The sequence below is a fragment of the Pollachius pollachius genome (genome assembly GCF_949987615.1).
Source record: "Pollachius pollachius genome assembly, chromosome: 4".
Classification (NCBI taxonomy): domain Eukaryota; kingdom Metazoa; phylum Chordata; class Actinopteri; order Gadiformes; family Gadidae; genus Pollachius; species Pollachius pollachius.
Genome location: NC_136937.1, coordinates 14,873,431 through 15,017,609, shown reverse-complemented (window position 1 = coordinate 15,017,609; position 144,179 = coordinate 14,873,431). Strand labels below are relative to the sequence as shown.

General features: G+C 43.8%; 6 protein-coding genes across 11 annotated transcripts in view; 3 read left to right on the top strand and 3 right to left on the bottom strand.

Annotated features, from left to right (window-relative positions):
• drg1 (developmentally regulated GTP binding protein 1) overlaps positions 1-2,815 on the bottom strand; it is a 4,360-nt gene extending 1,545 nt beyond the window's left edge. Inside the window, exons 1-7 of the mRNA XM_079735967.1 lie at positions 2,660-2,815; positions 2,031-2,154; positions 1,419-1,594; positions 1,268-1,337; positions 972-1,141; positions 501-631; positions 1-64 (exon numbers count right to left, since the gene is read on the bottom strand). The exon at positions 1-64 is cut by the window's left edge and continues 104 nt beyond it. Of these exons, the coding sequence (XP_079592093.1) occupies positions 1-64; positions 501-631; positions 972-1,141; positions 1,268-1,337; positions 1,419-1,594; positions 2,031-2,154; positions 2,660-2,698 (774 nt within the window). The 5' untranslated portion in view covers positions 2,699-2,815. The remainder of the gene's footprint in view (positions 65-500; positions 632-971; positions 1,142-1,267; positions 1,338-1,418; positions 1,595-2,030; positions 2,155-2,659) is intronic.
• A 3,203-nt stretch (positions 2,816-6,018) lies between these two features.
• Positions 6,019-28,348, bottom strand: kcnn2 (potassium calcium-activated channel subfamily N member 2; the record flags this gene model as incomplete). 2 transcript variants are annotated; one of them, XM_079734675.1, is made up of 8 exons in its annotated part: positions 6,019-6,294; positions 10,109-10,178; positions 15,933-16,060; positions 16,922-17,032; positions 17,454-17,595; positions 18,246-18,664; positions 26,677-26,772; positions 27,722-28,348. In XM_079734675.1, the coding sequence occupies 8 exons, from the start codon at positions 28,103-28,105 to the stop codon at positions 6,019-6,021; spliced, it is 1,626 nt and encodes a 541-aa protein (XP_079590801.1). The 2 variants fall into 2 exon arrangements, with proteins under 2 accessions (XP_079590801.1, XP_079590800.1); XM_079734674.1 differs by having other exon boundaries at positions 26,677-26,769; positions 27,722-28,105.
• Positions 28,349-37,894: 9,546 nt separating this feature from the next.
• Positions 37,895-46,921, top strand: slc2a11l (solute carrier family 2 member 11, like; the record flags this gene model as incomplete). Its single annotated transcript, XM_079734680.1, has 12 exons — positions 37,895-37,918; positions 38,021-38,119; positions 38,431-38,595; positions 40,193-40,313; positions 40,536-40,665; positions 41,357-41,505; positions 41,615-41,802; positions 43,663-43,773; positions 44,225-44,326; positions 46,261-46,336; positions 46,443-46,570; positions 46,697-46,921. The coding sequence occupies 12 exons, from the start codon at positions 37,895-37,897 to the stop codon at positions 46,919-46,921; spliced, it is 1,518 nt and encodes a 505-aa protein (XP_079590806.1).
• A 595-nt stretch (positions 46,922-47,516) lies between these two features.
• On the top strand, positions 47,517-55,238 carry nt5c2l1 (5'-nucleotidase, cytosolic II, like 1). 2 transcript variants are annotated; one of them, XM_079734672.1, is made up of 19 exons: positions 47,569-47,705; positions 47,950-48,134; positions 48,576-48,649; positions 48,895-49,012; positions 49,699-49,794; positions 50,407-50,498; positions 51,032-51,089; positions 51,194-51,287; positions 51,408-51,461; positions 51,589-51,672; positions 51,795-51,830; positions 51,927-52,034; positions 52,566-52,632; positions 52,909-53,079; positions 53,383-53,434; positions 53,534-53,594; positions 54,188-54,364; positions 54,628-54,720; positions 54,905-55,238. In XM_079734672.1, the coding sequence occupies exons 2-19, from the start codon at positions 48,091-48,093 to the stop codon at positions 54,941-54,943; spliced, it is 1,518 nt and encodes a 505-aa protein (XP_079590798.1). In that variant the 5' UTR covers positions 47,569-47,705; positions 47,950-48,090; the 3' UTR covers positions 54,944-55,238. The 2 variants fall into 2 exon arrangements, with proteins under 2 accessions (XP_079590799.1, XP_079590798.1); XM_079734673.1 differs by lacking the exon at positions 47,950-48,134 and having other exon boundaries at positions 47,517-47,705.
• A 15,276-nt stretch (positions 55,239-70,514) lies between these two features.
• sppl3 (signal peptide peptidase 3) lies at positions 70,515-104,820 on the bottom strand. 4 transcript variants are annotated; one of them, XM_079734681.1, is made up of 11 exons: positions 104,397-104,820; positions 87,944-88,021; positions 87,336-87,427; positions 85,311-85,442; positions 81,896-81,974; positions 80,921-81,036; positions 80,168-80,274; positions 78,084-78,247; positions 76,679-76,857; positions 74,560-74,669; positions 70,515-72,527 (listed from the first exon to the last, which is right to left on the bottom strand). In XM_079734681.1, exons 1-11 carry the CDS (start codon positions 104,420-104,422, stop codon positions 72,456-72,458), a joined length of 1,155 nt encoding a protein of 384 aa, XP_079590807.1. In that variant the 5' UTR covers positions 104,423-104,820; the 3' UTR covers positions 70,515-72,455. The 4 variants fall into 4 exon arrangements, with proteins under 4 accessions (XP_079590807.1, XP_079590808.1, XP_079590809.1 ...); XM_079734682.1 differs by having other exon boundaries at positions 80,921-81,033; XM_079734683.1 differs by having other exon boundaries at positions 85,311-85,430.
• A 23,816-nt stretch (positions 104,821-128,636) lies between these two features.
• On the top strand, positions 128,637-139,016 carry gnaz (guanine nucleotide binding protein (G protein), alpha z polypeptide; the record flags this gene model as incomplete). The annotated part of the gene is made up of 2 exons (XM_079734685.1): positions 128,637-129,359; positions 138,672-139,016. 2 exons carry the CDS (start codon positions 128,637-128,639, stop codon positions 139,014-139,016), a joined length of 1,068 nt encoding a protein of 355 aa, XP_079590811.1.
• Between the last annotated feature and the right edge of the window lie 5,163 nt (positions 139,017-144,179).

The following is a 144,179-nucleotide window of genomic DNA, read 5'->3' as shown; positions in this document are numbered from 1 at the left end:
GTCCAGCTCCTCGATGGAGATCTGGTCGATCTTGTTGAGCACATAGATGCATGGGAGGTAGACCCTGTGGGGAGAAGAGGAGGTGAGCAGGGGGACGCAGGGGACCAAGACCCTGGGAGGGAGGTGGACCCCAGGGGGGAGAGGGACCCCAAGGACCCTGAGAGGGGAGGGGGACCCCGAGAGGGGAGGTGGGCTCCGAGAGGGAAGGGGGACTCCGAGAGGGGAGGGGGACCCCGAGAGGGGAGGTGGGCTCTGAGCCACAGCAGAAAAGGGACAATCCTGTTGCAATTGTTTGATTTGTTGTTGATATGGTAATATGAAAAAACTATACATGAAATAATATAAACTCATTGTGTAACCACATTCAATTAAACTATTCCCTTGAGTAAGTCTGAATTAAAGAGGTTGAAGTGAAACTAAAGTGCTTTTTACAGCCATAATCCAAGATCCAGGAAAGATGGTTCAATTCAAACGGACACACTGCATGATCAAGTGCTTACCGGTTGCCCTCAACGACGTCGATGAGGTCATCAGCGGTACAGTCTCCACGCAGGGTGATGTCGGCGTTGTGGATCTTGTACTCTGCCAGGATGCTCTTTACTGTGTCACTGTCCAGCTCACTTTGAACACACTGGACCCAAGGAGACACACGATATAACAACACACACTAGACCCAAAGACACACAGGATATAACCATACACACTAGACCCATGGAGGGGAGATATAACCATACACACTAGACCCATGTAGACATGACACAATGCAACCTTAATGTCTAGTTCTGGGGGAGGATGGTGTAGTAGTTACGGCGTGAGGCGACTTCCAGCTGAAAGGGTCCAATTGGAACCCCAACATTCCCAGTTCACCTGTAGGCCTCCTTGAGCACGATGACCAACCCTTAACCGCTCCTTAATGAGTATTCAGGCCTTCAAGACTGAATGGAGGATGTCACAGAGTGAATGGTACGTACAGTGGCGGTGAAGTTGATGCCTCCCTTGTCCTTCCTCTTGTAGCCGATGTTGGGCGGCTTCTTGTTCAGCCTGATGCCAAAGCCCTCCAGCTCGTGCTCGATCAGGTTCTTGTGGCCCAGGGGCTTCAGGACATCCAGCACGATGAGGATCAGGTTGCAGGTCCGGGCCACTGGAGGAGGAGAAGGAGGAGGAGGAGGAGAGGGGGAGTTCCATTAGGCCCCTGTGACACTGGGTCTTTTCTGCCAATCGAGGCCATTTCCTGAGATCATAATACAAACAGGAGCAATGGACTCACCGGCGATGACCTGTCGCCCTCTGCCTTTACCGTCCTTGGCCCCCTCAATGATTCCTGGCAGATCCAGAAGCTGAGAAGACAAGAGTATTCATCCATCTTCCCGCTCATTATACCGCTCCTAATAAGACCAACAGTTGCTCCAGGTGTTTACCTGTATCTTGGCTCCCTTGTAGCGGATGACGCCGGGCACCGTGGTGAGGGTGGTGAACTCGTAGGCCGCCACCTCAGAGTACACCCCCGCCAGGTTACTAAGCAGCGTGGACTTCCCCACAGAAGGGAAGCCCACAAACCCGATACGGGCATCACCCGTTTTGGCCACATCAAAACCTGGCGGAACAGACGGGGGTATGAGGAAAGTTCTTCATGAGGAGTTCCTGAGAAAATGTATGTAGAAACACAGCAGCTCCTTGCATTCTTCTGAAGTATAATAAAACAACTGGAGACAATGACTGTGTATTAATGTTTACTTTGGCTTAGAACTTTTAAAGACCGGGATGCCATATTCAATATCCATGTCCAATGTGGATATCCCATTAACTTAATGTTTTCTTGTCATTTGGGCTTCAAGCCATCATGAATCAATATTTGTCAGATTGGAGAACAAAGTTAGTTTAAGTGGAACAAAAATGTGTTCACTTACATCACTGACTGACAGTAGCAAGAGCTGGTGCTGTGTGCCAACGTCCACGTTAAGGCTACTGCTTTAAGGCTATTACTAATCAAAACAGTCCGACCACTTGTATACAACAGGAACATCTCTCACCTTCGCCAGTACCCCCGCCGCTGCCTCCCTTGGGACAGATGAGTTCCCTCCTCAGCTTGGCGAGGCGAGCTTTCAACAGCCCCAAGTGATTGGATGTGGCCTTGTTCTTCTGCGTCCTGGCCATCTACCATTCCCAGCAGAAAGAGTAGCACCGTTACCTTTACATGCTATCAGTATCGTGGACAGCTAACATCTTGGCATGTTTACAATATGTCTTGTTGGTGTAATAAGAACAGTCTTAAAGATTTACATTCGAGAGATGGTGAGGTGTGTGTTAATTTTTTAATTAGTACGGTATTAGAGATCTGATGTGTGGTGCTGTTACAGGTAGTAATCCATTGAAGGAGTAACGTTAGTGTGTTGCTGAACATTAATACACAACTACTCCAGATGACCTAGCTGCCTATAACATCACTACGTTATATATAATAATATGTAATGTAAACACGGGACCACTCAGGCTCGGTGCATTCACCTCAATACACCTCAGAATGAATTAAAGCCAAAGTGTTGCCCTCACAGCTGTTTGATTATAGAGGCCCACTGTGTGGCTAGGCTAAGGTAGCTAGCTTTAAGAGCTAGTCACAACGTGACTGATTTAAATACATTGCCAGCTACTTGGATCTTACCTCATTTTCAATTTCCGCGATTTTGGCGAGTAAACTCATGTTGATTGTTGTTTTTTGCTGTTATTTAGTTTAACAAGAATTGTATTATTCACGTGGAATTTGCCAACTTATCAGATTTTCTAGCTAGCACACAGACCAGCGTTGGCACTCCTGTGTGCTGCTACGGAGAGAGCCCGCGGGAAATATCGCGAGAAGATAGTCACGAAACCCGAAAGTAAGGCAAGCCAAGAGGTAAAAGAAAACCTGACCGCATCAGTTGACTAGATTAGAACATTTACCGGTTTACTGATCAGTATAGTTTATAATATAGCAATAATCGATACTAACATTATGGTAACCATAACAATGACCTCTCCTGTTTAAATGTAGGCCTATATGTATGGCCTAAAATATAAAAAGTAGTTATTCTGATATATACAATAAAACTATACTATAATGTAATTGTATATATAATGGATTATGTAAGACAAACCAAAAGAATACTCCACATGAACATAACAAGGTTTTAGCAAATTATTATTGCGATCATCGGCGCACCCATCTACTAGTCACTGGTGTATGTCTCCATCTAGTGGCCACATGAAGTCATAGTTGTCGGTATTGAGAAAAACACACGGTATTTAAACTACTACAGAAGCGTAATGCATTCAATGAAGAAGAAAGATTCTGCCGTTGTTCTTCTGAATTAACGGAGAAAAGTTTAAATGCGGTAAAAACAATTATGCTCTGTGTATCTGAATAAACACGTTCATTTTTTCAGACTTCTGAGAAAGGTTTTCATAAAAAAAAATCTGCTTGTTTTTCTGAAATAATGAGATCCTCAAAATACAGAAGCTGTCATACACTCGAGAGCTCGATTTCATAGAAGCAAATATGTCCAGCCTGTTGAGTTTAGTCTAATGCCTTTTTATTTTGGTTTATCTTTTGAGACGTTGAGATAGGCCTAATCGTGTCCTTGAGTAATAATTGATGGTATTTTATTAGTTTGTCTCCTTTGTGAACCGCAGTAGTATACTTTGCGCTTGTTCAGAAGGAAAGCCCATTACGATCTGCTTGACTTTGTGGCGTTTCTCCAGGATCGGTTGAACCGATATGGCTTGGATATAAGGCGATGCATCTAAAATGCATTCTCTTCCGTTACGTGTGGTCAAGCGAACAGTTTGATTACATCATTTGACATATTAACCAATACCTCAGATACCGTATATCGTACCCGTACTTGAAATCACCTTTGGAGGGTGAGGCTGATAAGCAGCAGCAACCGTAGGCCTACTCCATACAGGGTAGTTTCTCTCAAGATTTTGAGGTATCTCTCAAAATCTCAGGTATCTCATTAATTCAGAAAACAGGGCAGATTTTTTTCACATCAATTTTGTCATTAATTCAGAACTAAAGCAGCTTTTATTTATTCAAGTGAATGCATTATGCTTTTGTTTCCACACTGACTTTCTTAAATGCGCGCACACACGCACGCGCGCGCGCACACACACACACACACACACACACACACACACACAAACACACACACTCACACACAATGAACTTCACCAGCCAGTATTATTTTATTGTTTAATATCTTATTCGCATACAGTATAACCTCTCATTGGTTTCTATGTTGCTGGAGTTCCTGAACTGAACATCTATAATCCTTGTTGATATTTGGTTTTTGACTGACTGGTTAAGCTAATGAGTCGGTTGTGCTAAAAACATGGTTGGAGAATGGACTGGACAAGTGACCATCACCAGAGAAGTGATTCACTAAACTGCTCTTAACAACTGTAGTCTAAATACTGTTTAAGGGTCGACATGGAGAGAGTTTAGACGAGCTTGTGAAGTTTCAGACGTTTGGTTTAAGATATATAACCAGGATCATTCTTAGCTGTTGGGTAGGATAAAAATTACAGGCCACACAAAACTATCAACTTAAAACCGTTACATTCAAAAAATTTTTTTTTACCAACAATGAAGTCCGATGTATTTGATATGAATGATATCTGAAATAAAACACGACACATTATATGATTAGGCTGTTGAGGTCAGATGAACCAAATAGATGTCCTTATCATATTTTAACCCCTGTCCGATATGTTGACACATATGCAATATATGCTGAAACTGTCCATTTGTACCCCTCATTATCTCGTGGTTTTGCTGTTCTTGCAAGAGGTGTGCTTCTCCCGTTGAAAATATAAAAATATGTTTTTTTCTTAAAAGGTAGATGTGGTTTTGGTAACATACTTCTCAGCATATTGTTGCCCGGCTGAGGGGGTGACAGTTAGCATAGATGGCACAGGACAGGGGCTAAGACATTCACATTACATTGAGTTGGTTTGCATTTCAGTTGACCCCGGCAAGGAACTGCTTCCTCGTGGGAAACAACAACCCCTTTCAACCAATCAGCCATTAGCTGGAGAAACAAGATAATAAACCCATGCCCAAACATCTCTAATGTTTGTCTTTTCATCAGCAACGCATCCTAATAATAATACGTCAGTCAGCATTGAAGTGCATTGATTAAAAAGTAAGTGCAAGTACAGATTCTGATGCATTAATTCTGACTAGAGGATTAAATTGTTTAGCAATGTCTCCCCAAAAATAGTCATTCTAGTGGGGCACTCTTGACATGGAAGACCGCTATAGTAGGGGTTAGTGTTGTATTCTAACCTAAAAGATATATGCATTTTCCCCCCATCCTCATTACAAGCTTCATAAGGTTTCTCTGAGTGGCAGAGTGGAGGATGGTCTTCTGCCTTCTTGTGGTCACGTTAGTCCAGCGTTTTATTTTCCTCAAGAGAAGTGTTACTGTGAAGCTCTCTGGCTAACAGGCTGCCCGGTTTCTCAGTTTACTTTGAGGAACACTGCATCTGATTCAAGCCAGAAAAAAGCACAAAAAAGAGTCTGTGGAAAGCACTATTTTAGTGCAATATTTTCACACGTGGTAACCTCGCTACCTAGAACTGGCTATACCTCTGCATAGAGATGGAGTTGTGTCGTCTTCCCATCGGTTCCTTTTTTTAAATAAAGGTTGATATTTGACTGAGGACAGTGCCATTATTCGCGGTCAAGTCACCAGTGGATAACAACTCTGCTTTTGAGGTAATAAAAAATAAATAACAGCATGAAGTTATCCATTGTGAGAACGTATCGTATGTGCATCACAATCCGATCTCTGGATTCTGTCATCAGAATTTTTGGGATAAAACTTACTGAAACCATAAGGCTTTACGATAAATGCAACTCGGCCATATGATGGCAAACGTCTCCAGCAGTGGAGGAGACCCCCACCCCTCCTCCTCCTGCTCCTCCTCCGACACCTCCTGCGGCTGCTCCTCCTCCTCCTCTTCCTCTTCCCGGGACCCTTAGCTGCTCTCAGAGGAGGTGGGCGGGGCCGTGGAGGACGAGCGCCTCCGCGACACCGACTGCGAGCGGTCGGGGCTGTGTTTGTCGTAGGGTTGCAGCTGCACCTCCAGGAAGTCTCTGTGCTGCTGGCTTATCACCTGACTGATGAGCCCCGGCAGAGCCTGCAGGTTGCCTAGCAACGTCTCCAGCTTGGCCTCCAGCAGTGCTATCCTCTTCTCCATGTCCTCCCCGCGCTCGTTCAGGTCCGATATCATGTCGTACATGACGTTCTGGGTCTGGGAGATAACAAGATAGAGGAGAAAGGGAGGGAGAGAGAGAGAGAGAAAGAGAGAGAGAGAGTACACAGTGTTATCTCTTCCCAGTTGGGGGTTCAGATATGGATTGGTGAGGGTCATTGTGTGGGGCTGAAGGATTTCTTTGCATATTTAGCCACCATCACATTCTTTGTATCTTTAGCCACATTTCCCATCCTTAGAATACATGAAAAGCTGAATTTCTAAAATAGTTGTGTAGTTTGACCGTGGCCTGCTTTGCCTCTGCATTCATCATTTTGTAAATGCATTTCTGGCACGTATTTGTTGTGGAATTTAAGCTAAATGTGCAAAAGGGGGAAATATTGCTTTCTGTCTATTTCCAGTCATGTCAGACTATTCAAAAGTCAAAACAAGTATGCTAACTACTAAACATTTAAGGGATGACCTTAAAATGTCAGTGGAAACACCAGGCTTGAAATTCAACCAATGATATCCTAAGCCCTACGCACGCAAGCAAACAGACACGCACGCAAACACACAACGGAGTGTTTTTTCCACTGATACACAATCGAATGGATCAGGAATTATCAAATCCATTATCCATGTTAATACCAGACCAACAAATATAATACAGAACAAGAACAGGGCTTACATATCCTAACAATATAATAACAATAAAAAAAAACACATTGCCCATTGTGGACAACACATGGCGACACCTAAATAAACATAAATATACTGTAAGGCTGTAGGCTATTCGTAACTTTATTTTGCCATGTATTGCATCAGAAACACTCGGGGAGTTTCAAACACAACAATGTTGTGCATGGAACTGTCCGAGCTCCCCCCCTATAATGACAAACAATTTACGATTGATTGAACTAAACAATGAACACCATTACAACCAATAAACTCTTATACTTCAGAAAGGGACGCAGTCATTGCGATGTGATGTCCAGAGACCCTCTTATAGGCTTACTCCAATGTAGAAAGGATTCAAGTCATTGTGCTTCTTCGGGATTAACCAATACATTTGAGAAGTCTAAAATGCTTTATTTTTTTACAGATCTGAAACTCTTATTTAAGCCATTTTCTCTCACTGAGCCACAGATTATCCTTCTGGTGTTACACAAAGAAGACTTTTGCTAATATTTGATTGGTGCATATTCGAATTTTGTTTCAATATAGTGACCTCATTCCTTGTTCACATTTTCAACTCTCAATATCTCATACAGTTAGAAATAGTGTTAAATTGAGAAGTTGAATAGGATTTCAGAAATAGGACAAAGGATGGGGGAGATACACGGTTAGCAGTCATCACTTGCCTTGTTCCTTCTCGTGTCTGGAGGGACGGATGGTCTAAAATACTGGGGTCATTGATGGTTTATACATAACCACTAAATAGGGCTTTTTAGTGTGCTGATCAGTAGATGCTTATACATATTAAGCATTTAATATGTATAAGCATTAATATGGAGTTCCCTGGTGATGGAGGTAGAACTTTTTTTATTAATGTAATGGAATACGAATATTTAGTCATTTAATTATATGATATATTTTTTTATTTGGGAATATTTTTTAATTGCCAATGTTTAATTAGACATTCATATAAAGATTCAAATCAAACGTTAAGTGGTGATGTTACTTGACTGTCATAACATTGGTCAAGTTTAATTCAACGTTTTTATTGAAATGCTTATGCTTCTAGTTAACTAGGTCTTATTATGCTTCTAGCTATCTAGGTCTCATTATGCTTCTAGTTAACTAGGTCATATTATGCTTCTAGCTAACTAGGTCATATTATGCTTCTAGCTATCTAGGTCTCATTAGGCTTCTAGTTAACTAGGTCTCATTATGCTTCTAGTTAACTAGGTCTCGTTATGTTTCTAGTTAACTAGGTCTCATTATGTTTCTAGTTAACTAGGTCTCATTATGCTTCTAGTTAACTAGGTCTCATGGTGCTTCCATCTAGCTAGGTCTCATTTTGGTTCTTGCTATTTAGGTCTCATTTTACTTCTAGACATCTAAGTCCAATTCCCCAAAAATTATTTAAGATATTTTAAAGCGAAAAAGGGATGCAGTGAACCGAGACGAAAATTGTTCAGCCTATTTTCGTTTTAAGCATGGGTTGTCATTGCCCCTGTCGTGGGACTGTGTGCAGGCTGTTAGGTTTAATATGTGTAACGTTAGACCGACTGGCTTCCTGTGAGTAATTAACGTTTTAGAAATGCCGCCGGCCTGTCCGGTACTCATCAATTCGCATTGAACTCAATTACTAAACGAATTAATAAATATGGATCAAAATTACTGATCACACTGGCCAACGCACAGTGTCATTCTTTTTTTCATAGCTTGTTCCACCTTCTGTTCTGGTGTCATGTTGTCGAGAGCGACGTGGAGTGAGAGGAGCGCGTTTAAAACTAATGAGCGGACATAAAACCCCCGCAGGCGGGAGGATGAGTGCAGTAAAGCAAGGGGCTGACGTGTGCAACGAGTAGGGGACAGAGTTGCTGGTGCAGGCACATATGTACGATTGATATTGATCCACAGCTATCCGTATCGCAAAGCCATAACCACTAGATCTACCAAATCCCTTTTAACGAGACAACAATTTGAGGCGAAAAAAAAACGTTGCACAAGCCCATCCAGTTGCTCTCCACGATGGATACAGTAAACTCACACGAGAGAAATAATCCCCAGCAACGCTATTATCTTTAAGTGTGGTGAGAATAGCAATAAAACAGAACTCATAATGTATTCTAAAAATAGACGATGTGCGAGGCCTGATAATAGCGGGATACATTTTAATTTGAGGGGTTTCTAAATGGTACTGCAGTGGCTATGCAGCTGCCAAGAATATTTCAGTCTTCATGTTAGCTCTATCCATCCTCTGGGGAGCCCAGAGACACGAGGAAGAAGGCTTACAGTGCCCTCTCCTGGTCAGAGACCCTCATGAAAACGATGAAAGTGGGCTAGGTGGGTTGAATGGTGGTCACAGGCTGAATGAATCTTATCGCACCAGTCCCTCTGGAATTGCTGCGTTCAAGCACTTGGGTGACTGTCCAGTGTTAGCCAGTATCTTTCATAACACGTTGGCAACTGGATCAGTGGGGACATTTGAATGTCAAAGCACTTCTGCCCCTTCTCTCCCCTCTCTCTTCCCCCTTTATCTTCCCTATAGTCCCTCTTCGCTCTCTGCCCCCCCCCCCCTCCCAATTCTTTCTCCCGCTCTACTGGCTGAATCATCGGATCTCGGTGTGTCTCCCTCTCCAGGTTACTGTTTCTGCTGTGTCAGGCTGGCTCTTCGCCCGGCCCAGTTCCCTTTCTCTCTCTTTCTCCCGTAAGGTGTGTCAACTTCTGTTTAGTGCATCTGGAGACAAACCTAATGTGATGCATTAGCTGTGGCACTCGGTTGTAACACACTGAAGTAGTTATTCTCATTTAATCTCTCTTTCTCTCTCTCTCTCCCTCTCTCTTCGGGAAAATACCTGGAAAGTGAGGATGGGATTTGGCTTTTGTCCAACCAACATGGGGGTTATTTCAGACATGTCGCATCCCAGAATCTCTTTGAAGGAAAGCACATGGAACTCATACATCACCGTTATACCTCATTGCTTTTCGTACAGTCGTGAACGGAAAAGCCTGTCTGTTTATTTGACACCTGTAGACTTTGATTGTATCACGGGACACAGTTAAGAGAGTGGATTTGCATGCATTTCAAAATCTGTCCCACCTAGCAACCAGCGTTTTTTTCTATTTTGCAGCAGTAGCAGCAGCACATACTGTGGTTGTGTGGACCTCATAAACCAAGCAGTAAACTGTGAGTCTAGCTTACCTTGGCCAGGTCCACTAGTGAGTTTGCTTGGTCATTCAGCTTGCGTTGCTCCATTTTAACACTTCTCAATCTGAACACAAGATTCATTCAGAACCCAAATGAAAACAAAAAAAGGGGGCTATTTAGAATTGACCAAACCATTTGGTGTGCACATACAGGCCATACACACACGGAGGAATCTCCCAGGACATGCACATGGGGGTGTGTAGAGAAATGCAAGGGATTGCAAGGTTCTGGTTGGTTCAGCTTCATGCAAGTGGAGCGGTCACGGAGAGGAGTAAAGTAAGATCAAACCCAATTCAATGTCCTCTGGAAGTTATGGCAGAGAGATGATGCTGTCTAATGTATTACGAGCAAACAATATATAAATATATTGTTTATATAAATACAAAAAATATAGGAAGTAATGACAAAGTAATGGGGAATATGCACTTAATATTGGCAAGCATTTCCAAATTTGAATGGGTGAATTATGGAGTATTTCAAAGCCACCTACATCAAGCATAGGTTTGTTTAGCAGCTAATTGTACAATGTTTCTAGTTGTTATAGCACTTGAATGCAAAAATAAACAAAATAATAATCTAATAATCAAAATCAAGATATTTCTAGGTTAGCTATGAGGTGCATTAATGTCAGTCGGTGGAAGTTAAATTCATATCGTTATCTAGTCTAATCAGGCTTTCATCCAAATGTTTCAAACTGAAGGCGGGGGGGGGCAATTCATTTAAATAATGGAGTTTTATGTATTAGTATGGGTAAAAGAAACACACCTAATTCAAACCAAACACCCTTAATCAAACCAAACACCCTTAATCAAACCAAAGCACTTGAAGTAACACCAGAAGATGGTTGTGATTCGGACACACGCATTGAGAGGAAACAGAAGAAGAAGGACCTCCTTAAAGACGCGCGGCTAACAGCTCGTCATGCAGTGCAGGGTCTTTTCCGCGCGGCTCATACAGGCAGACGTTGAGCGTAGATGATAGCTAAGAAACCAACGGAGGGTGTCCCATATGAAGATGACAAAATGTGTCCCGTCTCGTCCCTACGGCTCACGAGGGAACCCGACGCTACGCCAATGCACACACTCCAAATAAATAAATAAGTCGAGTGGAGAATACATTTAGCGTAAGTAGCACTTCCATTACCAGGATCATATATCAGATTAAAGACACCAAATGAAGGGCCCGTCTGCGATGGTGTGGGAGGTATTTCATGTTCAATGGCAGGCGTGGTTGATATCGGGCCTGTTAAGGAGGTCTACATTTCACGGCTGGATGACCAATAGTGGAGGGACTGGTCGGGGTCAGCGTGTCCTCTCCGTTACGTCCACATGTCCTTTTGTGTCTGTGACTCACCCGCCTGCTTTGCATTCTCCCTGAGAGCTCTAACTCCTCCCTCATCAGGTTAAAACGTGCCTATGGTCAATGGCTGCTTATTCTTCACTCGGGGCAATCTCAAATAGTGCTCTAAAACGTCTGCTTTCTCTCTCTGTCTATCCATCATTATCATAACCTTTGTGTAACTATTTAGTGGGCAGAGAAGTGTGTATTTTGCAGGCTTTTCCACGCTCAACTCCTCCTCTGATGGTTCTGTTGCGATGGCTAAGTGCCCTCGTCGTTCTCCTGCAGTGTTACAGCAGCGTATCTCTCTCTGTCCCACCGGTGTGTTCCCCACATCCACTAAAGCCCCGGGCTAAACTGACCAGCACACACACACACACACACACACACACACACACACACACACACACAATCACTCAATCATCCCCGTTCCTCTCTTCTCTCCCTGCCGTTCTTTCGTCTCATCGGGTAGGATCAGGATCGAGGGGGGGAGACACAGGCTCGTAGGATCAGTAACTAAGCCGGGGCATCGGCTCTCTCCTGCCAAGACTGATCTGAATGTCCTCCAACATATTGTTAGGACATCTGCCTGCATGCTTTGGTGTGTCACCCCCAACACCACCGACGCATGCAGATACTCTGCGCTGCTACCACCACTCCCGTCTAAGCTAGCTCCTGTAACACCTGCCACTGGGTTTCGAGCAGACCCAATTATCAACAGTGAGCGAGTGGGCGCCCTCAGGCTACGGAGTCGTCCAAGAGAGAAATGGAGGGGAGATGTGTCTGCAGATGTAGTCGTAACAGGCGTTAGAAACTGGTTCCACAAGCCGAAAGATGACCCCTGAGCCCCAGATTTATAGCACGCGGGCACTAAGTGCTAGGTGGCACAACCCCAGGAGAGGTGACGCATCACCAAGGTCATGTCATAGTGTGTTGGGGGCCTCTCCTGGTGAGCTCTAGACGTCATCCTTCGGTACGTGAAAGCAGAGTTGGTTGGAGTTTAATCAGTGGCTTTCCTGATTAAAGATTCAGATAGTTCATCACATTCATGCAACAATGGAAAGAAAAACACCCTCCTTCACAGATAATTGAAATTCATGTGATTTGTTATCGTTAGTGCAGTAATCGTAATGGATGCTTGTGTTTAAAAATGACCTGGTGTGTATTTAGTGATAATACTCAGTGTTTGGACGGCCTGTCTCTTAATAGTGTTGGGATTGTCTTTGTCTTAAATTGTCTTAAAATAATGTGTTTCAGTGAATGAAGATCGTTTGGAGTGCCGCTTTGCATAGCTGTGTGACTTCACTACAAAACATAACAAGTATTGTGTGTGATATTCCTGTTCCAAAGAATGGCCCTAAACTACTTTGCTTCACTTGATGAAAACCAAAAGAAACTAGCGATATTAAACCATATGGTTTAACGGCCAGAAGCGGTCGTTTGGTATGAATTTCACTTATCGAACGTGAGGGAGTGTCGTTTTTAAGTCTCATTATTGGGGTTGTAAGACAAGCTGTCCTCGGCATGCACACTCCGTGTTGCTACAGGCGAGGCGACCACTTACTTCCGAGCTCTATTGCATTGTGTCGACACAAACAGGAAACAAAAAAGGAAACATGAAGTAGACAAATGAATTATCAACAACATCAGCTCAACATGATAGATATATATATATATATTCACAGAAAACCATCCCCTCAATGTCTAGCTGCTGTAACCTGTAACTTCCCCCTCAGTCGTGACTAGACAGGGACTTTTACTGGGAAAACCTAGCGATGCCAAAAGCACTCACAGTGCCATTTTTATATGCCAGAGGCAAATAAAGCTGCTGTGACTGTCTGTTCACAGGTTGAGACTGTGTGGGAGGACACAGTCGGTCGGTGGTGAGGCGTTCAAGGTTACAATGCAGGGATCCTGGTAGTTGTAGTCCTATAAGTTAAAGAGGAGGTCCTGGTAGTTGTAGTCCTTTGGGTTAATAGAGGAGGTCCTGCTAAATAAAGGAGCGAGTGTAGATAGGGTTCGGGGACGAGGTTACATGGAGGGGGTCTTGGTAGAAGCATGGATGAGGTTTTATAGATCTAGTAATTTTCACGTTGGGCTGACTCCGTGTCGGGACAAACATGATGAATGTTATGGTTTTTGGCCTCCCCGCACATCTGGTGTCAGGATTTATGAGCGCAAGGTAGTGCTAACACCTTTGTTTGAGACCGGTGTCGGCCAGGTCCCGCTCCCAGGTTTTAATCAAAGCTATCGTGTCAAAACACTACTGTGTTTCATGGGGTTGTGTGGTTATCAGTGTGTCTGTGTGTGTGTGTAGGAAAGGAGGCTAAAGCCTCTGCCGACTGTAATCAGAGCTATAAATACAGTACGATATACTCCCTCAGGCGCCAGGTGAAATGCAACTGCTCCAACGGGTTGGCCGAACATCGTCTCAGTCAAACAGTAAAGAAACGTCCATCATGAGGATGAGATGGCTGAGCGGCTGTCCTGGGGTAGAAGGACCTTGTTCTTGTTCAAAGACAGCATTAACTGTATTTTTGTTTTAGTATCTCATCTAAACACCTCTTAGTGGATTTAACTTGTTTTCACTTGTTAGGCTGTCTGGGGGTGGGGGCTGGAAGGGAGTTACTGTGGCACACTAGCACAAAGCTAGTGTAGTGTGAGAATAGTGTAGCACAAGGCTAGTGTTGCACTTGGTTAGTGTAGCACAAGGCTTGTCTAGCATGAGGCTAGGGTAGCCGACTGGTGTAGCGTGAGGCTGGTGTAGCATGAGGCTAGTGTAGCACGAGGCTATTGTAGCACACGACTAGTATAGCATGAAGCTTGTGTAGCATGAGGCTAGTGTAGCATGAGGCTAGTGTAGCATGAGGCTAGTGTAGCATGAGGCTAGTGTAGCATGAGGCTAGTGTAGCACATGACTAGTGTAGCATGAAGCTTGTGTAGCATGAGGCTAGTGTAGCATGAGGCTAGTGTAGCATGAAGCTTGTGTAGCATGAAGCTCATGTAGCATGAGGCTGGTGAGCAGCAGGTTTGTGGATGCAGGTTACAGCAGCAGACATCAGCCCATTACTAAGTGTGGTTTATCCTCCTCATGTCTTTTAAACAAACAAGAAGATTCATGAGCAAAACAAAGTTGCACACAGAGCAGACCACATAGCACACCTATTTACATATAAAAATACAGAAAATAGAACTAGACAAATCGGCAAAACTTTACAATAATAGCACATTCATTATTAATGAACATTAGTTAATGTAGTAATAATCAATCATTAATAATTAATTAATTAAATGAATGATGAATCAATATTATATAAAGTTAGCATACGGGCTAGGGTTAGGTTTGGTGAAGGTACGCAACAACATGACCTTAGTTAACATGAACGTGAATAACATTGGTTAATTATTACTAGACCATGAGTTAACTGTCAATTAACTATTACTTCATGATCATTACTGCATTAACTAATGGTAATTGATGGTTAAGTAATGTACCCTTATTGTAGAATTTTACCGATAAAACGAAACTAACAGTAAACAATTTCACTGGAATTTAGATTTATAACAAAACAAAAAAAAATTGGAAATACATTATTTAGAACTCATAACTCAGCTCTGTTGTTTTCAGTGACAGTTTTTAATATATGGCATCTGACGGAGCAGCACTCTGTGTGTGTGTGTGGCGTCGGCGCAGGAAAAACAAGAAGCAGGTCAAACTAAAAAATCAATAATGTCCTGGAGTTAGAGCACACTTGAAGGATCCCAGGGGACCCACTAAGAGACTAGCTGACAGGTGAACCTGGGACCAGCAGAGAGAGAGAGAGAGAGAGAGAGAGAGAGAGAGAGAGAGAGAGAGAGAGAGAGAGAGAGAGAGAGAGAGAGAGAGAGAGAGAGAGAGAGAGAGAGAGAGAGAGAGAGAGTTATGTGTGTGACCTCCACTTTGCTGTGAAACACACAGCGTTCCAAGAGAGGGGTTGGGACAGAGGAGTAGGAGGATAAAAAAAGACTGAAATAAATACGTAAATAAACACAAAATCAAATTCTTAAAAAAGGAAGGAAGAGATAAAAAGCAAAAAGACTGATTACGGCCAAAAGACAAGAAAAAAAGTTATCTAATAATTGAAAGAAAACTTCAGAGGAGTAAATAAAAAGGATTAAAGAAAAACGATGGTATCTAAACCATAAAGGCGTCCCTTTATGATTATGACTATACCACCTTTTGCTAAATTGCAAAAATATTTGACTAAATATTTCTTTCCTTCTCAGTTGAACTTGGTATTCAGGTCAGGTGAAACCTATGGACACCAGTACCACATGGTTCCACGTCATGGAGGCATACTTCTGCTACAGGTGTCAAACAATTCAGATCTCAGGTCTGTGAACCAGGGGGCGTCAGTGAACACGCTGACAGGACAGGAGGGGTTTCAGGGCTTCCCATCAGTGGGCTCACGGTGCTCAGGGCTAAGAACGGGGCACCTACTGGTGAATGGCTTGCAGGAACTTCCTCTGGTGCTTGCGGACCCGGGCGTGGTCCATCTTCCGCACCAGCTTGGTGTTCTTGTAGATCAGCCACGTCTCCCTGAGAACATTCGCCGCCGTGTTTTTCACCTGTGGAGGAAAACAACAAGAGGCCGTTTCAATTTGAAGGGATGGGCTAGCGGGGTCTAAATGTATCACCTCACACCTTCATATCTTAAATGCATCTAAAGTATATACCTATACATAAAAACACTACCGTTCACCCAGATAATTTCATGTTTTCCATGAAAACTCACACTTTTATTCAACAGCTTTCAGCTGTGCTAACATTATTGCTCAAGGGTTTTCTAATAATCAATAAGCCTTTTAACACGATATGCTAAACAAGCATTAGAACACAGGAGTGATGATTGCTGGAAATGGACGTTTCCAGGTAAAATAGTAATTTACTACATTATCAATGTCTAGACATTAGACTAAGTGGCCCCAACATTTAGAACAGTAGTGGGTATACATAATATTTTATTATAAATATATATAATAAATATACATACTCAGAGTCGGCTAACAAACTCAGACTTCACTACCTAGCTTATGTTATTCTGGTCACAAGTGCTAATTACATTATTTCATTCACCTGTGTTGGTTCATAAATCTGGTTCACATTTGCAACTTAGTGGATTTGGTTACCCCTGTGTTAGTTACTCCGTTCGATTTAACTGTGTTCCTGGCATTCTGTTTCCCAATTTCTGTCCCTTGTGATCTGTTCTCTGTGGTTAAAACATCGTTCTGGTGTTCAGGTCTCCCTTCTTGCTTTTTATCCCCGTGATTGGATTCACCCAACTGTTTCGATATCACATTATATATAAAGTTACAAATAAATTACATTTTGTTAGGTTTTGTATACCTACAGATATAGAACTATGGTCTATAACAACAGGCGTCTTCTACAAAAGGTTTTTTATCAGTAACCTAAACAGAGGCACTTACTCTTTTTGTTAGCTGTGTGTCCATCATGAAGTTGTGGACGTGCTTCTCAGCTTTGGTTAACTCCAGCTTCTTGGCCACCACGGCCACCACCAAGGCAGTGCAGCCGGCCCCCTGCAGAACAAGCACTGTCAACTCTCCATCCATTTACTTAGAACCGCAGTTTTCCTGAGCTAACAGATTCCTGTCAGAGTGCCGGTTATGAATGGCTTTACCTCAGTGTATTTAGACAATTAAAAATTCAGCATCAGGCCCATTTCTCAAATGTTGGCAGAAACTAAAACGAAACTAAACTTGCACGCACGCATGCATGCACAAAAACGCGCACACACACACACACACACACACACACACACACACACAAACTCACACACACACACACACACACACACACACACACTTACACACACACACACACACACACACACAGACACTGTGAGTACTCTGAGAAACACGATACTGGACATATATATTTGAGAGGTACACTCATGTGATGTATAGAGAAGAATAGTAACATGTCATCACCACTCCTCACCATGATGCCTGTGAGGAGGCACACTCCCTTGCCACAGTACGTGTTGGGGACCATGTCCCCATATCCGATGGTGAGGAATGTGATGGAGATCAACCACATGGCTCCTAGAAAGTTGCTGGTTATGTCCATGTTGTCGTGGTATCTGTACAACAAACCAAGGAAACATCACCTTTACTGCACAGGATACACATCTTCAACCACAATCCTATACACAACATAATACATCAAACAGACACCTGGTAGCCTTTCCAATCGCTTTCATAAATTATAAAACAGCCAAGGGAATAACTCAGCATAGCCCAGCCAGGCATGGACTAACAGCATCTGACACCTCTAAGCTAAGCACCACTATACTACATATATATATATATATATATATATATATATATATGTATTTTTATTTTTATATTTTTGAATTCTTCTTACAATCAGAAATTTTGATGGAGCGCTATAATGTGTAGACCAGTACACAATAGATCAGAATCATAATCTAATCATGTCTAAATGTATACATATGCTTTATCCTTTATCTATTCTTTGGTGCTACACTGAGGCTATATTCGCTAGTGAGACGTAAGGCGTAAATAAGACATCACAAGATTTACAGTGAACAACTACTACTGCCACTAGCAATTTGCTAGCTAGCAGCAACACATCGTGAGAAAGAAGGTAAGACCCATTGCCAATATATCACAAGCTTTACTGTTTTACTAGTGAGCTAGGTAGCAGCAATGTAGCATGAGACGGGGGACGGGGGACGGGGGGGGGGGGTGAGGGGGGGAGGGGTCTAACCTCTCGCAGGCCCTGACGGTCCAGGCGGCGATGATCCACAGTGAGATGGTGAAGACAAGCAGCACGGTGCCGGGGCAGATGGTCATGAGCGTCTTCATGACGAAGCGCGTGTTGAAGTTGATCTTGTTGAGCGCACCGATGCTGCGCGACGAGGCGTCCGTGAACAGCTTGCTGTGCAGCAGCATGACGCGGGCGATCAGGTACAGCCGCAGGAACATAGGGATGGAGAGGATGATGTCCACATCGGCGTCCGTCTTGGAGGCCATGTAGGTGAAGGCCAGCCGCGCCGTCCAGGTGAAGGTGTAGTTCCCCGGGATGGGGTGGATGGCGCACACCAGGATCTCCAGGCAGATGAAGAAGATGCGCTCGTACGTCATGGCGATGCGCCAGTCGTCCGCCGCATTGTCCACCATGAACAGCTGCGGGAGGAGAGAGCACAATACCATCACCATTAATGTTATATTACTGTATTTTTATTATTATGACTATGTTTCAAATCTTTATTATAGTACATTGTTCTTTGCTGGATTGTGTTCTTCTTTGGAAAAAAATGTTGACAAAAAAAGTCTAGAAAGAAGCGAAAAGCGTCACGTGTCATTAGCGCTCTGGGAACATATGGCTGTTGGTGGGACATTAGTGGAATGAGGAGCCGGGCTGCAGGGTACGGCTAGCTGAACAGCAGCCGTGAGGCCCAAGTCTCAGCCTCCAAAGCATTACTCTGATTAGAACATCTGCCGCATGTAGCACCCACTAGCTAGCCTCTCTGTCCTGCCAGGCCTCTAGCAGACGCTAGCTAGCCTCTCTGTTCTGCCAGGCCTCTAGCAGACGCTAGCTAGCCTCTCTGTCCTGCCAGGCCTCTAGCAGACGCTAGCTAGCCTCTTTGTCCTGCCAGGCCTCTAGCAGACGCTAGCTAGCCTCTCTGTCCTGCCAGGCCTCTAGCAGACACTAGCTAGCCGCTCTGTCCTGCCAGACCTCTAGCAGACGCTAGCTAGCCTCTTTCTACTGCCAGACCTCTAGCGGATGCTAGCTAGCCTCTTCGTCCTGCCAGGCCTCTAGCAGACGCTAGCTAGCCTCTTTGTCCTGCCAGGCCTCTAGCGGACGCTAACTAGCCTCTCTGTCCTGCCAGGCCTCTAGCAGACGCTAGCTAGCCTCTTTGTCCTGCCAGACCTCTAGCAGACGCTAGCTAGCCTCTCTGTCCTGCCAGGCCTCTAGCAGATACTAGTATGGCCTCTTTCTAGTGCCAGGCCTCTAGCACCCTCTAGCATGGCCTCTTCCTAGCACCTTTCCTCGAGTATAGACTAGCCAGGCCTCTACCTACTGTGCAACCTCTAGCACACGCTAGCTACCCTCTTCTTACCACCAGGCCTTTAGCACAGGTGAGCGCGGCCTCTTTCTACCTGGTATCTTTCTCGTCTTAAAAAAACAACGGAAGCCTGTTCACTGCGGATCTCCACGTCAGACACCCACCCCCCACACACAGAAACATAAACACAAACAGACACGCACACACCAACACTGATAACATCTGCCCCCCTCCCCCCCCTTAATAATTTATTTACCCCTTCCACACTTTTATCACTTCCCATCCAATCTCCAGTTTCATAGAGGCGTCTGGAGAGATTCATTGGCCAGCATGTCACTGACCCCCCCTCCCCCCATCTAATTAGAGAGACCAGCATAACTGCTCATGGCCCCTAGCTCCATCAGAAGAAGAAGACGAAGAGATTCCTCATCTCCATTTCCACCTCCTCCATCCCACGCAGATTAAATCTAGCTTTATTAGCCTACGCTGCATTTACAGCATCATTCCTCTCTGTGCGTCTCCCCCCCCCCCTCTCTCGCTCAGCTTGTAAACAGGACGTCACACTACCCGGCATAAAAAAGGAAAATGTTGCTGTCAGCAAAAAAACGAAACAAAAGGAATTCAAGGAAGCTTTCGGGGTTGGAGACGCTGGGTGGTGGAGCTCGGAGGTGTGTGTTCGTGTGTTCGTGTGTGTGTGTGTGTGTGTGTGTGACTGTGTAGGGGGATGAATTACAGTAACCAACGGCAGGAGACTGCTGACCCCTGGTTGACTCCTTTTACTACCTTTAGCAAATAGTTTTAACCGCCTACACATTTTAAACACGTCTTTTTCACATTTATTTTATCGGCCAAACACGTCATTTGCATTGCTGTTATGCAATTATTTTCTGCAACTTTTTTTGCATGTCATGCGTGGAGGTTCCTTATTGGGAACGGACTCATATACAATTGTTTTATATTTGAATGTGATTTAGAGAGAAAAAGCTGAAATACATCACAGCTGGGTATGTTGCTGAATCATCCCGTGCATAATAAATACAAAATAAACAGTTGGTGAGTAACCAAGTCATGCACCAGAGATTATTATCTTTGCATATCTCAAGTCAATGTAGTTTGTTCTGTGTAATGCAAGTGAAAAATAAATCTATTCCTTTTAAAGGTTAACAGAACCAATCATGTTGCATAGATACAAGAAGATTATAAATGTGATGAATTAACAATAATGAATCGTAGAGAATAAGAAACATCTCTTATGAAGAGGGAGGCCTTGGCCTACTTTGGCCCCTATGGAAATTACTAGAAGTATCGACAATCACAAGTTGGTTAGTAGCCTACATTTATCTTTACAATTCTCCACTATTCAAAACACAACAGAACAAAATATTGCTGCAATTAAATAAAGATATACTGTATACATGTTCTGACAACGCAGCCAATAGGTCATTGAGGTTGGCCTTATCACAAGAAATGGGTAAAATGGCCCCTGATACAGGGTCAAAAAGAAGAAGGGAGCTAGTTTTAAATAAGTAACATCCAGCCCCTTGAAGACATCTGTCAGGAGGTGTGTGTAACTCTAACCAGGGTCTGTTAAGCTGTCCAGAGGATTGTAATGGAGACCTGGAAACACAGGCTGTTCCTACTCTGTTTCTTTACTCACTGACAAGTGTCTGCTAGCAACGTAAAATGTAACATTTAATGCTAGTGTGTCAAGCACGGCGCGTTTAACATTAAAGTGACAACAATATCCCTGTCCCAATCATTTACAAGGTTTGGTGACTGATAATAACGTAATTAAACATTTAAAACTCGGGTTACCCAAGGATAGCCTAGGCCTACTTGGTGGCAAGAAGCAATTATGTTAATGTGCCTGAAATACAACACTGTACAGACCTTTACCTCAGACCATCAAGTGGTCCATGTTAGTGGTGGAGACATGTTATGACTGATGACTCGTTGTGCAATCAAACACTTACAGGTCCTTTACATTGGCCATTAACGTTAAGTTAAATAAAATAGATAAATTAAATGAATCACTAGGCCCGGTTGGATGGGACGCTGGATTCATGCTTTCATGGATGAATAATGGATATAGGCTACATACGTATATACACACTGATAGGTCCTATACATACTTAAGTACATCCAAATACACGTGCTGAAAACGGACTCCTGAAATAGATCTAGCCTCCGAAAAACCCCGCTTGTCACGCACCATGAATTATTTTTAACCTGAAGGTTAAAGTGCGAGCAGGTACCAATCAGACAGCAAGGCTACGTCAGGCTAGTTCGGTCAGCTACCCTGCGCTCCTAAGCAGGGTTTTGTCCTGACGCCACGAAAAGAGAAACCTCCGCAGTTTAATCACCGGAGAAGCATCCCGTGCGCTCATTGTAAGGGAAGGCCGCGTCGATGCGGCAAAGACTGGGCCCGCGTCACCATGAGCCGCGCGGTCCCCGGGGCCGTTCCATTACCCACGATCCCTTGTGGGACGTCCCGCGCGCCGTGGCCCACAGGGTGCACCTCACCTACACCCGGGGCTGTTTGCGGGGTTTCAGCGCGGCTCAATATAACTAATGGAGTCCAGTTCAATATTTAATCTGTGTAATGTGGAGATGGGAACATATATCTTGAAATCGCTCAATCTCATTAGTGAATTAGGTTGAGAGGTTCGGGCCAATTAGACATGCCATGGTTTATGTATGATATCAAAGCGAGCCACTAAGAGGCCCCTTGGCTGAGTAAATCTAAAGTTGTTGAAAATTTGTGTCCGTCCAATGTTATTAACTTTCTTTTCATTATTTTGCATTTATTGGTACCCTCCCAACTCCCTACTCCCAAAAATTAAATACCCTCCAAACTTTTCTTATTTGTGATCGTTAGACCGGTTTAATAATTCATGCAACCCCCATCCGCCTCTTTGAAATCAAACACACTGAATCAGATTTGAGGCCGCAATCAATGGGGACCGATCGATCGGAGAGATCCCCCTACACGACCCGCGGCCCCTGCTAGACCGCGCGAGCGTCTTACATCCCTGAACGCCTGTTTTGTTCAGTGAAAACAAAGAGGTCAGCGCACCGCACTGGGTCACCCGACACCAGGCCGGCTGCTCCGGTAGACCGCGTCCGGGTCAGATTTGAGAAACCCACAGTATCTCTCCTGCAGTTACACCCAGTATCTCTAACACTTACACCCGACCCCATGGCTGAGGGGGAGGCAGGGAGGGGCGGGGGCTGACTACATGCCACACACACAGCCACACATACAGTCTGGGGAGGAGTGACAGTTTCTGTATGGCATGGCGTTGTGCAACTCATTTGAAGCTTGCTTTGTCTTAGGCTAACATAAATTCTATAATTAAATAAGGGGAATGTGTGTATGTCTGTGTCTGTGTGTGTGCGCACATCAATGCATAAAAAAACCTTTAAACGTAGCATCGACTTTCTGTTGCTAAGTCCAAGCGCTGATGGGAATGAAAGAGAGACGAACGATGACTTTCATGGGCATGGCTTCAGAGAGCTCAGCACTACTGTCTAATACAGCAAAGAGGTACAGCGGGCAAGGCCTCCTAGCTAACGGCCTCCAGTGACGGTTCTTTGGTGTGCAACGAGCAGAAACCCAAACTCGCTACTGAGTGGACAAAAAAATATGAAAAAACTGGGCTCACTTTTCTGTTTGAAATTGTGGCTGAACTTCAAACGCACCGGCTGCCAGGGCCGTATCATTTCATTTATGAACAGCTTCTGTGTTTTTTACTTGGCAAGGCTGGAACAAAGACTGACTCTGATTCTATCAAGCACCACCTGTGTCGTACAGCTCCGGCCTTACTACAAAGACAATTAAACACTCTCAACCTTCCTCCAACTTACACCAACAACATGTCAACCGAGGACCTTAAAGGACACACACACACACACACACACACACACACACACACACACACACACACACACACACACACCAGACACACACACCAGTAACATAAGCAGATAGCAACATATATGCACGGGTCCAAACTTGAGATGTTAAGCCATATCAGCCATCGTGAAAGGAGGATTGGACGTAATTGTCCCTAACAGGTAGCTGCGACACAGTCTCGTTCACGACCTGAAGAATCCAACCTGAGTCATGGCAGCGTGGACTTTTGTCAATGCCATCTTAATGCATAAAACATGTTCTTCAAATGACAGCTTGTGTCCCCGCATTTAACCTTGTCCCGAGCGGCAGCGGCTCACTTTGAGGTGTGCCTTGCAGGGACAACAGAATCCGGCGGAACTTAACCCCCCCCCCCCCCCCCCCCCACCCACCCACCCACCCACACCCTGCATTTACGTCAAAACACTTCCAAATGAGGTGCGGTCTTCAAGATGCAATCTCTGCCTGCATGTGGGGACTCGTAAATCTTGTTCAGGGTCTGGATGTCACATATCTCATCAGCGGGAGTCACCCTATCTACATCGGACATGCACATGAGATTGCACATGCATGATATGTGCTTGCATGCTGATGGATGTGACTGCTGAAGCGCTGTGTGGCATTTCATTATATTTTAAGAGGCTGTGTTTTGCCCGGTCTGTCACGTCACTGTGAGCAGCAGCAGTAGACCTACTCTGGGTTGGCCAACAGCACATTAGCGTTTAGAACAATGCAGTGGGAAGGAAACACTTTAGAGGGACGTACAAAAAGAGAGCAAGGCAGAGAGACAGACATAGAGACAGACCGAGAGACAGACAAGTTAGATAGATAGACAGACATACTGTACATGCTAGATAGAAACATAGATACATAGATATACAGACCAACAAATAGGTAGATAGGTAGGTAGATAGATAGATAGATAGATAGATAGATAGATAGATAGATGGATGGATGGATGGATGGATGGATGGATGGATGGATGGATGGATGGATGGATGGATGGATGGATGGATGGATGGATGGATGGATGGATAGATAGATAGATAGATAGATAGATAGATAGATAGATAGATAGATAGATAGATAGATAGATAGATAGATAGATAGATAGATAGATAGAAATATTGATAAATAGATAGATAGTTAGTTAGACCGACAGACAGACAATGGATTGATATGCTAGCCTCTGGGCCACCTGGGGTGCCCTCTGTTGGAGTAAAGTAATTATCAGACAAGCAAGAAGAACGTAATGAGCAAGTTAGAAATAAGGATGGTTTGTATGGAGGAAGTTAATTGTAAACCTGACTGATTAAGAGATTCTCCAAAGTTTCGATTCTGCATTCAATGTTTTGTAATTAACATGGAGGACAATGAGGAATCTTTTCACATCAGAGAGAGGAAAACCATGTTTTTATGTGGGTCCCCCTGTTCCTTCACAGTATTTCTAAAATAGGGCATGATTGCATTCCACTGGCTAATGAGTCTGTGAGTGCAGATGTCTCAATATAAAAATCCGGCGGTGTTGGTATATCTTCTTAGAAAAACTGTTTGATAAGGGAGAGGTTCAGTTGGGCTGGACCTGAGAGGTAAGTATGGGGAACTTAGAACGAGTCGTGTTGTGATATCAGAGCTACTTGTGCTTTGCTAAGACATTTGATCCATCTGTATGCTTCTTGCATGCTTTATTAAACACCTCACACAATATGAATTGATCAGAAAGATCACTTAAGAGAGTGATGGTGTTGATTTCCTTTTTGTTTCTTATGTGTTCTTGATCTGATGGGCCTGTTCTGAGCGGTTAGCAAGTAGTAGTCAAAAACATTTTTAATGAAAAGAAAATGATTTAAATGATAGAACATAAAGCAATTGTGTAGTTTGGTTATGTGAATATGATTCAGAGATTGAATGACTGCACAACATTCTATGGATTAGAATTCAGTTTGCATTTCTTTATGAGCCTAATAATAGTTTCTGTTTGAAAGAAACCCGGCTCAGGGCTCCTTGGTGCCGGGTTTACATGTCTAGCTAATCTAATATTAGACTGAGGAATACGTTGACCCAATCTTCCATCACGTTTATGTGTATGTGTGTGTATAAAATCCCAGCAGCATAGAAGCTTTACCTAAATGCACACATCGAATAACACAGGGACACACAAAACATGCTTTTGTGTGTTGATGTATTGTCAGCTACACTACTCCTAGCATCAAACGAAAATACTGAATGAAAGCACATTGTGTCACAATGTGGTTTGGTAGCCATGCAATGTGAGAAAAATAAATGAGGAAGGAATTTTTTTTTTATTTTCATCCAATTAGAATACAATCACACCGAATGCTTCTTACAAAACTGCTTCTGAAGAAATAATCTGTGTATACAATTATGCAAATAGTTTTCATGCAATACTTTCATCCCAAACAAAGAAGGCTTTTGCAGCACACAATCTGAAGCACGGTGGACACATCCTTCTGTGTTGTCCCCATTTCGCTCTGGTAGGTTTTAACATAAAGCCAAAAGGGCTGTTGTAAATACTGCTGCAGCAGGTAAAGGCTTCTTGAAGCTGTTTGTCGAGCATGTGATCAAACGAAAGGTGTCTGGGGTGAAGCCGTCTCGTAACACTTTGCACAGATTAAATATAAAAAACTTTCTATGTTGCAGTATTCTGAGATTCTGAGATACTACCTTAAGTTGTTAAGGTGTGGGAGGTGTAACGCACGCTGAGTGTTATCAACATACACCTCACTCGTAATGTGTGGCGCCATTAAGCAGCTTGTGGCCCAGAGCCATAGGAGACCACAGTCCTGCAACAATGCTCTGACGCAAGGTCGTAACATTTAGTTTAGTCCAAAGTGTCGCTCAAGAGACCAGGTGACTTGTCTGAATATATTTTCTTAAAGGCGAGGAATTATTAATGCAACAGCCGACCACTGTTACTATCCTGTAAAATGTCATAGCTGGTGCGACTTAGTAAAGCCAAACTGAACAGAGATGAGTGATGACCATGTGAAGAGCACAGCCGTAGCCATAAAAGATATACCATAAAAAAAAAAGAAACCGTCTGCCTGGTTTATCGACTGCCACGCGTAGTTCATATGAAGGACCTCATCGCTCCTCAACAACGTAACTCCCCATTGGCTGTCAGAAGAGGATGGAAGCACCTCTACTTAACGCAGCGTGTAGATGGGTGGAGACGAGGAGGCCGTGGTTCTTACCTGGATCTCTCTGGCGTGGTAGATGATGATCAGCCCCAGCAGGATGATGGTAGAAAGGCTTATCAGGCATTTCAGAGCCAACGAGTACAGGGACTCCTGCAAGAGAGACACAACATGAGAGCCATGTACACCACAATGTATTGATCTAAAATCACATTACTTAGTTATCTATAACCTGACCCATGTGGTATAGCAGGTCATTCTCTGTGTTGGATAAGGATTTCTAGGTGTGGATCTGTGATGTTTACGTACTAGTATGTATGAACTATATTCTATGGAACTTCATGGTACATAAAACATGAAGTGCTGAAGTGAGCCTATTGGGTCGTAAGTGTATGTATGTGTGTTCATGTTGAGCGTGCAAGTGTGTGTGTGTGTGTGTGTGTGTGTGTGTGTGTGCATGTGTCTGCATATACGTGCTTGTGCGTGCATGTGTGTGTGAGCCTGTATATGTGTGTGTGCTTATGCATGTGCATGTGTGTGTGCCTGTGCTCATGTATGCGTCTGCATATGTGAGTATGTGTGTGTGTTTGTGTGGGTGTGTGTGTGTTTATCCGTTTATGCATGTGCATATGTTTGTGTATGTGTGTGTTTGTGTTGTGCGTATGCGCATGTGTGTACGTGTGGGACAGTGTGCTACTGATGTAAAATGTGTGCGTGTGTGTATCTGTGTACATGTGCGTATATGCACATAAGTATATATGTGTGTGTGTGTGTGTGTGTGTGTGTGTGTGTGTGTGTGTGTGTGTGTGTGTGTGTGTGTGTGTGTGTGCGTGTGGGACAGTGTGCTACTGATGTACAATGTTCTTCTGATCTTCCCTCATCTACCACAACACTGTCTCTTCACAGGCCGTATCTCTATCCCAAACAACTACATCTGAAATACTGTACACAATTGCATATCATGCTACCTATTATTTTGCCAATGCATATTCAACTAAAAACAATGACACCATCTCATTGAAATAATTCTCGTACTAAGTATCGAATAAGTCAAATGTCAGCCCATCCAGGTGGTCCTGGCCAGGGGCACAAAGTCACTTACCTTCCCGTAGGCTCCCCATGAGAGCTCCGTCTCTATAACCATAACAACTATCCCAAACATCCCGAAGATCAGCGCGTAGTCGCTGAGTCTCTTTCGTTTCTCGAACAGGGCCCTCCGGTGCCCGAGCTTCTCCCCTATGTTCTGGTTCTTCTTTTTCCCCGATTTGCCGCCACTGTGTCCGCCGCCACCCCCGTCCCCCGATGAGTACGGCATCAGGGTGGTGGAGTTGTTGTCAGGCTTAGACGCTAGAGTGTCCGACGCATCCGCCGTGGAAATGGGCTGCAGAGGCTGGGACTCGGAATCGAACTCGTGTAGGTTTCTGCGGGACGAGCTCAAGTTGCTCAGCGGACGCATCACGCCGCCGTTGTATCTGCAGCTGCTCATTGCGTTACAGGAGTTACTCTCTTCGTGGCTGCTGCCCAGGCTGCCCCGCTGCTGCTGCTGAGGAGGGGGAGGAGGAGGAGGAGGAGGAGGAGGTGGAGGAGGCGGTGGAGGAGGATGGTGTCTGGATGAACTACCATGGCTGGAAGCAGGAGTAAGCTCGCAGACGCTGTGGGACTGACCGCCTCGCCGGGAAGACGTGACCGAGGGCGTCCTCAAAGTTGCCGCCCCGGTGGTCGGCGATGTCCCGCGGACGACGTCGCCTCTCCTCGCATCATATACTGCACAGTGGCTGCAGATGCAGCCCCGCTCGTGCTGCTTAGTGGAGCGATCCCCGCGCCTGCAGTAGAGCTGCTGCTGCTGCTGCTGCTGGACGTGGTGGTGCTGCTGGTGGTGGTGGTTCTGCTGCTGCTGCTGCTGCTGCTGCTGGAGGTGGTGCTGGGGCTGGTGGTGGTGGTGGTGCTGCTGCTGGTGGTGTTGGTGGTGGTGCTGCTGGTAGGTACACTGGTGGTGGTGGTGGTTGAACTGCTGCTGCTGCTGCTGCTGCTGCTGCCGCTGCTGTTGCGGCTCGTGATAGAAATCGTTGTGCAGATGTAATGGGGTTTCCATGTCAGTGCTGCTGCTCTGAACAGCAGCGGTCGGGCACCGGAGAGCCCCCGACACGGGGCGTCGTGGCTACGGGAGGACCGACGCGGTGCATGAATGGATCCATTTCGGCTCCGGTGGAAGAGTGACGCCTCCGATTAAAGAGAGGCACCAAAACAACTGGTCCTGACGTCATGAACAGGTTGCAACCCTATGGGTCCGGGAACCAGAGCAGGTATTTAAATGGAGGGGCAGAGACAAACTCCCTCAAGACGAGAGACACATTACTTTGTTTTCTCTCATTAATAAAAAAATAATAATACATTTGACGCGATTAAATTATTAGAAGGCCGATACAAAAAAAAATGAAGTGAATATGACCTACTGTACTTACTTCGGTCTGATGTGGTCAACAAACTTCATACATTAGGCCTGCATAGTGGGAACTACTGCATGCCTGTTTTTATTGGTTTTCATTATGTGCTTTTAGGTCATTCATCAGTGGAGACTATTCAGGCCCAGTCCTGCTTTTTCTTTCCAATCTTTCCTTAATTAACAGCCGACCTATTAACTGAACTGCACGTATAACTCGTACGATTCGAAGATAAAATGCAGCTTTTTTTAATGAGCACTATTTTCCATTTGATTGATTACGCAGGGTAATAAAATCCAGGTATCGTCATGTGTGATTCACAGGAGGGAGGCATCCTTCACCGGTCCGGGGCCTGGTCACCGACTACCTGAGCAGGCGCCTGTTCTCAGGACTCTGGTCTGCAGCCATAGATGCTATGGCCAACGGCCGGATTATTAATGGGTCAAGGATTTATATCACCCAGAGGAAATACAGGCAACTGTTCGAAATTGAGCAGCTGGGGAGCCATAAAGCAAAGACTGGACCTGTCATCCACACGTCTTCATATTGCAGAAGAAACATATTTGTTCCTATATGGTACGATACAGTGCAACTAGTGCAACGACCATTAATAGAGTATTGTTTGTTTATTGTTACTTTATGGCGCAAATTTCATACACACATTATCTCAAATAATACCATACAAATACTTTAATTAGTAATTTTGGGTCAAGCTGTCTGTTTTGATTCGCGACTGAACAGAGCACAGTGGCGTGTCCTCGTGTTGTAGAGCTATCCACGGTGCTGAAAGTTGGTTCATTCATCAATACCTTCCCTTTAAAAAAGAAAAAAAAAGGATTCTGCACAGGATCGCAATGCGCACTCGCTCCTGATAGGATGGATCTGTCTTATCACGTGACATCCCAGTCCTATTTGCGGAAGTTGTATAAAGTGTATGCACGCGCACTTGTATGCACGCACACACACAGCGCCTGTGTGTGTGCGTGTGTGTGCGTGCGTGTGTTTGCGTGTGTGTCTGTGCGTGTGTGCGTGCAGAGGCTATCCTCGGTCTGGCCAACATCTAGGCTCTACCTCTATAAAAAGGAGCACTTGCTGTCACGTGACACATGACGGAGCCATGCCGGTGTTTGGAACTCAAAGAGGAAACTAGGTTTGAGGTTACCTGAAGGAATCGCAGCGCTCTGCTCAACTGCATGGTAGCAGGTGTGGGATCGCATTTGCTCGTTTATGTTGTAGGTCAATTCCCTTAAAACATTACAAATATGTTTATTATTGACTTGTTTTTAAAATGTCAGTCGCCAATATTGATTTGAGCCACGATCACTAAAGGCAACAGACTGGGACAATTGATTGCTTTATTTAATGTTATTTATGAGGATGAGGATAAAGGAGAGAATCATAATATTCTTGGTCATATACATAGACTTATGAACTAGGGAACTTACATTGTGAATGACCGGAGTAATATAAATGCAATAATTAAAAACAAAAAGTTGAAAGAGTGGTAAACCCCATAACAGATTGGTAACTTTTGGGGAAAATAAAGGCTTACTTTTTGGAAAAGTAACAGATGACTTTCTTGGAAAGTAAGAGAGTACATTTTGAGAAGTTTGGGATTTTTGGGTAAGTTTTGGGTAGCTTTTTGGAAAAAGAAAAGATTACCTTTTTGGAAATGTAACAGATTTTTGTTTTGAAAAGCTACAGATAACTTATTTTTTTTAAATAAACTGATTGCCTTTTTGAAAAGTAAAAGATACATTTCTTCAGAAGTAACAGATTACCTTTCGGAAAGTAATTTCTTACTTTTGGGGATTGCTTTCTTGGAAAGTAACAGATTACTTTTTGAAAAGTTCACATCAAAAACAACTGCCATAATTTATAGCCTAGGCTTTAAGTTTTTTAGCATTTGAAAGAACACAATTAAGATGTTAAGGAACACACACTGACCAATTTATAACTCCAAAAGCTCAATGTAGTTCATTATTCATTAAATAAAAACAATGCTTATAAATTAAAATGAAAGAGCTTAGTGTAAAAAAAAGAAGCTCCTTTACCGACAGTGATAAACTGTTTCTCTTTCTTCCAAAAAATGTACTTATTGTAGTACTCTTTGGATGAAAGCATCTGCTAAATTCCCTAAATGTAAATGTAAGAGCTAATAATTGTATGTCGCGTAGGTAATCAGTTAATTAATTATCAGGAAATAACGATTTGTGGTTGTAACATATTTCAGTTACCAGCAAAACCCAATAGCAGCTTTTGTGTGCTGATGTATCACTGGAATAAACATTTATAGTCAAACACTTTTCTACAGAAGGTATGGGGCAAATTCTTAGAATAGGGTTTGTATGGGATGCTGTGTATTTCAAAGCTGGCGCACTTTCATACCACAGGAATACACACTCCCCCAGCTGCCCTGAATCATTCATTGCTCTCCCAGTTGTACTTCCTTAATGTAAAGGGAACTAGCTGGGCTTTCCTGTGCGATGCTGTTGGCTATATGAACACACAGCGTGGTGGGTGTGTCTTTGTAGAATGATAGCCTGCATGTTGGCCTTTAGTTCTCAGGTACTTTCATACCCATGCCCTTTTAATCCTACCCTACCATTAGCATCATGACTAATCAATATCCTGAATCAATAGACCCTTTACCCTAATGTCACTCAGTGTTCTTGTTGGAGGGTGAATGAGTTGGTTATTTTATTCATTTGTCCAAAAATATATTCATATTCAAATGGATATAACTGCGTATTGAGTAAACATGCATTGCATCGATGCATTTTTGCTTATTGTATAATCTTAATGTTTTGCCTCATGTCAATAGCATGTGTCGATAATCATGCCGATAAACATGTTTGAGTACAACAATTACATTGAAATTTTTTTTTTATTCACTCCGGCTTAATGATTCATCAACAGTGCTTTAACAAGTAGTACAGTACCTTGAAGAAACAGCCTTTTCATTTATAAGAGAGGAGACCTGCATAAGACTAGAGAGTTAGTAACCTGCCAGTCTGTTGCGAGGGAGGCTGATGTCACCATCTGTCCTCCAGTATTCATTGGAGGCTATTTTATGCTGGTTGAATTTCTACCAAGTGTGGCTCCAAGTGTGGATAGACTCATTTGAAATCACATTTTGTGTTTCCAACCAAAAAAGAACGCAAGCTACCGGTTTCAGAGAGGGGACCTCGTTGTGGTTAACTGGAAGGACCGGTACGGTGCAGCCTCTCACCAGTGGTTATTCCCAAGCATCAATGAATTAGTGATGAATGACTTTGAGGGCTGCGGACATGCTCCCCTGGTAATGGTGTTGAGGGCAGAAGGGAGAGGTTAAAAGGTTAAGATAAGCTCAAATAGTCATGACAGCTTTGCTGGAGACAGGATGCTCATCATGTTTACTCTTCTAATCTTAATACTGTCATATAAAGATTAGTTGGTAGATTATTTTGGAATTGAGGTATCGAGATCTAACTGTAAATGTATTACCAGTTGTTGGCATATTGTCAGAGAGGATCCAGAAGCTTGTACTGTCTTATTCATGGCTCCATTATAGTGTAGAGAGCCTGCAGTCTAGGGACCATTAAGCTCTTTTAAAATGGACAACTCTCTCTCTTTCTGTTCATTTAATCAGCTAAGCTGAATGCTATCGAGTATCGGCTGCGTCAATAGTTACCGCTAATGGACCCTGATGGCTCCTGAAAGGCCCGTTTGACGATTCATTTCATTATGTCATCCGCCATGCGAGAAAAAATGAATCAGAACGTTATTCCTGACAGCAATGGACCTTTGGGCTGTACGAGGGTGTTGGCAACGCAAGGGACTGAACAAGTGTTTAACAAATCTCTTGTAAGTCCCTTGTGGGTGGGAGGGCCATATGCACACAGACTTTCACCGTCCCCCTGTATTCTGGGAGGACGGCAGTCCGGCTCTTCTTGGTATCTCTCTGGCAGCCATGTTGTCCTCCCGCCTGGCTGATGGTCATGGCTGGCGGTTAGCCTAGCGCTGCTCACTGTGTGCGGGCAGAGGGCTGCGTCTCCCTCACCTGACATGCGAGTCATTCGTGTTGGGGCTGAAGATTTACTGGAGCAATCTGGCTTAAGTGGCTCGCTGAAGGGCAATACTGGCCACATGGGAGGAGGAGGGGGGCGGGGGGAGGGGTTCTCACCCCGGGTTACGGGTTCACATCCCTCCCAAGGGCAACGTACAGCCATGCTGCCGCTTTATTTTTGGCCACTGTGCTGTGGTCGGTTCCAGGGACACATTGTGGGAGGAGCCTATGATGGTATCTTTGACTGCACGCACGTGTCATTCAATTGTTCAACTATTTATAGACTCGGATGGGCCTTTTTTTTTCCATTTTTTTCTGCAAAGCACGACAAGCAAGTGATGCCCCAAATACATCAGAACACGTCCTGCTGTGGGACTCGCCCCGGGACGTCCTCAGGGGGGTGATGATATGATGACCTGCAAAGAGTAGTGGATAATAACACTAGTGTTCACTTAGAGGGCAGAAATTAGCAAACATGATGCAATATGGTCCGATGGTTACTTGTGTATTCACTTGGATAAGGAAACGTATGTAATTAGTAGTTTGGGTACTTATCCATACAGATGTGGGATAGAAGTTTGATAATTTGGGCAAGAGAGAATACCCCATGTTCAAACATCCCACGTTGTGGGACTTAGTTTTCTCAGTGATGTTCAGATCTCCGGGTTATCCTGAATAACCTCAATGTGGAAGTGCTACCAAGCTTTGAATAGTGGGTGCGATTGGTCAAGTTCGAGTATTCAGAATAAATACTTTTGAAATGTTGAACTGTGTTTGCACGCACACATCCAGCATTCCTCTGCATCTTTTAGGCAGATTTAGATTTTACTCTCAACATATTGGAGTTTTTGCTGTGGGAGAAATACGAAGTTGTCCACAGCGGAATCAGAAGGAAACAACATTTGTAGGAAAACCCTGAGGAAGGCCCAATGCGATACGCAGCGGTGTGCGTGCTCTTTCGCGGCCCACTCGTTAATAAAGGCTTTTTAATTGCAAACCTGCTGGAGTGTGTGGACCAGGTGTCATTCCCATCGCCTCCGCTCATGAGGAACACTCCTTCCTGTTTCTTTTCCAAGGTTTGTCTTCTGCTTCAGGTCGTCTCCTCTTTCTCCTCATTCCCCAGAGGAGAGGAATGCCGACCGTGTCGTTGACCTTCTGTTCTTTAAAGACAAGCTTCAAGAGCAGCGGCGTACCACCCCAGCCCCCCGTTAACACCGAGCTATTAAGGGCTTCATTACGGCCAGAAACAGGGAACATGAGACCGCTTGTCCACCTCTCCTCTGTTGCTCCTTCTGCTCCTCCATCACTCCTCAGCTGTACCTCCTGCTCATTGGCTGCTGGTTAAGTGCTACTAAACGTGGTCCAGAATTGGAAATTGGGTGGGATAGGGTGGGGTGGGATAGTGGCGGTGGGATAGTGTATGGTGGTGGGGGGGGAATAGTGGGGTGGGATGAGGGGGTTGGTGGGACAGGGTGGGGTGGGATAGGGTGGGGGTGGGGCTCTTTTAAAAGCCCTAGCTGAGTAAGTCACCCTGCCTGCACTAGAGTTCACACTCCAATAATGTGGATATATTCAGCGTTTAAGAACCTGAAGGGTCCGTGTAGCAGGGACCTGGGGGTCTTCCATTATTCATGCTAATCAGCCGTCGCCACGGCTGGGTGGGGCCTTTGTGTTTGTGCCATGACTCCTTGAGCATTTCCCCCCCCCCCCCCAACCGTCTCTGTTGCCATGACGCACTATGACCACAAGCAAGGACAACAGGGGTCTTCATCTGCAAGAGGACACACACACACACACGAACACACACACGCGCACGGACAAGCTGGAAATAAATGTAAGTCAACTCTTTGTCGCCCCCTAAAGGCCGTTACTGCATGTTGTTCCAGTGGGCGGATTGAGAGATCCGGTAGGTAGGGAGATACGGTATGGAGTTTTAATAGAAACAGATTAGTTATTTGTTCTAACTTTGCATATAACTTGTATAATTAGAATGGCCCAGCCTGGATTTGTATAATTGATCTTTCCCAATATAGACAAGATGTGTTTTTGGTTGAACAATGTTCAACAATGTTTACTTAAACATTGAGCAGAATGACTCTCTGCAGTCTCCATCTGGAGGAGTGGCAGGTTTCTTTTAACGGAGGTCTGCATCGGAGGTCTGCTGGAGTCTCTGCTGGTAAGCCAGTAGCGGACAGTCAGTAATAGACAGTAAGAGAAGTACTACTGTTGATTCACTTAAAGCCTTGTTGGTATTTGAGGTACTGCATTATGGTCACATTCTAGGGCTATGTGGCCATAATTGTATTTTCTTTAAAATAATTTGATTTATCTATTTTTTCTTCCAACAAAAGTTGGAATGGGGTGTTTATTTCTTTCTCACTCTAGTCTCTGCTCATGTGATTGCAACTTTTAACAAAATTAAGTTGTAAAAACACAACAAATCACTAAGCAAAAATGAATGTTTGAAACATAAATATATATTTTCCCTGTCTTTACTGCTTCCAACACCACTGGAATAAAGATCCTTTGTCTATCAGCTGTGTATCGTCGCAGGGATTGATGAATTAATCATTTGACTCTCAGACGAGAACATAAACTCAATATTTGATTTAAGTGGTAGACAATTTACCACAGCGACTAGTGCTCAATGTGTCCTGTCGGGCAGGACAAGACTACACACAGACGCACACACACACACAGTCACACACACATATCATGCAATCAATTTCTACTTGGTTGTTAGCCACACAATTAAAGGGAATCGACTGCTCTCATAAAAGATGGTGTTGCTCATCTCAAGGGGTCAGCATAACTGTTCACACAATGTTCTTGGTGGAATGTGCCCCAAAGAGTGAGCGAGGAATGGCAGGTGTACTGCTGCCTTCTGCTCTCTAGCGAAGTTAATTGGCCAGCCCCTGGGTATCAGGTGTGTGATGAATAGTCTCATAGTGTTGAATTAACATGCTGGCTGTTTGGCTGCATTAAATGGCTTGCAGTGTTTGAATAAGCTTGAATGTTTCAGAAATGTTGAAGGAATTTAATAATCCATTGCTTGTATACATTGGGAAATAGTTGCAACTCTTTTCATAATTCACAAATTCATTTGAGTTTTGAAACAAGTCCCAAAGTTATTTGGCCTAGGGTAGCTTAAAGTTTTGGGGAAGTTCAAACTGTTTTGCTTGCTGATGGTTACTGACAAAAGGTGGCTGCTTCTGAAAAAGTCCCTGTGAAGAATTGTTTAGCTGATCTTTCCTAACAGTCATTCTTGTTTTAGTCATATAAACACAGCCCATACCATAAGCTTATGGGCCGCTACCCTGGAAATAAAGTCACTGATTTGTGAAAAACAAAATAAATAGTATTCCAACCAATCAACGACAAGGGGTTGGTGTTGTGGGGTCTGCTTAACCATTCACCCACCCTGCCTCCTAGGGTTCCCCCAGCAGTATCTCCACCCTCTCTTGTAACATAGGGGTAGCCTGAACTATATGAGGAGGTGACTTCTTCCTCTCCCAGAGTCTGCAGTGGAGAAGTGGATAAAAACACCAAATCAGTTGCCTCTCCATTCCTATAGATCTGCTCCACAATCCATACCGTGTGCAGTGTTTTGGTCAGCAGATTGTTTCATAGATCAAGTTAAATAGATAATTATTTACTTCATTCAATGAAAGCTGTCCTTCTGCCATTTCTTGTCACTGATTTTCATGAAAATACACAGTTGAGTTAAGGTCTCCCAGCATGATGCTAATATTTAACTATGCTGTTACTGAGGGTCAGGGCCAGGGTCTAGCAATTATTGAGATCAATAGACTTTTAACAGAAGCTCCCTAGTCATGCTGAGTCTCACACACACACACACACACACACACACACACACACACACACACACACACATACACATACACACACACACACACACACACACACACACACACACACACACACACATATATATTTCAAATAACAATCAGTTTTATAACCTTTATTTAGCACTGTTTTATTAAGATATCAAAAACATTCTACCCCACTTAAAAAATACAACATGTTTAAAAAATTAGGCATCATAATCTCTATTCTTTCAAACTACTAAACGATTAACGACATACTTCAACTTCAGCGTCTCTCAGTCTGTATTTTCCTCCTGCTCCTACAGCCTCTATTGATCCAACAAGTGAAGGTCAACCTTACTGTGAGGTGCTTTATGCATACTAATCACAGCCATATTGTCTTCCCCGTCACACATTACTTTGGTTTCAACATCACTAATCCCTTTGTTCATTTGCCCATATTAATTTGTTAAAATATCCCGTTTGTTTTTGCTCTTAAAGAAATGATTGAACTATTTATGCATTTCATATGAATTTTTTTATAAAAACGTTCATTGTTGTTCACCTAAACAATTGAGCATTATACTACAAAATGTATTTATTTAAATTTTCATTTATCTATAATAATTAGCCGGCCATTACGAAACATTCCAAATGTAAGTCCCAAACGCCTCAGACACTAATGTCTTCCTGCAGTCAAAGTCCAAGTTCAAATCTTTTACTGAAATTGTCCTTGCTGTCCCTGTACTGGACTCCTTTTACTAATGCAACAGCCCACACAAGGAGACCGTTCAAGACGATGAACTGAATAAATGGATATTCTTCTTTCTCCTTGTTTTAAAGAGCCTGTGGTTTAAAAACGTGACCATTTCAGTGAGCAGTTAATGTTTCAACACCACCAGTCTGAAAGCATCTGTATCTGACCACATCCTAGACAGGAAAAGGACGGTACTTCAGCAATGGCAAAGCAATCCACGTCTCTGGTGAGTGATGCTACTTTGTATCATTATTATGTGGCGTACAAGTGTATTTTTAAAGGAGCACCTTACTAGGATATGAAGATGAAACCTTCTCTTTTTCTGCAGCTAGAGTGTCCTCTCTTAGTTGCTGCGGTCTTCATTACTGGAATCGGTGGAACGTTTCAGTATGGCTTCAATATAGCAGTCATGACTTCTCCCTCTTTGGTAAGCAAAACTTCATAGATATAGAGCTTTATTTATAATATTTATAATATACACATGCATATCACATGCTTTGGGTCTTACTTGCAGAGTGTATTCAGTTACTGAGACGTTAAAGGATCTCTCTAGGTTCTCACCCTGGTTCTTGTTCTAAAATAGCAGTCCATAGAATCCATACGAACCCCTCACAAATATATGAGATTTTACTGAACATTGCAAACACACACACACACACGGACGCACACACGCACGCATGCACGCACATGCGCGCTTGCACGCGCGGTTGGTCACAAACTTATAAGTGGTGCTTGTAGTTTATAAAGGAGCTGGTGAACACAACGTCTACGGAGCGCTATGGGCTCCCTCTGGGGGAGAAGCAGGTGAATCAGATATGGTCCTTCCTGGTCTCCATCTTCTGCATCGGAGGTCTGCTGGGCTCTCTGCTGGCGGTACAAATGGGCAAGAAGTACGGCAGGTCAGTGGTTATTGCAGAGTCACCGTGACAGAAGAACGGTAAAGGATCACTAATTCGAAAGAACTCCAATCCACATGGATAGGGTTCAACACCTCTGTGTTTTTCCTTAGAGAAATAATGAATGACAGCCCCACACCAGGGTTCAGCCAGAAGACCAGAAGCCTCTCATTAGGAGGAGAGGGCACCCCCGTCCCCCTGACTCATTCTTCTGGTGATCAGGGTCCAACATTTCATTTTAGAATTTAGTATTTTTACCTGCCAGAGTGTAGAAATCCAGCGGCCAGGCAATCGTTTTAATATCCAACCCTGAATGGTTTGCAGGTTGCTGGTTGGCTGGTTAAAGGGGTTTATTTTGGAACATGTTCGTGATTATGATATTTCCCCTAAATAACACAATTTGATTCTTTATAAAAAAGTATTTCCAGTCAAATGTTGAGTTAATATACTTGTTGTTTCAACAAAAAGTCAAGTTGTTCCTGCATTTGGGTCATTCTGCTCTCTTTGTTGTCAAAGAGTCCATCTAGGATGTGGGTGTTGACACATGTCTCAATTCACGGTACACAGTATTGCAAAGTATAACAAGTTTGAGACTTCTCCCGTCGCTTTATCAACCTTTTCTGGAAGTGAGTCTGGTTCTAGAGAAATCGATACATTGACTGGAGGGCTCCAACTATCCATTTCATCCTTCGGATGGACGACACGAATCTCAAGAACATACCCAAAATGAGTCACTAATGTCAAGCCTGGTTGGTGTGACTTAGATTGGATCCTCCTCTCCTATCATCCTGAGAGCGAGCACCAGAAGATCTTCCGTTTGACTCAACTGAGTTTAACTCAACTGAAATGATTCTATTGGACTTTGGGAGATTTGGGATCATCATTGGAGGGCTATGGATCCAAGGGTTAGGGTTTGTGTCCACCAAGATTTTCTCCAGGGTCTGGCAGTAATTATGATGCTGATAGAAAACTAGAGGTCATACATTTGGGTGGCCCATCAAAGAAGGATTCAGGTACTTTGTGGTGGCCTGTTCCACATATGTGCAGAACAAGAAACCATGTCACAAAAATGGTCACGTTCCCTGAAACATGCAAATCCACCTCACGTTAAGCTGTCAGACTGTGAACCCTGAAATTGACCTCTGGCCCGGCAACAGGACTCCTGCCAGGAGAAAGTAATGACTCTCTTCCACCTTGGACGTCCACAATCCTGGACATTACCATCATCCAAGATTTTCAGTGTTGCCGTCTTGACCGTCCTCGGTCATATCCCTCTTCTAAGAATAAGCTAGGCTTAACTTCAGACTTCTAGACTGAGCTACAGCACCCTCCTTTAACTCATTTTGGCAAATCAGACCCACATCTAGCCAATATGAAACTGTACTGACCGACGGACTGAGACCATCAGTTGTCAGTCTTGAGTTGCCAATGCTTCACGTTAACCATGTCCCTGTTTGCTTGTTTTCAAGTATGTATTTTTTGAAACCTTGTCTACTGCTTCTTTTCTTTTGTGTTTTTTTGTCTGCCAGTCTCTTTTTGACAAATTGTTAAGAAAATGCCTCAGTCCAAGTTGATATCTTCTAATCTCTTTAATCCTAAGAAAGCAATGTCTTCTGATGAACAATCTGGTGGCCATCGTGGCTGCAGTTTTGATGATACTGAGTAAAAGAGCTGTGTCCTTTGAGATGATCATGGTTGCACGTTTTCTCTATGGCCTCAACACCGGTAAGCCCATAAGAATATCCTGTACCTATTTATATTTTCCCTTTTGCTATAGATTCTCATGGATAGTTACTCAATAACTCTCCTCACCATCAACAAAGGCATGCACACAATCATACACACCATAATAAATGTATATTTGGAATGAAAAGATAATTAGCCACTCAATTATGGATAATCGACTGCTCTTTCTCTAAATCATGTCTCCCTGTGGTTCTTCTCAAGGGGTCATCTTAACCGTTCATCCGATGTATTTGGTTGAATCCGCCCCGAAAAATTTGCGAGGAGCGGTGGGTGTGACTACTGCTACCTTTTCCTCTTTAGGGAAGTTCTTTGGTCAGCTCCTGGGGATCAGGTGAGTGAACGCATACACACCAGAGAAGTGTGTTGAGTCTCACTGTGTTGAAATAACAATGCTGATCCATTAGACATGTCCTGGGGATTGGCTGACACATCTGATTGTGTTATTTTATTAATGTTGGCCACAGACAATTCACACATTGTTTTGAGTGTAAATGTTTGGAAAATTAGGGAAAGGCCTTTGAGAATTAACTGCACATTTTGATAGTTGGATCTAGACATGGCTACAGACAATTCACACATTGTTTTGAGTTTAAATGTTTAGAAAATTAGGGAAAGGCCTTTGAGAATGAACTGCACATTTTGATAGTTGGATCTAGACATGGCTACAGACAATTCACACATTGTTTTGAGTTTAAATGTTTAGAAAATTAGGGAAAGACCTTTGAGAATTAACTGCACATTTTGATAGTTGGATCTAGACATGGCTACAGACAATTCACACATTGTTTTGAGTTTAAATGTTTAGAAAATTAGGGAAAGGCCTTTGAGAATGAACTGCACATTTCGATATTTGGATCTAGACATGGCTCTATTTTGGTATTAACTACCCCCCCCCCCCCCCCTCCCCCCAACCACCAATATCACACCCTTTTAATGGCATAGCATGAGAGACTGCACATTTGACATTATAATCTGAAACTATCCAGTACTGATAATGGGATTGATTGATGGTTCCTCTGCAGAGAGTTGCTGGGAACAGAGGAACTCTGGGTATGGCTACTAGGTTTTGGTGGGTTTGTTGCCCTGTTCCAGCTCTTCACCCTTCCTCTACTGCCAGAGTCCCCCCGGTACCTCCTGCTGAACAGGGGAGACCAGGAGGGCTTTGAAAGAGGTCAGCCTACCAACCTCAAACCCAATATAACGTCAAGTACCTTTGAATGCCACATCTAGCATCATGTCTTTAAGCATAAGGCCTTTGTGTTGTGTCCATTCTCCCTCAGCTGTTAAGAGGTTGTGGGGTTCCAGGGACTACAGTGTGGAAACTCAGGAGATGCTGCAGGAGAAAAAAGAACTTCAGGACATTAAAATCCACTCAGTTATCGAGCTGTTGCAGAGCCGCCCCTTGCGCTGGGTGGTGCTGACAATCATTGTTAACTTCGTAACCATACAGATGTGTGGCATCAATGCTGTGAGTGATACTCAGTCACTATAACCGTATGTGTGTTGCAACGATTTTATATCAAGGGTGGTTTGCGATTATCTCGAGTCATGATCAGTTTATCTTTAATTCAACCTTTTAAGTAGTGTTCTGCAAACAATTAAAGACCTCGATGGAGTCTTCCACATGTGATGTCATGAACTACAAAGTATAAAATCACATATTGAAATAAACATTGTAAAGGGGAACTAAATGCATTTCTCCTTGCCCCTGCCCCTGGGAATATTACAGCGAATAGAAGCTTAAATCTGAAACCAGATGAGTATTTTCTCAATCTCAATGTACCATCACATAAAGGCAGGGGTTAAGGCATAAACCAAACCCCAACCTTTCTTTAACTGCATACAGTTCTTGATAAGCGTTCGCAAGACCAATCCAAAAGGCTGGTTGTTAAACTGCCCACATCTATATTTGGTCCGCTGCCCAAAAACCATCAACATTCAACTGTTGAATGTCGGCCAACGCCAACAACCACCGACGGGTGTTGCACGTAGTTACTATATGTTGTTAACATCTTTAAAGTTGTGAGCGATTACAACATGTTGCTAGCATCTTTACAGATCCGAACGATTACAAGCCTAGGATACAGTATATTTACGTTTATTTCAGATTTTTCATTGCTACAACTCTCTACAATTCTCTCATAAGTATCGCCATCAAAAAATCCAATGATACATTCAGATGTACTAGCCCTACCACACTAAATATTGAATGGATTTTCTTTAAATTCAGCAGTAACAAGTTTAGGTAGACTAGGTTAGGTGAAGGTCAATGATAATAACTAAGGGGGGCATATCTTCTCCAAACTTAATTTCACTGCATAGCAGGAAAAATAACTAAATAAAGCCAAAATGGAGATTTATTGTCCATTAAGTATGTATCAATTTATCTGACACCCCAAAGGCCAGATGAGGCTAACTTTAATATTAATTTTGTTAAACTCTAAGGCCATGTTTCTTCAAATGTTCAACAAATATGCTGAAACATTGTTTGCAGCTCTCATTACTCTATTTGATTTAGAATGCCTTTTACTATCGGAGGCCCCTCTATAAGCGGTAGAAAATCCAGTAGGTCCGAGATCGTTTATTGGCCTGTGGCATGTGCCACCGCGACCATTGACATACCATGGCATATGCCGTTCAGGAACGGTATGTGCCGTTCCACCTGAACAGCAGTTACCGATCCTAAACGGCATATGCCGTTCCTGAACGGCATATGCCATGGTATGTCAGTGGTCGCGGTGGCACATGCCACAGGCCAATAAACGATCTCGGCGTCTCTCTGTATCTCCGTGACAAAACAGGATGATGCGTGACGCAGCGTAATTTAGCGTAACGCAGCGTAACGTTGCGTAAAGAAACGTACCAATGCGTAACGTTGCGTAACATCGCCCCTTTCAGTCATTGGTTTCCAGTCCCGCACTCTGCCGTCTACCTCCAGAAGTTCTGCTATAACATGGTAGTACCGCTGGATCTGAGTTCACAGAGCTGAAAGCCCCGGCATTGTTTTGGACTTAAAGCAAAATAAACATCTAAGAAAAGGAAAACAACAATGAATGGAAGTGTAAAAAGCATTCAAAGTGTAAAACAATCAACAAGGGAGGGGATGAGGAGATGAGTTGAGTGGGGCATCAGAAAACCCTTGCGTTTAGTCGTAGTAGTAAATTAAGCTCAACCAGTCAACACCTCGCTATTCTCATCACACATAGTTTGCCAAACGCCAGTATCTATATTTGTTCAACACATTCAGGCTGAAAGCATATTCTCATATTTAGGTATATATATATAACATTTTCTGCCCGCATATCAACATATCTTTCTCGTACTTAAGGTGTACTTTTATTCCACCGAAGTGTTCAGTGCAGCAGGGATCCCAAAAAGCCAACTGAATTACGTAACCTTTGGGACTGGGTTGTGTGAGGTCATCTCTTCTGTGATCTGTGTAAGTCCCCCAGTACGTATTTGTTCTACTGATATACAGCAAGTTGAATTTAAAGAAAGTAAAGAAAGTTAAAGAAAGTAAATACACATAACCTGCTGGAATAGCAAAGACATACCTGACAGGTTTTGTACATTTAGAAAAATTAGTAAAACCACCACAGATATAGTCTCCTACCTTAATAAAGCTTCCTTGGTTTTATCATAAATTCTATTCTATCTTGTGACCTTCTCTATGAAGAACCATTTTCTAAATTATACAATAAATATAAATATTATAAATATAGTATTAGTCGTGTATGTTGACTATGATGTATTTGTATTGCTAAAACACTACAATCAACAAGTGTGACCTTCGAATCTCCTTGTGAGGCCCTCATGCTGGCCATTACTGGGGGCACCTAACACCTAATTCAGGGGGCAGGGTTCATGTGATGTTCCTTTGGGGCTTGCAGGCTGTAGCTGTTGGAAGCATAGGAAGAAAAAAGCTTCTGATTGGTGGCTACGGATGCATGGCTGTTACCCAGATGTTGCTTACCATCACCCTTAACATGCAGGTAGTAAGACTCCAACCCAATGCCATTAAAACAACATCGCTGCAACCACACACATCCATGTGGAATCACCTGCCCCTCACTTCCAGAGGAAAGGCACCAGTCAGGAAGGTATCAGAATCAGAATCAGAGTTAATTTTATTAAATCATATTGTTCAAGTACACAAGAGTAACATTTTTAGGCTTAGTTCCTCAACAGCCACATAGCAGCAAAAATACAAGATAAAGTAAATAAAGATAAGTAAAAATGATATATATATATACAGTGGGGCAAAAAAGTATTTAGTCAGCCACCAATTGTGCAAGTTCTCCCACTTAAAAAGACGAGAGAGGCCTGTAATTTTCATCATAGGTAAACCTCAGCTATGAGAGACAAAATGAAAAAAAAAATCCAGAAAATCACATTGTCTGATTTTTTAAGAATTTATTTGCAAATTATGGTGGAAAATAAGTATTTGGTCATCTACAAACCAGCAAGATTTCTGGCTGTCACAGACCTGTAACTTCTTCTTCTTTAAGAGGCTGTTTACCTGTATTAATGGCACCTGTTTGAACTCCTTATCAGTATAAAAGACACCTGTCCACAACCTCAAACAGTCACACTCCAAACTCCACTATGGCCAAGACCAAAGAGCTGTCAAAGGACACCAGAAACACAATTGTAGACCTGCACCAGGCTGGGAAGTCTGAATCTGCAATAGGTAAGCAGCTTGGTGTGAAGAAATCAACTGTGGGAGCAATTATTAGGAAAAGGAATACATACAAGACCACTGATAATCTCCCTCGATCTGGGGCTCCATGCAAGATCTCACCCTGTGGGGTCAAAATGATCACAAGAACGGTGAACAAAAATCCCAGAACCACACGGGGGGACCTAGTGAATGACCTCCAGAGAGCTGGGACCAAAGTAACAAAGGCTACCATCACTAACACACTACGCCGCCAGGGACTCAAATCCTGCAGTGCCAGACGTGTCCCCCTGCTAAAGCCAGTGCATGTCCGGGCCCGTTTGAAGTTTGCTAGAGAGCATTTGGATGATCCAGAACAGGATTGGGAGAATGTCATATGGTCAGATGAAACCAAAATAGAACTTTTTGGTAAAAAGTCAACTCGTCGTGTTTGGAGGAGAAAGAATGCTGAGTTGCATCCAAAGAACACCATACCTACAGTGAAGCATAGGGGTGGAAACATTATGCTTTGGGGCTGTTTTTCTGCCAAGGGACCAGGACGTCTGATCCGTGTGACGGAAAGAATGAATGGGGACATGTATCGTGTACCTATTTTGAGTGAAAACCTCCTTCCATCAGCAAGGGCACTGAAGATGAAACGTGGCTGGGTCTTTCAGCATAACAATGACCCCAAACACACCGCCCAGGCAACGAAGGAGTGGCTTCGTAAGAAGCATTTCAAGTTCCTGGAGTGGCCTAGCCAGTCTCCAGATCTCAACCCCATAGAAAATCTTTGGAGGGAGTTGAAAGTCTGTGTTGCCCAGCGAAGGCCCAGAAACATCACTGCTCTAGAGGAGATCTGCATGGAGGAATGGGCCGAAATACCAGCAGCAGTGTGTGAAAACCTTATAAAGACTTACAGAAAACGTTTGACCTCTGTCATTGCCAACAAAGGGCATGTAACAAAGTATTGAGATGACCTTTTGTTATTGACCAAATACTTATTTTCCACCATAATTTGCAAATAAATTCTTTAAAAATCAGACAATGTGATTTTCTAAATTTTTTTTTTCATTTTGTCTCTCATAGCTGAGGTATACCTATGATGAAAATTAGAGGCCTCTCTCATCTTTTTAAGTGGGAGAACTTGCACAATTGGTGGCTGACTAAATACTTTTTTGCCCCACTGTATATATATAAATAAGTATAAATGTGAATGTAGTGAATGGCATGTGTAAATAAATACTCCATTTGTCTCTTGTTCCCCAGGATCATGTCAAGTGGATGCCTTACTGCAGCATCGTCCTCATCTTCCTCAGCATCTTCTCCTTCTCCTGCGGCCCCTGTAGGTCATACAAAACACCTCAATCTATCTATAAAACATCATATGCTTATGGCCTGATTGTATTGTATATGTGTGTGGTCATTAGTTTGGTTTGGTTTTGGTTCAGCGGGAGTGACCATGTCTCTGCTGGCGGAGTACTTCACCCAGTCCTACAAACCGGCGGGCTACGCTCTGGCCTGCAGCATCAACTGGATCGGTCTCTTTGTCGTGGGGATGGTCTTCCCTCTCCTTGTGGTAGGTCTGGCACTGCCCAATGCGGGACATTACCACACAGGCCTCACACCATATGCAGTAATGTTGGATGTTTCCTGCTGCTCATCATTGCTTGTTGTTTTTGTGTTTCTGTTTCTGTTTGTTCAGACCCATCTGAAAAGCTTTTGTTTTCTGATTTTCCTGTTCTTCACCATCGCCCTTGCAACGTTTGTATGGTTCAACGTTCCTGAAACCAACAACTTATCTCCCCTGGAGATACAGGAAGCGTTTCGCAAGATGCACACTAAGACTGAAAAGGGTGGTGGGCCTGCTACACCCTGTGGAACGACCGATAATGAAATACATGGTCTGAAGTGTCAGACCAAACTCTGACGGCATGTGTTTCTATGTTATGTTTATATTATAGTGAAACTGGAGTGACATGGTGGAACTGGAAGGGTAATGACCTAGGGTTATCACCAGTAGGCCTACGCTCTGGCCTTCTGCCAACTGTTTATTTAGCCCAGCCTATATCTATGACAATCATCTAAGAGTACGACCTACAAATATGTTCACAATAACAATTCCTGAATATCACGTCATCTCGATATAAATGACGATTTGTTACTATTGGATTTGGTATTTTTTTTTGCACTAATGACATGCCAATTTATAGTACAAGTATTAAAAGGAGACAACACATTTTATATTAATAAATACAAATTGTGTAGTTGACGATAAAGCCTTATTATTGTTCAAACATAAGCATAATCAAGCATTATTCGCACATTGGCCTACCCAACCGCCCAATGCGTAATTCCTCGGCCCCTTGGCATCTGTGCGCCTCTGATAACATAATCTGGGGGTTGAAGTGAGGCGATGAGCGTGCTTCAGAGCAAATGTACGTACATGAGAGTTTCACAGAGGGGTGTAACCCCGTGCGTGTGTCGTCAGGGAACCACCAGCAAAACGAAACGACGTCTATTATAAAAGTGGCAAACGTCAAAGTCGCGAATGCCTGGCCACACTGGAGGGGCGATCGCAGACGACAGATGGAACTTTTAAACTCCGAATTTGGGGGGGGAATCCTGCAGCTGCTGGAAGAGAGTTCAGAGCTGGACAGCGATCCGCAAATCATCCCACATGGCACTAAACCACACAGAGCCCTACATCAAACGTAAGCCACTCACGGTGTAATGTATGAATCAGTCTATAGAGACCTGCATAAGATCTTCCTTTTATTTATTTATATATGCATGAATACAATGAAATCGAAATGTGCTATTTCATGTACCCAAATGCCTCTGGCAAATGGTAATAGCTAAACGGCACACAACAGTGTGGATAAGACTCCAAAGCTAATGAAACATCTATTGAGTGTACCTGTTGAACATGAACTCTATCTCTTGTTGACTTGATAGGTGATTGCCATTGATGTGTTGAGCAAGATGTCAACTCAACAAGAGACTGTGTGAATTATTCAGAGAAACCAAATCCACAGGGCTAGGAATGTGTCACGAGGCTACTGCAGAGTATGGGTCTACCATAGCAGACCTCCCTCCATGGGCGTCCAATCTGACCCAAACCTAGAATTGATAAAAGAAAAGTAAGTGTATTTCAGTGTAACTGAAATATCCTAGTGATTACTAAGGAGGATATACGATTCTGAATTTATATTTTTAGACTCCTAGTAGACATGGACTATTACTAACTAGTAGATTAGGACTATTACCCAATCACTAGTAGACTATGACTATTATTAACTATACTAGACTAGGACCTATAGCTCTTAAGTGGAGGATAGTATATTTTTTATAGTATCAAACAATACGGTCTGAATAGAGTTAAGGAGGCCTTAAGCCTGAACCTTAAGTGTTATGCCCGCCCACTTGCGTTCAGTGTCACCACTACAACAAAATGTCTGTTTAGGTCATAAGATGCATGTTTGCAATGGGGGAAACACATTTTGTTTTCGAATGCATAATATGTCAGGGGACATGAGATCAAAGTTTCAGAGTTGGCCTGCGTGTTCCTTGTTTTTTTCCAGGGTGTTTGTCAACAGAAATCTGACGCTGGAGAGCATAAAGTGTTTTGGGTTCGACATGGATTACACCTTGGCAAGTACGTCGGCTCCCCTACGTACGTCTGAAAACACGGAACGCTTTCCAAGTTTATCTTACCTGTGATGCTTTCCACTGTCTGTCTGTCTGTCTGTCTGTCTGTCTGTCTGTCTGTCTGTGTGTCTGTGTGTGTGTGTGTGCCTGTGGGGGTCTGTGTTTTGGTGTATATATTTGTGTATGTGTACATATGTGCATTTGTGTTTGTGTGTGTTTTGTGTTTGTCTGCGTGTGTGTGTGTGTGTGCAGTGTATAAATCTCCTGACTTCGAGAGTATGGGCTTTGAGCTGATCAGAGACAGATTGGTGTCCGTCGGCTATCCTCACGAACTCGTGCGCTACAAGTATGACCCCAGCTTCCCAACGCGGTGAGTTCAGCCCTTCCATGTCCGTGCTACTCAAGGCCTTTACGCGCTTCCTGCGTCAGGACGGTCTTGTGGGTGGTGACCAATCAGTGTATTATTGGTCCTGGGCCGAAAAAAACCTCCAGAGGTTGGTCACAGGTTGGATTTTCATGCCCACAGTAAAATAGGAAAGACGCCTAAACTTACCTGCTCCTTAATGACTTGGATATAAGTCTCTATGGGAAAAAAGTGTCTGCTTGAATGAATAAATAATCGTCAAGTGCCTATCAAATAAGAAATTTATGGTGCACTCATTTCCACCCAATCTTCTGTTATGAAAGTGTAGCACTTATCCCTTCCATATGCCACCTAGGAGGCTTTAATGGGCACCGCTGACACCGAGACAGGTTGAGGATGTGAACAAAACTGGTTTAATGTACTGTTGGAAATTCGTTGAAATCTTGCAGAGCAGGTGTTTAATGCTGCCATGTCCTGGATCTCCCTGTTTTGATTGGTGACTCCTGGTTTAACCAGTGCAGGCTTGTCTAATGCACTACAGGTGGTGAGCCTCACCCAGCCCCAGAGTCTAATCATTCTGACACGGGCCATGTGAGGCTGCACAAACCAGACATCAACCGCACACACTCCACAGACAGCTGTCTCATTTCAATATGAGCTTGTCAACCAATTGTCTTCGTTCTGTCTCATAGTGGTCTAGTGTTTGACACCAACTACGGAAACCTGCTCAAAGTAGATTCAAACGGAAACGTTCTACTCTGCAGTCACGGCTTTAACTTCCTTCCCAAGTAAGTTCCCCTAGGTCACCCAGCCCTGTACTTTATGCCATTAAAAGGACAACTAGACCTCCCTTGTTTTCATTCGTGGCCTGTAGGGCAGCCGGCTCCCCTGTTAACGCCTTATCAGTTCAGTTTCAATAAGCAGAGGACAGATGTGTTGCATCCCAGCTTATCCGCAGGGGGTAACCCTTTTAAGGGACTGACATTGTTCACGGGTTCACGGCATGTACACGGTAGGGACGCGAAGTCTTGAGACTGAGCCTTTCATGTTCCAGCCGTCCGTGTCCCATATTCTTTGTTGTTTGACTGCACTTCATGTAAAATACATGAACAAATTCATGTTTTCTTCATGTATTTTTTTCTCAAAGATACCAAACAATAGACAAAGACAAGGGAACACAAGGGATAGGGCCCGAACTGTTACAGATATTAAAATAATAAGATCTTTAAGCTGTAAGCACATGCTTATGTTTGCTATTGGCTAAGTGCCATTGAATAGTTTAATTAAAATAAAATGTAAATATAAAAAGAAGGATTATCCCATTCTTCTTTATACAATCCACTCTGTAGTTCTTATAATTGACGGGTATTTTGCTGATTGTGTTCATGTTTGTGTCCCAGAGAGGCCATTAAGGACTACTACCCTAACGAGTTCATTCAGAGAGGCGACATCGATCGCTTCTATACCCTTAACACTCTCTTCAATCTCTCAGGTAAACGCCTGCACCCCTTCGGCCATTTAAGAAGATCTGTGAAAAACAATCGATCTTTGCAATGGAACTTATAATGTAGCTATTATTTGGGCTCATCTCCACAATTAAAGTTGCAATCAGCAATTTTGCAGATCAACTGTTTTGATTAAATTGTGTTTTGATTGAGTCTCATTGTTCTCGTACATTAGCTTCAATAGCAATGGCCCCTATAAACAAATACATGAGAACCATGAGACTAAATCAAAACACAATTTAACCAAATCAGTGGATCGGCCAAATTGCTGATTGCAGCTTTAACTGAATTAATTATAACAAATCTAGAGAATGACTTTCACTATGTTAATAGATTTTTTATTGGGATTTCTTCCCAATAATTCTGTCCCACCAACCCCCCTTAAGAAAATGACTGTGGCCGTCATCTAGCGATAACTGTAGCTACAATTCAAGCCACTAGAGGCTGCTAGAGGGACAATTTACATAGTGCAGCTTAAATGAAAGTAACTCACGATCACATTTCTACATTGCTGCTACAGAGACGTATCTCTATGCTTGCCTGGTAGGATTCTTCACCCGAGCAAAGAGATACACAAAGTGAGTATGTACCTTATTTTATACTCTTTACATCCGTATTAATATTAATTAAAGTAGTAGTTTTTCAAACATAACAATAACATATGTTGGGTAATATGCTTCAGCCAACTAACGGGTTTCCAGCACGGAGACCTCTTCATGTCCTTCAGAACTATGTTTCATGATGTGAGAGATGCCATGGACCATATTCATGAAACGGTATGAAATCAAATCATTTGCTTCTTGAAATCAGGAACTTTCTGATTTATTTTTCATTTATTTTATCAAAACCTGCATGTAATACGGTTTATGTTTTAATGGTTGTTTGTGTTCACACAGGGCATTCTGAAGGAGAGGACCCTGAAGAATCTGGATAAATTTGTTATTAAAGATGTAAGTTTAAGATAAACATAGCTATAGGTGTTTGATACTTTTCCACGTAGATGTGAGGTGCTTGTAGATTCTAGATTACGTTCTTGTTTATATAAATTGGCTTTCCGACTTGGTTCCCTTCTTACAGCCAAAAATTCCAATACTTTTGACGAGAATAAGGGAGGTAGCCAAAGTATTTCTGGCCACCAATAGTGACTATGGATACACTGAGGTAGGTTCCCAAAAGTATCTACATAAATCCCCAAATCCCCCAAATTCGATTTATTAAATACAAAGATTAACATTTTAAACTGGCTCACATTTTCCACATATTTTCTCATTTCTTTCCCCAAGGCCATAATGACATATTTGCTGGAAAATGGCACAAAGGTAAAAGTGAAAAGTGTTCTGTAAAGTAGGCTAACTTTCATCGGCATGTTTTCGACGAGCTACCCTGAAATCTCATGTGGACAATCTTCCTTCCAGCCTGGTAGTCACAAAAAAACCTGGCGTTCGTTCTTCGACCTCATCGTGGTGGATACGAGGAAGCCCCTGTTCTTCGCAGAGGGCACCTTACTGAGACAAGTGAACACGGTATGGAGGTTTCACTCTGCTGCTATTGGAGACGTTAGCTGAGGTTGGAGATACGTAAAGAAGGAGCCACAACGGGCTGTCCTGTTATTTGAAAATTATGTATGCAATGTTATCTAACCGAAAGGAGGCCCGGTTTGATTACCACTACCGAAGAACATTCTGTTATAACTGGCCCCACTGGAGTATTTTACCCCACTTGTACTGCACTTACCATCGAATGATTACAAATGGGTTACTTTCATCTATAGCCTTATTGTTGTTATCGGCTTAATCAGCTGAAATTAGAATATTCTTCCATGGCGCTTTGAGCAGCTTGTTTTTGCGTTTTCAAGGAAACATCTGGTGGATTGTTCCATTTGACTTTGGTTAATGTTTGATTTTAAGCGCATTGTTTCAAAACTGTTAAAAGGCAAGAGTCCCATTATTAAAAACAAATTCACACCTTGGAACGTTATTGACCAATTAGCATCAGGTACTAAGAAACTCTGTCATACAAACTCTCATCTCCTATCTGTCTGTTCTGGTCCTCAGGACAATGGGATGCTCCGTATTGGGACTTACACTGGGGACCTTCAACATGGAACTGTGTACTCTGGAGGTTTGTGTGTGTGTCTGTCTGTCTGAGTGTGTGTGTGTGTGTGTGTGTATTTCCATGTATAATAAGCAAAATAAATAAATAATGGGAATTTTACAGACCAAAATGATGTCATACATCTGCAGCCAAGTCTTATTTTGATTATCTACCAAGAGAAAAAATCAAGCAAATAATTATGCATTCACTGGACTGTAGGGAATTGTCATCAAATTACAAATTAAATCAACTAAGAATAGTGCATTCTATCCTAATCCCATACGTGTGTTCGCCTGTACACAGGCTCATCAGACATCATCGTTGACCTGCTGGACATGAAGGGTGAGGACATCCTCTACGTGGGGGACCACATCTTCGGGGACATCCTGAAGTCTAAGAAGCGTCAGGGCTGGAAGACCTTCCTGGTGGTCCCGGAGCTCACTGACGAGCTGAGGGTGTGGAAGGACAAGAGAGGTGAGACAGAACAACCCCTTCGTCATCCTCATGCTCATCATCATCACACCTTGGATGCTTTATCTGACATGAGATTGATTGGTTCTGTATAACCGTCTGTCGCTTTTGTTTGCTGTCTGTCTGCCTGCCTGTTTGTCGATTTGTCTGTCTGTGCCTGCTTGCCTGTTGTTTTGCATGTATGTTTGTGTGTCTGACTGATGGGTCTGTCTGAATGTCTGTCCATCCGTCTGTCCTGTCTGTCTTTCTGTCTGTCTGTCAATCTCTCTGTCTGTCCGTCTGTCTGTCGGCCATCCGTTCCTCCAGATCTGTTTGAAGAGCTGAAGCATCTAGACATCTACCTGGCGGAGCTCTATAAGTGAGTCCATGAGGATCTGTCTGACCTGTTCAGTGGATCTTGAGATAACTCACATGGGTCACACACGTCTCTCTGTGGGATTTCCATTTTATTTTTCAGGCATCTGGACAGCGGCAGCACAGAACGCCCAGACATCAGCTTCATTCAGACCCGGGTGAAGGTATGTTTGAACAGATATTCTCACAGTGCATGTCACTCACCTAGAGCTGACGGATGGCACTGCCGTTTCTAACACATTACACTTAAACAAAAGCCCTTAAATCTTACCTATTGCACCGTTAATACTTCTTGGCAGATATCTGAGTTAACCATCCGAAAACATTCTCAGGAGTAATTGTTAAGCAAGGATTCAGTGATCCTTATAGAAACAATTCCAGCTAGACAGCCTGAAACATGCAGGTTATTGCAAGCTGTTATCTTCCTACTCCAAACTCCTAATTATATACTTACCTCAAAGGCATTTAATCGGATACCAGACACACAACTAAGCCTCCTTTTGAAAACAGAAGGTTTGCTTGTTTGAAGTGTGATTACTATGCACTAAATAGCACCACAGCTATTTACTTAATGCTGTTATCTAGAGCATCTTACATTAAGTTGAAATAGCATCAAGGAGCTGGTAGGGCAGGTAGACAGGTAGATCATGTAGGCTTGCGGCTCCAGCATGCCCTCAGGTAGGCCTCGGACATCGGCGATCAAACCCAGTTCAGCCACTCGTATCCTCCCCCTTGGTTTCCTACCGTCCTTCCGCAGGTGGTGACCCACAAGATGGACTCGTCCTACAGGCAGATGGGAAGTCTGCTGCGCAGCGGCTCTAGACAGACTCTGTTTGCCAATCAGCTGATGCGGTACGCCGACCTGTACTCCTCCAGCTGCATGAACCTGCTCCACTACCCCTTCAGCTACCTGTTCATGGCCCCGCCCGTCCTGGTCAGTGCCCCCTCTCTACTGGCCCTGTTTGGTTCTTCATCTCCATTCAGCAGGATGGGGGAAACGGTTTTTGAATAGAGATGTTTTCTGTCTTAAAAGGTTCTGGGCACATTGTGCCTTTTGGTTAACAGATTGGGTTTTCCATTTTTTTTTTTTTGGGTTTTCCATTTTTTGAATGCAGGTTTTTTCCTCGTGTCAACACAGCCATGATAGATTCACACGATCAATACAAAAGTACACAATGCAATGATGGATTCTTTCAGATGCCGCATGAGTGTTTAGTGAAGCCCCACGGTGACTCCCCTGCAGTGCAGCTCGCCCTCACCAATTACATCCGCAAGAGCTGCTCCGACAAGGTGAGACCGCCACAGAGTCCCTCTGCTGGTTCCTGGGTCCCATTTGGTTATATTTATATGTGAGAAAGACTCTGAATTCACTATGAATCCACAATCCTTTGGATTAAAGTGTCCATTTAAGTACCAATAATTAATAGTTCAACATTTAACATTTATTAACTTATTTTCTTCTGCTCCTCTTAAGACCAGCGAGCAGAGCAGTACAGAAGGTTCCGAGGAGTGAGGTGAACTTGCTGTATTCGCTTTTTAAAGTTAACTTATTGTGCCACCTGCTGGATACATATTCGTATGTTTATCATGTTTACACTATTTATACTGTGTGTAATGTAATATATATATATATATATATATATATATATATGTGTGTGTGTGTGTGTTTGCATGTGTGTATAAATGTGTGTGTGTATACATACATTACATTGTGTGTATGTATTACATACAAATATATATATACATATATTCCAAAGGAGTTCGATTCCATGGCTTTTCAACATGTATTTACATATGATTCGTATTGTATTGTTCTTTTTTCTTGTTGAATTAATAATGTATTTCAAAAAAAAATTATTATTGACCTCTAAGCCAACAACACATGGAAACCCATTATACTATCTTTTTTCTTTTAAAGCATTTTTCAATTCGTACTCAATCAATTTGATTTTGTCTTTCTTTTAGTTGTAATTATTATTCCTATAATTTATCCTTTATCCTACATTGCTGTTATAACCATGTTATTCTGTTCTCAATTCACGTACATTCGAGACATAAATGTGTGTCTGGAGTCACCCGGCGAGGACGGTCTCCATGGAAACCTAACGTAATGATGTCATGTAGGACACGTAACAATGTTGTTAGAATATAAACACACACACACACACACACACGCACACACACACACACACACATACACACACACACACACACACACACACACACACACACACACACACACACACACAGACACACACACACACACACACCCACACAGACACACACACACACACACACACACACACACACACACACACACACACACACACACACACAATGATTCTCTCAAATTATCTCAGAATACAAACAGAATATTTTGGCTGGGAGTGGAACTCTCTAACCAAAAGACTATAGGTCCGTATAAACGTGGTAGGGCTTGGTTGGCTGATCAGATTTACACTGCTTCACCCTGGCATGGCCTGTTCGGTGGTAGGCCCTATGACAGGTTGAAGCGTCTATGGAGATACGCAGTTAATCCTTTAATGAGCGCTATACATTAAGGCTTATGTATTATATATCCTGACCACTAGGGGGCACTGTTCAACCATGCAGGAGTATAAATCCTGTTTCCCCATAAGGGCTGGAACATCGTGACGTCTTATTGCAATGATCGCCTCCATTTTTGAAGTATAGGATCATAAGAATGATAAAAAATCATTCATAGAAATGATATAAATCATTATTAGGATTAATGGTAATAATAGTGTTTTGGTCATTGTTATGTAATTAATCGTGAAATTGTTTGTCCTGATATTGACATTTGACATTTTTGTATTCGAAACTGCCAAAGTTTTTTATCTTGCGTGATGAGTCAAAGAGGACGAGATTAGTAGCCTACTCTGAGTAGCCTACTCTCAAAATGGCGGAGTGTCGCCAACAGAAAACCAATGATGCATAGTACTATATCTTATTTTATGTATAAGCCTTATTCATTTGACGGGGAAAGTAGTGAAAACGGTTGCCATCAAAGTCCATGACAGTAAACATTAAAGAATAAACTGAAAACTGAAGTGCCCTAAGTGGACTGGTAATGTGAAAAAACGACATGCTCCACTATGTTAATACTGAAATGCTGCCTAGGCTCTGCTGAGTAGCACCAAGTAGACGTCATCGTGGCACAAAACCGAAGGTCGCTGCAATAATTCTCAACAAACACACACACAACCCGACAAACACACACTGTAGCCTATCTCTTTTTATCTTCGTCTCTTGTAAGTTGCGCACCTTGTTTCCCTAACTACTGAGAACCTGTCGCACAGGACAGAACAGGTAACTCGGTGTGGGGCCAGGGGTGTCCGCTGTAGGCTGTATCATGGATATTATGCATTAATGTCCATGTAAAGAAGGCCTACAGCTTGTTCCCAGTCTCGTCCGCAGAACGTTGCGCCACCCAAGAAACGTGACTAATTCGCCGTTCACCGGTTCCTGCATCACACCTCGGATCTGGATCATTACAATCACGGGAGAGGAGGGCTCATTAAGTTGGGACGTGTCCTCTCACTAGAAATACTTTGGTTTGTGTGCTACAGATGCGTCAAGTAAATAGTTCGTTTTTTTTCGCACTATAAACGTTCACTCTAGGTAACTTAACCATCCACCAATACCACTTGTTTTATTATTGGAAAGATATACTAAGATAAAAGCAACTTAATCTTACAAATCTGAGTCACTGAGACTTATGAAGAAAAGCTGTTTTGCATTTGAATGTAAATCAGAGTTAAGATTGATGAGGGTGTATTTAGTTTTAATTAGGTTACGATTTTTATGCATTTTTTTATTCATATCTTCATATTTATATGATTATTATATTTCCCACCAAACAGGATATTTGAATTATGTTTTTGTAACTCTGTCAAGAAAACCACATTGAGGCAATTTAATAAAACATACAAACTCTTTATTGAAAAAGCGAGTTTCAGGGAATATACAGAATACTTCCATGCAAATATTGAAACATTCGATTTGAACAAATAACCACCAGTTCATGTAGCTGAACACACACAACCTCAAGCCTTAACCCACACAATATCCCCTCCTCCAAAAAAAAACCTCAACCATGAATGTAAGGCCAATCTGTGTGTTATACGTGGACCTGCTGGAATGTACGTTCTGCATATTTCCTGAAGGCTGGTTCTCATTACCTCATGAGCTCATTTTCTGCAGCTTAGTGTAAAGTGATGCTCTGTTTTAAATTCTTCCAGAAGTGCTATACTAGATATGTTGCTGTGACTCGTAGCTCTTCCCCCGTCAGATGTCTGCCCCCCCCCCCCCCCCCCCCTCCCCTCCCCTCCCCCAATTCCTCACATTCCAGGATTTCCCAGAAAGCATTGCAAGCAAGCCTAAACAAGTCACGTTCTTCTCTCTGGGAGAATTTCACACAGTCAAGTGGCGTTTGAGTTAGCTTAGCGACACCATGTTGTCTGCCACGGACATGGGGATCAAACACACGACTTTCTGTGAGTCACCTCTCACCATTCTAAGCTTCCAGGTGGATGCGCTTCAGAGACACCATATGCACACCCGAATAAGAGTACTCAAAACCAAATGTTACAACACATCATCTGTGACACAACTGTTGCCAAAGATGTGGTAGCTCTTTTCTTTTTATATATTACTTTTTGACAAAACCTGCATTATCTAGACAATTTTTTAACCCGATACAACGTCAACAACAAACTGTAGCTTCTTACTATAGCAAACAGACAGTGTGTGTGTGTTTGAGTGTGAGTGTGTGTGTGTGAGAGAGAGAGAGAGAGAGAGAGAGAGAGAGAGGCGAAAAGAGGAGACGAGAGATTCAAAGAGAGACTGTGTGTGTGTGTGGTGGGGGGCTGCTCCCTACATTCCTACCAAGGGCCCCTCCCCCGCCGAACTGCCACCATGAGGATGCTAACACATCTTTCACTCTTTACTCTTCTACTGTCTCTCTACTATTACAGACAATGTTCACACACAACACAAATAACAATAAGACAACAGAGAATTTAAAGCAACCGAAAATATTAATATGAAGTCAAATTTGGACTGAGTATTATAATTACACTAACTGATTTTTGCTTTTATATAAGCAAGTAAGATACGTTTGTTGGCTTTTTCACGCATTTGCCTTGATTTTCTTACTTTGTTCTACATTTTACTGTTGGTGTGTCTGCCGTGCCTGACGTGTTACACATGAACAGTACATATTGTTACGACATATGACTTCTACTCAATTTCTTTAACAAAATTTATAAACAAAAGTCCTTCTCTGGCCCAAACCGTTTCCGTGGTGTTATACAGGGGGTGGGTTTGAGTGCTGAGGCTAAATGCTATGACAATACTATTGCACTGCTAGAATAGATGGTACAGTAGTGCAACATTGTCAAAGCACCTGACCTCAGCATGTGTCAGCACACGGCCATGCAGCCATTCTCCATGGCCCATGCTAAAATCACATTTACATAAGCTACGCTCCACACACACACACACACACACACACACACACACACACACACACACACACACACACACACACACACACACACACACACACACACACACACACACACACACACAGAAGCACACGTGCACATGCTTGCACACACACATTCCAATGAGGGGACAATCATGAAATGTTTAAACGTATTCAAAGGAAAACGAATGAGTATGTTTCTAAGTTATTGTTTTTTCGCTTTACCATAAGAAATGTCTGCTTTGCGAAATGGCTGGAGTAAAACATATATGTTTAAAGGGTTTGAAGTCCTGTCATTATTCAAATGCAGACATTTTTGCCAATGAGAGAAACGTTTTAAACCAGCTGCTTTTAACCTAGAGATCAGTTACCTTTTGCAATAAGAAGAGAGAGAGAGAGAGAGAGAGAGAGAGAGAGAGAGAGAGAGAGAGAGAGAGAGAATATCAAACATTAAAAGCACACAGTTGTATATAAATTTAATCCTTACAGGTCTTGGCCCTATGTGTGTGCTGCCTGATGTAAGTGTATGTGTGTGCTGCAGGAAGTAAGAGAGGTGTTTGTGTATGTGTGTCTCAGTTTCATCAGCCAATGCCCTTTTAATATTGCACTACTCATCTCAACGTCCAGTAGTGCAAGAGGAAAAGGGCAGAGGACGACAACATGACGACTCCCTTAGCTTCTCCTGCACCCCTTCTGTCCTCACTACGTCTCGTGTCAGCGCTACGTTAGCTTATGGTGACGCTGGGTCAAATTACAAGGCAATTACACCTCCAATGAACAGTGTGCTTTGATTTTGAAATATGAAAAATAACGGAGGATGCATCCAAAACGTCGTAGTCAAATCTAGGTCCGTGACGTGTTGGTCCCTGTTAATCTATACTCGAGTAATTATTTTTTTCCTAGTGAGAGAGATCTATATTTATAAAATTGTACAGAATAATAATGATTATAATTTAAGCATAAGAGTTCAATCGAGTTTTAGCAAATGAAAACTTTGTAGCCTACACAGTTGTCTGGTATCGTGGCTGTAAACCTGCATCCGAAACAAATCCACCGTAACGGCTGACAGATCCACGACTTCCAACATCCATGACTTCCACATTTAACAGGCTTACTAAGGTTCCTTTACAAATTAATCTCACAAGTTATTTCGATCCACTTTGCAATTTGGATGCAAGTTGTGATCACCCAAAGAGAACAGGATATCGTATAGGAGCCTATAGAGGAGGAAATGGGAGGATCAAAATGGGGGATATTTTCCAAACGTTTTGCAGCCTATAGGGCAGTTAGGCCAAGACAAAACACGCATTATGGCTTATTAAAAAGGAGAATCGGTTATTAACTCATTCTTAACACAACGTGTGAACAAATCAAATGAAATAGCCTACGGTGCATTAAATAAAAAACTTAAAACAATATATGCATTCCAATTTAAGTGCCATTACTTCATTAAACCTTGCATAGACAGACCAAGGCTTTTCCAACTTTGCGTTATAACACATCAATAATGCATCGGAAATATCCTACAAGCATCTCTGGATAATGTAGACATTACCGAGCATGGTCGAAACGGTTGCTCTGACCAGAGTGGTCTCTGTAGCGTCCTCTCGATCTGGAGCCTTTACGTTTTCTCCGCCATATCACAAATCTATAGGTTAGGCCTGGAAGCCTCCGCACGTCTGAGGCGCTCCTCCGCGAGACGTCCGCGGCCGAGGAGCGACGACTTGTTAGATTGCACGAGGAGAAACATCAAATAAAATAGCAGCCGTGCATTCAGCTCGCGAGATTACAATTAGGCGATGTAAACGCCACGCGAAGATTTGCACGGCGTTCTGTCGAACGTTTCGTTAAATCGTTTTAAGTTTAACGGTAAAAACGTGCGAATGCGCATCGCACACGTTTGAGGCAAGACCATTTCGGTTGTTTTTTCCTCTTAAGTCGAATAATAATTAAAACTTCGTCGTCGAACTTACGAATGCAACTCCGAGTGGCCCCCCGAATGCATGAATAGTAACCTCGCCAAGGGAGGGACAATTTGTTACAGGCGGAGAAAAAAAAAGAGAAGAAGCAAAAGTTACACATAAAACAAGAAAACAAATCCTCTCCACAAACCACACACAACGGTCCGCTGGTTCTGAATTCACGCCTTCGTCTTCCCCAGGAGGGGAACGTTTACAATCATTTCTGCAGAGCTGGAAGATAAAATCGCCAATCTTCATGCACAACCTCACGGCCTTCTAGATCCGGACTCCATCTTTGACTACTTGACATTCAGAGGCTGCTGGAGCACATTCCTGGTTTGCATGCCTCCCGCTGATTGGCCTCTTCCTGCGCTAGTCTTTGCTATATGATAAGCTATTGGTTTGGTTTCAGCCTGTTCAACATGTTCAAGGGACACACGATTGGTCGCGTTGGGAGCGTCATCGCACACTGAATGCCTGATTAACTGTCTTCCATTCACAAATTTCTCGTCATCTGTTCACTTTGAGGCAACCATATCCCCTGTTTCGCCCGACAATTTACTTTGCGCTTTTGTAAGAGGAAATTATTTGTCTGGGTGGCTACCAGAGGATGTGTATTATATTCTCTTTTTCAGCCCAGAGACTCTTGAATGCAACTGGAGCTGTTACCCAAGACATTCGCTGCACATCCGAAACGATTTACTTAACACATCGACAGTCTCTTCCATATTTCAAATGGATAAGTCCAAAACCACATTGTGTGTTGTGCTACCGATTCGTCTGCAATTCATTTTTGCTTCGACACATAGTTGCACTATGTCAGCCTATATGTGCACACGATTCGCAATGTCCGTACCAGCAGCGTCCACATAAAGCCATTCAATTCCACTTCTTGGTGTCATTTGGCGCGCAGTCTAACCGGCACCTGTTATAGTCTTAGTTTTGTTGGACTACTCAAACAGCAGCGATCCGTGATTAATCAATGGATCCTTTGGACACTTTGATGGCGTTTTGTGGACAGCAGCGGAGGCGGTCTCTCAGGGCGAGGTTTTGATTGACACGCAGACAAGAGTAGCGGGCTGTGAAATCTGGCATTCCTGGTCAGGGGAGCTGAAATAATAGCATTGTCCAGAGGGAGAGGGCCCACTCTTCAGGCCACACACAAACACACACACAAACATACACACACACACACACACACACACACACACACACACACACACACACACACACACACACACACACACACACACACACACACACACACACACACACACACACACACACAATCCAACCATCCCACCCCTGGCCAGAAGAGATCTGATTGTTCAGCCAGTCGGCAAAATATGTTTGATCTATTAAGGCGGAGGGGGGCCATGATGAATTCAGGGTAGATTAATACCACCCCCCCACCCCCCATTAACTATTGGTGTTGACTTTCATACACTTCATTTAAACATTTGAGTGTCGGCTAGCTATAAGCTATTAGCTAGTATTTCAAAACCACTGTGTGATGGTGGATCATTTGTATTCCTAACTGATTTGGTTCTGGTATTATCATTACATACTCACTCTTTCAGCGGTACTAAGGACTACTGGAGAAGAGCTGACCATTCCTTTACATTTGATAACAAAGGTTATTACCTAGGCCTAATATAATTATTTCAAGACACACTATTATTCACATTATCACTCCATGATAGACAGCAGAAGAGCCAAGTGACTGTAACATATCCTACTATATCTCAATAGGCCCTTAAATGTCCTGCCTGGAAAATTGAAAAGATACAAAATAGCTCTCAATATTGTCCTTATAGATCATTTAATTATTATTAAGATCTTAACAAATGTAGGGGGCAATGTTATACTTTTCTAAAATGTAATTTACCACCAAAGAAAAATTTAATGACTGAATCGTATGAATTTGTAACAGGGACTTACTAGAAGTTAGTTGTTTAATTTAGAAGTACAAATTCATTTTATGTAACTCGCTGCAACTAGTTTAATTAAATAATATGCAGAAATAATTGAAACATACATAATTTATTTCATAATGTTAAGAATCATATATGGTATTACAATATAAGATAGACCTTCATTACAAATGCAAATATATTGATACTTGACATGAATTGATTCAACTTGTTCTAATTGGCTCTTTGTGTTTCTAAACATTAAATGCATAATTTCAAAATATATTTCGTAAGTAAGAATTTATAAGATTGAAATGAGTAATACATTAATGGAATTTGACTATTACCAAATTACAATTTATTCCTATTATTGTTAAGATTATAGCAAACCAATTCTTCTCCTTAGGTCCTTTTCATTCCAACATGTGTAATGGCCAGAAAAGTAACAATTTAATTTGGTTATTTAAAGCTGTATTTTGTTAAGTTTATTGTAATTTTCAGCTATTTTGGGACATTTTAAAGAAGCAGTAGTTGATACATTTCATATGACTGCTGCACAAAGTAAGCGACAAATTAACTAAAACTAATGAGCTTAAACATAAAACAATAGAGTTTGGGTTTGTGGGGTAAAATAGAACAAATATTTTGTAAAAGTTTTGTAACGAAATTAATGCTTTTCTGGACCACAACAAGTAAAACGTTGAGGTTCTACAACTCAAATAAATGGCTAAAGGTTGTCATGATTACACATTCCATGTTTATTTGGTTCAATATCTAAAATGTTAAGAACACATGGAGCTGTTTGTAAATTTGTAAAGGAGCCAAAATACCAACCCTCACAACCTAAACTAATGTATAGTATGTGCCTATGTATGTATGTACAGTAAAATGTATAAACTGTTAGCATGTGGTTCTTCTTACTGTGTATTTCGGGAGGGCAAAATTGGAGATGGGACAGCAACAAAAAAGAAGGACAAGTATTGTAACGCCACTCCATCTTGACATCTTGAACTTTTATTCTGGAAATCACCCTGGGGGGGAAGTGGTGGGTGGGGTTGTGGAGGGAGGATTGGGGGGGGGGGGGGGGGGGGGTTAACAATAGCCCACAAACAAACAGCTCTGAATGTGTTGATTCTAAACATTGTGGGGGAGAGAGAGAGAGAGAGAGAGAAGGGAAAGAGAGTGTGTAAGACAAAGAGAGAAAGACAGAGACAGACAGAAGGGAGAGAGAGACAAGGGAGGGAGGTAGAGAGACAGAAGGGAGAGAGAGACAGAAGAGAGAGACAGACGAGAGAGAGAGCAAGAGAGAGAGACAGGGAGAGAGGGCAAGAGAAAGGAGCCTCTTTTCAACATGGTAGCTATATTGTTCACACACCTCCCAGCCTCCATACCATCTGAAACACACCTCCTTTCTTCCTCTACCCTTTGACCCTTCGTCCCCACCCCCCTTTCTCCCTCCCCCAAACCTTTCTCGCCCAAACCACCAGCCCCCCCCCCCCCCCCCCCCCCTCTCTCTCTCTCTCTCTATTGAAAAAAGGTTAATCCAAGTGAAGATATCTATAAGTTCCTAAAACAACAGTATATGGTTTGCGTTTTCATTTGTGTTAAGGTTCGAAGTACATCAGAGGTGTGTGTACGATCGGTGTGTTTCCCTGTGTGTGTGCATGTGTGTGTGTGTGTGTGTGTGTGTGGCGGGGGGGGGGGGGGGGGGGGGGGGTACTCTCCCTACCCCCCCTCCGATGACTGATGTTAGGAGGCCCCCAGCACAGAGGCGCCCCTGAGCCCCATGCAGAGGGCAACCTCCCCCAGCTTCCCCCCTTCATGGAGACCCCGACTCTATGGATCCAGCAGGACATTCCAGCTGTCTGGGTGGCATGGTGTTCAGCAGCAGAACACACAGCTTCCAGGAGGAGTGGGGATGAAGGAGAGGAAGAGGAGCAGGAGGAAGGATAGGTAGAAGAGGGAGAAGAAGTAGAGGAAGAGGAGGAGGAAGAGGAAGTAGAAGAGGAAAGAGGAGGTGAAGAAGAATAGGAAGTAGAAGAGGGAGAAGAAGAGGAAGAATAAGAGGAGGAGGAAGAAGAAGAGGAAGGAGAAGAAGAATAGGTAGAAAATGAGGAAGAAAAAGAAGAGGAAGAGGAGGAGGAAGAAGAGAAGGGTAAGAAGAAAGAGAAGAGGCAGAAGGAGAGGGAGAAAGCTGGTTCCATGCGTTGAGACATATTGGCCATAAAGCAGGGGGCTTGGGTGTGTCTGGTCCTATAGGTTTTACAACGCAAAACGCTGCCAGCGCTTTCATCTGGCGGAGGCTAATTAAAACGTCAGCATGGTCGTACGTGCGCAAAGAGAGGACTAACTGGATTCAGAAAAAAACTCAACGACAATCCACAGAGCATGCGTCAAGAATCTAGCACTTTGGGAGGCTCCTGGATTGGATCGTATTTTAGTTAGAATCCCCAAAAAAATATGTGCCATTTTTACTTTCTGAACTGCGTCAATACTCCCCCAAGTGGTATTGAAGTTAAACCTTGGTGTAACTTGAGTATTAAAATCTAACCCCCTGAAATATGGCTTTTAAAATAATCTTGAATTGGATCTGACTGGTTTCACTACAACTGACATTGGTAATAAAATCAATTGCAGAGGTGGCTTCCATTTTTGGCTGTCAAAAGAACATGGGCTGTGAAGTTGAAAGAAACAAACAAAATGGAGGAACTAGCCAACCTAACTTCCTCACCCCCCCCCCCCCCCCCCCCCCCCACCCCACACACACATTCACAGTCCCCTCCCCCTTCCTTTAAATCAATCATTCATGATCCCAGAGGATCACTGTTCCTCATACACAATCTGCTAATGAGACATAGATTTTCCTTATGGACTACCAATAATTAAAACTCATGTGTCACGTCCACAAAGCACGACCCTGTAACGTCAAGACCAACGCTCAGTTCAGTTTGGTTTGGGTTCAGGGTTTTCCTTCCGTTGGTTGACGAGAGCAGAATCCAAAGGAGGGAAAAAAAAACTCAACCCCATTAACTGAACTTCAGAGGAATTCCTCACTTTACATACGGAATGCACTTGAGGTCAAAGGGCAAAGTGCCAGAGGGGTCTCCGCCCGCGCCCAGGCAAGCAAGCCTTATTTAAACAAGACCGGAATGTTGGCTTTGAACAGGGGAGAAGGAACCTCTCATCCGCCATTAACACGGCCATGAACAGAACCCAGGAGAACACTGCCCTGAGCTCTCAATGTCTAGATCTATGTACTGTATGTACGTACGTTATGAATGCATGTTTTTACGGTATGAATGTACCATATGTATATATGTATGTAATATATGTATGTATGTATGTATGTATGTATGTATGTATGTATGTATGTATGCATGTATGTATGTACCATATGGATATATATATCCATGTATGTATTCATGTATGTATGTACGGTATGTATGTACTTTATGAATGCACCATATTTATATATGTATTCATGTATGTATGTATTCATGTATTTATGTATGTAAGGTATGTATGTATGTACTGTATGAACTGATGTGCTGTATGAATGTACCAAATGTATATATGTATGTATTCTATGAATGTACCACATGTATATATGTGTGTATGTATTTATGTATGTATTCATGTACGTATGTATGGTATGTACTGTATGAAAGTATGCCTTGGATGTATGCATGCATGTGTGTGCCATATATTTGTGTATATTCACAGTATGTAGGAACGTATGTAGGTATGCAAGTATGTATATATGTATAGTACGTATACATATATATACTATATATGTATATATACTATACATTCCTGCATCACAAAGTTCCAGAAACCTCCACAAACGTCTTGAATGTCCGTCCCAGCGCTGTAGCGCTACGTCTCCACTGCACGTTCCTTGAATTCATTCCATAATAATAATAAGAACAATACTAATAACAATAATAACAAGCATAATGAACAAGTTGTGCTCAAACTACAGTTTTAAAGTGTACCTCTATGGTAGTCTTTCGTTCATGTCTAACCCTAAACATGAACCTTAAATGGGTTGTGGAAAAATAGAAAGACAAACCAAACTTGTAGCATTCAGATTTTATTGAATTTTATTAAAGTGGTAATTTGTTGATTAAGAATCAACAAATTGCAACATGGCCGCATTATCGCCCAGCCTTGTTCATAACCAACATTATGACAACTTTCAACTTTTGTTGAAAGTGTCCAAGCACTCCCTGAAATCCGTCCAGTACGCCTGGGGGTATGTGTACTTTCATTTGAAAAACACAGTTTCACAGTGTCCCTTTGCTGAAGCTACTTTGACCGGAACTCTATATACCTTTTCTTTTTCAAAACCATCAATACCGTCAATCCCATTCAAACCATCAATACCATCCAAACCAGCAATACCATCGGTTCTTGGAAGTACAGATGGTTGTTTGAAGATAAAGATAAGGCCGCCGCTCCAAATCAACGTTGCATCATGCAAACGCCCTTTGGCGCCAACCTGCTCATCTGGTTCACACAGAGGGCTCTGGCAGAGTTGTTTGTCGACCCCCTCGGCTAGAGATAATTATCTCAACATTGCGGCTGGTTGTTTTTCAACGGCAGCCCTACCTGTCTCTCCGTAATGACAGGGTCAGTAGGGTGGTGGGTGGGGGAGGGAGGGACCACCTCCAAGGAGAGGGGGGGGAAAAAAACGAAACTTCACAACACTCCAAATATGGTCTAAAATGTTTGTTTTTTTCTTTTTAGGACCCTCATGCCAAACTCTTTTCACAAATGACGTGCTACAATCCCCATGGGTGTGGTGAAATCCTGGCCACTTCACAGTCATAAAACTGCACAGAACTCCTGGCCAATAAGTGACGGGTGGGCCTGGCCTACCGTGACCTATGTGACCTTACCCCTCACCCCTAGCTTCCAGCACCCAACGTACATCGGGGCATCCCTGTCTGACAGTCAGACAGTGAGTCAGTCAGACAGTCAGAAAGTCTGAAATTCAGTCGGACTGTCCGGCTTCTAAGCTGATTTTTGTTTCTGGAATAAACACAAGGCTGTTGGCTAACTTGCGAAAATAGTTGAATGAGAACAATAGGAAACATTGCCACTGAGGGGTGAGGATTCACTAAATACATGAGATACAAGAAACACTGGCGGTTCTGAGGGGGGCCAGTACGCATTTAAGAAACAGCTTGTTCCCACCTTATACCCTTTAAATGTTCAAAATACTTATTAGGGAATATTGTTTTGGAAATAATGATTCACAGATTTATAATGCATTTATTTTTTGCAATCCAGAACATACAGAGAAACTATAAATATGCCCAATTCAGGTTCCCAATCAAGTTCTAGATTCCTGTCTGATTCTTTCGTAACATTTGTAGATTATTTCCCAACGTCAAGTCAATGATTGCAACGTTCGTTGCTGAAGGGTATATATGTTGATTGCTACGTAACATGGTCTTAGTGCCCCTTGAATAAAACAACTGACCCCAGCATGGGTCACCTAGATCAAATTGTCATGAACATCAACTAAGAATTTAAATCCATATACCACTACAGCTCACCATGAGGAACTTTGTTACTGGGTGAAAAAATGTATAGTGTCTACTTTAAAACCATGGTGTAATATGATTAAATTAGTAAGTATGTAGGTTAACTATAAATAATTAGAACTATTCAGGCCAATTCCTCTCTGTATTCTGAATTAAAATAGTATTTGAATTCAGAATCTGTAGTCTGACGAGTCAGAATCTATTCTTTGTGTTAGAGGCGACAATTTTTTTCTAATAGCTTCAAGCAACATTTCCATGGCAGCCTCAAAGCACAAGATAATAGTTGAGATAACCCTACAGTGATATGACTTGACGGCAGCTAACCCTAACACTACAGTCTGTTAATATGTAATACGTTTGTGGCCTAATATATGGAACATTCATGAAGTAGGGCATGAGTCGAAGGAATACAAGATAGCCCACTGTCTTAAAGAGCTGAATTTACAGAACAGATTTATATTGAGAATATGCAATTAACCACTGTAATGTACAATGGTACAACAAAACATTAATTAACATTAATTCAGGATTACACTATATGAAATGCCGAGTTCCTTAACGAACGTCGTTGTAATGGACTGTGTCGCCCTCTTGCGGCAGTTAGTGAACAAAGTTCACATCAGTTTTAAATAGACCTACGCCGGCGTAAGAGCTAATAACGGTTTGAGCTAATAACGTTTTCTAAAAAAAACTATCATCCCAATAATATTGACGACATCAAAAACAAGTGAGCCACCGTTATAACAGTTAGTCCTTTTATTTACAGCAGAATCCCGACTGAACCAGGAACAGGGAGGTAAGGGTTCAGGAGATAAATTGTTTAAGTTCAGCACTTAGAGATCCATACTTCACTACAGTCTTAATGTATATATTCACCCTGTTTCTCTACACATAATCCACCCCACTTTAACACGAACGCGTCAGTTAGCGCCCTCTGCTGGAGGATAGAGGATGTGACGAGAAGTGTATACCTTGTATACCAAGTAGGCCGATAACGAATGAAGGAATGAAAAACAATAAATTAAAGTGCAATATTCCATTAGAAGAACGAATCTTTTTTTTTTGGCGTTTAAAAATGGTTATTACAATTATCTCCATCAGTACATGTTTGTTTTTTAAAACAACAATGTTCTTACCATGTCCATAGCAGAGGCTGTGGTTGAGACATGGAGGGAGGGTGGCTCCATGTGATTTTATCCGCTGAGAGTTCAGGCCAGTGTTGAGGTCGGACTCGATAAGACTGAGCCCTTTTCCCCCATTTTTTTTGTCCATCCGACTTTTCCACTTCACTGCCGTGCACACAGGCCCACTGCCTGATTTAGACCGGCGTCAGTGTCTCTGAACCTGCGACTGCATTGTGACAAGTGAAGTGACACGTCGGAACCTGTAACATGGATGAAGGCCCGCATAGAAAAAGTAAAACATGGAAATTAAAATTTCTGTTAAAAAAACGCCAAACTGCTCCTTCTGCAGGCCTACATGTCCGATCTGTCCTCCCATCAAAAAGAGAATCCTGAACGTTAATCTCCAGGCTTCATTAAGTGGTAGGAGTGACAACCGAAAGCAAACACGAACGCATCTGACCAAATTATTAATTACAAACCATTTACCTTCTAAAATGTTTTTGAAGGTACCAAGGTCTCCCTTTTTGGTACAACGGCTGCTAATGCTAACGCTAACCACCACCAGGATACAGCATTGCCGTCATGTGTATTATTTACTACACAGATAGATTAATGGAGAATAAACATAACTATCTTTCTTTCCAAAAACCTCAATTTCTTAAAAGTATTTTTTTTCTGAATATACTCCTATTCATATTATGAACTCACTTATAGATGAGCTTGATTTTAAAAGGTAGGTGTTCGATATTGATTGAAAACCAATATTATAGTCCATTAAAACCACCAGGTATGACTAAAATGGTAAAATCAAAAGGACTGAATATATTGACATTACAGTAATAATGCAAACATAAACAACCTCCAAGAGATAGAAAATTTGGAAAGCCCGCTGTTCCGTACAGGTGACCTCAGGGTGGTGTAAGTGCATTATCATAACTCATCAGTAGAAAACTGTTAATTGTCACCTTGATGCCCCCTGGAGAGCAGAGAATAGAATTCTGTTCGATTTTATACAATTGAAACATAGTATTTTTTTAATATGATCAAAACTCAGTTGAAAACAGCTGTCTACATTTCTTCTTGTCCCAAGACATTTTTAATACAAGAAAATGTGCCCCAGTAAAAAACAAAAAACAAAAACAATTCTTTTAGTTACATTTTTTTAGTATATCTGAGGAACTCGTGTTTCCTTAAGACATGATCACAATGTTTTCTATGCAACATTGTTGTTGTTAAACACACCTGGGTCAATGGAGACCTGACACTACTTGTAACTGTTGTTTTTTATACACGTTTCCATATCGCAAATTAAAAAACAAGCAAAACAAAAATTTTAAAACAACCGCCCACTCCTCTTTCCAAGCCAAAAAAAAAAAAAAAAAAACTGGCAGAGAAACTAGCTTTATTGTCCCCTTCAGCCACCGTAGAGGAAACCTCCACAACCCACCAGCCTGGCACTAAGTCAGCTACAGCGTTTAAAAAATAAAATAAAAATACATTTCCAAAGATGGTTGCCCACTGATAAATTAGATTAAGGTACGTTCCCCAGCCAAACTTAACCAGCATTTGGCTGGTGGCCATTGTTAGTTTCTGAACATCGTTGAACAACTTGTGAAAAAGATAAGATTAACTTTACACAGTGAAAAGAAATCAATAAAGCAAACCTTATCTTGTTTTCTTTTTTTTTCTTTTTTAAACACAAATACAACTCATGATACCACAAATACATGTGTACACATATATACAAATAGATGGGGCCCCATCAACAGGGAGCCCATTTCGAAAAATTTATAATGCATCATTTTTTTGTTGTATATGCCAAGAATACAAATTTGACTAAATAAAATACATATTGTGTCTGAGTGTGGAGAACGTAGATGTGTGGAGCTGTCGAGGGGATGAGGGGGAGTCTGGGGGATAGGTGAAATGGAGGCAGGAGAAGAGGAAACTATTTTCCTGCGTCACAAACTTCCGGAAACCTCCACAAACGTCTTGAATGTCCGTCCCAGCGCTGCAGCGCTACGTCTCCACTGCACGTTCCTTGAATTCATTCCAGAATAATAATAACCACAACAAAAACAATAATAATAATAAACAACATAACCAGAATGGTGACCACAATGATGCTTTAAAAAAAGAACAGGACAAAAAAAAAAAAAAAAGACATAAGAGAAGAAAAATAAACAGCCTTGTTAAGTCTTCCAACCATGAGGGGGGGCTGTCAGCCTGTAGCGCTAGTTCATCAGAGTCAGTGAAATGAAGGAGCGGGGAGAGGGGACCCAGAACACAACATAATAAGCAGGGGAGGGCTCATCTAGACATTGGGTTTAGAACCAGAGTCGCGGTTAGGTGGACAGGAGGGAGGGGCTTAGAACCAGGGTGGGGGTGATGAGGCCAGGAGTGAAGGGGTTTACACCAGGTTGAGGGTGACGAGAACAAGAGGGAGGGGTTCAGAACTAGGGTGGGGGTTATGAGGACAGGAGGAAGGGGTTTAGGGTGAATGCCCAGAGAGGCATAATAAAATGGAATGAGTCATAGAGCAAAGTGGGGCTAAAACACTTAATTTACAGCAAGTCGAAAAGAAGAGGCAGAGGGGAACAAAACCAACCGGAAGTTGCGGTATACAGTCTACTCCTGACATGCCGTGAAGAACAGGAAATAAACACAGAGGGAGAGGGAGAGAGAGAGAGAAACGACAGAGGTAGTGGGGGAGGGACCGGCGATGAACCATGTCGGGTGTCCCGGGTCTGAGCCCTGGTGTCCTTCCTAGGGGCCTGGGGTGGGGGGCCGAAAGCATGAAGTGATGGCGAGAACATGACCTCTCTCTCTCTCTCCCTCTCCTCCTTCTTCTTCCCCTCTCCCTCCGAGGGGCCCTCCTCCCTCCTCAGGTGAGGGGGAGGGCAGGGTGGGTGGGTGAGGGAGGGTCCTTCCTCCCATGGGGGGGCTGGGTGGGCCACAGGACTGCATCATACCTCCAGGAAGCGGGAGCTGCTGGCCTTGGTGTGGAAGGGCTCCGACCACATGCGCCGCAAGTCCCCCTGTGGAGCAGAGAGACAGGGTCACAGCGCTGAGCGACCCCAGCCTGACCCCCCCGTTCAGCATGTCATTACACATTCTGGGGTCACCGCCACTTAAAGAAAATACCAAATTCAACAGTTAGTTCTACAAAGGGATTGGGTTTAGATTATCCATGCAGATGGAGCATAACGCACTAGGACTTTTAACTGTACATCCGTTAATGACATTGACGATCGAAGGCCGTTAAGTCAGCGGAATCCCACATGCCACCATAGTGACGTTGCGCAGACTATTGTTTCCCTGGCTGTGCAATAAATGGAAACACACAGAAAAATGGGCAAGATATGAAAATAAGCTAGGCTGATGTAGCGTGTAGACCTACCACAACGTAGCGAGCTAGTGTAGCGGAACATGTCTGTGTTGCTAGGCAACAGTCCAGCCAGTCCCACACCAGTCACAGAACCATTTGTGTTGGTTGGGCCGAATAAATGATTTAATAAGACAAGCAAATGAACGTTTGTTTTAGCCCATCACTGTTAATAAATGGTGCTTGAAGCACGGTTGTATAAAAGCAATATTCCACCTCGAGGTCGCGCCTGCTGGCCACAGGCCAAGCGGCGAAGATAATCAGGGCCGCCTCGCAGCTGAAGATAATCACAGCCGTGCGGATGTTCAGCATAACAGCGCGCCCTCTCGTGTGATATTGCTTAAAAATCCGCCTGGGTGATTACACCATCGTAACCGACCCTCTTGGCTTCACTAAGAGGTCCATTACCAATATCAATTGACAAAATGACTTCTAAGAGCCTTTAGTATGAGCCTGTAAACAATAGGAGAAGCACTATGCTCTTCATGATAAGATACATTGATCCTTGATCAATACATTGATACAAAGACATAACGTCAGAGATTCCAAAAGAGAAAGTGTAAGTCAATTATTTACATTCAAAGCGAGAACGTGCTCTAGCTAAATGCTCTTTAGGAGAGTGGATACAAGAATGTATAGATTAACCCACCTGAACACCGCGCTGGGCCTAACGAGCCTATAGGTAGACACACCTGGACACCATACTAGTCTTAATGAGCCTATAGGTAGACACACCTGTGCTGTGTTCCAAAATCCATACTATCCGTACTTACTAGCCTTAGTTTGAGTAAGTAGGGCGTTCCAATTCAGATCAAGCGAAAATAAGTGTACTGAAAGGACCCGGATGGGGTACTCAAAACGGTCAAATCGCAAAGTGTGGATCAATCATGTACACTTTTCGTACTCAACGGCAGCCATCTTAGCTACGTAGCGGAAGAGGGCGGAGCCAGGCTGAGCCTCAGTTGGCGCATTTTCCACATAGCCTGCATTAATGGAGTCATTTTGTAGTTTTTATAGCTGCTAGGCATAAAGAGTTCACCGTTCAAAGCGGGATATTTTATGACTTAGTGAGTATGGATAGTGTACTACGTTTAAGCGTACTGATAGAAGTATGGATATTGGAACACAGCACTGGACACCATACTGGTCTTAACGAGCCTATAGGTAGACAACCCTGGACCCCATGGTCTTAATGAGCCTATAGGCTGACCCCTGGGCGCCATAAACGAGCCTATTAGGTTGACACATCTGGCCAAGCCCTTGAACATGGGAACAAGAACATCTCTAGCCAGGCTGGAACACTACACACCTACACTGTTCTGGCAACAGCCTGCAAGTCGCAGAAAAAGACTTAAGTACGTTGGCAGGGTGATTTATAGTGGTTCGACAATGGAGGCTAAACCAGACCATAATGACTGTTGGTAAATAGGGGATGTTTACAGGAAACCCTTTCAGACACAGTCATTATGAACCATAGCGCATCATTCTAATACATGAAAAGTCCACATTGAGAAACAACATCCGCTGCGCTTCTAAACTTGGGGAAAGTGGTGGCAAAAACTTTGGGCCAACGCTGGCGTCGGGGAGGAGAGCTTTCAGACGAGGGCTTTCAAACAAAAGGAGCAGAATCGATGGGAGATCTGGTTAGCCGGCTGCTCGCCGCGGTGCCGCGGAGGGTGACCTACCTTTAGGTAGGCCATGGTGAGCAGAGGCAGGAGGGTGAAGGGCACCAGGTAAAGGAGGGCCGGCTGGGCCGCGCGGTGAATTCTGGACGCCACCGTGGCGGTCAAGAGCCCTTAAAACACACAGTTAACAAACAAACAGTTCAACAACAGTCGGGTGTTTAGACTCCCCTTGTCATAATGGTACACTTTTTTCCCCCTTCAAAACTTGGCAACTGATTGCAACCCTGTTTAGATGCCGCTCATTTTGAATGTTAAAATGCTCCGGCTTTATTTTTTTAACATCCCCTTAGTTGGGCAGCTTTTAACCTGAGGCGGAGATCACGATGAACACGTCAACAGGCGGTAAACAGCAGGCGCACTGCGCACTTTCTAGGCTTCTGCTAAAGCCTTGAAATTAGCAGAGCACTGTAACTTCTAAACCCCTCGTCTGAAACTAAAATGGACTACATTCATGTAGTGCTTTTCTGACCAGTGGTCACTCAAAGCGCTGTACAATTATTGCCTTACATTCACCCGTTCACATACCGGCGGCAGTGGCGACCATGCAAGGCAAGGTCCAGCTAGTCTGGAGCAGTTCGGGTGAGGGGTCTTGCTCAGGGGCACCTCGACACTCCGCTAGGAGGAGCCAGGGATCAGCACCTGAACCAGTCTCCCTCCGGCTGTCATTCACCTACCCCACCTCCTGAGCTAGTGCCAATGAGTTCAGAGGACACCTTCTTTTGGATGTAACATGTTTAACTAACTAAGGGGAGTTGACAACCTAAGGGGACTTAAAATAAAATAAATAAATAAAATATATATATATATATATATATATATATATATATATATATATATATATATATATATATATATATATATATAACTATTGGAAAAAAAATGTAATCCCTCAAATGATCAAATGACGAGAACGTTGAATCCAAACTACTTGGAATCCATTTTGCCACCTGGCTAGACCCCACAGACACTAAAAAACAGTGCAATAAGGGGAGAGTGTAGCCGTTGGATTCAGGTCCCTGCTAATGGGGGCCACTGTGTAAATACAGTTGTGGGAGTAGCTTTGGACTACAGCTCAATACTAAAGTAGGCCAGTGAGAGGAGGAAATCTGACCCATATTCCACCTCAGAGATGACATGAGCTCGCCACATTTAATTATATAGGCTATTTACTTCTGCCTACAAGATGCCCATTTCAAGTATGAAAACCCCACCCTTTAACTTTAATTACTCCATTTTGTTGGCTGGTTACTGTTATATAAAAAAAAAGGAAACTGATTACATGTTTTTGAATAATATTAAAGTATGAAGCAGAAAATCTGCATATTTAGTATCGCTACTTTAATCCAAACAGAAATTACCAATATTAATGTATACACAACACCGCCTTCTAGGGAAAAAAATTGTGATAGTGAAGTCCTTGGTATTTTGGTATTTTGCCTCTTCACACATTTTCTTCCTTCCTCAATTCTGCCAGATGGTCTCTGGAAACATTGCTCCTTTGTATAGCTTCATTATTTTTACATATTACACTTTCTATATTACCATATGCTTCATTCAAAATAGGGATCCCGTGCTTTAATGAAAGATCCTCAGTAAAGTGTAGCGCTGTCTTTTCGTCCAACCCTCTTCATTCAAAACCACGGTGTGTAGTTCCATTTCATGGTAACGCCTCTGTCCAGACTATGCTTTAAACCCAGACCATGTCCGAGGTCCCTGGGACCGGACTGTTTGGCCCCTGCCCTAGGCACTATGGGACGTGACCCAGACAGGTCTTCCCCCAATGATTTCACATTTGCCAGAAACCGGCATGTCAGACAGAAGATAACAAGGGCCAAGCATTTCCTGTTGCTTTGCAAACAAAAAACATGTGATTCGTCTCTGGGTTGAGGGATGGGAGAATAACGACTTGGGGATTGAAGTTAGGCAGTAGAAAATCCATCATCATATATCATTGCCACCATTATCTCCATCATAATCGTCGGGACACCATCTTCTGACCCGAAGTTCAGCACCACCACCACCACCACCACCACCACCCCCCCACCACACCATTATCATCATCATCACCCCCACCACCATTAACCACATCACTGGTCTCCAGCCATGTCCTCCTCCTTACCAACGAAGTATCCGATGAGGGTGCAGTGGAAGTAGGAGACCCTCTGCATGCGGCCGGGCGTGGCCGACTCCGCGTTGGCCTGCTTCTTGTAGTTGTCGTAGCGCAGCACGAAGCACAGCAGCAGCCCCGGCATCACGATGTCCCCGATCCCCAGCATGGAGAAGTGGCTCCCCGTGGAGCTGCACACACGACGCACCACACCGTTAGCCTCCGCTCCGCCGGCACTCATCCATCCAGGGGAGCGCTGCCCAGGCTGCTAATTAACTCAATAGTAGGACCTTGTTTAAGGCTTTATTCCTGACAGATACAGTGAGAGTTAAGGCTTAGTTATGGTTGGACGACGCAAGGTGGTTTACGGACCCAATATGTCCTTGCGGAGGGCCTGACGTACGCCTCCCAATTTTTTGAACCTTTCGCCAAGGCGACGCAGAGAGTAACATTTTCGCCCTTCCTCTGCCTCAATTCGTTTAAAGGACTTACAGACCACCTCCGCGGTTGGATAGACGCCACATGAGTCTTGGTCGGACGTTCGGTCAGTGTTAAAAAAAACAAAAAACATACCCTACCGTTGTGGCGATGAATTGCATAGCGACACGTAAACCCGACGCAGACCCATAACAGGCACACGACGCGCTCTGCCAGGTGAGGCCCAATAGTGTTACACTTTGATGTTCATAAGGATAACTCCTAGTATTGCCTTCATATTAACTACAAATTACTTGATATAATGCACGGATGTATGGACAACATATCTAAGCTATTTATGGTATTTATCTTCTTAACAGAATTGATTAAACTGACAGAACAGTAGCTGCTTAATGAAGCAGTCCAACACCAACTGTTGGTTGGTGTCAGAAAAGACAACACGTCTCCAGATAGGGCGGAGCTGAGGGTAAGCACCTCCTTCTTATGAGACCTTCACTGGAACACAGGGGTCAAATAAACCACATTTCCTGCTGTTAAGAGTAGCATCTCAGCGCTGTTGTTTTGCTTGAGGGTGTTAGGGTTAGGGTTAGGAAACAGACGGCAATTTATTGAATAATCTAGGGTCCTGTAGATTATTCAACTAAACCTTTATAAAAAAAAGTCCTCAAGATCTGAAATGTTTACAGAGACAAACAAATGTCTTTAAACATCGGTGTCTGGACCGGATGTTTAAGCCTGTTTTCCCACCGGAAAAGTTCCAATAGTGCTGGTCGAGTTTGTCTGCCTCGTGCCAATAACGCGCTAACCAATCTCTGCCTTGAGCTACAGGATTGGTCGACACTAATATTAAGCAAAAAAAAAGAAAAAGAAAAGTGAACTGCCCCTTCAGCCAGAATGTAGCTCATCTTACTAAAGGTTGTGACTCTATAGTCTGGTCTGTCAGCGTTCAGAAGTGCCCCAGTGTTTAAGGCGTCCTGACCTGGGGAAGACCAGCTTGCCAGGCAGAGAGAGGCGCGGGACGTCGCGGCCCATGCCGGGCCCCAGGTGAAGCTTCCTGGACAGGACGTCGATGGGGTTCTCCGCGGGCTGCGTGGCCACCTTCACCATCACGTTGCTGTTGAAGATGTAGGCGGAGAAGAACACCTGGAGGAGGAGGGAGCAGGGGGTTCAGCTGCCCACTCAAGACCAAACGTTCTCTGCAGCAGTAATAACAGTGCAGATCAAGTCCCTTTATGACCCTGCACACACGAGTTGAACGGGATGGTGCAGGGGTGGGAGGTAGGTCGGCCTATTGGTCGGGGTCTTTCACGCTCCAGTGAAAAGGGTATCGGGTTTGATCCTCGATGCCCACAGTATGTAGAATAACTTGAGGCCTCCTGGAACAAGACGGCTCCGCCCAGCTCATCATTCATGCAACATAAATCAATAATAATGAACCTGAAGACACTTTGGACATAAGTATCTATAAGTTACATTGCATCCCTTTCTTTCAGTTCAACGTTAATGTCCCTTCAGTAAAAGGCATGCCAACGACTGACGCACAAAACACTAGCACTCTACACCAAGTTTCCCCCCCCTAATTCTTTAGCATGTATGCTTCCTGGACTAACAGATAGCTATGCTAGTTCTACAGCATGTATGCTTCCTGGACTAACAGATAGCTATGCTAGTTCTACAGCATGTATGCTTCCTGGACTAACATATAGCTGTCCTACTTCTACAGCATGTATGCTTCCTGGACTAACAGACAGCTGTCCTAGTTCTTTAGCATGTATGCTTCCTGGACTAACAGATAGCTGTACTAGCTCTATAGCATGTATACTGCCTGAAATCCTGTACTGGTGTAACAGTATCCAGCTAACGGCAGAGGAGGCTCTGGTGTCTACCACAGCACATTAACAACCCCTCGCCCATGCAAGTATTTACTCAAGACTTTGCCAGAAATATTCTCCTGTTAAAAAAGTCCACCATTTCGGCCACAATTTTTAGGATCTTTGGATAACGTTTGCAAATACCACATCGGAAATCAACCTGCAAAATGTGAAAGATGAACAAATCAATTGTCTAAATTAACACATTTGCAAAGTAAAAGCGCCTCCTCCCAATATTCTCCTCTGGATGCTGAAGGCCATCTCTGTCTCCATCTGATGCCTCCGTATTGATTCTTCATTTGGATTTTCTAGGAAGACACTTCAGTCCGAGGGTGAGTTGCAGAACAGTGAGCAGCAGATTCCTGGCTCTCCATTAGGTGAACCTCCTAATCCTCCCAAACAGGAATATTTGTCGATGACAAATATACATTTCAATACGCATCTACACAGCACCATGGAGGACATCGTTGTCGGTAATACACACTCAATATTGCATACTAAATGTATTCAAAAAAACCAACGAAAACAAAGACACTGAGGTGAGGGGGTATCCGATGTGGCTAGCCTGCACCTGTTAACCCGACCCACGTTGAGTAATAGTAGGAGGCCTTGTCAATCACAGGGCTTGTATTCTAACACTGCTCACACTCTTGACGGTTGACTACAAGATACAAAGTGAAGCCCGTTAAATCAACTGTCATACTAAGAAAAACATGCACACCCAAACCCACCATGATGTGGAGCTATTGGTTGTCGGAGAAGTAAGGTGGTGGAGGTAGTTTATGGTGGTGGAGGTAGGGGTGGAGGTGTTGATGGTAGGTGGGGTGGTGGAGGTAGGTTGGTGGGTGGTGGTGGAGGTAGAGGTAGGGATGGAGGTAGGTGGGATGTGGATGGAGGTAGGTGGGATGATGGTGGAGGAGGTAAGTGGGGTGGTGGAGGTAGCTTATGGTGGTGGAGGTAGGGGTGGAGGTGTTGACGGGAGGTGGGGTGGTGGTGGAGGAAGGGTGTAGGTAGGTGAGCTGGTGGTAGAGGTAGGGATGGAAGTAGGTGGGGTGGTGGAGGTAGGGATGGAAGTAGGTGGGATGGGGATGGAGGTAGGTGGGATGGTGGTGGAGGAGGTAGGTGGGGTGGTGGAGGTGGTGGAGGTAGGTGGGGTTGTGGTGTAGCTGGGGCGCTGGAGGACATGTCTTACCCAAAAGACGTCGTAGATGAGCAGGCCAGACAGCAGCAGGCAGGACACCTTGAGACTGGGGAGCCGCACAAAGGCGATCATGGCCACGCAGAGCCCCATAGCCAGAGCTGAGGAAACAAGAACCATTTATACAATGCCTCAACACTGGGGTTAATCCTTAGGAATAAAAAAATATTAGTAGTATTTTTATTAAGGCCCAAACGGTTATGGTTGGATTCAAGAAAATGAAGCAATATATAGTTGATTATCTTTTACATGTATTCGGATATGTTGCAGAAATTGCTTTGCGATTTCTTTTGCTTTATTTCTTTTGGCTAACCCTCAACTCTCGGGGAGGGTAACATAAAAAGGCCCAAAATCGTTTTACTATATACGTTTTATTAATGTACACCTGATCCAAAAACAGGGCTACAGCAAACCGGTGAGAAGTGCAGCATGCAGTATGACCGTCAATTTTAAGCTTCGGTCAGCACCTGTTTGTTCTGAGGAATAGTCGACAGTTTCTGCTCATTTGTTCCACATTCTTTTGAGCGGTGCATCTTATCTGTGGAAGTCGCTGCTTCGCCAAGCTACCATTGAAACACAGAATCGCCTTCCCCCAGTTACATTTATCTTTCTCCACAAAGAAACAGTGTTTTGAATTCATTATATTGCCACCCTATCAACGCTCTTTCATGGCCCCTTCAGAAGAAAGTTTTCCTTTCACTAGTGCATGCTTTTAATCAAAACACACCCACACGCCCCAACACCCACCATCCATGAGCAGCCAGTGTCCGGTGAGCACCCAGATGAGCACCAGCAGGACTGAGAGGGAGAAGGACAGGAGCTCAGCGAGGGTGAATCGCCCGCAGCACCCGAAGGAGATCCTGCAGTAGAAATGAACCCAAAAAAACATGAGTGCACCAAAGAGGCTTCGAGACACTACCCATAAACAGAAGACAATTCAACTCCTGATCTGTAGTGAAACGTGCGGGGCCACCCGGTCGGGGCCTTTCTTTACATTATATGTATTTATGACTTGCACCGGCACCGTCTATCGGTTGCTTGCAGAGGGCTCAGTGGGTTTACTGCGTTGTCTAGGATACGCAGTGCGTTATTATATATATCGGAGCCCGCGATCGGAACGCGCACCATAGATGAGTTGACCTTGGACCTGCCGATTTTAAATATTAAACACAGAGCGGTGCATCCCGGAGGAGGAGCGCAGACGGGAGAGAGTGCAGGAGCTTCGATTTCACTGCTGATCTCCATCCTCCATGCGAGTGAACTCCCAGTAAAGACCGTTTATTCACTGCTATTCCTGGGACCACCGGGTAACACAGAGGTTCAGCGGCTCCAACCGAATTAAGGGGGAGTTAAACAGCATTGGTGCATTCCCGGTGCGTCCTTTTTGGACTTTGAACGACGGCATGTCAATGTTTGATGAGCATGGAAACGCGGCCTTGGCTCATGCATTTTTCACCGTCTCATTGATGCGGTCGTAGGGATGCCTCGTAATGGACAATGAATCCCATTTGTGAATACAATTATATTTTTCATACACAGCAATTATTGAAAATGTGGTTACATTATGTTGCATGGGAGTACAGAGTGAGGACTAACACATTAGCCTCCGGCAGATAATTGAAACATGGTGAGAAGAGGGAAATCTGAGGCACATAGAGGCAGACAGACAGACACACACACCCACACAGAAACACACAGATACACACACAAGATTGTCCTTACTTGTTCTGTGGTGAGCATGGCCTAGTCAGGTACTGGCACATTGGCAACAAAAGGAACGCAAATGCGATTGTTGCAAGAACTGAAAGGACAGAGAGAGGAGAAAAGCAACAGGTGAGTAGTGAACCCCAACAGAGAAGCTTAAGGACTGCCGTGTCTGGGTGGATGAGTTTAGTGTCTGAAGGGTAACTCCATCATCATCATCATCATCATCATCATCATCATCCATCTAGGGCAGTTGAGTCCCAGTCAATACCTTGCATGTCTGTACCCAACACAATTGCCTTGGATATGAGATGACTGAATGACTGACAACCAAGTTATTTATTTGGGAAACTCAATAAAATACATTCATTCAGGTTATTAGAGGATAAAAGAAGAAGATATTATAAATGTTACAAAAATAGTGAATTCAACAAGGCAGATTAATAATTGAAATCAATTAAAGTAAATCATCCCAAATTAAACACTAATGAAACCCATTATGGCACTCCAATGAATACGCTTCTTAAATAAATCTAATTGGACCATAGTTAACTGGAATTCCTTTATGACCAATTCTCACTTTTTAATCAGGGCATTGATTTGCTAACATGCAGAAGTCTATTCTGTTCAGAACAATAAAAACACAGGAGACTGAACACTAGAAGCAAAGTTCTGATGAAAACAGTGGCGTGACAGCACTTCCTCAGCAGCCACAGTCCTTTGGCATGGGTTGACTCTAGGCAAACCGGCCGATCATGTCTATACAAAAACTAAAAATATGCATATTTGCAACGCGCACATCGAAGGTTAGGTTACATCTTAGTCCAATATGTTATCCCAGGGATAAAATAAAAATATACATGCGTGGGTGGGAGATGTCCCCCAGTCTGAACCTCCTGTTAAAGCTTCAGTCCAGGTAACGGTAGGCAAACAGCCAAATAATCAGACACGGGATGACCGAATTATCCTCCGTCAGTTCCACCTACTAAAAACCACAGGAAACCCATTCAGACCGGATCACGCATCTGTGCGTGTTTACCTTTAAAACCGGATTGCGCATCAATGTGTGTTTACCATTAACGCATTTGTACCGGCTGCGCGGAGCAACACTGTATCTACTAGATACAATGTTGCGCCGCACAGCAGCCGGCACAAATGGGTTAAACTAAGTAATTTAATAAACATGAATAGAACAGGTAGCCACCTTTTATAGCGATACATTCCACACTATAGCGGCTGTGTGATTTCTTTATAAATTAATAGCGCCAGATCTTCCATGCAATTTCATAAAAACTACACTGGATATTCAAACCAACCTGTTGTGCAGGCCTACTCTCATACTATGGAGGCAGTGGGTCTTCGGATCCTTAAAGGCTGCACTGAAGCTCTACCCCAACCGGGTTGGACTCGTACCGATGAGTTTACCTTAGAGCCAATGCCGTCCACAAACCATCCTACAGAACTTACTTTACTATCTGCGTTATTGAAGTAGACTGAGGTACACTGCGGAAATGACAAACAATCCGTTGATAACCTGAATCTGCAGCAGTGGCATCAGCCAGCTCCGATTCAGGGAGGGGAAGATAAACTTTGAATTTACTCTATTTTTAAACTTAAGTTGTATTCGTTTGGAAACCCTAACGAATATTCAAAGCTTGAAATTATGTATCCGGGGGAGCCCTGCACTGATGGCTGTGTTTAAGCCTCATTACAGGCACTCCCGTTCTCCCTTCATCAGAGCCCCGTCCTGCCTGGGCCCTGAGACGGCCCACATGCAGTGGCCCTCCAATCCGCTGTGTCTCGCCCTCTCTGCAGCTCCACCGCCTGGAGGTCGAGGCTTCTCACTGAGATGGAGACGCACTCACACGCTCCCTCACGGCGCTTCAAACTATTTGAACAACACGCGCACGCACAGACACAGGCAGTCACGCTCGCCCTCTTGTAAGGATGACTCCTTGAATGGCTTCTTGACGCCGACATCATCCGTATTACCTTGGGATCGTCATGCCCTACCCCCAAACTCTTCCCCGTGTCAGATCACGCGCTCGCTGCTCTTGATTCTTTTTAACAGCCTTGGTTGGCATGTGCACAAGGGAAAGGTGTCCCTGGCTCCTCCTTTCATTTTCCATCCGTCCATATAAATATATTTGCAATTTGTTGGATCATTTTCAACCAGAGAATCCTTCAATACAGTGGTTGCCTACATCGTATCTTGAGCAGGGGTGGCTTGGCCCCCCAAGCCCGACCGTGGTATTTCCACGCTCTACCGGTTGAGCTGGAAGGGACCAAGCTGCCGAATAGCTCCAGGGCAACGGTGGGCCAGGTCCACAACAATAACCAGGTCTGCACCAGGTCCACAACAATAACCAGGTCTGCACCAGGTCCACAACAATAACCAGGTCTGCACCAGGTCCACAACAATAACCAGGTCTGCACCAGTTCCACAATAAGCACCAGGCCTGCACCAGGTCCACAACAAGCACCAGGCCTGCACCAGGTCCACAACAAGCACCAGGCCTGCACCAGGTCCACAACAAGCACCAGGCCTGCAGAAGGTTGCCCAGGCCTGCTATACTCCCGGCCCACATGACTCATCTCCAGGTACAGTACGGGCGTTGTAACACTAAAAACCCGCAACAATTATCCGTCTCATCTTGTTGATGGGCGACTTCTACACAATGCATTTGTATCTTTTGTTCTTTGCAGGGGACGATTGGGATCTCCAGAACAGAGAGGGTATGATAACGGCCCAGCGCTGTCGAGGCGCTGGCATCAGAGTCTTGTCCTGCATGGCCGCGTCTCAGAGAGTGACTGTACGACAGAGACTTATCCTCCAAGGCCAGCTTTAGAAAACTCCACCTCAGCCAATTTTTCTTTGAGCTGCTTCCCCATTTTAAAGGTTCCTCCGCTGAATGACAGATTTAGTAATGGTCTTTTTTTTCCTTCGTCGCGTTCCGCTTTTTCTTTTACAAATGAAACATTCCCGACACACTCCTGCGGTCTTACTCATGGAAGTGGAAGCTTCTGACAGCGGCGGGAAGATTCCCTTTGTCCGCATGGCCGTCCGTCCGCCAGTCACTTTCTGGTTGCAGTAAGTTCAACAAAGTTCTGCTCCGCCTGTCAATGCGGGCTCCTGATCCTCCAACACGACGGCTCATGCTCAACTTATTCCCCAGCCTCCACGCTTAATTGAAGGCAACGCCTCAGCGACTCCCCATTTAAATGAGCACCACACTTACTGCTAATTTTCTTCACACTTTGAGCAGTGGTCACGGGTGATGGGCGAACAGATGCAGAACCAAAGGAAACAGCGTTCACAGTCCATCAGTTCAACATGTTGTCGTTGAGGTTGAGTGCATGTTCAGTTTCTGTAGTCCGGTGTAAACGTAATGTGTAAATCCTATGTGTTGAGGTGTAAGTGAGTGTGTGTTACCTGCAGTGCAGATGGTGAAGACCACTTGTACCGAGTCGAAGAAGAAGAACATGACGAGCAGAGACACCGAGGCTCCTATGGGCAGGAACAGAGCCTGCGTGGAGTCGATGGTCTGAATACCTGGGAAAATGCCAGGAAACACCGAACGCACACACACACAGTGAGACAGAAACTCAAACCCCCGGTCCAGTCATCCAGCGGCAGGATGTTGATAATTTTGACGATTTGGTGATTAATCGCTCGCAGCTCTCCGTTTGACATTGTTATAAAATGTATAGTTTAATTGAGTCTTTGCTGCTTGTCAAACAGCTCATCACTTTGGACTCCATAATGGGGCTCTATAACTATTCATGACCTTCTATAGACTACATGACTAATAACAATATAAAAACAAATCAATCCTAGATAATTGTTTGCAGGAATCGAAAGTGAAGGTCGTGGTCGGGTGCACCCTGATGACCTGTATCCCCCAGCACATTAACCAACGCTTCGAGATTATACACCAACACAGCCTGCGTGTATATAGTGCTATACACATATACACACGCATAGGTACATAGTGTCTATGCCTGTTTGTCTTTGGTTGGATCATATAAGTCACAAATTGTTATGAATATAGATGTATAAATATAGCGATTTAGGTATATACATTGCGTATTTACCACTATACAATACTGGCCCGGCTCGGCACGATGGCCCAGCGCGGCTGAGATTTACATTTCCATTACAACTGGGCTTCCTGCTTGAACGAGTGTCTTTAACTGATGACGTGCTTATCTTGTTTCGATGACACAACTCACTTTTATTGCCTTAGTTACATATTATAGCCTTCAATAAAAAAAGGATTAGTAAGTTCAAGACGCTTGTTTCAGACGGACGGCGCCACACAACGATATCCACGATGATGAAGTCAGCTTGACGTTCAAAATTCCCTATTTTGTTTCCTAATCTCAATGGCTCACCGAGATCCGATGTATACATTCCGATATGAGTTCTGATATGTAATGCCCTTGATATTAGGAAAGAAATGTGGAAAATCATCATCAGCGATCCAATGGGGGAAATATTATCTAATGGCAGTCATTATACCCAGACTTATCCGAATTAAATCTGACCCATTTCAACAAGGTTCCATGGAGAAGTTACATTCTACGATTCATAAACCAAAATAATAAAAATTATGCTTCATGGAAAGCATATGCGGTAAACGCCATGGCTATGTAATCAATAATTATGATTTCTTTGAGTGTATAGTATGTATAGTAGTAGGTTTTGCAAGAGAAAATCGTCAAGCTAACATCACCGCGTTGTGCTTCCATTAAACCTTCATTACTGTAGTTATGGGAACGAACAAAGAATAAGAATCAAGATGATGAGAACTCTAGCCAAACTCTTCCTGCATGGCAATGCGTCTCATAAACAAGAACATACTGTTTGTCGTAGTTCTATAGGTCTATATTCCTAGACTGGGTAGCCCCACCAATTCTGCCGGTGATTTGAGTTCGCCCTGCAGAAGGGTCTGGAGAAGAGCAATACATTTTCTTCTTTCTTCTAGTTTCGATACGTTTTTGCGGGAGCTGGCTTATCCCCCTGGCGCGCTAGAGTCATTTGAACTAGGCCCATTGATCACGCCTCTTGTGCTGAAGAAAATGACGAAGCTTCCCAAGACCAATGTGCAATCTACGATTGAGCTTGGTCTGGCAATAGCCAGGCTACTATATTCCTACAATTTGAGCCAACTTCTCGCTCCGAACATCAACCAGGGCTGACGTCACCGAGCCCACTTGGAGGTGGTTCCGGGCCAATTTGGCCCGAGGTCCATCTAGGGCGCGGTACAGTATGGCATGGCTCGCTTAAACTGGTAGTGGAAACGCAAATAAGCCCGGCACGTTATGGCAAAAAAGTGCCAATGGAAAAACGCTAATAGTGTCTACGCCTGTAGCTATTTGAGATTGATTATATCTACAAATACCTCTGGTGATCTAGGTGTAGAAATGGTGTCTGATGCCTGTTCATATAACTCACTGTTGTTTGTGCCTCCATTGTTGAAGGTTCCTGGTGCGGTTGGGTTTCCATCCTTATCCTTCTCCTGGTTCTCACAGTCCATGTTTAATGACCTGCCAAACCCCCACACACAGAAACACATTAAAAAGGGTGTAAAAAGTGGAATTATTCAATTTTATAGTAAACCAGACCAACTTAATTGCACACACACTGTCTGTTCATTCTATATTACCGGTTTAGAAAAGGGATAATTTGTTTTTGACTGCCCGTTTATTACCAACAAATTAGGCAGTTTCCAGTTTCCACAAGCAATCAAAACCATTCCATTGTCTTTGTGTGAGGCGATGCAAACTTTAATAAAGACAGTGAGTAGTTCACTAAACAAACACCTTAATAACCACTTCCTGGTATTTTCACAACACCGGGGCCTATACTTAACACAGGGGTCTTCTGCCCTCTACCAAAACTAATTACGCTATACAGCCCTGGTAGACTAGCATTTAGCTCTACCATCTGCTGGGAGAGGGGCCCCTCAACAAACATCTAAACTTGAAAAGCAGGAAACTAACTTTAGCATGCAAGGCTATGTATAAATGTGAGTGTGTTTTCCGTGACCTGTGGGCACCCACCTGAAGCTGCCATAGACTATTAGGAGGATAGAGATGAGGAACGTAGAAACCTGGCTGGAGTCCACCAGGGAGTATGCCCTTAGGAGGAAAGAAAACACATTAACACTCGCAACCGCTTAAGACAGAGAATCATTTGAGGGAAATCATTGCTCTTGCATCAAGTAAATACACACAACTATTTATACAGCTTATTTGCTTCAGAATAGAATGAGTTGCTGGTATTTTTCGGTTTCAGAACCTTTTGAAATTGAATCTAGTGCGTTGCACACGATAAGACCTGGAGCTGATTGGGCCGAACGTTTGAACGTTTTGGAAAACATAATCAAAGTGTGAACTCAGATTCTGATGGTCTCACCAGGCCACGTTTTGAGCCTCCAGCCAATGCTCTAGTACTTTTACGCAGACTAAATATTAGACCTGAGTGAGGCCGTGATATTAAGGCGTCGAGGTGTTAGGTGGAAAACATATACAGTACATCCTCTGGTCTAACCAGAGGTGGTGCACCACAGCTATATAAAGTAGCAGCATCCCACGATACTACTCAGAACACACAGACAAGTTTTTTATCGCTGCAAAGGTGTTCTCACTGGGCTTAAGAGTATGCAAAGTACAATGTTTCAGCGTTCTCTCTGACCCCAATGGAAAACCCTGGTGGGACTAAATTAAATAGAACACATAGAAGTTAAGGAACATGTTCATCTTGATGAATTTTTATAGTTGCATGATACATCCAAATAACAAAAGACTGTAGTTTTACTATTGTTAATAGTTCATTCTCAGATCTCTTGCCAAGTAATCCCTGCCGCTAAAGATACAATGTGCATTTGAAGTGATTGTTTTTATTGCGCATGTTAAAGCACTTTGTAAACATGAATTTTAAAAGCTGCCATACAAATAAAGGTGTATTATTGTCATAATCAAAATGGTGGGTAGTCAGATTATTACAAAACAAATGAAAGTATTAGCAGCGTAGAATTTTTGGGTTGGGCTTCACACCCAAAATAATTCCGGGCTCGTCGACACCTGCACCTCACACCTGCTGTCACGGCTGATACACCATCCTAAGCCTGGGGATTAAAGCTGTGGTCGATGTGCAGGGAACACCTAATGAAAAAAATGAAAGCTGAATCTCTTGAGGGACTATTGGGCTGAAATGAGCAGCGTGGGTAAAGAGTTTGGTGATAATAAAAAAGGGACAGAGTTTGGGATACCAATCCATCAATAAAAGAGAAAAAGAAAATCATTACACAAAATAATTGCCATGCGCCAAATCAATTCTACCCTGCGTATGCTAATCGGTTGTGAGGCGGTAGTTTCATGCTGGTAGACTACAGCTCGGACGTTGACTACAGCACCCATCAAGATAAAGAGCTCTTCTCCCACCAGTAAAGGTATACTTCCTCCTCGTACTTTGCCAACGACACATGCTCATTTCCTTATGAGAATCTTAGCGCAATGCTCACTCCGAGAAGGGATATTCCCCTTTACAAGAAAAATCTTTTCATTTCCATTTTCTGAATGCTAGAAATTAGGGTTGGGTCAGAACAGTCCAAATATTTGACCGGGGGTCAAAGCAGATTCTTTAAATTTGGACCTTTAAAGAAAAATTCCCACTCAAATAATCACGAATTAAGGAGAGAATTGGATTTGTTTCTGTCAATTCCCTGTTAGTTATTTTATTATTAATCAGACACAGAAAACACAATATACCCAAGTATTAATATTAATATATATATGCATACACCAAAAACCAACAGCACCAGTGTGCTAATGATTCTCGAACGCATCATGCAATTTATCTAGTTAGTTTACAGAGTGCCTGCCTATTCTGTTGGCAAGTAGGCTAACTAATGTCAAAGTCCCACAAAGGATCCACCTGGGCACCCTTCAGGAGAAGACAAGACAAAATAAATAGAGGGGGGCCTCTGCAGATGGGTTGAATAGAGCTGGTGAACGCTATAGGGCCGTTACTTCAGTCAGAGCTCACAGAGGCTAGCTTCGGATTAGAAATGTTTATTGGAGGAAGAATGTCGTTCTAAGGGGGAAAATGATACATTAACATGTTTATAAAAAATAATTAATAACACACAAGCAATTGCCTTTTCAACAAGCACAGACATGAGCCACAAAACCTGTATATTAATGTCCACGTATTTGGAGCTGTCAAAAAGAAAACTGAACTATGAAGGGGGCTTAATAACCAGAACAACAGGCTTATAAATCCCACCTAGCTAGTAGCAAAGATAATCAGCGAAGACATTTAACGAATCTCACTAGTGGAGAAAAAATGACATGCAGGGATTTACATAAACGGTCACCGGGGTGGGTAGCAGCAGCGAGCAAGCACAGACCTACATAAATACTTTACCAACATCTGTCATTTACACACTGAATAACCCAGAAATGGCAGAAAGTAAGGCAGGCAACCCGCCATAGATTGACTGTTCTTATCAGAGACGGATCCTCAATTCCCCTATAGGGGCCACTGACCTTTTTATAGTCAAACTCAATTAAATGTGCAATACTATTCATTCTACATGGAGCATGGTGCGCTGAAGACAGTCAGGGATTTATTGCCGATGACCCAGGGCTGCATTTGTGAATGTCGGCACACATCGAATACTGGATTATTTGTACGACTATGTAAAAAAATAAAGTTACTCACATCCTATTGTAAATTAGCATACGTATAATATAAGGTGTTAAAAAATGAAGACAGCGTAAATTAGATGGCTGTGCACAAAGAGCAACAACCATGAAGACCCTCAGCAAGCGAATGGCCGGACACATGTCTTTCAGTCACTTCCTCACAAAGAGACGGCTTCAGTCCGGTGCTCCTACATGCACCATGCCCCCCCCCCCCCTAACCCTCCATCACTCCGTCCCGTCTCATTACTGTCTGTGTGAGTGACAGCCAGCTTTGGTTCCACAGTGTTTGGGTTTCCAGTCGTGGCCTGGCCTCCGATCCCCCCTGCTGGGGTGTCGTGTCCAAAGGCGGCCAGCGCTGGCTGCCGGCCCGAACGCCTGGTTGCCCCCCCCCCCCCCGGTGGCCTACCACTGGACATGCTTCCTGATCAGCCTTGCTGCCTGGTCGTGTCATACCACACGCATGTAGTCAAGGGTACCGCTCTACTGTTATTTTTAAGCATTATTTTAGTGTTGAGACGTTTATACGAGTGTGTGACGTGAATGATACTCCTGGTGTGAACGCACCTCCACAGTTGCCTGCCGGCTCGGCACGCACCCTTTGTAGATTTGCTGGCAGACACAGCTGCCAGTTCCTACGCTCTGGCTTCGCCCTACCACTATAGGGAAAGACCAAACTCTGATGAATAGAACCATGTTGGTCCACAGTCTCCACCTGGGCAAGTTGGCCCCACCACTAGACACTGTGGCGGAGAAAAGACATCGGCCAACTCCTATGCCCTACTTATTTAACAGGCCACCATGTGTTTTGCCACATTTAAAACATTAACACAACCCACTGCATTTCGCAATAAGATAAGCTTAAGCAGCACCACACACCGACAGCAGCAGATTCAGATTGTCACAATATGAAAAATGAATTAGTTATAATGTGAGATAATTAGCAGAAGAAGCGAATTCAGGACCAATTAATTTGTCATAATTTGTAAACAACCCCCAACTTTTAAAACTGTCTGCAAACTTTTCATTTTGTGATTAACCCTTTGCAAGCTCCAAGCGTTTTCTTAGGGTGGGTGATGTGGGAGTCTGAGTCGATGTGGGGAGGTGGGGTGGAGGAGTGGGGCTGAAGGTTAGGGAGTGTGGGTGAGGGAGGAAGAGTGTGGGTGAGGGAGGAAGAGTGTGGGTGAGGGATTGTTGGTGAGGGTGGGAGAGTAAAGGTGGGGAGGGAGAGTGTGGGTGAGGGTAAGAGAGTGAGGGTGAGGGAGGGAGAGTGTGGGTGAGGGAGGGAGAGTGTGGGTGAGGGAGGGAGAGTGTGGGTGAGGGAGGGAGAGTGAGGGTGAGGGAGGGAGAGTGAGGGAGAGTGAGGGTAAGAGAGTGTGGGTGAGGGAGGGAGAGTGAGGGTGAGGGAGGCAGAGTGAGGGTGAGAGAGGGAGAGTGAGGGTGAGGGAGGCAGAGTGAGGGTGAGGGAGGCAGAGTGAGGGTGAGGGAGGGAGAGTGAGGGTGAGGGAGGGAGAGTGAGGGTGAGGGAGGGAGAGTGAGGGTGAGGGAGGGAGAGTGAGGGTGAGGGAGGGAGAGTGAGGGTGAGGGAGGGAGAGTGAGGGTGAGGCAGTGTGGGTGAGGCGGGGGAACTGGACACAAGTCTGACATTGTGCTTTTCCATCTTCAGAGGAGACGATTTGACCTCAGCTTCTGACCCGTCTCGTCTCTCTCAGGGCAACGGGTGTGGAATGCGGTACGGGTCGAGCCCAACACCCCAGCTAACCCAGCCAACACCCCCCCACCAAAAAACAGTAAAGCCCCCGTCACCGTCCGCATTATCTACATCACCAACCAGCCTCCAGGGATGGAAATACCATGCCTACGTCTGCCATGGAGCTGGTCAGACCATGCCCGGTAGGAGTGGTGCAACGGTCAGGATCATTGTACCCAGTGTAGTATAGCTTGTACTGATTATTAGATGTAAGGCACGGATGGAGACGCACACGTAGCTGTTAACATGGTTAAAATAGTAAGGCAATAGGCAAATACAATTCGATTTTATGACTTGATTTAATCTCAGAGCAATTCACAGGGTTTAAGTTATTCCGTTTCCTGGGGGCTGGATAATTATAACCTGCGGCTGCTATATTATAATAATAATAATGTGTCAACTATACAGCGAAACCTATTCAACACCACACCATGTCTCATCTGCTTCCTGCAGTGAATCCCATTTCCTTTAGATGCTTGGCTACCTGTTGCTGATCTCTGTGATGGGATTGGGTCTTCACTTAAGGAAATGTAGACGTAATAAAGTGGGCAAAGAAGAGCTCCAATTTCATTCATTCATTCAGAAGTTAAGACATCACAAAATGCAGATCACAGGGGAAACAGAACACCAAGAAAATGTTACTCCATATGTCACGTGATCCATTTGCAAGTTGGATTTGTTCACATCCACACATTGGCAGTGAGTCATAAAAATGAAGTTGTTGGTGGCTTTCCTTCTTTTTTAGGTAACTAGGGAAATTGTTATGTTAACTGATATTAAACCAAAGCAACTAGGATTTATCTGTATTTATGTATAATATAATAAGGAAGCAGAGAGAAAATTAATTAAGGGCCAAGTCTGTTCTGCTACACTGCTTGTTAACTAGAGATAGACCAATGTTTTTTTTCAGGGCCGATACCGATTATTAGTAGTCAAGGGGGCCGATAACCGATATTTGGAGCCGATATTATTTTACAGAAAAGGGGAAAATATTGGCGTCAAACTTTTAAATAATACAAACTCCAACACTTAACTTCATTTAAATGCCTTTAAGCATATGTTTAATAAACACAACAGCTTATCAGATTTGCAACATAACAAAATTTATACAAATAAATGGCTCCCTAAAATTTTCCTGAACTGAAATGTTAATCTTTTACTTATCTTTCTTTTAAGTTCAAACAAAAACAAAAAGTTCAGGCTGTTCTAATGAAGTTAACTGAAAATTTAAATAAATAAATAGTTCCCTAGTTAAACAGCCATTATTACCCAACAGTTTTCTCTCAGACAGGCGGTGCTTTGCTGTCAGTTTCTGCAGCTTCTCATGTGACTGACACACACACACACACACACACACACACACACACACACACACACACACACACACACACACACACACACACACACACACACACACACACACACACACACACACACACACACACACACACTTCTCTAGCCATCCCCTAATCGTGCTTTGCTGCAATAAAACTAACTAAATGTTACTCTCTCTCACACACACACCTTACTTTTATCACTGACTATTTCCCAATCAATATTATCAGCAACCTTGTTTCAAGTGATTAAACCGTTAAAAAACACTAAATTGCCTACAGCATCTTCACTTTAATAATCAGTGTTTATCATAGGAACAGGCAGCTGCTGCTAACGTATTGGGCCTCACAGTAACGTTAGTAGTTGTGAGTTGTAGAGTTTAGCTACAGTCTGCTGAGCGTCTAGAGCCAGAGAAGGAGAAAGCGGACCGCTGGGCTAACGTTACGCTAAAAGCTAAATCAGCCTTCACCTTAAAGCCTAAGGGCTCGAGGGGTCTCCGTGGTCATGCAGTTGGATAGCGCATTACGCAGTTGTAGAAGTATAACCACCGCTTAACGTGCTTCCCTGCAATACAACTGGACTGAATTGAGTTTATTAGGTTTTTACTCCCTCACTCACACACAGACTTCTACTATCACAGACTATTTCCATATCGATATTATCAGCAACCTTGTTTCGAGTGATTAACAGGCAATGCCTGGACGGACTGCGAGCGAGCAGAGCTGCCGCTTATGTTTATATAACGTTAATGGGCTCACAGTAATGTTACTAGTAGTTGTGAGTTGTAGAGGACTGGGATGTTTATTACAATTTCGGGAGTCTGCATCCTTAACTTACCTCGAAACCAAACCAGACAAAACCTTTTCTCCTCTCCGCCGTGTGTGTGTGAGCACTGTGCATGCACAGCTTTCACTGCTGATTGGCTTTTACCCGTCGTGGCTCTGCGTGTAACCAGAGTGTGTAACCAATCACATGGTGCTGTGGGTGGGACAATGCTGGAGACAGCGTAGTGACAGCAGACAGAGCGGCGCGGCTGCATCAGAGCCAAAATAACCCGGTTTTAAATTGATCTCTTATCGGCCGTTGGATCAAAAAAAAACGGCCGATGCCGATATGCTTCAAAATGCCAAATACCGGCGCCGATAATCGGCCCGGCCGATAATCGGTCGATCCCTACAGTGTTAACTACTCCGGTTGGGGTTAGGGTAAGTAGTGACTCAGGTAAAAAGGTGAGGAGGGGGTCCTAAATATCTCTGCTCTGCACTCCCATTGCAGATTCAACATTTCAAAAGGCAACCTACATGTATTCTACTAATGGCCTTTCACACATGCACCGAGAGACAGACGTCCAGATAATCCTGGTGGGGCTGTATGTGTGAACAGAAGTGGCAGAATCCACCCCTCCGGAGTTTAATCTACCAGGCCCCTAGTGTAAAGTCTGGAGAATCTGAGAATACGCAACGAGCAAGTGGGCGTGTTGCTAACCCGCGGTTTCACTGGGCCGAAACAGGGGGAATACAAAGGGTGAAGAAAATAGAAAAAAAATAACCAACTGAAAAGACGAGGGATCCTGAATTTCTTGTCATAAGGGACAACCCTGAAACCCAGACAGATACAAGGAACGGCAAGAGACTGTTATTCATGACTACGAAGGGCTGTAAACAAAAACACTGCAACCCCCGTTGCATGGTTTTTGCATCACGTCCTGCCTCCTACACGCTTCAATAGTGTTGCATGGTATACCGATACTGGGTCCGTCTGAATCACAATACCCTGCCATTTAAAATGATACAATGCTCCATTGTATTAGTACCGTTACTTTAAGAATAAGTTTGTCTTAAGCTGCATTTCCTATAAGTTGCTTCGATGTGTGACTGCGGGACAGTGTGTGTGCTTTGAATCCACTCCCTGCAGGCACTGTTGGCTTTTCAGCAGTTATTATTTCCTCTCATATGCATGCTAGCGTTCATTTCAGAACCAGGCATTTCAGCAAGTAACTCTTTAAATTGAGGGCATGCGGTATTTTTCCGAATGAAGCGCTCTGCTTATTTCATTCACAGAACATCGAGTGGAGGATCTCTATAAAAAAAACTTTCAACACCAAACGATATGACTACGTTTGTTGCTTGCTATAATTCGAAGTCGTCCAGGCGGGTAAACTGATCATTTGCAAAACACTTTTAAGAATTTACTTTAAAGATGCGTTTTACTGCAAGACACAGGATATTATCTAAGTCCTGCTTTTCCAAATGTTAGAGTATTCACCCCTCATCCTTTTAGAGCTTCTTTCGACCGTCCTCCCACCGCTATGCTCTCAAACGAATGACCTATATTGGTTGTGTAATGCACGTTATGATTGATATTTCTTACAATGTATTACAAAGAAATTAAACATTTGGAAAAAGGAGTTTGTGTCAAAAATCGAATAGAAAAAAGGATGCTGTTCAATAAGTGATCTGGTTGCAAATATATAAAGATAACTATAAAAAAATAATCACAAACTCAAGTATAGGGGACATCAGATTATTGCATGCCATTGAACAGCTTTCAAAGCTTTTTAACGATTAAGGTTATATGAACAATATTCATGGCTTAAAAACACACCTAAATGTATAAAGAAACAATAAAAGCAAATGAACCAAAATTGTATTGAAGATGAAAAAGCAAACGTAAATGACATGACCTGTAAGTCGAGCACTGCATGGGTTAGCCTGCACACTACAGTAGTGGACTAAAGCAGGCTGAACACAAACCACAAAATACACTTCATGGGTTAGCCTGCACACTACAGTAGTGGACTAAAGCAGGCTGAACACAAACCACAAAATACACTTCATGGGTTAGCCTGCACACTACAGTAGTGGACTAAAGCAGGCTGAACACAAACCACGAAATACACTTCATGGGTCAGCCTGCACACTACAGTAGTGGACTAAAGCAGGCTGAATACAAACCACGAAATACACTTCCTTGGCGGAGCTCTGCGCTCCTGATGTTGTAGGTGTTTGCGGTGGCATCGTTTCAGCATCGAGATATTTAGGCAGGCATCATATTGAAGCCATAATTCTGGTATTGTGCCAACACTACGCTCCACCCCTCGCCTGAAGTATACTGACTTTCTCAAATATGTGTGAACATGACTGATGCGCCTCATCTCCTGTTGTGTGTAACATGTGTGAAAGTGCAACTCCTGATCATCGCTGGACCAGAGCTCATCAGGAGGTCATGTGTGAAAGGCCTATTAGTCAGTTCTCTAGTGCAACATGTTTTTTGTAGAAAACAAATAACATCCCAGATCCATCTTAGCCCTGTGAAACGAAAGCCTTATGAAACTAATGCATTATGTTATTTAAAAAAATGCAGTATAGCCCTTTTAATGACAAAATATTAGAAAATAGCATGAAGACAGAAAAAAGATACACTGGATATGATCAACGAAAAGCTACAGTTATCCATGGACTGCACAGTCCGCTAGGTGACGAATGGTAATGTTTTGATCAAGTGGACATGCATGCTGGGAATGTTGTTTGATGCTGCTTGGTGTGAACCACAGGAGCGCGGCATAATCCTTTTACTAATGACAGGGTAGGCATCAGTAGGCATCATATTCACAGCTACATTTAACACACAACAGGACTGTAATTGATTGACCTGAGAGATAAGGACATAATAGAGAACTCCTTAAAACAAAGCAAGCATTGTAGCTATGGTAACTCCCATGCTTAAAAACATTTAATAAAAGCCTGTGTTCATAAGGCGTTTTATTCATTTTTTTAGGAGCATTCTACCTGACAAAGCCTTGACAAGCCTGTGACACTAATGGCGTCACAGGCTTATCGGCAACACAGCAATCAGATATAGGCAGCTGGTATACAGGGCGTCGAACCTAATTCATATTCAAGTATCGAACTGGTGCCTCTGAATTGTGCACACAGAGGCCCGTGGAACATGGGTTGGATAGATGAATGGAACATTTAAAAACAAAATACAATCCCGGACTGTCTGGGGGCTGGGCGCCGGTCCAACGTGCCATAAGACTTCCTTGTTCTCCGACAAGACGCCGTTTTCAAGAACACAATTCCAATACCATGTCCTCGTCTAGCCAACGAACGACTTGATTACCAAGGGACATGTCATCGAGGAGCATGATAAATCCTGGCTTTTCCTTTGCTTTCCAAAAGCAGCACATGTGGCAGATCATTGGTGTGTGATTTAACCACTTTTTTAGGAATTTTATGTTCTTTTGGTTGTTGTCAAGTCGCCCTTAAGTCAGGTGAAATCAGCTCATGAGAACACTAAAACTGTTGGCCTGCGTTCACTATGAATCAGTCACAGCCAAGGCCAGTCATTTTGTCCAGTTTCTTTGAACCGTCTGCTCTTGAAGCAAGAGGCTTAATCTTACAAGCAAGAGGATATGACAATTAATGACAGTGAACAGTAGCGAATGAGGCTCAGAGCTTAAGGACTTTGGTTTGAACAGCATTTTTTTTTTGGCGTGGAGGGGGGGGGGGTTGCTTTGGTTTGGGACTCAACGACAGGTGGTGATGTAAGCAAGGGGATAACTAAGCATGCAGTGTCTGATCTGGGGCTCAGCAACATTGTGCATGTAAATGCTTCTGCCAACATTAAACGGAGGAATACCAACAGCAAATCTCCTCAAAAATGGCACAGCATAATACTTAAGAAAACATTTGAACAAAATTAATGAATTCAAGCCATAAGCTATAGGTTAGAGCTATATGCTAGTCACGACTGACTAACCTAAGCCACCAATCGGTGGGCCAGCTTTGTCTCCTTCATACTGATTCAGTTGGCAGGTACTCCAACAAAGCAGCAGCTTCCCTCAGCATTTCAGGAGAACAGGATCGTTAGCCATATCTTCATCGTTCAGCAAGGCACTTGTTAGCATTCTGTTGTTGACGGTGGAAATTGGATATCAGGGTCAATTCAGTGTCTAACGTCCAATCAGTGCAGCAGCCAACTCTTAAAAGGGAAGGTAGACCGGGTGAAAAACTGCAGATCCGCACCTTTACTGAAATGTATGTTCTATTGCAGTTAATCATTAGAACATGTTAGAGATATAATATGCTTCTAGTGGCCAGTTTGAGGCTTTTATTTTATCATTCAAACCCAATCGAATAATTTAATTGAAGGTTTAAAGTATTTACATTTTGTCTTGGTATCGTAACCGTTTGCTTAGATACGGGCATAAGGGATGGACCAGGTATTTGGAAGGAATCAAATCATGTCTTAGACATAATTTCCATCAAGCTAGAATGGGCCAGGAAAGGTGTAGCATACCAGATTATTTTACATGATGGTTGTTTATGATAGTTTTCCGGGGAAATCCAGTTTTATACAAACACACTGACCCCATGTGTGGGCTGGTGCACTTGGCAAGAGAAGGCAGAACACAGCCCTTGTTTTGTTCCAACTCTAAGGAAACAGACATTTAAGAAGGACAGTTATGGACTTTATTTAAATACCCGTATTTCAAAAAACAATACATGCACTGCAAGTGTAAGGGCCCATTTGAATTGATAATGTCTCTGAACAGTAGTAACATGACTAGTAACTTAGCCAAACAATAAGGGGAACAATAAAACTAGTGAAACCATGCATCTCCCTGTGCATCTACTCCTTCCCTTAAATTTGTTTTGCATATAGCAGTTTACTGTTATGTTTTGGAACTTGTCTGCATTCTGCTCACAAGCAGGACCTAAACAATGTGGGTCAGCACTGGGAAAAACATAGAAGGTATGGCGGCATTCACACTGTTTACATATCGCATCATTCAATCATTGCATTTATACTCAAGAACCATTTATTAGTGAGGTGTAAGATACTGTTTCTTAGAATCATGTACGCCTTCCTTCAACTGAGCCCCCAAAATAAAAGGGCTACAAAGTACTTCAGTGCTCCCTTATCTTGAAATAGCACCATTAGCCAATTTCTAGTTATCTCGCAAACTTAATTGCTATAATTAATTAGGCCTATCTTGACATGGCAGCCTGGATAAGCACATGCTGCCACCACTCAAAGTACACTTTTATCCGCTCTTCTCAAAACGTGCTGTCCACCCAGCCACAGAGCCTTATGTAATCAGGATGTTCCGGAGGTGAGGAAACCCAAGAGGACTAGATATGCATAGACGCAATGTTTGTGAAATGGAGTAAGCTTATGTTTTATTCATGCTTTTGACATAAAAAGGGTTAATACAGACTTCAAAACACTTTGATTGTTACAAGACGTACAACATCGATTCACAATACCTTCCAGGTTTGTCATATTCTACATTCATTGTTAACATTATTTGCAATTTGCTACTCGCGTGTGTCAGGGCTCTGCTCTGGTATACCATTTTCCTGTTACCTAGAATGACTTGGGCTATTTTCGCCCCTGACTTGGTTGTACGGATTAATAAACATCACTGATACAATCGCCAGGGAAAGGCAGATCCCATAAGATATGGTTCATAAATCAGATATGGAAGTGTAAAATGAATCGCTGACCGACTGGCCTGGTTCAAAAAACCTAGAGTGAAGCCGTATCTTGTCTGAACGCTGTCAGCGGCTCAACACCGCACTCCCTAATGTATTTATCTGAGTTCACCAGCTACCTGCCTGCCTCCTCTTCGAACATGGCTCATAAGCTGAACATCCGTGCTAGTCGGAGGCAGGGGGAATCGCCCCACCAACATCAGAGACCACGCCGCAAAAGAGCCTTCTGGTTGTTTGAGTCGGATAGAGTGAGAATTGGGTGTGCATCCTTAATTAATTTTTCTCCGTAGGAATATCGCCCCATTTATTATTCTTTCACTTAGTCTTTGCCCTATTTGAGCAGGCTTTATGTTACCCCTCCATCCCCTGGAATAGGGGGTCATAACATTGATGCTTCGCGTTCGGAGACCTTCTCTGCTATTAAACTCCTTGTACATGCTGCCACAATATCTCTGCGAGACGTAGCGTCTACAGAAACCCAAGTTCAGCAGCAGAAGAGCGTAATACTCCATAAATCAGCAAAATGTGAGCTGTCGTGTATTGTACATCACCAATAATCACAAATGAGCGACCTCAGTGTTTTTAGCCTCCACCTTTCCTTTAGTACGGGCCAGTTAGCAAAAGGTACTCCCAAGACCCTTAGAAGAAAATAAACCCTTTGAAACAGCTGACTAACATTTATGATACAATGAAAATGCTGAGTCAAATCTTACTTTGGGCAACCAGATATTAAAGCAAGATTAGCTCTGAATGCCATTTCACTTTGTCTGTACTATTACAGCACTTGTCGTTATATTGCTACACTAGCCAACCATTGAACATTTCTGAACTCAAATATATTTAAAACAGGCATTCCTATACATATAGTCGACAATAGGACATACCAATGCCCGTTTCTAGGGTACAACATTGGCAAATGCAAACAACCACAGTTAAGTCAAACATTTTTGGTCAGTTTTGTGACGCAGAGATGAGATGCAATACTTTAAGTGTAGCTCAAAAGATTAAGACGCCAATGTATTGCTACGCATATTAGTTCTCGGGCTATACACATAGAAAGTAAACATGTCCTGTCCATATGCTGCAGACATTTGTTGACAACCAGAAACATTGCTATGGTTTACTTTGTACACTCAAGTCTCTGCTAGCGTCACCTCTGCTGGTGTCACCATCGAGTAGGCCAAAATATGTATGCATACAAAATGTTCACATACAACTCATAGCCTTCATTTCGGAGGGGAACATAACCTGTGCTGTTGTCCATTAAGAGCCAACATCGTTTGATAACAGATTTATCAATAACTCTTATGAGCTCAGCAGATTAATTGCATATATTAACATCAGGGAATTGAAATGTTACCCTTCACTTGTGAGAACTAGATTATATTTAATGTTATATTACATTAAAACATAAATATACACATACAGCCCACTATGACGTACTTATATTAATTTATCCATCATAAAAAATATAAAACTGATGAATAATTGCTGATGAGCAATGTAAGCAGTTAACTTTGTTTATTAGTCAAAAACTTGCATCTCCCAAGAATTGTCTACCCATGTCCCATTATTAAGAACCAGTTACACTTGACTTATGGAGAAGTTCTGTTCTAAAGAATTATTTTTTTCAAATACACAACACACACACACACACACACACACACACACACACACACACACACACACACACACACACACACACACACACACACACACACACACACACACACACACACACACACACACACACACACACACACACACACACACAGGTATTCTACTGAGGTGTTCAATGCAACCCCCCTTCCCACCAGTCTAGACAGTCCTGCAACCTGCAAATCTGTTTAAAAGAATAAACGTGATGGTTAACGAAAAGTGGGCTAATAATGTTGCACATATTTGGGTGTTCCCAAGCACCTAAAAATAACCTATATCAGCAAATTCCTGGTCTAAAAAAAATATGCATCCGTTAGGATCGGCGTCTTGAAACGACGACTGCTTACTGTGAACTAAAATTAAGACCAACTGTCGCTGTTCTTGCATGCTATTCCTCCATTCACTCTGACTAGCCCCAGTCTCCTACCCTGATCCACTAGGTAACCAAGTTAGCTTTGAATAGTTTCCCTGTACGGTGTTAGGGTGTACTCCTGCATATCCAGTCCTTCTCGGTGGGACAACCGATGCTGTCAACTACAGCATTGGTTGTGTCCTTCTACAATGCCTAGCTAGTATGTAGCGGATGTACTCATGTAGCGGAAACCAGATTCTTGCCATAATGCTACGCTTCCAGTTTAACTGAATGAAATGGAGGGTGTGACTTAACGTGTGTATTGATAGGTCAGGATTTGATTGGTGCAGGACAAGGTGCTTCCACACTGACCCAACACACATCGGGCCAGTATGCCATACACCTTGATGGTTGGTTGTTTTATTTCAGCAAACACTTTGAATCACTGGTCACCAACATTCTTTAGTTGGGTGTTGCCCTTTGTTCGAACAGGGTTTTGTTATTTATTCATATTATTTATGAATGTATTGTCATGCACCTTTTTGGTTTAACTACAAAACAATGATTGAGGAAATGAAGATGCCTGATATTTCCACAATATATAACACACACACACACACACCACATAATCGTGTATGGTACATCATCAATAATAACAAATGAACGACCTCATTGTTTTAGTCTACACCTTTCCCAAACCTTTTTAATACACAATCATACATATATATAAAATCCATGTGTCCACATACAACCAATATGCGTCATTCTGATAGACTGGATGTACAATTTGTGTCCAGATTCCCCCTGTTCTTGTTCCCTAAGTAGTGTACTTCTACTCTATTTAGTGCACTACTACAAGGTTCTATTTATGTAGAGGCCATTTAAACATGTCCCAGGTGTCCATTGTTTAAAACCTCGCCATTTGTGACAAGTGGGATTAACCTCATTCCAGATCCAATTTGCAACCCAAAACAATTCAGCCAAGTAATTAGTCAAAGCATGTAGCATTAATAATCGGTATACAGCCAATTACAACTGAATACAGGTTAACACTCATGTAAACCCTTACATATTGAAGACTGAAGAGTGGTAAATCTGTGAGTCATGTGGATAATGTAATCTATAATGCTTAATAGCAAACTTATTAGTTTCATCAGACACACACACACACACACACACACACACACACACACACACACAGACACACACACACACACACACACACACACACACCTTGAACAGGAAATTCTGTCAAAGATTTCACGTAACGTTCTTGGTCTGTCTCTCAAACTCATGGCAGAGGCTCTGAAACCTGGAGTTCACTTATTTTATGCATAGAAATAAAGTAAATACATGATTTGGAACAATATACTAGGTTTCATAATAGCATTATCTGCTGAGGAGTCTATACATTATGAATGCAGACACTTGCAGAAGAGTTTAAACACAGCCCACATCTAGCCACAGATGAACTTCAACTTAACTCAATTGTTTCATTACATTGCGAACCTATTTTAGCAGTGAAAACTGCACATGGTGACATTTGATTCTCTTAATTCCACACGAATGTCTGCTTATGGTTGAAGACCAGAAGGGGTTATAAAGCCAAAGCTGGGTGCAGGATCCCACGTTCAGAGCTCTGTTGCAGAACCTTTGTTATTGTGTGTATTTGAACGACGACTAAAACTAGCATCATGTTAGCTGATTGTTTCTGTGGGTTTATTACTAAATATTATCGTTGACGTGTGGGCAGGTTTCGTAATACGGGCTGGGGTCGACCTATTATCCCACTTGCAAGTCCGCAACTACCACAATATGACCGAAACAAGGTCGTCATAGGGAGCATCGCACCACCGCGCTAGCTCATTAGCTTCTTAGCATTTGTTGCCACAATGGCAGCGTTTGAATTGGCCGGAGCTCGATAGCGCTTCATCAGCTGACTTCATTAGATAGCCGCTACCTTAGCTGCTACTGGGGCTAGCAGCTAAGGTAGCGGCCACTGGCTAGCTGCATAGCTAGCAGCATCGGGACTACTGAAAAATAACTCAAGAGGATTGGCATTTAGCTGCCAGGACGGCGATGTCTAAACAAGGTCCCTTTGTGCACACTGGTTGGGTCAAACTGCCAGATATGTGATAAAGTGTAATAATGTACAATACTGTGTGATAATGGTGGTTGTCAGGAACCCCGGCAGCAGCAGACTTCACTCACCAGGAGGTGTAGCCCTGCTCCGCCATCCCGCCGACACCTGGTCACCTGGGTCCGGGGAGAACACCGAATACGGTCCCGATGACAACCCGCTGGGACCGTGGAGATGTCTTCTGCGGTTCCGTCGGAGACAGGCGTCCCTAGTAGTTACTTTTAAACGACAACATGGCGACACGTCCTAGCCTCAGCTAGTAAGCACTAGCTGAACAAGCTCGCAGGAGAGATCGCGGTGATGGTGGAGGGACAAAGACCCGAGGAAAGACTGACGCTGTGTCGTCGGTTCTCCGATGTCTCGTCGGCACCCTAGCCCGGCAGGCTCGGTTTGTTAATACACTACTTCCACTGTATATCCATATTCGAGAGGTTTGTCCGGTGTGACTGATGATCCCGGGGGCTGCAGCTCCTGCTGTAATGGAAGACGCTTTGTTTTCTACAGCGAGTCGCGGGGGCGCGCATCGCCCAGTAGAATAGAGTCTAACCAGAGACGTGCACGGGAACGCTGTTATGGTTGAAAGTGTTTGCGCTGCTGGTGTCTGTGCGTTTGTACGCAACGCAGGCATGTTATAATAGCAGCATTCATATTTAATATAAGTGTGTGTGTGTGTATTCCAAAGAAATACGCAGTTTAATATGTTAAAAGCAACACTATCAACACAGAAATGCCTGAACACAACCCTGCTGGAATTACAAAAGACGGACCATATATTTAATTTGCAGACGTAGATACATGGTCATTTAAAAGAAAGTATGAACAGAAGAACCACGTTTTATTATTCGCAATTTTGGCAAGAGATGGCTGTGTGTAAGAATTTTATCCGGTATGTTTTTATAGTAGATGTAAACTGGGGGGTGTAGCATGGACGTATGTGACCGGGTGATGAAGTCGGACCTCTTGGGACTGGATCGTCAGTCATGTCGTGTCTCCACCGAGAGAACAGCGTCTTAAGATATAGTGGTTGGAACCCCGTGTTTAGAGGCCTATCCCTACATCCCCAACTCTATTGCTGTAGCTATCGACTAGCTTGACATGCTAACTGGAGCCCTGGCAGCTAGTGTTGCCAGATTGGGCGGGAAATCTGTCCCAATCTGGCAACAATGCTGGCAGCCGACATCGCACGGACCTTTAAAATGCTCCGCACTAGCAGGGAGTGAACGCCGAAGCCTGAGCGCACGGAGGAATTTGCTCTGCGCTTTGCTCAATGTGCTCCGCCCATGCTGTATTATCTGACTACATCTTCATTCTTGTGCATCACTTTCAAAGTTCTAACTTGTGCAGACTTTAGTTTTGTCAAGAGTGACATGCTGTCTCTTCAGAAAGAACTTCGATTTAAAGGTTAAGTAGGGGGTTAAGGGATTCCCTCCTCTAGACGAACTCTAAGGATTACCAAAGTCCACCAGTGGAGGGAGGAGCATTCCTCAAGATTATAGGCAATCTGTTCAGGGACGTTGGCTCAGCAGGAATTGAATGCAAGTGCATAAAAATAATGTTTGTATTTTAACTTCAAAAAACTCTCGATACATAAGGAGATAGTTTGCTACAAATCTAAGCAGCAGCAATTACTTCGATAGCAGATTTTGGAACCGAAATGACCAAGAAAACATATTGAAAACTTATCAAATAAATAAAAATATATTTTTATTTACCTACATACATTAGCTAGTGTTATATATAATAATATATATTCTACCTTTAAAACTCTAGCAACATGTTAATTGATTCTTAATTATATGGAGTATTAAGAACCTTTTAGGCTACATAACGTTCGGTTCTGAACAAAAAGAAAAAAAAGATGAAGAACGGTAACAACTGAAACAGGATGACATGTCTGTTAATCATGTAGTCTCATATAACTTATGATATACATATGATATTTTGAATTGCTCTGCTTTTAACTGGACTGTATTATTCAGTCTTTATTTCTGATTGTGTGCAAATGTTTCTACTTAATAATGTAATTCATAGACTTTGCCTCTAGGTGTCGGGCTCTACTCTAAAGACAGCAGTAAAAAAAGGACGTATTTGAAGCACGACACAGTAGTCACAGAACAGGTCATGGATTTTTACATATATTAAGTTACAACAATCTGAAATCTGAAACACACACAAATAAGAAAAACACATGAAATAAACAGATAAATTATATAACAATCTGTTTTATTTGCTGGTAGCTCGTTTCTTGACAGTGAGTGTGTGTATGCATGCATGTTTGTGTGTGTTTTGAACACTTCCTCATATCTTGTGTATCTTTACTTTATGTGTGTACCTCTTTGCTCTATGCACACAACAGTTTATATATGGATCTCTCATGGTACTTACTTTAGGCACTGTATGGCTCAAGCCATGAAATTTGTGTTTAAAGCTCTAGGTAAGATCTGATTGAGGTAAATTTTATGTCAGCTAATTTACATTTAAATGTAAATGGTACTTTCTTTCATCATTATTATTATTATTGTTCTTCGATGTGAGCAGCTGTATGTGTTTGTATGAGTGTATATAGGTGAATAAATTAGTTAACATTGGAGTGGTCTCTGCTACGCCTTTTCTAACATAATGGAGGTAACATAACACCAACCCTAATATTTATATCCATAACTTCAGTGCTGCTGCCATAGAGAAGGCAAGAGAGAGCCGAAGAGCGAGACAGGGAGGGGGAGAGAGAGTATGGAGAGCGAGAGAGAGTGTGTCAGGGAGAGAGAGAAAGGATAACATGTCACACTACTGGTAATGAGCTGTGAGCGATACCAATGCTTTGTTCCTGATGTAAAGCACCTGATCCACATCTGTGAACGCAAACTGATATATTCACGTGGGGACAGCACTGGTGTCATGTCGGTCCCATGTAACTATACTATTGGTCCACTAAGAGAGACCCCCCTCCCCCCAGAGCAGCAGGTCAGGTCATGTGGTCATGAACAGGGGAGACTCTTTACATAATCTGAATATTCATGCACAACTGCAAGGTCGCTATATGAGCATGGAACTCTGGTTAGCCTGTACATCCTAGCATGTATCATTGCACGTTCTGTATCCTCCAAAACATCAACAGTCACCAAATAAGGACATTTTGGTCACAAGTTGGGGTATCTCAGACAATAAATCCTCAAGCTTTCAAGAACACACCTCCAAGATTAGCATTCAGAGGATTTAAGAATTGCTGACCCTTGAATACATTTTTTTTTTTGTTCCTTGCTTTATATAACAAGAAAACCAAGTTTTTAATCATATATAATACATATTGAAACCCACTTTCAAGATGTCGACTGTAGGCAAACAATAAATAACTAAAAAAGATATAAAATGTGCTAAAATGTTTGATGGAAACAATTTCTCGTTTAACCTTGAAGAACAACCACTGACCTGATAGGATGGCTACAATTCCCCCTAGTTTACTCTATTAATGCCCTCATCCCACAAAGTCTCCCCCAAAGACACAACCTCTGCAGTACTTCCTCGTCATTCCTCTTCCTCTTCTTCCACAGAACCAAGAGTGGGGGGGGGGGGGGGGGGGGGGGGGGGGGAAGTGAACCCCCCGTTTGAAGCTCCGTCCCTGCTGGAGAGGAGGTTCTGTGGGACTCTGTTAGCACGCTTGATATGAGAGCATGATCAAAGCTGTCTCGTTCCGCCTGACCGAAATCCACAGGATTAAGGATTAGGGAGACAGGAAGCTGAGGGAGAGAGAGAGAGAGAGAGATGGATAGAGAGAGTCAGTGTTTCGCTGGGGTGTTGTAGGTGGTGAAGGAGGTGGGGGCAACAGAGGAGGGTGAGGTATAGAGAGTGGAGCACAGCAAAGAGACACAATGAAAAGAGAGAAAAAAGGGGGTGGGGGGCTTGTAAGGTTGTGTCAGGTTGTGACAGACAGAAACGCTGTGAATGGGAACATACAGTCAGTGAAAATATGGTATGATAGTTTACGTTTTTCACATGATGGGAGGGGATGTTTGAAATATTGAAAATTAATCAGGTACTTTGCAATTTACTGTAATCCATGGAGCGGAGATTCAACAGCTGAACTTAATTTATGGTACAAAGTTTTCAACGTCACACGTCATTTTGAGATTTCAACATCTCTCTCGCTCTCTGCATGGATACAACTGTGTATACCTCAAGCATTGTTCAGATAAGTAACAGAGAGAGAGAGTGAGTTCAAGGGTCCCATGAAGAGAGTGGAAGAAGATCAGGAAGTAAGTGTAAGGGCAATAGGAAGTGAATGTAACAAGACCAGGAAGCGAATGTATGGGCACTAGGAAGAGCATGTAACGAGACCAGTAAGTGAATGTAAGGGCACTAGAAAGTGAGTGTAAGGGCACTAGGAAGAGAGTGTAGCGAGACCAGGAAGAGAATGTCAGGGCACTAGGAAGTGAGTGTAACAAGAACAGGAAGTGAATGTAAGGGCACTAGGAAGAGAGTGTAACGAGACCAGGAAGTAAGTGCAATGGCACTACAGTAGGAAGTGAGTGTAAGGGCACTAGGAAGAGAGTGAAAGGAGACCAGGAAGTAAAGGGCTGATTACGGTTCCACTTAAACGCAACGCAAGGACCACGCAGACACTTGCTAACCCTCGACGGAGGGTTAACATTTTTGGGAGGCACACGTCAGGCCCTTGCGGTTGACGCAAGGATGTAACGGCTCCGAAAACCCCCCTGCGTTGCGTCAACGTTGAACCATAATCAGCCCTTAAGTGTAAGGAAAAAAGGAATGGAGTTGAAGGGTACCAGGAATTTAGGGTAAGGAAACCAGGAAGAGAGTGTAACGAGACCAGGAAGTGAGTCTAAGGAAATCAGGAAGATAGTCTCAGGAAACCAGGAAGAGAGTGTAAGGAAACCAGGAAGAGGATGTGAGGGAACCAGGAAGTGAGGGTAAGGGCACCAGGATGTACGAAGGGGGAGCAGCCTGAGTTGGGATCGGGGGGTGGTGGAGCCCCAGACTGTTGAGTGGATTAGAACAAAGGCTGGATAGAGGGTCAGCGGAGATAGGCTCCCTCCCACCAGATGTGCTCTGCGCCGCTGGTGTGTAATGAATTACCTCACTGCCCATGACACCCGGGTTGGTGCGCTGACAATTACATTACACAACACAGCCCAACAACCTGATACGTGGTCTCCTTTTACTTTTACCAGACACTGGGTGTGTGTTGTCTGTGTGTCTGTGTGTTGTGTGTGTGTGTGTGTGTGTGTGTGTGTGTGTGTGTGTGTGTGTGTGTGTGTGTGTGTGTGTGTCCTCATGATGGTGTTGCGGGTGCTTTACCTCTCTGTGGACAAACCAAACATATCCAGCTCCCCCCCCCCCCAGGATGAATATAGGAGTGAAAGCAAACAGTGAAGAGCTGTATCACCGTCCACTTCTGTAGGGGTGCGCCTCATTCGCCAGAGCCTCTATCAATTTGTGCTTCCAGCCTATCGCAATAAAGGATGTGGTCCCGCACTGTCACAGAAACAGTTGGCACGGAAACAGCACATTACACCATTATCCAACCCCCCACCCTCCCTCCCAGGCCTTTGTCGTCATCCATCCCTCCCTCCCTCCCTCCCTCCCTCCCTCTCTCTCCTTTTTTTCTCTAACTGGTGCCAGTCTCTCTCTCCCTCGCTCCCTCTCTCTATCTCGTGGGTTTCATCAATGACTGCACAACCAACCTTGCTACCGACCAGCCGTGTGTACGCCTTCCCCCAAGTTATCTTGGCTAATAAACGCTCCTGCTCCATATAATTATAGGTGTGTATATTTTAATCTCTGCATTGCTGAATAAACACCCACAATGCATTCTGCCTCTGCCTGTTCTGCTCCCAACTCTCAGGATTTAATCCTGGACGTTTTTCTGCTCTCTCCCTCCCTCTCCCTCTCTCTCTCTATCTCTCGCTCTCTCTCTCTCTCTCTCTCTCTCTCTCTCTCTCCATGCTGACTCCTCCCTCCCATTTCTGTTCTGCACACACACACATGCACACACACACACTCTCTCTCTCTATCTCGCTCTCTCTCTCTCTCTCGCTCACTGACACACGCGAGCACACAAACACATACACACACGCCCTCCACCCCCATCACTGCAGTCTCTCAGCTGCCTCGGAGCAAACAAGAAAGGATATAGAGCACAGACAGTAATAAGGGAGAAAAGAGGTGTGTGTGCGTGCGTGTGTGTTGAAGGAGTGAGAGAGAGAGCACTATGTGCACGTGAGCGTGTGGAATATGAGAGGTACATAGGAGGAAGGATAGAAGAGCTAGAAGGAAGCATAGACGAACTAGGAGAGAGGATAGAAGGGCTAGGAGAGAGAATAGAAGGGCTTGGAGAGAGGAGAGAATAGCTAGGAGGAGGATAGAACAGCAGTGCTACGGCTGGATTGTTTTTTTCCTCCTGCAGTCTCTGCTGAAGCTGGACGGTGAACAAGGTAAGCCCTTCCTTTCTCTTCCCCCCTTTCTTATTCTTCTCCTGATTCTTCTTCTCCTTTAATGTCACACAAACACACACACACACACGCGCACACGCACACACGCACCACACACACACACACACACGCACACACACACATACACACACACACACACACACATTTTCTTTATGATCACGTTAAGGGTTGGCCTTGTTTAGACTCCAGCCTCTCCTTGGGTATTGAGCAAGCTAGCAGGGCTGGCTCACTGGGACCATTTTGAGGAGCTGGAGTCATTTTTTATTTATTTATTCTTTGCTGTGCATGTGTGTGTGAGTGTCAGTCTGTGTGTGTGTGTGTGCGTTTGTGTGCGTGCGTGCGCGTGTGTTGTAGAGATGGCATTGAAAGCAGGCAGCCTCCTCCTCCTCCTTCTCTTGTTCTTCTTCTTCTCTTCCTTCTTCTTCTCCTCCACCCTCCCCTCCCTTGGCCGGGCGCAGACAGAGGAGCCATCTCTGTGGTTGACTCATCTTCTCCGTGCATCTTTAATTGTTATTGAAAGCTCTCGGGCCGACAGTGATGCCAGGTTTATATAACGGCAAGCTTGTGTGCGTTAGGGGAGCTGCGCTGTGGGTCTGTGGGATGGGAGACACCCATGGTGTGTAGTGCTGCTGTTGTGTGTGTCTACATGTATGTGTTTTGTGTGTGTGCGTGTGTGTGTGTGTGTGTGTGTGTGTGAATCTATTCATTTTTTATAGTTATATCTCCATATGATGCTTGTTCTCCAGGTCTGCTCAGGCCCTGGGCTGGGGGGAGGGGGGGCAAAGACAACCAAGCTATAGGGGGGATTGGGGGGGGGGGGGGGGGAGCTTGGCTGGGATGGGCGGGAAAGGAGGGGGGGATGAGGACAGGCAGCCGCGTAGGATCAGATGTTTAGTACTCATGACTGGTTTTAGACACACATACACACAGACGCAACGCGCAAAACCGACACACACACACACACACACACACACACACACGCACACACACACACGCACAAACACACACACACACACACACACACACACACATACACATCCATAGATGCAAGCTCTGCAAATGGCAGGCTGGATTTGACTAATTGCTGCCGTTACTGTGGTCTCACTTTTGCATTTATTTTTTATGGTATATATATCCCCTTTCACCATTTTAGAGACTGAAATTAGTAGGCACTAGCTTTGTATGGGTCTTTGTGTAGATGTGTGTGTGTGTGTGTGTGTGTGTGTGTGTGTGTTTGTGTGTTTGTGGAAGTGTGTGGATGACTGGGACCTAATAAATAACACAAGGGGTAAGGGTTATTAAATAATAATAATAATAATATTTATTATAATTATTATTATCATTATTATTACGCCAAATATCCGTATTAGGTCTTCATTATTTAGTTAGATGGGCACATTTTTGTTATAGTGTGGTACTGAGATCATGTGTGTTTGTAAGTACATGCTCAAGATGGTTGAGGGAGTGGAAGAGAGAGAGATGGAGAGAGACAGAGGGAGAGAGATATGGAGACAGAGGAAGAGAGAGATGGAGAGAGAGAGAGAAAGATTGAGAGAGATGGCAAGAGAGGGAGAGAGAGGAAGAGACAGGGACAGAGAGAGTGGAGTGGGGGAGGCTGGTGCAGCAGGGAGAGAGAGAGAGAAAGGAAGAAGTATAGAAAAACAGAAGGAAGGAGAGAACCAGGACTTGTTTAGACAAGGGAGAGGAATACAGTGGAGGAAAGGCGAACAAATGTAATGTTTTCTGGTGACGGACAGACGTCGCAGAATCACTGGACAAGAGGTTTGGAGATGTGTTTATGTGTGTGTGTGTGTGTGTGTGTGTTTGTGTATATGATGTCTCCATATGATTTCACAACTGGCATAATGCATATGATCAGATTCTAGTTATCAGCAGCAAATGCAAAACAAAGTGATGAATATTAATAAAGAAACTACACCTTGTGTGTTAAAATGGAAAATAAAGCAGAGCAAGAAAATGGTACCATATGTTCAGACACAATCTATTCCCTGCATGGCATTGCAATAATCTGTAGTGTCTGTATATCTCCCTAGATTGGTGGCTTTAACCTCTGAGGTCACAAGGGGCACCTCGAGAAACGTCCACACGCCACACTGGGTCGATGCTATACCCTACTCACTGGATCCTGCTGAACCCCTCAGGCCTCCCCTCGCCGTATGGATCCATTCACTGGATCATTGTGATCAACCACATCAGGTGTTGATCCTATAACCTCAAACCTAGATCCTACTGACCCCACCAGGCCTTACCACACTGTGTTGATCTACACACTGGATCATTGTGATCAACATCAGGTCACGCCAAACCTCCTATTGGTTATTTAATTTCAGTCTCACAAAATGTTAATTTGACCACCCTGTGTTCTCAAAAGTGCCACTCCGTTAAACGGGGGTATGAATATTAATAAGGCTATTAGCATGTTTCAGAGGGTCCACTACGAGGCGTGGGGCAAGCGTTCTGAGTCTATGCTAGGTCACTGAGGAGTTTAGCTTTAATTATGGACCACTAGCTAACTAACGGTTTGTAAAACAGTTGAATTACATGGCTCTTATTCTAATGTCCCCCCCCAAAAGCTTCACACACACAGAATATACATGTTCGATAACCATAACACTGTAAGAACGACAAGAGTGAATTTAAGCGGTTGTGAACAATAATGTCACTGAAGAACATCAGAAGAATGCACACTGTGGGGCGGGGCTTGTAGCAGCAAACTGCCATTGACGGAAAATACATACGATTGAATAAATAAAGGACAGGCATGTTCCTTCCTTAGGGGCTTCAAAGCGGCCGATGTCTGCCATGTTTCTAGGTTTAACCGGTTGAGCCCGAAGGTGAACATGTTCAGTGTAAAACCTGTTCAGTGCAAAACCTGTTCAACCTGCTCTTCTATCATGAACACATTCTGTTTTAAATTGAACCAGTTTAACCGTCTCCAAGAAGGAAAGCTTGAGGTTTAAATAATTACATTAATGTGGATGCGTTGTGGATCATTGCCTCAAATGATGTAATTAACACTTTATTTAATTAATATGGGACAGAAACACATGTGACATGCTTCAATATTTGAATGAATGAATCCTGTATAAACAGAAGATGAAATCTCAAGTGTCCAAGTTTTCTAGAAGGACAAGAGACAGCTCATTCTTCTACAGTGGGAAGATAATCCATCTCTGTTTGTCATCATTGTTGTGGGTCAGTAATGTCAGGGTCACTCCATCATTCAACAATGACAAAATGGCAGTTTTTCATTGATTGGTAAACATGGTAGAGAAACTAGCTCAACCCATGAGGGGGTAAAGCTAAGAGAAGGAAGAGGGGAGGGGATTGTTACTGCAATCAGAATTAGTCTTGTGGTGTAACCTGAGATGTCAGTTCAATCTGAATGAACTGGGGGGGGGGGGGGGGGGAGAGAGAGAGAGAGAGAGAGAGAGAGAGAGAGAGAGAGAGAGAGAGAGAGAGACAGAGAGAGACACACACACACAGACACAGAGGGAGAGAGAAAGAGAGAGAAAAGGAGAGGAAGAGAGAGAGGGAGACAGAGGGAGGAAGAGAGAGAGACAGAGAGGGGTGGGGGGGTCGCAGCACCCATAGACTAACAGAGACGCTCTGTTCCCTGCTAGATGACGTAACAGCAGTCATATGACAACAAGGAGATGGTGATGCTGGGGGGGGGGGGGGGGGGGGGGGGGGGGGGGGGGGGCGAGTGAAGTGGGCATACCACTACCACCACAGAGGGACTCAATGGATGAAGTGTATGTATGTGTGTGTGTTTGTGTGTATGCGGACCTGTGTGCATGTGTGCGTGTGTGCGTTTGTGCGTGCCTGTGTCGTGTGTGAGTCTGTCTGAGCGTATGTGTGTGTGTGTCTGTGTCCCAGTGTGTGTGTACATGTGTGTGTCTTTGTGAGTGTATGTTTGTGTGTGTGTGTGTTTGTGTGAAAGCATGCCTGTGTGTGTGTGTGTGTGTGTGTGTGTGTGTTTGTGTGTGTGTGCTTGTGTGTGTATGTGTGCTTGGCATAATAAAGACGATATCTGCTCTTCTATTCTTTCAAAGATGTCTCCGGTCACATGTCCCATGCTACAGTAGATATCTCCCTCCCTCCTTGAGAGGTCTGAGGTGGGAGGTTGTTCCACTGTTTAAGGTCCCGGTCTCGTGTTCAGAAGGAGAGTCTCCTTCAATTAGTTCTGCAGCAAGGTGTGTACTAACTGCATACTGCAGGGTAAGGCTAAGAGTCTGGCCGTTTCAAGCATGTGTTTGCTGTTTGTTGTGTTTGTGCTGTCCACCTTTGTTAAAGTGAGATTGGATGTCTGATTGTAACTTTTATTTTTGGGCAGGTTTGCTTGTTTTTTTTTTACTCTTAGATTTTTTACTCTTAGATGTCTCTTATATATGTGACTATCAGTACTATGCTCAGGCAGTTATAGCCAGCAAGGCATTCAGGCTAGTTTACATGTCATTTTGAGTGAAATTATATGTTTATCAAAAGGAGTGGTTTTCCCTTATACCCTGAACACTCTAACCAGGAAATATATAATATATTAATATATATTATAATTCATTTAGGGAATTGTAATTGTACATTTTTCATCGGTGACTGCCTTAATCAACAGCTGCCCTTTAAACTTAATAAATAAATCTCCAGCCTCCATTCATTCCATCTTGTTTGAATTGGAAAGGAGTTTGTGGAGCTGTAGGATCTCGTTACAGATACAATGTTTGTTTTTTTCCAGCATTGTTGCTATTTGTTGTTGCTATTTAATATGTTATTAAAACGCAAGGTTAGTTATATACTGTTCCCTGCTCTCTGTCTCTTTTCTGTAACCTTCTTCTACTGAATGGAAACCCAGATGATAAGCAGTCCTTCTCGTATTATTAATATTCCTTGTTATAACATCACATGTTAGCTGGTTGTTAAATCCTGTAGCTTCTTAACAAATTAGTTGCTAGCTTGTTATTCCATCACCTGTGAGATTGTTATTAGAGCAACCGTAAGTCGTTATCATCATATCATCTTTTTATCTCCTCCACCCTTGATATGCATGTGTGTGTGTATGTGTTTTTTGTAGACGTTCACTGAATTGGGGTAGAGGTGAATCCCCTCAATGTGGCTCATCGCGACACAAAATGGCTGTTTCTTCTGCTTCATCCTACGAAGAAAATAAAAAAGATTGAGCATAACCTAAATAAATAATATGCTGACGCCATAGATGCCAGCCAAGATGTGAATGAACCCAAACACCCAACATTTAGCGACACAAGGGAAAAAATACATGAATTAAAATCCATATGTATCCTCATTGCTCTTAAAATGACAGTCTGCAGACCATGCTACACAGAGACAACTCCCCTCATAGAAACGCACACACAATCCTACAAACACACACACACACACAGGCACACACACACACACACTCACACACACACGCGCACACACACTCAGGAGCACACACACTCGGGCGCACGCACATACACGCGCGCGCACACACACACACACACACTTGGGCGCACACACACACACACACACACACACACACACACAGACACACACGCACACACACACACACACAAGCTTGGTCAAGTACAGAGCACTCACAAGCGTATGCAACACAGACATTAGACACAAAGCCATAGTGTCCACCTTGTGTGCCATATCTGCTTCACCCAACAGCCTCCTCTCTCTCTCTCTCTCTCTCTCTCTCTCTCTCTCTCTCTATCTCTCTCTCTACCACACCAGACACACACACACATTCACACACACACACACACACACACACACACACACACACACACACACACACACACACAGACGGGCCTTTGTCATCGGTGGCCTTGTGACTCAGTGTGACCCACTGCATAAGAGCAGAGTTGGTGGGTGGTGGAGATGGAGGGGTGGTGGAGGAGGAGATGGAGGGGTGGTGGAGGAGATGGAGGGGTGGTGGTGGAGGAGATGGAGGGGTGGTTGAGGAGATGGAGGGGTGGTGGTGGAGGAGATGGAGGGGTGGTGGAGGAGATGGAGGGGTGGTGGAGGAGGAGATGGAGGGGTGGGTGGTGGAGGAGATGGAGGGGTGGTGGAGGAGATGGAGGGGTGGTGGTGGAGGAGATGGAGGGGTGGTTGAGGAGATGGAGGGGTGGTGGTGGAGGAGATGGAGGGGTGGTGGAGGAGATGGAGGGGTGGTGGAGGAGGAGATGGAGGGGTGGGTGGTGGAGGAGATGGAGGGGTGGTGGAGGAGATGGAGGGGTGGTGGAGGAGGAGATGGAGGGGTGGTGGAGGAAATGGAGGGGTGGTGGAGGAGATGGAGGGGTGGTGGAGGAGATGGAGGGGTGGGTGGTGGAGGAGATGGAGGGGTGGTGGAGGAGATGGAGGGGTGGTGGAGGAGGAGATGGAGGGGTGGTGGAGGAGGAGATGGAGGGGTGGTGGAGGAGATGGAGGGGTGGTGGAGGAGGAGATGGAGGGGTGGTGGAGGAGGAGATGGAGGAGATGGAGGGGTGGTGGAGGAGATGGAGGGGTGGTGGTGGAGGAGATGGAGGGGTGGTGGAGGAGGAGATGGAGGGGTGGTGGAGGAGGAGATGGAGGGGTGGTGGAGGAGATGGAGGAGGAGATGGAGGGGTGGTGGAGGAGAGGGAAGGGGTTGAGAGGGGGATGAGCGTTGATGCAAGATAAGATAAAGATCTACTCAATGTATATAATTGTACGCTACCACTCACATGCTAAATGCAAGTCATAACATCTAAGTAAGGAATAACACGTGAGTAAATCAGAGTTAGTTAAAAAGGGTAAATGGTTGTTCGGCAGCCTTCAGTCACACTGCCTTGCTGGTCCGACATAATTATTTTTTTTAGGTTTGATGTAAAAAATGAAAAAGGCAGTACGGATCTGGAAACTGCAACAACAAATATTTGTTTGTCCATTGTGGACAGATGCAAACAAAAAATTGCTGACAGACAATTCCGATACACGTTTTTATTAATCAAATGACCTGTTCTGAAAATGATCTGCTGTATCATGTTAGGCCTTGCTGTGCTGAGTCATTATGAAATGGACTGCTTTGAGGCCTATGGCCCAACAGCAAAATATTCTTGGTAATCTTTCATGAGACCTGCTTTGTCTACTGTATTTTACCCATTTGGATAACATATTCATCTCAGAGGTTTTTAGATGACAAATTCAGATCACCACAGATGTGATCGTATCATTGAATTGATCCTTTGCGCTGTGTGTAGAGAATCTTCTATATTAGCGTCAACTGACACCTCTAAAAACCTCTGTTCTTCCAGACTAATGTGGCAAGGAGAAAACAAAGAGCTGATTTGACAGAAAAGAGATAACAATCATATTAATAGTTGCTACCTAAAAATGCTACGAAAAGAAGCTAGCCCAATACAATGTTCCCTCACAGCTAATGCTGAAGTACGCAGTATGTTTAGCGAAGAGTGATTTGCAGTGCTACTGGCTAGATTATTGAAGAGAAATGGCTGCTAGCCACTAGACAGAAGGCTATGTAAGCCTTTTTTCATAATGCATTGTATGGTGGTGGCTGCTGAAGATCAGTCCATGACCTACATCTCCTTCTGATTGTGACGTAGGAGAGATGGACGTCACAGAAGTGACTCACCATGGACACAAAAAAAATGAAAGCCAGGCCTTAATCTGAGCTGAAATGTTTAACGTTTCATTCCATCGAACCCAACTGGACTGCACAGGAGAGCTTGCATGCCATTGCCATTTCAGCCAAGCAATCTTTTATTTACATTTTTGCTTGCTTCAGCCAGCAGCAGTGAGCACCACAGTGTTGCGCCAGAGATGTCACATGACTTGCTGGTTGCTTCAGAATCTGCATGGCGAACCGCGCTGGGTTGACGTTCATCTGTAATTAGTGAAACATAGGCCTACTGTACACCTCTCAGGGTCTGGCTGCTTCCTGTACAAATGCTCACCACAGTTAGACATTGGTTAACAATTTAAGATGTCGTCTCTAATGTTCTTTGTGCCTCTAATATTGGAAAAGAACCGCTACATTGTGCCGTGTGAGGAGTTCTTTTTCAGATTAAATCTCCAACATTGTATTTGGTGTTAAGATCAGTTATACATTGTCGTTGCACTACGCCCGTCACACACTCCATCATGGTTTTTCTCTGGAGGAGTCTTCCAATATTAGCTGAACCAAATCCTAAAATATGATTGATTGTGTGCTTCTATTTGTAAACTTTTGTTTTTCACAAATAGCTTTCTGGGTCTAACTGAAGAAACACATGTGAGTTAGATGCGTTTATCTTTCATTCATTCTCAAGGACAGTAGAATTGAGGTGCATACATTTAATGAACATGGGCATTAGACGGATTAACTGGATAAAGAGTGGCTGTGGATGTATAACGATTCCACAAGTAAATTGCAGGCCACTGGGATAGATTTCCCTGCAAAATTGGAAGCGGTAATTTATCGCCTACAGATACAAATGGCTAACAAAGCTGAGCACAACAATCAACTTTCAACTGGACTGTAAACAAATTGCTGTTCTTAATTAGCTTTCATGCAAACCCTGAGTCATGCCAGCTGAGTCAAGACAAGTACGTCTTCAAATGTAAGCTGACTTTCTTTTGTTTATTGTTGTAAAAGTGAATAGGGCGGTTGCTGCAAAGCTCTTATTCCATTCCATATAATTATGTATTTGTTAATAATTAGATAGTAATAATCCAAAGCAGTCTCATACAAATGGTTAGTAGTGTAAAGCAAAACACCAACCTCAAATCGGAGAGGGTAGTGAGACGATAGATAGTAAATAACACCAGTGTTTTCTTGAATGAATAAATTGGTCTGACAGATGAAATCCCATACAGCGGTAAGGGGAGTTGTGGGGAAGTCTGCCATCAGTGACTGCTTCTGTTGAACTCAGAAATGCCAGCAATTGGTTCCATGAACCGGCGCTCTAATGTCACGCGCGGCCCATCAGGCCCTTGTTGTAGAGGATTGTTTAAGGCTATCTCCACGGGTAATCTGAAGTACGGTGTATGCTTCCTCTACAGTTAATATAGGACAGTTCTCGGCTATCTGTAGAGGATGATTCTAGTCTATATGTAGAGGGCAGTCCCAGGCCTTCTGTATAGAGTGGTTCTAGACAACATCACCCCTACTAGAAGACATCACCATTAGAACACTAGGAGACATCACCATTAGAACACTAGGAGACATCACCATTAGGACACTAGGAGACATCACCATTAGAACACTAGGAGACATCACCATTAGGACACTAGGAGACATCACCATTAGAACACTAGGAGACATCACCATTAGGACACTAGGAGACATCACCATTAGAACACTAGGAGACATCACCATTAGGACACTAGGAGACATCACCATTAGAACACTAGGAGACATCACCATTAGGACACTAGGAGACATCACCATTAGAACACTAGGAGACATCACCATTAGGACACTAGGAGACATCACCATTAGGACACTAGGAGACATCACCATTAGAACACTAGGAGACATCACCATTAGGACACTAGGAGACATCACCATTAGAACACTAGGAGACATCACCATTAGGACACTAGGAGACATCACCATTAGGACACTAGGAGACATCACCATTAGAACACTAGGAGACATCACCATTAGGGCACTAGGAGACATCACCATTAGGACTCTAGGAGACATCACCATTAGAACACTAGGAGACATCAACCCAGGACACTAGGAGACATCACCATTAGGACACTAGGAGACATCACCCCAGAACACTAGGAGACATCACCATTAGGACACTAGGAGACATCACCATTAGAACACTAGGATACATCACCATTAGGACACTAGGAGACATCACCCCAGAACTCTAGAAGGTATAACCATTAGAACACTAGGAGACATCACCATTAGGACACTAGGAGACATCACCATTAGAACACTAGGAGACATCACCATTAGAACACTAGGAGACATCACCATTAGAACACTAGGAGACATCACCATTAGGACACTAGGAGACATCACCCCAGAACTCTAGAAGGTATAACCATTAGAACACTAGGAGACATCACCATTAGGACACTAGGAGACATCACCATTAGAACACTAGGAGACATCACCATTAGAACACTAGGAGACATCACCATTAGAACACTAGGAGACATCACCATTAGGACACTAGGAGACATCACCATTAGAACTCTAGAAGGTATAACCATTAGAACACTAGGAGACATCACCATTAGGACACTAGGAGACATCACAATTAGAACACTAGGAGACATCACCATTAGGACACTAGGAGACATCACCCCAGAACTCTAGAAGGTATAACCATTAGAACAAGCCTGAAGATCGCTCCGCTTCCACAACATTCCTGCAACACACGCTTCCACTGTATGGAAGTGATGCTAACCACATGTCTTTTGACATCACTCCTTAGCTGACCACAGTGAAGCTTTGTGCTCTCGCTCAAGGCCTCTTAAGGGCAATTGAAGCCTGTGACCCATAGATCCTCATCTCATTAAAGAGCATGGCGCCAAATCTTTAATGCTTGCTTTTCCTAGCCCCATAACATGAGGCTGCTGGCTACGTGAGGACGTTGACTAAAGATCGCCTCGGGTCTCCACTTACCGCATTAATGCTTGCTATGGGAGAATGAAAGGGTGAATGGGTAAGAAAAAAAGTAAGGAGGACTGAAGTGTGAGAGAGAGAGAAAGAGAGAGATAGAGAGAGAGACAGAGAGAGAGTGAGAGAGAGAGAGAGAGAGAGAGAGAGAGAGAGAGAGAGAGAGAGAGAGAGAGAGAGATGAGATAGGGAGAGGCAAAAGGGTGGAGCTGCATAGAAAGAAACAGAGAAAGAGAGAGTGATCACTCTAGAAAGGACATAGGTATATTGCAAAGGTGCTGCTGTGTGTGGGGCGATTAAATACCACTTACACTTTTCAATTAAGTCAATATGAGAAATGCCGTGCTCTTCTGTCGGTGAGTCTTACATAATAATGTGTTTACTATGCAGAGCGTACCCTGGGTTGTTCTGCTGTATGAGACAGAGGGCATAGTGACCGACACGCTACAGAAAGACACAGTGTTCAACCCTGATGCTTGAAAAATATGCTTGTTATCATGTTTCCAACATGTCTCTTCCGGTCAATTTAAAGGAAGCGTTTATTACATCATTCTGACAGTGATGGTTTAGAGTAGTCTTCATGAAACATACTTTATGGCCTTGGAAAGTATAGTAGAATTGAGATGCAATCATTGATATAGATTGCATCCCTAAAAGGATTGAGAACATCATTGATATGCTTTTTGGTATTATCTTTAAATGTTGTACCACTTTTCCTACTTGAAAACGAACTGAGGGCAATCTTTACTGTCTTCTACTATTGTAATGGCATGTATGATGATATATACCTGATTATGAACCTCATCATACACCACTTTTTTGTTGATAAAAAACAGTTACTGATTGTAAGTCTTTTTAAAATCCATCCATTTGTGACAGCAGAATGTGGTCGTGTCCAGTGGCTGGAAGGACTGCATGATGGACCGTACCAACTGATAATCCGGGGGTGATCTGTCCATCACACATCTGAATGGAAGCGCTCTGCTCTGATGTCTTAAAGGATAAAAGCAGACATACAGTCATCTATATTTTTAGACTCCCTAAAGATCATAAACCCTTGATACAATTGACTCATTGAAATCTGAGGAGATACTCAATATTTTAGTGCTTTTTATCCAGATAAACCACAGCTTACCCGTAACTGCTGTACTTACGACCTGTTACGATGTTGACATACTCCATGATCCAAAGACCAGTTTGGCATCTATGTATATATGTTTACTGATGACTTTTCATTTCACCCCTGCTTAGAAAAATACTGTCCCTTTAAACGATACAACTTTATTCATTTTCATTCACACATATATTTTCATAAATATACATGTGCCATATTATTTTCCCTAAAAAACGGCTAAATTGAACTTTAGCCTCAAAGGTCAAACCCCGCCGCCTCATCAGAAACATGTTCAGTCAACTCTGCACATTCTGCCCTCGCTTACCTTTGCACATTCGTTCAGGTTGTCGCGGAAATGTGCGGCTCCTGTGAAAAGCGGCTAGCTAAGTGCTTTCAACCCCTGTTGACACACATACCATACATCTCCCCCGATAGTGGCGGTGGCGTCCAGCCCTGCACGGCATCGCACTGTTCATTCAACGGTTCCTGTGACTCAGGCCTGAAAGTGCCCAATGTTGACTCTTGAGTTAACCAGTAACTGCTTATTACTTAAGATAATACTTAAAATCCTCCGGCCTCCTATGTGACTAATCGAATGAAGGCTTCTGTACGTCTAGAGAGCGTCCGTACTCTGGACATACAGAAACCATGGGCCTGAATCTCTATTGTACAGCACACAATGAATAAATAACATGACCTGGGAGTGATGGAGAGAGGTGGATGATGGATGGCTGGGTGGATGATGTGTATCGTGTGCAGGGTGTGTAGTAGCACTGCAAGGTCCTCCATCCGCTACCCGCTATCACGTTACCTCATCCTCATGTTAAAACAAGAGGCAGGACTCTCTCTCTCTCTCTCTCTCACTCTCTCTTTCTCTCCCTCTCTCTCTCCCACTCTCTCTCTACTGCTCTCTCCCTCTCTCTCTCTCTCCCACTCTCTCTCTCTCTCTCTCTCTTCCTCTCGCTCTCTCTCTCTCTCTCTCTCTGGCTTTCACTGTAATTACTCTTGTGTCAAAGAGACACAGAGAAAGAGAGACACGGAGAGCCAAACAGCATTTCAGAAAGAGAGAGAGAAAGAGAGAGGGACATAGATACAAACACACAAAGACAAAGTGAGAGGGACAGAGAGAGAAACAGGGACAGACAGACATAGACAGAGACAGTCAGACAGAGTCAGAGAGAGAGAGAGAGAGAGAGAGAGAGAGAGAGAGAGAGAGAGAGAGAGAGAGACAGAGACAGAGACAGAGAGAGAGAGACAGAGACAGAGACAGAGACAGAGACAAAGAGAGAGGCAGAGACAGAGACAGAGACAGACAGACAGAGACCGAGGAAGAGAGAGAGAGACAGAGACAGAGACAGAGACCGAGGAAGAGACAGAGACAAAGAGAGAGAGGCAGAGACAGAGACAGAGAAAGAAACACAGACAGAAAACAGAGACAGAGACAGAGAGAGACACAGATACAGAAAACAGAGACGGAGACACAGAGAGGGTTTCTGGGCCATGCGTTGTCACGGTTGTGCCACGCTGCCTTAACAGCAGCCGCAGCGTTTCGTGTTTACAGCACCTGGGATGAACTTTCCATCGGTCAAACGTCACCTTAGTGACCAGCAACGACGTGATTGGACAACTCGGCTCATATTCCTTCATTGGCTCCTGGCCTCGTTCATGAATTCATCCATTCATCTATCCATTATGCCATTCATCCATTAATTTATCCATCCTCCCATCCATGCAGGCAGCCTTGCATACATCCATTCATTAGTAAGACTTTACAATAAGGTTAGATTAACTGAGCATTAATTAACATTAATTAATGCAGTTATAAGCATTATTATATATCATTAGCATAATGTTTAGGGTTTGGGTCAAAATTAGTGATTAGGGTTATCCCTCTCCATAAATGAATACCTTAGTTTGAACACCATTACCTTAGTTAACATGAACACCTTCAGTTTACATAACTATTAGTAAAAGATTACCATTAAATTAACTCTTAGTAAACGTTAATAAATGCTTATTTTTGCATGAACCCTTATTGTTAGATTTAAGCCCTTAATTATTAATTCATACATTCATCCATAATGGAGTTGCTACAGGAGTTACATGTATGCTTTACCGTCGCAACTAATGGCATGTTTCCACCGACAGGTGCGCTTAGGCCCAGTACACCTTGACCCAGTAGTGAAGGTGCGGTTTAGTCCAGTTCGGTTATGGGTCGCGTTTCAACCGCCGACAGTACCCTTATGGCAGGGCGGGGTATAAGCCGGATGGCGATAGCCGCGGCAGCTACGTAAGCATCGTGACCTCATAGCAGCCCGACACAGTGTAGCCTGCTAAAAAATCCAAGGAAAAATGTATCCCCCAGACGCACGGAAGTGACTATTCTGTCGACCAATCAATGGACTGTGTGTGTAGCTCGAACTTGTTGGCACCCTTTCAGAAGTCTCGGTACCCCAACTGAGGAGTACTGAGAGATAAATACAGCTAATCACTGCTAAGTCTGGGCCCCGCCCACTTTTGGCGGTAGAAACGCGAACCGTGCCGTACCTACTCAAACCAAACCTACCCGCACCCGCCGTTGGAAACGCGTCATAAACCACATCACTTTACTCGTGACTTCGTATGAGCGCCTCTAACTAGTATCGCTACCCAATAGCGCTGGTGAGATTCTTTTGTAAATCCAACAGGCCTCTGGGACATCAATGTTGTTTTACATTCCCATGCGTTTTTATTTTTTATTTTAAATGTGTTATTTATCGCATTACACGATACGACACGGTATGGCGTCGCATAACATCGAGGTCTCTGTTAAATATGTAAATGACTTCTGCAACAGGCAACAGTCATGTGATTATTAGCATTGCGCGACATGCTGATCGTATCTTTGGAGGCCAGAACCTCACCAGCACTAACTGAATTACCGCTAACAACTTAAGACCGGCCTTGGTTGTCCCGCGATGCGGTCCTGTCTGTCTCCCTGATGGTAAACGTGTCCATCAAGCGAAGCTATACGTTCTGTCACCCCCCTGCATCCATACATATCCCACCCTATCCCACCGTGTCTTACGGCCCTTTACACAAAACCCAGTGCTGGAGAGTCCATCTCCTGGTATATTCAAACAAAACCTCTTCTGAATATGAATCAATTTCTTTTCAGGGCGTTGTCAGAATCTCATTCTCTCAGCAGTTATCCCAAAACGTTACTTCAAAGGACCAGAGAGACAAGAAGAAAGCGCCAACTCTGCATCTTTCCATTCGAGCACATTAAAATTAGCACAGTATTTTATATGTTTTATGGAACGTTTCATGGACTCCTATCCACCGGTTGAGTTGGCTGAGGGCCGTGAAGGCCTGAGGCCAGAGGACATTGCTCTCCTCTCTGTTTGTGTTGTGATGCTTTGTTATGGCTTTGTTCTGCTCTGTTTGCCCTCCAATTTCTGTGTGGAGCTAGCTTCCTCTACTGTGCTCTCTCTCCCCTTCTCTCCCTCTCTCTCTCTCTCTCTCTTCTCTCGCTCTCTCTCTCTCCCTCTCTCTCTCTCTCTCTCTCTCTCTCCCTCTCTCTCTCTCTCTCTCTCTCTTGTTCTCTCTTTCCTTCCTCTCTCTCTTTCTCTTCATTTCCCTCACTCTCCCCCCATTCCACCCACCCTCACTCTCTCCCTCCCTCCCCCTTTATCTTCTTCCGTCTCTCTCTCCCCCCTGCTCCCTATCTCTCGGTCAGCTCTAGGAAGCGTCATGCATCCCATAGAAACTAGGCCACAGCATGGTATCATATTTGTTCAGCTCAGCCGATAGCATACACATGGTGTCACTGGCAATCTATTCATTCTGAAGGGATCAAACACACTGCTTTTAAGCACAAAAACAAAGGTGTTCTTGAATTGAAGGGCATTCACCAAAGCGAAGATATCCATGCTCAACTACAGCTCATTAATTAATCAGCAGAAATAAGCGACCTACGGCATTTAATTTGACCTTATTTTCAGGATCCAATAACAGCACCTGTGGAAAAACACAAACAGATTTCTTCTAAAGAGAGAGAGGGAGGGTTTATATTAAAAATGTTTTTTTTACATCGATAGAAGCGATCATGAAGCGACACATGCTGGCCTGCTGGCCCAGCTGTTTTCTACAGGAAAAGTAAAAACGTTTAACTACATTAAACATTACGTTAAACATTAGGCTGAACATCAGGTTAAACATTATGTTAAAAATTACGTTAAACATTACATTCAACGTTACAAGAAACATTACAAGAAACATTACATTAAATTAAACATTACATTTAACATCCGTTATTCATGTCGTTAAACATTATATTAAACATTCAGTTTAACATTATGTTACACATTTCAATATACATAATGTTAAACAATACAAGAAACATTACTAGAATCATTACGTTAAACACTACATTAAACATAGGGAGAGAGAGAGAGAGAGAGAGAGAGAGAGAGAGAGAGAGAGAGAGAGAGTGGTTTCAGGCTAATACATTCAATCCTTTATCCTGCATATGTGTCCTTTTAAACCTCTGAAACCAGGTACACGATGCCAGGGGCTGTGTTTATTCATGGGTTATGACCTTGTGTGTGAGTGTGTGTGTGTGTGTGTGTGTGTGTGTGTGTGTGTGTGTGTGTGTGTGTGTGTGTGTGTGTTTGTTTGTGTGTTTATATTTGTGTGTGTTTATTAAATGAGCAAATGTGGTTGTTAAAATCTACTTTGGCTGGTATGGTCCATGGTGACACAGGACTGAAAATGGTGGCCGATCATAGCAGACTTTCAAAGGACAAGAGACTCATGGAAAGTGTGTGTGTGTGGGTGTTTGATTTGTGTGAGAGATTGCCATCGCATGTTTGTGATTTGTGATTAAAAGCGTCTGTGTTTGAGTCTGTGTGTGTGTGTGTGTATGTTTCTGATTGTGTATGTGCATGTGCGCGGGAACCTCTTGCATACACATGGATGCGTGTGTGTGTTTATTCACGAGCGTATGCCTTACCCTTGTCCATTAACAGCCTTGACCTTTGGAGCCGTGAAGTCGAGTTATGGCTGCTTTCAGAGTACACTGAATCAGTCCCTCAGTGCTACCGCTGTGTGTTCAATACCACTAATGCCCCAGACTTCTATGGATGCAGACAAGACCGCTTACAGTGATCCTGACCACCCTCTCTTTCCCTGCCCCTCCCTCCCTCTCTCATGGCAGGGCGACCCCCTCACACAGAGCCCTCCTCACCAGCAGCGGAAGAGGAAGAGGAAGAGGAGGTCTGATGGGCAGCCGGTTGTAGCGGAGGCCAGACCCAGGACGCGGCCGCCCCCAGAGTCATGTGGAACAGGAGCCAGAGGGTTTTGCTATCCGCACGTTTCAGGCCCAAACACCGTGTTCACCTGCACGCGCTGTAGCTCCGCCTCCCCCGGGCTCCCTCCTCCTCCGCCGCCACCAACGCAACCACCGCAGCCTCTCCTCCTGCGCCTCCTCCTCCTCCCTCCTCCTCGGCCATCTGCTATGAGCCCCAGCTCCCTCGACCTCAGCAGGCGGTCCAACTCCAGCGCCAGACTGAGTGGCAGCGTCCCAGCAGCCCTGGTCCCATCCGCCAGGGACGCACACACCTGCCCCCCCCGCTCGGGCCAGACGCCGAGCCAACGCCGCTGAGCTCCTCTTCTCCTTCCCCCTCTTCTTCTTCTTCTTCTTCTTCTTCTTCTTCTTCTTCTTCTTCTTCTTCTTCTTCTTCTTCTTCTTCTTCTTCTTCTTCGTCTTCTTCTTCTCTGGTCCCTTCTCTTCTTCTCTCTCCACGAGACCCCAGACCCCAGACTCAAAACGCTGAGCCTTAAGGGTGAACACTTTCCAAACATAATAAATCTCAGGCCAGCATAGTCTTCGCTGAACCTGCTTCCGGCTCTCAACTCCGCCCCTCCTAGGCCTCTCTACCCCCGCCCAACTCCCACCAACACCACCACCTCCCCGCCCCCCCCCCCCCTCCCCCTCTACTCCCCCCCTCTCCGCCCCCTCCCTCCCCCACCCATCCTCCTGAACCCGTGCTCCATAGTAGCGGGCCCTCGTCACCCCGGCAGCACGTTGTCCTTGGCGATCACCACGTGGCGGAGGACCATGGGATGCCGACAGAGCTCCGAGGAGAAGGAGGCGGCGCGGCGCTCGCGGCGCATCGACCGCCACCTCCGCTCCGAGAGCCAGCGGCAGCGGCGGGAGATCAAGCTGCTGCTGCTGGGCACCAGCAACTCGGGCAAGAGCACCATCGTCAAGCAGATGAAGATCATCCACAGCGGCGGCTTCAACCTGGAGGCCTGCAAGGAGTACAAGCCGCTCATCCTGTACAACGCCATCGACTCGCTGACGCGCATCATCCGCGCCCTGGCCACGCTCAAGATTGACTTCCAGGACGCCGACCGCGCCTACGACGCCGTGCAGCTCTTCGCCCTGACGGGGCCGGCCGAGAGCAAGGGGGAGATCACGGGCGAGCTGCAAGGCGTGATGAAGCGGCTGTGGGCCGACGCCGGCGTTCAGGAGTGCTTCCAGCGCTCCAACGAGTACCACCTGGAGGACAACACGGCCTACTACCTGAACGACATGGAGCGCATCTCGGCCAACGAGTTCATCCCCACGGTGGAGGACATCCTGCGCTCCCGCGACATGACCACGGGCATCGTGGAGAACAAGTTCACCTTCAAGGAGCTCACCTTCAAGATGGTGGACGTGGGCGGCCAGCGCTCCGAGCGCAAGAAGTGGATCCATTGCTTCGAGGGCGTGACCGCCATCATCTTCTGCGTGGAGCTGAGCGGCTACGACCTCAAGCTTTACGAGGATAACCAGACGGTGAGCCCGGGCACACACACACACACACACACACACACAGACACACACACACACACACACAGTATGTGCAAACATGCATCCACACACACACACACACACACAGATGCAGCATGCACACACACACACATAGAGGCAGTATGCGCACAAACACGCATCCACGCACACACACACACATACAGAATGTGCACACATTTACGCACACCATACGCACATACAGTATGCGCACACGCATGCACACAAACACACACACATACAGTATGCGCCCACATGCACACACATACACCAAAACACACACATACAGTATGCACCCAAACACATACAGTATGCACACACGCATACAGTATGCAAATACACGCACACATACAGTAGGCGCACATACAAACAGTATGCCCACGCATACATGTACACACACAGGCACCCACTTTGAGGTGCGAGCCTGTAGGGAGCGGTCAGGGCAGCAGGATGGGTGGAGGACTGATGGACGCTCCATTATTGTCTCTGAGTAACTGCTTCCTCATGGAGCTGATGCATCTTTGTCGATGTTCGCTTAAAGGGTGTTTCTCTAGAGGAGACGCACACATCTCACCCAACAGGACCGGAAAAAACTACAGCTTAAATACTGATATCCCTATCCAGTTTACAAACAGAATCTGCCAAAGGTGTTGGGTAATCAAAAGTATTGATTCTGTGTTCATAACCGAACAAGCGGACAACGTGAAACAGCTGATGGTGAAAAAGCTCATGTTTAGTGTTTATTTTCCCTTGTGATTTCCTCTCAAAATTGTTGTCTTCTAAATCATCTTCTGAAATGCTCATACGGTCTTCATCCAACACTATTGCCGTCCTTACCAACCGTATCACTGATTACATAAGAACAGAGACCGGAGATAAAAAAAAAAATTACACCTCGCTCTTTTTTACACAAAAATGAAAGAAATAATTACACAAAAAAGGACTTTTTGGACATGATAGATCACTTGCTGAAAAATAAACACAGAGGTAAATGAGCTTACATGTTAATTAATTTTTTTTTAACTATCAGTGACAATAGTTGAATATTGGAATCATCAATACACTTTATAAGTTACCAATATAGAATAACAACAAGAGGCATTTACGTCATGAAGACTTGTATTGGAGGTTGTTGGAGGGCTAATGCTTGTGGGGACAGGATGCTGGATGTAACCGGGGAAGAAGTCAGTGAGTTAGGTTCTCTGCCTGCGTAACACCGGCCCATAATGTGATTGATGCATTAATGCATAAACCTACTGACCCCGGTTTTTCAATTTCAATAAGTGTTAACCATTATCTCCTAAACATGCTATTAAGCTTTGTTTAGCCATGTGGAAATCAGTTTCCTCTGAAACCGGGGAAACAGTGTGTGTGCGTGTGTGTGTGTGTGTGTGTGTGTGTGTGTGTGTGTGCGTGCGTGCGTGCGTGCGTGCGTGCGTGCGTGTGTGTGTGTGCGTGTGTGCGCGTGTGTGTCTCCGAAACTAATTGCAATGGAGGTAAAGTTGAGTCCCCCCCATCCCCCCGCCCCTTGCTAATGAACGTATAACACACAAAACACCCGGTGTACATCTCACCGAGTCAGAACACGAAATCAATTAGTTTGGCAAGCTAAAATTACACACAGAGCAGATATAAAACGCATCACGGTGTTAATTGAGTTCACAGATATAAGGTTTGAGGTGTACCTGGGAGGATTCAGCACGGGGACTTCGGGGGGGGGGGGGGGTGAGACTCGTGATCCTGCGACAACGTGAGGAACCGGGATGAGACGAAGTGACAGAGAAGCCAGTTGTTTATGTGGTATCGATAAGAAAATCTCTGCTCTGTCTTCGTTACATGGCAGTATGTACTGAGCGGTAAACATAACGTTTGAGTCACCGAACTGCACATTTGCTTCTTTGTGTAAGGAAATCCACGAGGGATTCTTCTGTTTTTGTTTTGTTTCCTGGCCAACAATATGCTTAAAAATACAAACTATTTCAAGTAAAGTTTGAGCAAAACCAATATCTAAATGAAGTCTTCACACCATGACCAGGCGCAGCATCATACACCACACAGCGCCTCCTGGCCAAGATGCTCTTGGAAGCGTGTTCCTGTTCTCAGTGTCCCAAAAGTAATCCTACAAATATATGAAATGATTACAACGAGCATACAGGGAATATTCACAAACATACATCTTTATATTATTGTAAATACAAAAGTAATATATTAATGAAAGAAGGGTATGCTAATTACACAGATAAACAGTTTCTGCTACCGCCTGTGCTATAAAATAGTAAAAAGGCGGGATAAGCCTTCAGCCGCCGCCGCCGCCGCGTTGGGAACAGGCTAAAACCGCCTAGGCATGTTCAGAGCGAGCAGGAAGCGTTTCATTTATTGACATGGCAAATGTCTAGCTGACCTTTCACTGTCACATTGGGTTGCAGGGTTTAAGCCACAGCAGCCGTCACCTGACACCCGCAATTAAGAACAGGCCCCTGAAGGTCCAATAAAGAGCTGGCTGCTGATTATATTCTGAAAATTATATTCAAAACCCCAATTGATTATATTCAAAACCCCAATCAAAGATGCTGAAATATTTACTTTCTCAAAGGAATGTGCCTTTGAAGCTCAAATGAATAATTGAACGACCGTATAGGAAAAAATATAAATACAAACACGGTTGCATTAACTCGTACAGCGAACGTACACGGAGGCGTCGGAGGAGGAAACATAAAGTGTAAACCGTGGAGCCAGCCACTCATTTAGTTTGGAAACCCGGCTACATTTACATTGTTTAAATATTCACAGCATTGATAATGGCCCCAGCGTAACTCCTTTGGTTCCCCTGTGGATGAAACGGACAGAGGGTTTTCAAACACAGTGTGTCTCTGTAGAGACAGGAGCATGGCCCACCAGGTGGACAGAACAATAGACCCGGGGTACAACTAAAGAGATGGCTATTAATATATTGTAATTGTACCATATAGCAAAAAAGCATTGAGGCCGATATTCACAGAAATAATCCATATTCACTGGGACTAAAAAATCATACACACGGGCTGGTTTGAAGGGAACCGTCTGGCTTTTTGTTTGTTTTACTCCGAATGTGAGTGTGCATAACATTAAAGTATTATTGATAGGGGCACTGAAATATTATGAGTGAAAAACATAACTACATGAAGAACAGGATTTAAAAAAAATCAACAAACAAGTCCCCACCGTCAGTTATATAAATGTTTTACTAATTTTGAGATTACAAAATGTGGATGTGCTAAATCCTGTATGATGATCATGTTAACATTTCATCTCAGCCCAGCAATATTAAATAGATTTCCTAAGAAATCCAGTCTCTTTTTAGGGTCAGAATGATTCGCTCTTACTTCATGCAAATATTGAAACAGGATCATAGTGTAATGTTACTAACCTTTAAGTATGATTTAGAAAATACACGCGAAGTAGTGTCTGCCTCTGTGGGGCGATGAACAACATGTTTAGTGTACTTATCAGGAACATAAGGAAAGCAATTGAGGCAGTTATGATGAGTACACACACACACACACGCAGGCACACATAAACACACACATAAACACACACACAAACGCACACGCACACACACACACAAACACACATACACACACACACACACACACACACACACACACACACACACCTTACATGGTCATAAACCCACAACCTCGTAGATATCCCTTCGGCTGTGTTCATGGTGTTATTACTCATTCCTTATCCCTCTGCTTGGACATGGTCACATGGTGGTTGTGACCCGGGTTATACCCATCACAGTGAACATCAACATAGCATGTCATCTATTAAGTGGCCATAAATGGTGTGTGTGTGTGTTTGTGTGTGTGTGTGTGTGTGCGTATGTATGTTTTTGCGTGCGTGCGTGCATGTATGCGTGTGTGTGTGTGTGTGTGTGTGTGTGTGTGTGTGTGTGCGTATGTATGTTTTTGCGTGCGTGCGTGCATGTATGTGTGTGTGTGTGTGTGTGTGTGTGTGTGTGTGTGTGTGTGTGTGTGCGTGTGTGTGTGTGTGTGTGTGTGTGTGTGTGTTGATGTGTGTGTGTGTGTGTCTGCAGTGCTGCCTACTGAGGCCTGTTTCTTCACTTGATTGGCCCTAACAACAGGAAGAAGTGATCCGTAAAGACAGAGCGTGCGCTCCCAGCCATAGTTGGGTCCTCCCAAGTGACCTGGACAAGATGGCGGCCTTCGTTTTGCAACATTATTAGAACAAGGAAGAAAATAATGCTGTCTCATATTAGAGGAGCATGGCAGGGTCTCATTCAATTGAAACCCAAATGGCAGCGAGCGATCCGCCTGTCACGTCCTGTTCCTGGATCAGTCCTCGCATGACGCTAACCGCCCAGGCGTCACATCACAACTATTATAACTACTAACTACTAATTACTATAACAGTTATTATCCAGCAGGCTATTATCCAACAGTCCACCCCAAGTCACATGTCTTCGCAAGTAATAAAAAGTTCTTCTTGTACCTTATTGGAAAGAGCCAACCCGCTATTTTCTTGTTCAATCCTTCCCATACTCAGCAGCTCATATTCACATTTTAACTCACCCACAGCTGCACTCCTCTAGCAAAAGACAAATATTATTCCTGCGCAGTACATTTTTTTGCTTTTCAAACCGATCCCCGGTGCATTTTCCCCGTCCCATCCCAGTATTCATAATGAATTGGTTTCCACGGATACCGTTGCTAAGCAACAGGGCCAGTCAAATGCTCTGAATCCTGGGCTGTTGACAGTGAGCTGTGTCTGGGAGGGTGTGTATGTGGGGGGGGGGGGGGGGGGGGGGGGGGGGGGGGCATGTGGGGGGAGCAAGAACAGCAACGCTGGAAACGATTGATGCAGTGTATTGATTATGTGTGTGTGCGGGCGTGCGCGCGTTCTTGCTTGGTGTGTGTGATGTGGAAACAGTTCCAAAGGTGTGACTTTACAGATAGGAATTTGTATTTGTTCATGTGAGAATCCTCACATTTAGTGAGCGTCTTTCTGCTAGATTGCAGCGGTGGTTTCTAGGCTGACTTTATCTACTTAGCTACAAAGCAACTCTATACTTTGATACTTTAAGTCATCTACGTTACCTAGTGATAACCAAATTATTTATAGTAATACAGTTATATGCTTAAAAATATTGGTATTCATCATCAGAAGAATGGAACTAAAATACACAATACTGTAGTGAATCCTTCAGAAATGTACAGAATAAATGGAACAAATGTCCTAATTTTCTGCATCTTCCTGAACTACAGCAGGAACGCCTAGCAACGAAGACAAGGGTAAAGTTAGGATGAGGACCAATGTGGAAAGCCGTCGCCGTGGACCATCCTCATTAAATGAGGGGGCTCCTCGCTCGGCGCGTCGCTCCTTAATGCAGAGAACAGAGTCTTACCGCTGGGCTGCAGCTCTTCATTAATACTAAAGCTTAATTAAAACCCTGCGCCGCTGCCAGGCTACTCTAAGAAGCCACAGGGAAGCCAGGTTGACGAAGAATGTGTGTGTGTGTGTGTGTGTGTGTGTGTGTGTGTGTGTGTGTGTGTGTATGTATGTTTTTCCTGGAAAGGAGGGCGCTCACCTGTTTATTAATAAACACACACCTGAAGGGGTCCTCCCACCTGGTGTGTGTGTGTGTATGTGTATGTGTGCGAGTGTGTGTGAGAGTGTGTGTGTGTTTGAGTGTGCAAGTGTGTGTGTGAGTGTGTGCGAGTGTGTGTGCGAGTGTTCTTGTGTGTGCGTGTGTGTGTGTGTGTGAATGCATATTTGTCTGTGTGTGTGTGTGTGTGTGTGTGTGTGTATGTGCAAATATGCATAGCAGTGTGTGCGTGTGTGAGTGGGTGCGTGTGTGTGTGTGTGTGGAACTAGAGATTAAGCAGACATAAACATTGAACTAGACGCCTCCAAGCTCCAGTGAATCGAGTGGATAATGTGAAAGCCGTGTCTACATTGATATTAAAGGACACATGTCGGTCTGTGGTAGCTATGTGTCAACATGTGGGTTGGTTGCTTGTAAAGCTGGACTAGATTGATGGCCCGGGAGGGGAACAGAATAACACTCGACAACATTGATATTGATTGTGCCCGCGATGTGACAAATCACAAAATCAAAACCCGGATTTGGTCCTTCTTCGCTGTAGTGTTGTAGTGTGTCCAAGATACTGCCCGTGTCACGCCCATTTTCTGATATATATGTTAAACATAATGTCAGGGCCGGAGTGGGGGGGGGGGGGGGGGGGGCTGACTTGGATAGGGGTTACCATGGCGGTCTGAAACCCTATTTATTTATTTGTCATTATTGAATCTTTAAAAATCCCCCCCCCCATCTCTCTCTCTCTCTCTCTCTCTCTCTCTCTCTCTCTCTCTCTCTCTCTCTCTCTCTCTCTCTATATATATATATATATATATATCTTTATCTCTCTCTATCTCTCTCGTTTCTTCTGAGTAAATCTTGTGATTTGCTCAGAGCCCCATGTTGTTGTTTTCTGTAACCTTTTAATCGGCAGTCCGACTGCTTGCAGTCACAAGCTACTGGCTACACCCCACGCTACTGGCTACACTAAAGGCCACTGGCTACACCCAACTCTACCGGCTACACCCAAAGCCACTGGCTACACCCAACACTTCAGTGTTTACCCAACGCTACAGGCTACACCCAACGCTACAGGATACACCCAACGCTACTGGCTACACCCAACGCTACAGGCTACACCCAACACTACTGGCTACACCCAAAACCACTGGCTACACTCAACTCTACCGGCTACACCCAAAGCCACTGGCTACACCCAATGCTGCAGGCTACACCCAACGCTACAGGCTACACCCAACGCTACAGGCTACACCCAATGCTGCAGGCTACACCCAACGCTACTGGCTACACCCAACGCTACTGGCTACACCCAAAGCCACTGGCTACACCCAACTCTATCGGCTACACCCAAAGCCACAGGCTACACCCAATGCTTCAGTGTTCACCCAACACTACAGTCTACACCCAACGCTACAGGCTACACCCAACGCTACAGGCTACACCCAACACTACTGGCTACACCCAATGCTACTAGCTATCCCCAATGCTACTGGCTACACCCATCGCTACTTGCTAAACCCAACGCTACTGTCTACACCCAACACTAATGGCTACACCAAACACTACTTGCTAAACCCAATGCTACTGGCTACACCCAACGCTACAGGCTACACCCAACGCTACTAGCAACAAGCAACTGGAGACTGGAGACTGGCTCCTGACTTTTGGCTACTGGCTACCGGCTACTGGCTTAGGGCTACTGGCTTAGGGCTACTGGCTGCTCAATACTGGCTACTGGCTACTGGCTACTGGCTACTGGCTACTGGCTACTGGCTACTGGCCTAGGGCTGCTGCCTTAGGACTACTGGCTATGGACTACTGGCTACTGGCTTAGGGCTACTGCCTTAGGACCAGGGGCGCTGCCAGGAATTTTGGGCCCTATGAAAGATTCTAATTTTGGGCCCCCCCACCCCCCCCCCCCAAAAAAATCTATCGACTGTTTTTTCAAAACAAAAAACATTTCAAGACATTTCAAAAAAAAAAAAAAAAGGCAATAATATATTATATTATTAATTGCCATCCGCGGGCCGTGGGCCGTGCTGCGTTGGGCTGGGCCCTTAGAATCAGTACCACTTTTCCCCGCCAAGCAGCGCCCCTGCTTAGGACTACTGGTTATGGACTACTGGCTACTGGCTTAGGGCTACTGCCTTAGGACTACTGGTTATGGACTACTGGCTACTGGCTTAGGGCTGCTGGCTTCATGCTATGGCCACACCCCACGTGACTTTTCCACGGCTGCTCCTTTCTCTCACAAATGCACCGTCATGTCATACCGCCCCACAGAGCAGTTATCTAGGCAAACACAAATTTCTCTCTCTCTTCTCTGTACTGCACACACACAGCATGCAAAGACTCTCTTTCTCACTCACACACACACACATACACATACACACACACAACCGGTTCAAGTTCAGGGGACGTTTTAAAAGGGACATTTTTGTGTGATTATTATTTTGATTAGTTAATGAATGTGTCGTCTGGCTAATGTTGATAGTTTTTGCACAACATAAATTAATGTCAAGGTTGATTGGAACAAAAAGCTGCTTCTGCACACTGTTCAGCCATCATAGGAGGCAGAACAGCAATATATAGTCAATAATTTGCTGCATCACCAAAAAAGGAGAAGGCAAAAAAAATACGCCTGACTGCTGCCTCAAGAGACGCTAACCAGGGGAGCTACGGACGATGCTATTGTTTTCCAAGACATTATGAGGCATCGAGCAGTCCAGGTGCATCGGTCAGCAGTATCCATCCCTCCCTTTCTTGGTTTATCGATTGCTAGTCCTGTTGACACAGAGAATCAACGTTCTGCTGACCAACGCAGACGGCTCGTGATTGCTTTAGCGTCATCCTGGAGTACAATTGAAGGGTGGACATCATGTAATCATTCGGTATTTCCTGTTCACAACTATATAAGCCGAGCATCACGGCAGTATTCCTCCTCTGAAGGTCACAAGGCCTTGGGGGAGGTCGTCTTTAATGGAACGTTTTAGTGTGTGACTTGGTTGTTTGGCTTCTGACTTCGCCGTAGGCTGGTTTTAACTGTCCATCTGTTCCCGGTCTGAGGAGTGGTAGAGACGATGACAGAATACAGTGCTCTGGTGTGGTGATGTCAGCCCTCCCTGACGGGCGTTGCAAATGAAAATCAATTGGGTTTTGGAGAAATCTGTCAGATTGCATTGCAGCGGCCCACTTAGACATCATCAGATCCCCTCTTTAAGAGCGAGGGCTCTCAGGATATAATAATAATTTAGCCTCATCTTCGACCACCGAGCTCTTTGGGCCTTTTTGAAAGCACGAGGGAACAATAAAATTGCAGAGCTCTGCATTTGGATTTGGATTTACTCAGGGAATAGTTTGAACAAAGTAAGGTGTGTGGTAGCGTCTTTCAATACCGCTACAACTGTGAAACCAGTCTTTTGAAGTGGTTTGATATGAAGAGTTTCGGCCCCTTGGTTCAGACGTGGAACAAAAGTTACACAAAAGGATGGCAAGATATGGATCTTAGTATCCCATAATATATTATTATCATGATACACACATTACATTTAATTGAAATTATATATATTCAAAAAATATAAATTTTGATTTTATCCATATCTAAACATCTTATAATGTCGGATTTCTCAATCTAGAAACATATACAAATGGACCCTGTTTTTAAACTTCTTTCCCGCCCATTCCCCCCCTGCCCACAGAGCCGCATGGCGGAGAGCTTGCGGCTGTTCGACTCCATCTGCAACAACAACTGGTTCACCAACACCTCGCTCATCCTCTTCCTCAACAAGAAGGACCTGCTGGCGGAGAAGATCAAGCGCATCCCGCTGACGGTGTGCTTCGCCGACTACAAGGGCCAGAACACCTACGAGGAGGCGGCCGTCTACGTGCAGCGGCAGTTCGAGGACCTCAACCGCAACAAGGAGACCAAGGAGATCTACTCCCACTTCACCTGCGCCACCGACACCAGCAACATCCAGTTCGTGTTCGACGCCGTCACGGACGTCATCATCCAGAACAATCTCAAGTACATTGGGCTGTGCTAGGAGGATCTCACCCCCACCCCCAGCTGTTCGGGGGGGGGGCTGGACGCGTAGCGGATGGAGGGGGGGATTTGGGGGTTAGCCGTTCTGCTGTGGGGGTGCTGGTGGAGGAGGGATGGCCGTGAGGGAGGAGGAGGAGCAGGAGGTGGAGGAGGAGGAGCAGGAGGAGGTGGAGCAGGAGGTGTTGAGAGGGGTCTGCTGGGGAAAGACTCCTACGCTGTAGATTCCAAACAGTGTCACGGGAGAAAGAACTAAAGGAGTCGATGGTCATGAGTCACGATGGGATTTTTAACCAATGTGTTTGCACTGAATATTAAGAGTATGTAGAGACACCCAAACACACACTTGTTTTTATTTTGTTTTTTTACCCCCACATGTGCACGCACGCACGCAGACACACACACACACACACACACTCCGACACAACCAGTATACTCACATACAGACACTAATAATCTCTCACAAAGACACATACACACACACCCAGTAATGCACAAACAGACAGGCACACACACACACAAATGCTCAGACAAACACACATACAAACCCACACATACTAACGCTTAGACACACACACACACACACACACACACACACACACACACACACACACACACACACACACACACACACACACACATAGAGGGACTTTGAATCAACAGTCAAACACATGTTTGACATGGAAGCACTGGAGTGAAGTTATAACTGTTATAACTTTAGTTATAACAATATATTATCCCGCCTGCCAGACTCCAGACTCTAATACCATTGTATTGGCAGGTTTGACTTTCTTTCTTTCTTCCTCCTTGGTTGTTTTGCCTGAGTCCACTGATGCTGCTTTATCAGAAGGATGTTGACGACATCAAATCACTCCTAGGAGTATTCACCCTTACAAAGGCAAGCACTCTATGGCCACACGGAAAAGCCCATTTTTCGTATAAAACATGATGTCACAGGGGTTTTTGCCTAAAAGATAAAAAAATAAACTGCCACACAGTGAAGTTACATTTTAATGTTTTTTTACATATTATTCCCCTTATTGCCTGCCCCCCCCCCCAAACCCCCGCAACCCCCTCTCTATCGGTTTATTTTCATCGTGTGTATGACTTTGTCTGTTGAACCTGCCATTGGATGAGGCGCCGCTAAGCTCTGAGGGTCAGAGCTCAGCAGTCCATACTCTCCTCGTATTCCTAATGATGAGGACAAAAACGTGCCAATATCAGTGTACATAAAAGCAGATCCCATCCCATTATGTTACCCTTTTTTTTATTGACAAATACATTTAAAACAAAAAAACATGCATGTTTTGTTTTGTTATTTTGGGATATTAATATATTTGATTTGGGATTTGTTTTCACTTTTATTTGATTTGAGTAATATATTCCCAAATATATATATATATATATATATATATATATATATATATATATATATATATATATATATATATATATATATATATATATATAAGTCAAACACTGTGTATGAATGTACAGCTGTTGTCAGAGAGGATTTATTCAACAGAGATATATTGAGAAAACAAAGGTGACGATGTGGAGAATGATGATGTCAATAACGACAAGGTGAAAATAGGTGATGGTACGATGATGATGATGATGATGATGATGAAGATGATGATGACGGTGATTATCACAATGATAATAACAACAGTGATAAACTCAACAACCATCCCAGCATGAAAATTTAACGCCGGTAAAACAAAAAAAAGGAAGGGGGAACTAATGTGAAAGTTTAAGGTTGCAAAAGAGTAAAATAAGTTGCACATACATTCAGTTAGATTCTCCTTAAGTTCACTAAATGGAAATTGTTATACAGTCAGTCGTTATGATGTGTAAATATACTGTGAGGTACACTCTTTGTTAAAATAAATGGTAAATAAACAAATACATGAATAAAGGTTGAGTTGGAATGCCGCAAGAGCGTGTGAGAGTGAGAGAGTGAGAGAGAGAGAGAGAGAGAGAGAGAGAGACAGAGACAGAGAAAGAGAGAGAGAGAGAGAGAGCGAGCTATAGGAGGAGGAAAGATAGCTCCTTCTAACGTAACTTTTCTTTCTAAAAGGATAATGTGCAACAACTCAGCTATAAGGGCTTCAAGCTTCTTCTCTCACTTCACCGGAGGTCCACTTCAACAACAACAACAACAACAACAACAACCAATTCAAAGAAATATAAAGAGGACAATAACCATAAATAAAACAACTTATGCAATTTGTATTGTGTTTTACATGTTGTGTTTTGGTTAAAATTGGGCTTTCCTGTTGCTGGAGTGGGGTGATTCTTGCTGGAAGATCATGTCTCCTAAAGTCCATGCCAACACACATAGTCTAAACCAACAGGCGCTACTCATCTCTGTTACTTCTCCTCTCATTATTATCCTGCATCAAGTCTCGCTGTTTCTCTAGAAAAGAGTGTGGCAGGGAACACACTGTTCTGAATCACTGGTGTCTCTGCTGTCTCAATCCATCATGAGAAAAAAACAAAAGAGTCTGTTGCCACACAAAAAACCACTAGAGTGAACGTAATGACCGCATAAAGTATGCAATTAAATTTCTCCTGAATGAACTTGGCTTATGTGTGATGGAGTGACAAACACTTTAGAGCAGCGTACAGATCCCACTCCAATTACAGCAGGAACCGTTTGCCCTGAGATGACCACTCAGGAAACCCCTTCCAGGCTCACTCACTTTGTTCACATTGGTTCACACGTTCCCTCATTCCAACAGGAAGATCCACAAGATAGGACCGCAAGGGACCACCACCAGGGAGATCCACAAGGTAGGACCACCACCACCAGGGACCACCAACAGGGGCATCCACCAGGAAGACCCACGAGGAAGATCCACCAGGAAGACCCACCAGGAAGATCCACCAGGAAGACCCACCAGGAAGATCCACAAGGTAAGACTGCAAGGTACCACCACCAGGGAGATCCACCAGGAAGACCCAACAGGAAGACAGACAAGGAAGATGAGCCAGGAAGATAAACCAGGAAGCTCAACCTGGGTCCATCAATCCCACTGACATCCCATGAGAGCCATTGTCCAGTACTGCGTTTTGGGAAACTTGGCTTATTGCCAAATCCCCTGGATTCAAGATATCAAGGCACGGCCAGATATTTGGAGGGCTGAGGGAATTAGGGCAATGAGCTAGTTCGAACACAGCCTATGGTTGTACACTTATTTTACGGTGCATTAGGGTATTGGACACAAAGATAAAGGACACTATATAGGTGGTATAGGGCCCTTAGGTATAGGACACTTAGGTATAGGGCCCTTAGGTATAGGACACTTAGGTATAGGGCCCTTAGGTATAGGGACCTATGGTGAAGGAAACTAAGGTATAGGACACTAAGGTACAGGACACTAAGGTATAGGAGACTAAGGTACAGGACACTAAGGTATAGGACACTAAGGTACAGGACACTAAGCTATAGGACACTGAGGTATAGACACTAAGGTATAGAACACTACGGTATAGGACACTGAGGTATAGACAATAAGGTATAGACACTAAGTAATAGGACAATAAAGGTGAAGGACACTAAGGTATAGGACACTGAGGTATAGGGCCCTAAGGTATAGACACTAAGGTATAGGACACTAAGGTATAGACACTAAGGTATAGGACACTACGGTATAGGACACTAAGGTATAGGGTCCTAAGGTAAGGGACACTAAGGTATAGGGCCCTAAGGTAAGGGACACTAAGGTATAGGGCCCTAAGGTAAGGGACACTAAGGTACAGGACAGTAATGTATAGGACACTATGGTATAGGGCCCTAAGGTAAGGGACACTAAGGTACAGGACAGTAGGTATAGGACACTAAGGTATAGGACACTATGGTATAGGACACTGAGGTATAGGACACTCGGGTTTAGGGCCCTAAGGTAAGGGACACTAAGGTGTAGTACACTAAGGTATAGGACACTAAGGTAAGGGACACTACGGTATAGGACACTCAGGTATAGGACAATAAGGTATAGGGCCCTAAGGTAAGGAACACTAAGGTATAGGACACTAAGGTATAAGACAGTAAGGTATAGGGCTCAAGGTAAGGGACACGACGGTAAAGGACACTAAGGTATAGGACACTGAGGTATTGACACTAAGGTGTAGGATGCTAAGGTAAGGGACACTACGGTAAAGGACACTAAGGTATAGGGCCCTAAGGTAAGGGACAGTAAGGTATAGGACACTGAGGTATAGACACTAAGGTGTAGGACACTAAGACAGAGCCACCAGGATTGGAATTGGCTATTGATCATTTGGATCCATTCCAAATTCACCTGCAGTATCAATAATGTTGTTTTAAATAATATATAAACTACATTCAGGAACATATTTTTGGGAGAAAGTATCCATATTGCACCCATAAATCGCCCAAAGGGAATGATACCGATTATGTCCGAGTAGCAATTAATCTCCACAACTGTATGACCACATTTTGTGGGCAATAGGACTCACTACGGCAACAAGCCCAGAACAGTAGTACATTTTTCTTTATCCTAACATAATGCAATATGAAAGGACTAATGATTGTATCTCCTAAATGTGTACCTTCCACTGTATTGAGGGCACGATGACATGCAGGAGTAGTGAGAGCTGCTTTTGTCATGCTTCTGATGAAGAGAGTTAGGGAAGCAACCCTTTGAGCAGTGGACATAAATAAATGTCCCTGCAGAGAGCAGCATGACAACTGCTATAGTTGCGTCTTGTGACCGTCATGTGGCAGAGATGGGTACAAAGAGAAAAATGACTTTATCAACTATCCCAGTGTCAAAATGCTCTTCTCATTGTTCACGTACAATCTTTAAAATCTGGAAATCTAATCTAAATTCTTAGCCAAACTATTATATGTACATAGAGGAATATAAAATAATGCTTTTTAATTTGGACCATATATCCTAAAAATATTCAACGCAAGCCTAGCAATAGTAGTCCATGTGCAATAAGCCAATGATATACATCAATTCTAATTATAATATGAGATGAGGGGAGCGATAGAAAATGAAAGTAGCTTACATATTGATACTTCAAAGCTAACTTCATTAATTATATTATATTCACAATGATTGAAAAGTAAATGTCTTCTTTTGTATTGTCTTGTGATCAAGAACATTTATGCTTTTCCCCTTTTGAATGTAGC

Excerpts from the sequence above, each read along its gene's own strand:
- nt5c2l1 (XM_079734673.1), top strand. The coding sequence starts at position 47,581 with ATGGAACTTTTAAACTCCGAATTTGGGGGGGGAATCCTGCAGCTGCTG. Across the intron at positions 51,288-51,407 it reads TGGACCATATTCATGAAACG|GGCATTCTGAAGGAGAGGAC; the intron begins GTATGAAATCAA and ends GTGTTCACACAG. Across the intron at positions 52,633-52,908 it reads TGGAACTGTGTACTCTGGAG|GCTCATCAGACATCATCGTT; the intron begins GTTTGTGTGTGT and ends GCCTGTACACAG.
- sppl3 (XM_079734681.1), bottom strand. The coding sequence starts at position 104,422 with ATGGCGGAGCAGGGCTACACCTCCTG. Across the intron at positions 88,022-104,396 it reads GAGCAGGGCTACACCTCCTG|GGCATACTCCCTGGTGGACT; the intron begins GTGAGTGAAGTC and ends TTTCCTCCTAAG. Across the intron at positions 72,528-74,559 it reads TCACCATGGCCTACCTAAAG|GGGGACTTGCGGCGCATGTG; the intron begins GTAGGTCACCCT and ends TCTGCTCCACAG.